We start from the raw sequence: 144,179 nt of genomic DNA on the forward strand, positions 1-144,179 counted from the left end.
TTTCCCAGTGGCTAAGCAACAACATACGGCCGTAGCCATAAATTGACAAACGATAAATGAAGTAGGGAGTAAGATTATGGTAACGCGCGTGTTTGAACATGTACTGTTTTAAAAAATATTTTTTTTTTCATCTAGGTACATGTTTAAACACGCGCGTTTACATAAGTGGTAATGGTACACTTACATTATGGTTTTTAAAACAAAGTTATCGTCATCTATATGGGTTTGTAGCCCGAAACAGCTGTCAACGTAAATGACTGAATTGAAGTAGAAATAACAAATATAACTTTTAAATTTAAAATTTAAAAACCATTATGTATACATAGTTTGAAAACATTTTAAATAAAATAATTGAAATGTACCTATACTATACTACTCACAAACATAGACTAGTTTGGCAATCCAGGGCAGCTGACCGATTGCTGCGCTTGTGGCAACGTTTGTGTTCAGGTTTTCACAAGCAATTTGACGTCCACACCCTGCAATTAAATCGAAGTGGTTCCAGGGCGTAGGATCTACGCCTAGCAAATACATGTATATATTGTCATCACTTTCCTCTGTAAATTATAAGCAGTTAAATTATTTATCAAACCAAACAGAAAGACAAGTGCAGACTCCAGTGGGTCTATTTTATAGTTATCGACCGCTAAAGTGATAAATATTATCAAACTTAGGGTAGGTTTGTATCAAAGTGTTAGCACTTATTGCAACAATTACAGAAAGATGTTTGTAATTAATCATTATTGTAACAATTACAATAAGTTGGTTGTATTGTTGCAGTAAGTGCTATATTTTAACAGCAGCAAGAGAGGTGCTGTTAAAATATGTCATTTATTGCAACAATACAACCAACTTATTGTAATTGTTACAATAAGGACTAATACTTTGATACAAACCTACCCTAAGTTTGATAATATTTGTCACTTTGTCATCTTAGCGGTCGATAAGTATAGAATAGACCCACTGATGCTAGTAGGTACGTAAATTGAATGGTGAACTGATTTATTTGATCACTGAACCTATGTGTCTTGGTCTGGACTAAAGTTAGTGTCTTCTCCCACTAGGATGGCTTGTTGGTGAAACACATACGGCATAGCAACGGCCCGTTGCTGAATAAGTTAACCACCAGTCATTTTCGACGCACACTAAACCTCATATACACCACACGCATAGACTGTGTGCTTCAGACCAATAATTAATACAAATTAGGAGAATATTTTCCAGTTATATGGAACCATTTTCTTTGCGTATTACGTAGGTATGGTGGAATGTCAATTTTATTATTACTAGCTTACATTATGAAACGTTATACCACCATCGTCGCGCAACGCGTGATGCAGAATCATCCGTCGTAACTAAGACGGTCTTTGCAATAGACTTTGAGCGGAATGCTGAATCCAATATTTCGATCTTAAGGATAAGTTGCCGAAAGGATGACTTAACTATAGACTATACTGACTATAGAGTTAAGGAATCCTTAACCATAGACTGCTTTTGTTATGAACACGCCCCCTTCTGTATTACCATTTACCACTGACAGCTGCTATCAAAATAAATTTGCGTGTCTATAAAACAGTCCATACACTCAAATTCATTTAACGATTTATCTCAATATGGATATTGATAGTGTTAATTCGTTTGGCATGTACTTGCAGAATATTATTTTACTTTTTATACCCCAGCCCGCAGAAATACAAGATGCCAGATAGAATGACACTTGACGCTCATGTTAAAAAAATATATTGCGGTTCCTGTGGAATCACGTATAATGACTGATAACGGAAACATAAGAGTATTATAATTAAATATTAATATGTATTTATAGTTATTGCATTTATAAAGTGCAGTTGTCATATTTTTGTCATCGTTTAACAATTATAAAATAATTTACTTAAACTATAGGAAAGAGAATTTTTAAATATGGTATTATTTTCAATAGAAAAAAACGAACGAAGTTTTAAGACGAGGTGAACCATAGACAACATGATCCTAAGAACAATGTTTCTGCATAGTGTTTTCTGCTAAGGAAATTTTAGTTATAACAAATGTTTCTGCATTCCGCTCTTTTTTATCCAGAGTAATGTAACTTGTCGAAGTTAAGAACATATTCTCTTTAACAAGCTTTAGTCACTGTTTATATTGAAAATAGTACCATATTTAAAATTTCTCTTCTCTCTAGTTTAGGTGAATTACCTAATTGTTAAATGATAGTAAAAATATGACAACTGTACCTACAATATAAATACACAATTAATATTTAATCATAATACTTTTATTTTTCCATTATCAGTGATTATAAGTCATTTTGCAGGCACCGTGTTTTTTTCCGAACACAAATTGTTTACAATCTTCAATTCTATGGATTATGCCATGATGAAATAATTATCCGACTCGTCTGCATAATTTAAAAGATGTTTAATGAAACCATGGTGTTAAATAACTATGTTTAATGAAATCACTTTGGATATTGATATATTCCACTTGCGTGAGGATGAATTTAGATTGGACGTTGTTTTATCAGTTTTTAAGATAGGATATATTAATAGTTCGCTCTGTGTGCTTCCATCTACGTTCATTTTTGTTATTTTATTTTATTTCTTTTCTTATTTTATTACTTATTGCATTATTAACTCACATTGTTCTGTATTTTTATTTGAAAAATTGTTAACACTTATTTCATGTCATATCGTGAACGATTTAAATTTATAATTTGTTCTGTTCATTATATGTAAAATAAATAAATTTGAATTTGAATTAGAAATAATAAATTATATATAATAAAGAATGATTATATAATACATAAACTACATTAATATGTATTTACCTTCCACTCTTGAAAGACATGGTCTAAATACAACCAGGATAATCCACAATATATTATTACACATCATTTTTAAATAATTTAAAAAAATCTTATCTGCATAAACCACAGTAGGTATATATTAATAAGAGCACTTATATATTATTGTATTTGCTGTGATGTTGGAGATTGTAATGACTATGTTTTGGAATAAATATTTATTTAAATATAACAGTAGTTACCTATGTACCTACTTACCAATGAAATTGTGTACCTAATACATTTTCTAATCATCGTAACTAATGAATATTTAAAATGCATAATCAAGATACGTGATAAAAATGTTACTTTAAGAAATTACATATTACCTACCAGTGGCGAAGGCTACATAGTAGGCGATTATTTAAAGCCTACCTTCTAAGAAAAATAGATCTTCAAGTAAATAATTTAATTTAAATAATAAATAAAAACACTGAAAAATCCAAAAAAATGAGAGTCATCCTATCTTCAGAATTTAGAAGTACATGGTTCTATTTTATTTAGTAAGGTTTATAACCATTACTATCGCGATTAGCGCCATCTGGATTTAACTATATGATGAAATGATGTGGTTTGTATGCGTTTCAGTCACGTGACGCCACTGACGCCAGTCACTGTCTGGCTTTTTATTCCGAAATTATAGGTTGTTTAGTTTGCGCCTACATCCGCAAGAGCACATGTGTTATGCGCCATTCAAATTTGTACCGTTAGTTAGTCAGCCTTTGGGTTCGACAGGCTGAAACATGTTGCATCTTGTCATTTCTTAAGTTTTTTGCATCATATTTATTGTTTCCTTCCTAGAAGTATTTCAGAATAACAAATCACTCTACTGCTGGACGTCTCACAAGAAAGACGCATTGTGTACCTTGTAATATTCAACTTTGTATTAAAACTTCAGTAATAATAATTGTATGTGATTTTGTGTTATAAATCGGAATAAAAGAAAACGTTAAATATAATTAATAATATCTTTTAATAAAACCAACCCATAACATAAAATTGGTGTCAGGAAGTGTGGATAAAGCTAAATAACGTGAAATAAATTAACGGTGAATTCAAATTCTTTAAAAATAGCAAGAATCCTAAAAATAAAACACATAATAATATTACGTATAAACTAATTGTTTTTTAAAGTACATCGTTGTGAAAAACGAACGGAAATTAAAAATCTAATTAATAATATAAAGTTGTATATTCTCCTAAATCTTCAAAATCATTAAATCAAGAGTCTTCAAATATCTTCAAATTCCTGAATTCGACGAATAATCTCCAATTCTTCAAACTCCAATCTCGAATTCGTCAAACTCAAATCTCGAATTCTTCAAGCACCAACTCCAATTCTACAAGCTCCAACTTCAAATCTTCAAGCTCCAGCTTCATATTCTCAAGCTACAGCTTCATATTCTTCAAGCGTCCATCAGATCTTCAAGTCTCCAAATCTTCAAATCTCCAATATCATCAAGACATAATCTCCGAGTGTCAAGTGCTTAGTGTATATAACAGTGACAGTGTAAAGTGTAGGTATTTATTCTCCACAACAGAACGGTAAATTAATTATTCATTCATTTATATGAAAATTATCAATAACTACAATAATACTATGTCGTCACTAAGCTTAGATACCCTGATGAAATTTATTTCAACCTTCGATGGAGAAAGGAAAAATCTATACCCATTTCTTAATGACTGTGATACGGCTTTTGAAATATGTCCGAATGAATTAAAACCCCTCCTGTTAAAATACATGATTCACTGCGTAGTAGGTAATGCCAAATATACAATTTCAAATTATAAATTTGAATCTTATGAAAATTTCAAATCTTTCCTAAACACTACTTACGGTGAAAATAAACATACGTCTCAATTAGAATTAGAACTCAGAAATTGCAAACAGAATTATAAAGAACCCATTATCAAATTTATTCAGCGTGTAGAGAATTGCAGAAATAACCTCATCAACGCAATTAGACTATTACATAAGGATGACGACGAGTTAAAAGGTCGCATTAAACAAATTGAGGATAGCGCTCTAAATACCTTCATGCTAGGAATCCATCCTCAAACGTATATGGTAGTTCGATTGTCTAAGCCAACAACATTAACAGAAGCAGCAAACGTGGCTATAGACGAGGATAAGATTTTAAATGATTTCAAAGGTATGCACATAAACTATAAAAATAATAATCATAATCAGTCACATCATTTCAATTACAACAATCAAAATATAAATCAGTTCAAAACTTCAGTAAATAAAGTGTGCAGATATTGCAAAAAATCAGGACACTTAATCGAAGAGTGCAGAAAACGACAGTACAATAATCGTTTTAAAAATAATTCAAATCCTTCTCAGCTTCAAACTAATCAAACAAATCCAAATGTTTCTTTCGATCAATCTCCGCAAAATTCTCAAAATTATCAACTCCCACCACTCCAGGAGACCTGCCTCCTCTCGGTACGTGCAAAGCATTCAGGCAGAATATTTTCATTAGAACCAAGTACAGCGTATGTTGAATTTCCATATACAGAAAAAAAAATCTAAAATTATTGATTGATACTGGCGCCGACATCTCATTAGTAAAAATAAGTTCCCTAGATGGAAACGAACTTGTTAATGAAACTGAACTCGTCACGCTCAAAGGTATCGATAACTCTCCGAATCCAGTAAAAACTATCGGAACAGTTAATTTAACATTTCCTTTAAAATATATGCAAATTCGTCATACTATTCACATTATTCCAAACCATGTCACTAATGTTCCTTTAGACGGATTACTAGGTCATGACTTTTTCGTCAATAATAATGCGAAAATTGACTATGAAACTAATACATTACATATACACGATGAAATTATTCCTATATTCAATAAAATCAATAATCCTATTTATACTTTAAAGCCTAGATACAAAACCCTTATAGAATTAGTTGTTCAAAATCCTGAAATTAACGAAGGTGTTATACCAAATATCCAAATACTTCCAGACGTATACTTATCACGTACTCTTGCAAAGGTACTTCCAGGAAATAAAGTATATGCCACAATCGTCAACAATATCTTATCAAATAAAATAACTCTCGAACCATTTAATAAACACGAAAGTTTCGTTGATTTTACAAACTCTAATACTAACGCTTTTTCTCAAATCGACAATCAAAGTACTGTTCTCATAAATAATTCTTCAGCGTGTAATCCTTCATATTCATACAATGACTTCATCGAGAAACAAAATGAAAATGTCAATGTCAACTTGAATGAAACCGATGAATCTCTTACAAATCAAAAACAATCGATTGCACACTGTATTTCGAATGATAAATTAATGTCCAAGGAAATAGCTTCAGAAATAAGTACGATAACTAACCCTAATCACAATGAAATTCCACAAATACTTAAAAAATATCATGAGTCTCCCATAAGCGAACATTCCGGATATCACAGAACCTTAAATCGCGTACGTCTAAAATACAAATGGACGAATATGAAAAAAGACATCAAAGATTTTAAACAATGTGAATCTTGTCAGAAAAATAAAATCTCTCGAAATAACCTTAAACAGAACTTAAGAACAGTTAAAATCGGCGATAAAATATATTTAACCAATAACGCCTCTAAAATAAATAAATCAAAAAAAAATTATCTCCTAATTTCCAAGGACCTTACGAAATTGTCAAGGTTAACAGTCCGTTAAATGTTACAATTAAGGTTCAGAATAAGTTAGTTAAGGTTCACACAAATAGAATTAAGCAAGCTAATTTAGATCCCTCACAATAAATAATCTCATTCAAAGGATTATGTTATTATTTACTTTATTATAATATGTACTAATATTAAGAATTTTATTGTTTTTCTAAATGTAAAAAAAAAAAATATATATACCTGTATGTAATATGACTTCAATTGTTCTAAATCTATTTGTCACACATCACAATCTATTGTTCACAACAAAATCTATTTTTAAAAACCAATGTATTAATATGATTATAATTTCTTTTAACCAAACTCATGGTAAAAATTGTGTACCATAAGTTTATTCTTTTGAAGGGAGGTGTTATGTGCCATTCAAATTTGTACCGTTAGTTAGTCAGCCTTTGGGTTCGACAGGCTGAAACATGTTGCATCTTGTCATTTCTTAAGTTTTTTGCATCATATTTATTGTTTCCTTCCTAGAAGTATTTCAGAATAACAAATCACTCTACTGCTGGACGTCTCACAAGAAAGACGCATTGTGTACCTTGTAATATTCAACTTTGTATTAAAACTTCAGTAATAATAATTGTATGTGATTTTGTGTTATAAATCGGAATAAAAGAAAACGTTAAATATAATTAATAATATCTTTTAATAAAACCAACCCATAACACATGTATTCAGAATAATTATTAATACGAAGATAATTTCTATGAGATACAATCACATAGGTATAAATATTGATTTGTTAAAAATATAAAATAATTTAACTCGCGATTTTTGTTTATCGGTTATTTATACCTGTGTTTAAAAAAAATATAGAATTATTTTAAAATGTCTAGTTTTACGGATTAAATTATAAATTATTATGGAACATAATTTATTATACACAACAACGGATATTTTCGTTTGATGATAGGTAATATATTTTGAGCGTATGTTACGTTTATAAATGTTTAGGAAAATACATATTTCAAGCTAATTGCTTATTTATAAACTAATTGAGCTTTTGAAATTTCATCGATTCAGTGTACCTATTTATCAATAGTAACATTGGGTTATCTTCTTATTCCCCGTAAATATATCTGTCAAGCGTGGCTACTCCACAGCCTACCTCTTTCCAAAAGTCATCCTTCGCCACTGATACCTACATAGTCATACATTTTGTCTGATAATAAAAAACATTTAATATAAGCGAATTTATTATGCTTTACACGAATATATTCATAAAAATGAAAGACTCCACATCATCATTTATGCTGGCTTTGTCAAGCAAACAATAATCCCACCTCCTCTATCCAATTTAGGCGCTGCAGCCGACCAAGCCTGCAGTACTGGTTTCTGCAGGAGATAATTGATTCCGCATCAACAAAGCCCATCATACAAGATGCGATAAATCCTAAAAAATATGAGTCAGACTTACCGGCGTGCGATTTGTAAAGAATCGTGGGGTCGCGTCGTAATAAATACTGCCATGGAGTCCGACTCAGAACGCCTAGCTCCCGCACCAGGTCTCAGATCGAATAAACTTCGCACTTCGGTGCAAGGTTGCATCACCAGTCCTGTGCGGCTCTGCTCGGGACAAAATGAGGGCTTAAATTCTTTGATTTGGCACACGTAAGGGCTGTGTTAGGCGGCGCGTATGACGTGGCTGCATATACATAACGGGTGCGGAGGTGAGAGTTTTACACACCAGATCGAATAAACTGGAAGCTAAAATCCTACCCAAAAGACTGCCACGTATAATCGTTTAGGATATACCCCGGGAAGCTGAGGACGTAGACTTCCTGCAAGGTGTTTACCAATCAATCCGTAAAGCACAATTATCTGCAGAAGTATTCACCAAAACCACCATTCATAGTCATCTTGCTGGACCTCGAGAAGGTCCAACATATCACCGAGTATATTATTATGTCCAACCAGCAGTACGGCACTTATAAATAGAACAGAGCCGGTGCTAATTTGAATGGTCGTCACATGGAGTGCGTGATTTTACCAGTGTTACCTTGTCCACAAAGTGTTGCACGTATTGGCGTTCGAGCACATTTTCTAAAAAGCCTCAAGTATGTTCCCATTGTGCACTACAGAGTCACATGTCTACCGAGTGTCATACATACAAAAAAATTGTTTACACACATAATCAGAATTCACGATGTTCACAACATGACATTATTCTGTGCTGCGAGAACAGGATTCAAATCGATGAGAGTATAGCAATTATAGTCGTAACTTCCCATTGAACATGCGCAATTATGTGAAAAAGAAATAATTATAAATACGCCTACAATGGCTGAGCGGTTACCGCGTCGTCTTAGTGCCCATACGCACTTGCGGCAGGCCGTCTCGCGGCTAGCCGCCTATCGTTTTTTGTATGCCGGCTAACCGCAGCGGCTTGCCGCATATCGCACTTTGCATACAAAAAAAATAGGCGACAGGCCGCCGCGGCTAGCCGCGAAGCGGCCTGCCGCAATTGCGTATGGGCACTTATAATGTGATGGGATTCCGAGATCGAATCCCGGGTCTGGAAAATCCACAATAGATTCAGCAAGTGGCTAATATCAATTTTTGTAAAAACAACTTTACTCTGTGAACTGTACTCTGTTTCTCCAATTAATCAATCCAGAGCGCCGACATTCTTCCTCTCTCATGAAGATTACCCGAAATTCAGATTCTTCAACGTGCTCGAAAAATTATAACTCATTAAAAAAATACTATAAAATTCATGAAAACGTACTAACAGATGTATGCTGAGTAGACAAGCTTTGGAAGAAACCACAAATTATTTTGTAATCAAAGCATCTCCGTATTCTGACTCTTTTGGATCTGAAACACATAATTTCGATTTATCTTCACGTTGTATACCAATTTAATCAGAAACTTATCTTCAAAATTATCTAATATGCTTTCTTATGTTATGAATTCATAACTCGATAACCAAATATCATATAGGTATCAGTTTAACAAACATTACTTATTATTATCCATATTCGTTTAGATACTAAGAGATACTGGGGTGTAAACGTGTCTAACTGTGTTCATTGTACATGACGTAATGAAGTTTTGTGAACATTCCAGTTACACTATAGTAGATAGTAGAGTAGATAATAGTAGTATAGTAGATAATAGTAGATAAGTAGTCAAGATAAGATGTAGAAAACTTCCGACACGTAGACCTTGAAGCCGCTGGATCCACGAAATTGATAAGTACTGTAGAAGTACGTGGCAACACAGTCCACAAAACCAAGATGAGTGAAATCAGCAGTGGACTCAGACTGGTATATAGTATATTATTTGAACTGCACAGTTTGGAGATGTTTGTGTATTAAAAGTATACTTACATTAACCAAAATTTATTGTGATAGGCTCTTGTATCCCCTCTGCACCTTGCTGAACTTGCCAGTAGGAGGTTGCGCGGAACGTCGGGTTCACAACTGTGGAGATCATCTTAACATCCTAACAATATTTCTATGTATGTAGTAGGTACATATTATTACTATCGATGATTAAATTATATTTAATAAGTCTTAGGCATAAAGCCCACCAAAGCGGCGCTCGGTGCGCTCTCTACGAAGTAGGCCCCCTCCCACCCGCGCATTAACCTTCATCTATGTAATAAGTGGCTCAAGAAGTACAAAATAATTATTATTATCAGCGTCCTTCATAACAAAGCAATAAAAATATTATTAAATTTCTCGGGGCTTGTAATTAATATTCACGATGACATCATTCTACCAGTGAAGTATCGGACACGTAATAACTGAACAATGAGTTCACTGTTATTAAATAATGTCTTCTCGCCCGTCTATCGACGACGCTTCCAGAAGCGTGATTTTGCTTGCCGTGTTCAATGAATGGACTACGTTGTATTTTCGTCAATTCATATAGCTGAGAAGCCAAAAAACGATGAATTATGGAGCAGGCGGGCACAATGCGTCGTCAAATCCAGTGTGCGCTGGCGTATTTTATTACGTTGTATTTTCGATGATATACGCGCCACTTGTGAAATTTTGCGTGAGTGCCCCACTCGCTGCGTTAAGTGGGTTTTATGCCTTACGATTTAAAATCGGCAATAAACATTTTATACTTTTACAAAATTTACGACCGTTCCTTATTTATATTCTTCATAGAAAATTTAAATTTGAACTGTTTTACGGTATTTCAAATCTATTGTTTCCACATACCTATTATAATCTTAATGCAGTAATAATTTACGAATGTTTAAAAATAGGTAAGTACACTATAATTCAGCAAGGCAAACCATCGTACGACAGTCATAGTAATATACTTATAGTAGGTACCTAACATAGTAGTTTATTAAGTTCAACTGAATTTTATTACTTATTGATTGTGATTTATACGATGCTCAACAACCTTTACAGAAGTAATGCAATAATAGTTATTGTTTTGCTTGTTGTGTTTATCGGAGAAGCATTGTCGGCTAACAAAAGTGAGAGTTCTTTTTATTATTTTTTTTTAACTGTAGGGATATTTTTTATTGGACTGTATATTTGGATGTTGAGTGTGTATGGGTGAAGTGGACTGCGGGATCCCAGGCGGTAACCTTTAACGCTTAGTGAGCAGACGTAGTCTTCCTGAACTCTTGAAGCACTCTGGACCCCAGATTACTCACTCGCACACTTTTTGAAGTTATACTTCTTTTGGAGTATTTGAGAAAACAGATCAGAGTGTATTTTTGGCGTGTGACAAAGTTGCGCGCGCCGATGCAACGCATAATTTATTATAATTTCCACGACCTTCGGGTAACCGCTCTACACGGTCCGATCGGTCTATTAACTTCCTAGAAATAACATCATTGCATTATACCTACTTGTAACACTGTCACGCAACAAGCCTTCTCATTCTTGGAGTCAACCAATATACCTCTCCACTCCTTACTCCTCGCGATAATTATATTAATTTTGGTCTCCAGGGTAAATGCGCATGCGCATAGTGTCACTCAGTTAGTCGTTGTGTTGTAACGTGTTGTAAACATAACCAATATTGTGTGTTTTTGGAGACTAACATTCTACACTGTTAATTTTATATTCATAAAACTTCATTTATATTGGAGTGTATATTTATTTTTCATTGAATAGATTGTGTATTTGGGGCTATATTTAAGTATTATTTATTAGTAAAATTATATACTTATCAATAAATAAATAAATTTTGTGAATGTTGAGTTGAGTAAATAATTCAAAAAACATATTAAAATTTGAATTTTTCATCATGGGCACTTCTGAATCGATTATAACCGCAGTATGGCAAAGATGAGTTTTAGTCCAATACAATAATTATATTAAATTTATCATGTGCTATATGAGACACGATGAATCGCGTACGTTGTCATCAACCTCATCCACTGTAATATTAATAGACGGTAATGGCTTCTTGCATTTTGTTACGATAAAGAAGTAAAACTTCTGACGCGCGTACATAAGTACACACACCGATTTTAATGTTATTTATTTGAGTTGCTTATTCACTCTCATTCGGTTACCGTGTAATACCTATTATGTTACTTATTGGTTTGTAATTGGATGTAATGATTGATGTTGATCTGGTGGCGGTCGATTTTTCCCTAAATTAAATGTGTCCGGGAGGTACATCAATTTGAAAGGACCCGGGTGGGAATTTGCACATATTATCGCAAACAAATCGTCTTCTTCTCTATGAACGCTATGCAATATGCATTGCCTTGAACAATCTCTGTCGCTTGCCGATCATTCGCCACTTTTCTCCACAGATCTCATTGACATCCTGTAATTCCATGCAATGCACCTTACACAATATTATATGATGTAGGTAATAAAAAGAATAAAAATAATAAATGGTGACATGTAATGATGATTCATGCCTTTCAGATCCAGTGAATGTAATCATATAAGATAGGATAAGTATATGCTCAGAATATCAGTCCTATGCGACATTTCTTTTACCACGGGAAAAAACTCGACTATAAATCGCAGTCCTCAGTTCCCAATCAATGAACACGGCAAAATATTCATCAGAATTATCACCGCGCCTTGCACTACAAAGAATTTTCCAGGGTTTTTGCAAGGCGGTTTCATAGGCCCTGGCCGAATTCAAATTAGCAATACCCGATGCGGGTAGAAGAATAGTTTTCAATAAGGCATATTCTCTCAGCTGGCACAATTTTCATTTGACTAGCATCAAGTAGAGTAGGGTGAAGCACCCAATTATTGGCACTTTAAGGGAACTGAGCAGTTCAAGCTCGCATAGTATTCTATCAATTATCTTTCTAAGTTCCTAAGTTTCTGATTTAAATAATATGTTTACTTAACTTTTATTTGAATACTTCCAATAACACTTTTGTATTGTGCATATGCACACAATTGTGATATTTCCTGAGTTTGGCCCTTACTCCAATTATTAGCATACTTTTTCCTATTATTGACACAACCTTTTCCAATTATTGGCACAGTTAATAGAGATCCAAAAAAGTGTATTAATCATGCAAAATAAACACGTTTTACACTAGTATTCATACATTTATTTTTAGGTAATATTATTTTTAAAAAACCTCAAAAGAAATAATGATTATATTTAAATAAATTCAGGAACTAATTGAGATCAAAAGATTCTCAAAAAATATTTAGGTGTCTAAAATAAATTACGTAAGTTCTTATGATGTTAACCGTTTAAATATTTAATCATCATCATTTAAAATGGATTCAAGTTCTTCCAGCGTGTATGATTTCTTACGACTGCTTAAAATTTTATCAAAAGGATCTCTAATCCCATCATATTTCTTGTCTTCATCAACTATGGGATTCGAGATTTGTTGGTTAACTATTGGCACCAGAGGCTTGTTCAATCTTATATCGGCCAGTACTTTGATTCTTTTCGTTTCGGGTATCATATTCTCTTTTTTTACATTAGGTTCTCTTTCCACTTGACATTCTCTTTTAGTTGTATTTTGCACAGGTCCGAACTGCACTTCTTACTCTGTTTATTTATTAACGTTGCTGCTGTTTTTTTGTAAGGTTTTTCTTTTCTCCTTGTTTAGTTTTCACTTCCTTTTGTTTTTGGATTCCCTCCTCTTTTCTTTTCTTGACTTGTTCTTCTTTAAGACTTTTTTCTCTCCATTTCTGGGTTTCCTTGCTTTGCCATTCGTCTGAAGTTAAGACAAAGGAAACTCTTTCACTTTGTTTAACGCCTTTTCTTTGAGGTGTTTTCGGTTTTACTAAAACGTCACTTAATTTTACAGGGGTTAAATATTCTTTCTGTTGACTAATAATATCCATAATCTCGCATTCTTTAACTACCTACATGTTCTTTGCACGTTGCTATTAAATCACTTTCTGGAATCTCCATTTCGTTTTTATCTAAAGTAACTAAGTCACTTTCAAGCAAAGTTTTGTATTCTTTTCTTTCAAATTTGTTTTTTCCAATTTCTTCAATAGATTTCTGCACAGTAACTAAATCAAACTGTGAGTTATCAAGGATATCTATAAATAAAATTGGCATCTATTCTATAGTGATTTCTTCTGTAAGGTTGTCCTCGTGTAATATTTCTGATTCTTGGTGCTTTTCATCATGTTGGAAATAGTTCAAAAGCTTTTTTAGGATTTTGTCACTGTCTATTAGAAAGTCTTCGGTAAGAGTTTGTAAGGCATTCAATTTTTTCTCTCCCACTATGTTATAAAACGTATCTTTTGATAGAGACTTTTTTTTGAAATTGTCATTGTTCTTCTCTTCGGTATTTGAATTTTCAACAGTTTTCTGACGTGCTAGGCATTTGTTAAAATTGATTGCATCACAATTCCATGGACATAAACCGGTTGTTCTAAAACCATTTATAACAGTAGAAGGCTTAATGCCGTTTACGACAGCTTCCTTGAGCACAGGAACAAAATCTGTTTTTGTGAGTGCAGCTAAGGGGTTTTCACGCCTCCACTTCAATACACTTTCTTTCCAAGCTTGCTTAAGTGACCTGAATGCTGAAACATCGGCTGGCTGCAACAATCTTGTTGCGTTTGGATATAAAGCTACCAGAACTATGTCCAAGCTTTTACATAGTTCACTCACTTCCAGAGAGAGGTGCGTTTTGTGTCCGTCAACAAAAAGTAAAACGGGAAGTTGTCTTTTTGTTTTCAATAGATAAGGGTGTAAAACATTTTTTATATAATCATAAAATACCTCTGCCTTCATCCATCCCGAATCGCTCAAACCAATACCCCAGTCTCCTGGCACATTTAATGTTATATCCTTAGGCAACCTTTTATTCGGAAATATGATCATTGGAGGCGTGGTATCTCCATTGGCAGAAAACGTGAATAGAACTGTTAGAGCAGATTTTGCAGATGCATGGTCTACTTCATAAACATCCTTCTCACCTCTCATTGCAATAACCTTTCCAGTTTTTGGGCATAGCTGAAAGTTTGACTCGTCACCGTTGAACACGCAACTTGGATCCGAGAGAATGGTAAAGTAACTGTTGTCTTTTAAGTAGGTTTCAATTCCAATGAACCAGTTTCTTATATCTTGCTCTGACACTGCCGCACTTGATGCTGTGACTGCCTCAGGTGCACGTATACTTAATCCGAGATGACGATGCAAAAAGAGTTGGTACCATTTATTATCAGGTATTCCATCTTTGAATGGATTCTTTCTATTTGCTTTCTTTATGAAATGTGCAACACTCAATTGAACATCTAGTTTTCTTCTAGGGAATCCTTTGCGGCAACAGTCTTTAATCCATTTCACCAAAGTCTCTTCCTCGTTTTTGGTTAATACTGTACTTGGTCCTGGAAGGTCTTGATGATCTACTTTCCGTAACCTGAACTGAATAGTTCCTCTCGGTACATGAAAGGTTTTTGCGGCCAGTTTTTTACTCATACCGCACTTTACAGCCTCAAGTGCTTTTACCAAATTATCATGGTTGTATATTTTTCTTTTTATTATTGTGTTGTCGAGAGTCTTCTTCTTCTCTTTCCTCTTTTTCACATTAACTGGATCCATTTTGAATACTTCAGTCTGAAAATAAAGACACAAGCTATAATTTAACCCTATTATTGGCACAAGCCAAAACCAATTATTAGCATGGGGCTAACATTTGGAAAAAACGAGTGTAACACATTTTTATCAATGGAATTACTTAGAGCCTTAATGATATAGGCTATAGAAATTAAAATCTGTTAAAAATAATACTTTATCAAAATAACCAATTATTAGCACATGTGCCAATAATAGGAAAACTACTTAATCACGATACCAAATGTTGGCACCCTTTAAACATCGACAACGAACAATTAACCTTAAATTAAATTTTAAATTCAAATGCCTGGCTCTATCCCGCAATCATTTAAATCGTCAGTTTATTGATAAACACTTAGATGTAGACAAAATAGCAAGGCTATTGAAACATTTTCTTACCGTGGCACAAAGAAAATGGCGGAAAAAATCACAAAACACAACGGAGCACTTTTGACGCACTATTTTCTCGCTATTTTGTTAATCCTGGTGTGATGAATGTTGCTTGTCGTAAACAATATTAATTGCTGAACACATTTTTTATACTCGGCAAACTTAACTATGCTTACATATCTTATATTTTTACGTTAACTTGAAGGGTGCTGATAATTGGTGGAGTGCCAACAATTGGGTGCGTCACCCTAGTTTGCATGCCTCGAGAAACCTCGATAGTAAATACGAGGTATCCATAAAGGCACCTAGAAAAAAAAATTATATACCTGAATAAAAAGCAGGCCAAATTTTATTTTCTTGAAGAATGTCCATCCAACTGCATCGCACCGCTTAACCGCTTAAAAGGTAGGCACATCTGAAATGTGCCTACTTACTCGTCCTAACAGATTTGTACTAGTATTCGCCACAGGCAATTGAGAAGACGTATTTTGTAATATTTCATCATATTTCTTTCTATTCTCCATCCATACGACGCCGAATAATAGGTATGTCAAAAAAACTGCTGAGAAAACTAAGTGAAAAAACTCTAGATTCTAGAGCCTCAGGATGATTGACTAGTTTATCCTGTGTTAAAGTTTTTGTTTTTTTTAATTTTTTATGTAGTTTAATAGGTAATGTAGTTTTTATGATGAAAAATAACTGGTTGAGCTTTTTAAATGGACTGTAATTATTTTGAGGTAAGATGAGGAGGTCGGATCTAGGGGTGAGGGCGATGGAACAGAATGCCAGACACTGACCTTTGTGATGATGTATGATTGCTCCGTGGTCTGGATTCAACTCTCACTCACGTGTTATTGTTATTTTGAGTCACCTGGCTTGTACACTCACGCACTTTGTGTCAGTTTTATGGATTGCACGTGAGGGTGTATGAATGATGATGATATATTCTGAATGAGTCTATTATCTATATATGTCTAGTATCTATTGAGTCAATCACTTAAGCGACGGCAAGCTATTAGAAGCCTGCTCACGCCCGCTATCGAGATCCAACTCAATGTTCTTTGTAACACCGTCTCTCATGACCCGTAATTGCTTATTGATTGTCTGGTGACAATGACACTGGATTAGGGGGTGGGTGAGGAGATAAGGAGTGGAATGGTAAAATAAATGGCCCAACCAATAACTACTTACTCTTTTGTAAAATCTGTGACCGTCGGATCGTACTGAGTCATGTTTTTAATAATTTCACTTGATACCTATTTAAATTCACGTTGAATGGACAATCATAAACAACAGTTAGTACACTTTAACAAAACATCCAAAAAAAAGTCACCATAGATGGAAAAAGCTTAAAATTTCTCTCTTTTAATTTTGTACACAATGCTTAATAATATCACCATCAACGAGGATTTATTTTTATCATTGTATTTTATTTAATTTACTTATCCATATTTCCAGTTCGAGTTATTAACCCGTTAGTCGAAAGGCTTGACTTAGATGGACTGCCTCACACTTGCGGTAAGGGAGCCCATACTGCAGAATTCCCAGGAGAAGTGGAACTTTTTCCCTGGATGGTCAAACTCCTTTATAACTGTAAGCAATTTTTCTTCATTCCGTCTTCGGTCTTGTCAATAATCAATTGATATAACCAACCTACCTGTATTTGAATAGTAACATACCCTTATAATGTAATAATTATTCCCATAGTGCGCTCTTGAAAAATACTTGAGGCTATCACAGTTCTTAAGTAAGATATTAATAATTATTGTAAAATACTACACACTGCACGCGAAAGTAAAATTAGATAATACAAATAATAGCATCTTCTACCTCCTGTGCAAGAGAATAAATCAAGAGTAGAAGAACGTCTATCCATATTACGAGTACCTATTAATAGGGATTGTGATGATACCAATTCCGCTATTTCGGTATTAACAATTGAATACCGGTGTTCGTGAAAAATATATAAAACAGAAACCAAGAAATATATATAAGTAGGCAAATACACTAGTAAGTACTCAATAGGCACTTAATGACCAATTCGACGAACTCATGAAGTTCAGTGAATATACAATGCAGCTAAGGAAGGAGTTAGAGGAGGCCTTTATCCTGCAGTGTATCAACCCAAGCTGATAATGCTGATAAGGACTAATCGACTGTTTAATCTGCACACCGGCCAACTGTGCACTTTTCACCAAATATGAGATTTTAATAGCATTTTATTATAATGCATATTTTCTATACTCAGACAATAAAAAATCTTATACCCATAAATAAATGTGTTATCGTGCTTCAAACAAAGCAGCCAACTACAGGTACCAAATTTCCATTTTTGGAAATATTGTTAAATTACGCTCAATAGTAAAATTATTATGCTTTTTTCCTTGCCGAACAATTTTCCTAATGGCCGTTTAACATTAGCCGGTTTGCAGTCGTAATCTGATTGATGCTGGTGCCTGGAGCCTGGGTTGCTCTCATCCGTCACAAACATCAGCTGTTCTCGAAGCTCAGTCGCAGTGGTGGCTCGTGGCCTTTCTAGGTGGTGGGGTTTTTTCACTGTTTTCACACTACCTACTTTCTCATATTATATAATATGATAAATAATATGATTATCTGAGTCGTAACATAATCACATCTAAAAACTTGTTTAAAAATATTAACATAATTTATTAATTTGATAATTAGTATAGGCACAGTATCAGTTTTGAAGAACGACACACAACAAGCTTTTTGACTCACCTAGGGATTATTTGAATTACTCCCCAGTATGCGAATACTAACGCTAATGCGTTCGCATCCTTTGTGGAACAAGATGTGTACGGCAGCGACGGGATGAGATCTAGTCATCCCGGTCAGCGAAAAATAGACGCCATAACTTTCTTAATTTTGTACACCTAAAGCGTATTTACTTTAATTTAAATTGTTAATATCACGTAATCACCACTATGTTATTACATAATAATTTACAATCATTGATTTATTTATTTGTATAATAATAATAAATATCTCCATTATATAGGGACGGGTTTAGATAGATAAAATAAATTATTAAAAAGTAGTTCATTTAATCATGTAAGGAAGAAGGTATATTATGTCCAATAATGAAAATATCTGACGTATATTTTTGATATTATATGGATGTGGGGATGATCCCTACGAACCCTTATTGTACGTCGTTTTGCGCAACTCAAACGTTTAACCGTGTGTGAAAATGTTCGTAGACAATGTCTTTTTTTGGTTATACATTTATACGGTTATACGTTTGAGTTGCGCAAAACGCTGGCACTGAGGCCTCACACCGGTAGAGCCGCTACTGCTCAGTCGTGAGATCCAGCTATTCCAATTCGAATAACGAGCTATCTGGCAAGTGAATGTTCACAAAAAGCATTATCCCGGACAAAATAATTTATTACAAGGTTATAAGACCCTCGAATTATATAAAACATTATTTACCGACTTACTAAAATAATTTACGTTTTTTTATTTCAGACCCAAAAATATCGCGTTGCGGTGGAGTTTTACTAACTGATCAGTGGGTTCTCAGTTCTGAAGCATGTCTTAAGGGTGATTTATTGTAAGTATTGTAGACTTATTTCGAGGAATCATATCTCATCATCGCTGAAGGGATCTCATCGATTCCTTTTTCCAGGGTCCGAAGTATTAAGTCATTCATCTTTTAATGTGCATTTCATAGATTAGATAATAATAATAAGGACCAATATCCGGGGTTAATAAGGAATGTGAACAACTCCTGAGTTTTTGTACGGATAAATTTTTCACTCTTAGATAGTGCAAAATGCGTGTGAAGAAGAATTCTCCATTGCGTTTGATTAAATTGTTTACTCTATTGATTCTTTTTAAATGGCCCTCCTCTATCCACCATGAAGATGTGAAGTTTTGTGATCATCGTATGTCATCGTCATGTCATCGTCGTATTTTGAGGTCCATCCTTTAAATCGAATCTCTAGTGTCCGATCAATATTTTATGGAGCATCATTTACATCTCTTTCCTGTTACACTTTTCTGTATACCTTTGGTAATCTTGCCTTTGACGGCTCTCGTAGTCTAATGTATAAGGCTCTCGCCTTTCATCCGGGGGCCCCGAGTTCAATTCTTAGTGAGGGCAAAATATATTTGTGATTTTCTCAAATCCTGGGTGTTTGTGATTGTTTCTCTTCTATTACTAAATAATCATACTAAATAATAATACTACTAAATAGTGCATCTCTTGGGTTTACGCCCCGTACATATTGTCGACTATGCTACTAGGTGTTATATCTACTAATTACAACAAATTTTAACAATTAACCTTTTTGATACCTGCTCATCAGCACTCATCCAAATCAAGTCCTATTGGCAATCGGGTTTTGTTTATTAAATCAAAGTAGGTACCTACTACTTTAATTACCAACCGACGTCACAGATCTCTCCAATATTTCTCCTTTCATCCGGGAGCCCCGAGTTCAATTCTTAGTGAGGGCATAATATATTTGTGATTTTCTCAAATCCTGGGTGTTTGTGATTGTTTCCCTTTATTACTAAATAATACTATTAAATAATGCATCTCTTGGGTTTACGCCCCTACCTGCTCATCAGCGCTCTTCCAAATCAAACTACTATTGGCAATCGGGGTTTGTTTATTAAATCAAAGTAGGTACCTACTACTTTAATTACTAACCGACATCACGGATCTCTCCAATATTTTATGTTGCAACTTACTTGAACTTGCTAATAATTTTTAATTAACTTTTTTATTTTATTCAACGAATAATTATTAACAAGACTTAAGAATGTACCATTCACTATACTAGTAGAATAGTAGAGAACGCGCACGCGGCGTAAGCCCAAGAGATGCAGGTTCGATTCCTGCCGGTTGCCTTACTTTTTTCAAAAAGATTTTTTCTATTGGTTATAATATACTTATTTACTAAGAAGTATTTTTCAAAATTATCTATGCTAAACATACATATTGTTTTTGACTGAGGCCACTGAAACCTTACAAATTAAACATCAACACTTGTCGTGCACTATCACAATGAAATTAATTCTCAACACCATAATCGTCGTAAAAACGGAAAACATGGCAATCTTTTAAGCATTAATTAAGAAGCTCTATGTACATTGCTTACTGCGTGACGGTAATTAAAACACACATTGATTTAAAGCACGGGATGTTACAACTTCTCTTTTTCTCAAATCTGCGACAAGCTGTAAGATCGTGGACTACCTCGTAGTTAATTTTAAAATCACTTCCACTTAAGCTGGTTAAGGAAATACAAATATAAATAGTATAATTATAATAATTAATTAATTAACTGAATGTCCACACTTTTTAAATTTTTACGATTCAATTCTAATTATTTGTCAATGGTACGATTGACAGAAATACACCCCGCGATCGATGCACCGAACATATCTACCTTAAACAGTAGAAAATATACTTACACAACAAAATAATGCAGGAAAATAATAAGTATTACAAAAAAATCTTCCCAAGATGTGTAATTACTTGATTGCATAGTCACAAACTGAACTCAATTAAAAATTCATAAAAAAATGCATTTCTTTCTGAATCTTTCTCCTACTATTAAAAGAGCGTCTTTCTCTCGATATATTATTAAGTTTTCACATTTTTCACATACAACACATGCATACGATTACATACGTATTGTAAAAACACACATACAGATAATGTCAAAAACAATGAAATAGGTACTAGTGTGTTTCTGAGGCTGTAGGTATTTTAGCCTAGCGTGCTTACAGCGATGTAATCTTCGTAAATATATCGATTAATTTACGCGCGTTTAACTCGATAAGGGGGGACATGCTCGTCGAAGGTCAAAATTGAGTTTTTATTGTATTTTCAAACCATGATCCTGGACACTCCTTAAACGTTGTAGATATACTATTAATATAATTTTGAAGCCTTATTATCCTTTATAGTTATTTTAAACATTTGATGACTGCATTAAGTATTTTTGTTACATAAAATAGTATTCTTTTAAACCTCTCGCTCTAATGTTTTAGAATATAGTCATATTTCGGTACAAAACTGTGCAGTGGTGTTAAGATTTTTTACATTTATTAATTTTTAAACGCATTTATAAAACCATTAGTATAATTTATTACGAGATAATTTTTGTAAAACATTCACGATAAAAAATTATTTTGATAATCTCTGTGATCCCAAATTTGACAAGAATTAGGCATTTTATTATTCAAAAAATCGGCAAGATTAACACATTTGAAGATAATTTTAAAGATATTTATTATAAGCTATGTTATTGACCATTCAAGTGTGATAAAAATCTTATGAATAATGATTGCTTTATAGGAATTATTGACCTAAGAATAAGGTAGTGTTTTTTTGAAATACGCCATTTCTTTTGTCATTCCCTAGTGGTTAAGCTACAACATACGGCCGTAGCCATAAAACGACAAACTATAATTAAAGTAAGGAGTAAAATTATGTTAACGCGCGTGTTTGAACATGTACCTAACCGAATTTTTTTTTATTTTTTTTTAAACGGTACATGTTCAAACACGCGCGTCAATATCATTTTACTCTCTACTTCAATTATAGTTTGTCAATTTATGGCTACGGCCGTATGTTGTAGCTTAACCACTAGGGAATGACAAAAGAAATGGCGTATTTCAAAAAAACACTACCTTATTCTTAGGTCAATAATTATTATAAAGCAATCATTATTCATAAGATGTTTATCACACTTGAATGGTCAAAGACATAGCTTATAATAAATATCTTTAGAATCATCTTTAAATGTGTTAATCTTGCCGATTTTTTGAATAATAAAATGCCTAATTCTTGTCAAATTTGGGATCACAGAGATTATCAATATAATTTTTTATCGTGAATATTTTACAAAAATTATCTCGTAATAAATTATGCTAATGGTTTTATAAATGCGTTTAAAAATTAATAAATGTAAAAAATCTTAACACCACTGCACAGTTATGTACCGAAATATGACTATATTCTAAAACATTAGAGCGAGAGGTTTAAAAGAGTACTATTTTATGTAACAAAAATACTTCATGCAGTCATCAAATGTTTAAAATAACTATAAAGGATAATAAGGCTTCAAAATTATATAAATAGATCATCTACAACATTTAAGGAGTGTCCAGGATCATGGTTTGAATATACAATAAAAACTCAATTTTGACCTTCGACGAGCATGTCCCCCCTTAAGACGCTCGACTGTTGTGATAGTGGAATTTTCTAGCCCTAGCTCAAATTATTTCACTTGAGCACTGCTTTTTTTAATATCTACTCGTATTTCAGTGCATATTGTCTTTTTTTCTTGAAATATGTATTGTAAAAGGAATAATTATTATAATATTTTTTGGTACCTACTGTATGCTTTTACCGGATACAGTCGAGATGTAGCCTCAACTTCTCAAGATGGAACGCAGTAGGCGTGTTCTTGACCGTGATAACAAAACCGTTTGTCAATAACGTATCCGATAAGTAAGTAGGTAGGTACCTACTAGGGTACAAGTAAGTTATGGGGAATACAGCGGCAGACACATTTTGAAAATAGCCGATATACTGGATTATTTGTAAGGTTACCCTAATCTAACCTAACCTAGAGGAATTGAATACAGAGACCAGACCGAAATGGTTGTGTCGTCAAAATAGTACTACAAAAATGCTGACTGAGGGTTATCCAGTGACGTCCCTTGATAAAATGCCGCCCCTAGGCACCGCCAAAATTCCGCCTCATTTTTTATACATTATTTTTATCATCCTTTCATGAGTCCAATATCTAAGATATAATTGTGTTCAATGGATACATTACTTACAAAATATTAGACTAATTATTCGCAAATCTGCACGTGTCGTTTCTGGTCACCAAGGACGTCGAAGGGCAACGGAATTAAACTAGATATCGCTAACCCGACAAAACCAGTGAGCTGATTTTTTTAATGGAAAGATATTTTCGTTATACTAAGTTTAGGTTGCTATTTCTATAGGTATATTCCAAATGATTTTCCTCGATTTGCCGCCCCTCGAGTAACTGCCGCCCCCAAGCGACGCTCAATCTGCCTACCCCCACGGGACGTCACTGGGGTTATCTCGAAAATATAATCGAGTAGGCATATCGGCTATTTTCAAAATGTTACGCTACCTACCTACTTACTGATTGGTCAATGATTTTGTCATCACGGACAAGGACACTTTTACGCCCACAGTGTTCTTTCTTGAGAAGTTGAGGGCTACATCCAGAGTGTATCCGGTAAAATCATACAGAACCTATTTTTTGTTCAGTAAAATACTGAAGGTGGAAAAAAGTTCTGTAAATATAATATCTTAGGAGTTTTTTTCAATTACCTACCTACCACAACCTAACTACATACCTTCAACATGCACCGTTCACCACTTCCTTAAGTGCAGAACGGGTGTAAATAATAATGCCCGGTGGTCGTGTTTGCGGCGTGCCATAACCTCATTCACATAATTATTATTGATAGCGAGCTTTCTCCTACTCTAGGCAAGCAGTAGTGGTGGGTGAGCACAATATTATCAGTGATGAGTGGGATCGTCTGAAGATAGAATTTAGTAACAAAAGCCAAAGGATACTTGTAGAGAATAAAATCATAAACTCAGAGTTCGGAATACGGGTTATCTATCTTCACAACCCTGCTAGATTTACAAGTAAGTATTATTTTATCATGTCGTGGTGTTGGGTTAATGCGTGCCAATGGTTGGTCAGTCAAAATTTTAGGTATTTTGAGTTAATGATCTATTATATTGTGTATACAGTTAATTATTATGCATGCTGTTTTATTGAATGATAACTGCTGATTTTACAACGTTTTTATAAGGTAGTATTCTTGTTTGTCCGGTGGTTGTTTATCCAGTACAAATCTTGCAATCGATTTTTAAATAACTTCCTGACTAGCTAGACATTTGAAACTTTTAGAATATATCAGAACACGATGCCAATGCATTATTTTAATACTTTTAGCCATCTTTAAGTAGAATTGAATTCATTTTCAGTTAATTCTGTTTTGTATGAAAAGTTATTTCGGAAGAAATCCGTAAATAGTATAATAATAATGCTAAAAATAGTTGCTAATGGGGTGGCTATGGAAATCAATATAAAATGTCAAAATGACATTTCCGAACATTTACGACAAATCCGTAAAAAGTAAAACGCTATTATTGGATGCTAGGGATCAGGGGTCCTAGCAACTAAATTATTAACATATAAGTGCGTTACTATAAAAATCAATATGTAATGTCAAAATGACATTTCAGTAAGTATTCTATGTTTATTCGGTATTTCTATTAAGTACAAATTTTTTTGATCAAAGTTGATTGAAGTCAAGTTTATATGATTCAACAGAAAAATTAAAAACTTCTTTTTATCTTGTAATTATTTCAATATGTAGTCAGGGAAAAGTTTGTAAGTCGATATTTACCAATATATTTCGGTACAGTCAATAAACCTTTAATGAATATTATATACAGCAAAAGAATACTTACGATATTCTTACATGAAACTAGGTGTGAAAATATACCATTTTGATTCAAAAAATGTTATGCCAAAAGTTTGTAACCATACGTACAAAGTGTTTTTGTCTAATAAATGCTATTTTGCCATCTCTTGAAGATAATAATATACATTGCTAGATTCACTATAGTGGATAAATTGAACCATTATAACATAGTTGACTTAAGTTTTTTGAATTAACTACACTGACAACGAGACCAAGATGATAAGATTGATAAGACGTGACGTTTTTCTTCCTTGAACGCACAGTAATACAAATAATAATATGTAAAATCTTGTCCGCCAAAGGTTAGTAAAATGACCGTTTTTAATAAATAACATTTTCTGTTTAATTCTTAGGTATTGTAGGGTATTCTTACATACTAAAATAATATAATACACTCCAATCTATTAAAAACCCTTACTTCAATTAAATTTAGAAGAATACTAGTTTTATAGAAGAAGTCAAACGTTAAAATAACCATAACTCCATAATATGTTTTTGACAAAATAAACACACCAAAAATTTTGTGTGTAAAAGTTAAAAAAATCGCTATTTTACTTGGACTATACGATGACTATAATAAATGATGATTAATATAAATAAATGATTATTCACGTCTAAGTATAATTATGTTTAGTGTGTTGCCACTATGTCGCGATCAGTGTTTCATTATAAAATAATGATTCGAGTGCAAATTTCGGAATAAAAAAATGGCTAAAAATACACGCAATATATGAGGCGCTGAGTCGCTAAACTTGGCTACCACTTTAAAAGCTAAATAGATTCAATGTAAAAAAAGACCTACCAGCTAGTAAGTAAGTATGGCTACGAAATATTTGTTTAGCAAAATAAATTCTAAAATACCTATATTTAATTGAAATAAATACGGGCCGTTACTGAGCTGTCATTTCCGGCCGACCATGTTCCCGCAAGTGCCAAATTCGACTCTATTGACATGGAATGTCAAAATGTGAGTAACAAATTTTGCTCCTTGCGATAACGAGTGACTCAAGTCCGCTCTCCGGACAATTAAAATGGATTTATTTGGAATATTGACGCATATAAATTGAATTTGAGGTTTTATTTTACTTTTAATATTAACCTAGAAGATACAAAACCACTTAAATTACACATAAAGTTAACACACTGTCCATAACAGTTTTTCGTGATTTACTCAAAACTCAAAAAACCCTCAGGAGCCACTTTAGCGACTCGGCGCCTCATATATAATGTTACGTCGCAAAACCATTGGGATCCACGGATAGCCATTTGAAGACTACTGCTTGTTACACCCCCGAATAGTCCCCATTTAGGGATGTTCCTCTATGGATCAAAGGGGCCCGAACCATTAACAAGCCGACGCATAGTAAAGGTTGATTGCGAGAAAAAAAAACCGGCAACGCTGTAGTTGTTTGGCGCCAAAATTTAATAACAACGGCAACGCCGCATTCTTGTCCATTGCTTTTAGCATAAAATTATCGCTTAAAAGTGATGCAAGACCTCTCGTGGCGCTAAATGATTGCAGCGGCAGGATCGAATAGCAAACGATCTTGGCGCGCATGCGCAGAACAGAAGAGACGGTTAAGCAGCCATTTTGAAAACAGAGAGTAAGAGCGGAATGCACAATCTAAGATTTCGATCCTAAGGATAAGTCGCCGAAAAGCATGACTTAACTATAGACAATCCTGAGTATAGAGTTAAGGAATCCTTAACCATAGACTACTTTTGTTATGCACATGCCCCCTTCTGTATTACCATTTACCACTGACAGCTGCTGTCAAAATAAATCCGCATGTCTATAAAACAGTCCATACACTCAAATTCATTTAACAATGTATCTCAATATGGATATTGTTAGTGTTTATTCGTTTGGCATGTACTTGCAGAATATTATTTTACTTTTATACGCCAGCCCGCAGAAATACAAAATGTCAGGTGAAGAATGACACTTGATGCTAGTGTTATCATGTTAAAAAAATATCTTACGGTGCCTGTGGAATCACGTATAATGACTTATAACGGAAACATAAGAGTATTATAATTGAATATTCATAATATGTATTTATAGTTAATTAAAATGCAGTTGTCATATTTTTGTCATCGTTTAACAATTATAAAATAATTTACCTAAACTATAGGAAAGAGAATTTTTAAATATGGTATTATTTTCAATAGAAATGATCTTAACTAAGGACAATGTTTCTGCATAGTGTTTTCTGCTAAGGAAATTTTAGTTATGACAAATGTTTCTGCATTCCGCTCTAAGATCTTTTTTATCATCGTAACCGTAAACATATTCATACCGGGTACCGAAATAAATTTATAAATATGTAGTCATATAGTAATGTTAACTAAATAAAAATCGCCATTTTCGACCAATCCGGTGTTATTTGTTCACCTCCTAACTCCAAAAATATCACAGACGATGACGATAATCAGTATACCGCCGGGAAGCAAGAAAAATGCATCTCACTACAACGCATTTTGAGGGGAGATGGCACACTGTATAACATCACACTGCTATTAACGTTACCGACATGTATGGGTGCACGTTTCAGGATGTTGGAGGTATGACCGTGAATACAAGAGTTTAATTTGAATAACTTTACTGTTGCAGCATTGGTGAATCAAATTTGCTTACCATTCGAGAAAGACAGAGTTATCTCCTATTCTCATGGCCGAATGAGTGGTTGGAGTTACCTTGATAAAAACAAGAAACTATACAATGGAGTACTGAAGACTGCCAGAATGTTTATCATAAATAGCACAAAATGCGGCTTGATTTTGAACAAGACAATACCGTCTCACCATTTCTGTGCTAAGCTAAGGAAGAGTTACACTCCGTGTATTGGAATGGCTGGAGGACCTTTGATGATGGTAAGTGATAAATCTCTTTTTCATCAGTGATCGGTCTAATGCTCAACGGACAGCGCATGAAATCTGTTTTGTCTTGATTTGCAGGCATCGTAGCATTAGTAATAAAATTGTGGATAGTACGTTCGCCTTAAAATCTGTAGGTCACACAGTGGCGTGTTTGGTGATGTAGACGCACGACGCACTGACTGAGCAGAAATAAGATCTAAGATTCTGCCAATGTCTCGACATTGCAAGAACTGCGTTTCTCCATCCTCACCGCTAGGGATTTTAATACCGGTATTTCAAAACCGGTATTCCAGTATTTATCAATACCGAAATACCAGTTTTTAAAATCCAAAATACCGGAATTTTCTGTATTAAAAACCACACTCGTTTACGTTTTTGAAAATGAATTGAATGTTATTTCTAAATTACTTTATACTGTATACCTATTAAATTTAGTGTATAAGCTATGTGCTGCTAAAATACACATATTATATTTACTGAACCCAACAAAGTTGAAATAGTAATAAAACAAAATCCATCAAATACCTATACCTATTTATAAAATTGTCGCGATAAATTAACATAACATTATTTCAAAATATAAAATATCCGTAACAAATGTAAAATTTTATTATTCTATAATAAAAATATTGATGACTGTACAAGCATTCAATTCAAGAAGCATTTCCTGCAATCACACTTATTTGCACGTCTTACTGAACTAGTCTTTTTGAGGGTGTTAGTTAAAATTATCAATGTATTCAAATTATTTGTAAAAATCACCAATTCTACAATATTATCATCAATAAATATTTTAAATGTCAACATAATAAAATAAAAAATGTAGGTAGGTAGGTTTTTGTCAAAAAATAATGTTTTAAATAGATTTTAATAGCTACCGGTATTTATTAAGAAATACCGAAAAACCGGTATTGATATTTTCATTCGGTATTGCAATCGCTACTCACCGCTGTGCCTTGTTTATCGTTTCTTTGGACATACTGGGCGCCGTTCGAAAGCCACGAACGGTTTTGTTGTTCTGGAAATAATGTGTTCAGCAAAAATGTCATAGATTGAATACCAATAACTAAGAGTAACCAAGTGAAGGAATTAAAAAAACCGATAGCATCTATTATAAGGTTTGCGACAGTGAAAGCAGGAGAAGACTGATCCTGAATGGCACATTACCAATTACAAAGTGATCACGATCCACACCTATGATACAACGAGGAAGAGAATAATTGAGGGTCTAATTCCAAAAAGCGATAAGTCCACATTTGGTCAAAATCGAGAAAAAAATACGCTCGTATTCTTTGTATAATTTTACACAATATGTATTGATCTATAAATTCCAAAACGCGACATAACCCTACGAAAAAAAATATTTTAAGTCTCAATTTATTACAAAACCGCCAAGTCTGTGTTTCATATTATTTAAAGCTTGGTTGATTTCGCGCGTGTTTAAGTCAAACAATAAAGGAACGTTCAATATTGAAAAGGGCGTCTCCCATGCTGTCGCATCTGGTATATGCATGACAATGCCATGAAAATATGTGCCTTATGCGGAGTAAATTAAAAAGTGAGATACAAACAGCGCCACGTCCAATTTTATTTTGCCTATATTTATTAAATTTAAGAGTTTATCGCCTGAAACAAATTGCCATTTGGTCCTAATTTCGACATAGAATACAACGGAAAAGATAATCTCACGTTAAAACAAATAATTGAAGCCTGGAACATAAAAACGTTGTTTCCCGAAAATATTGAATTGTGGACTTGTCGCTTTTTGTAATTAGACGCCTCAATTGTATGACTGGTTTGACTTGTATCTAGGCATCCTTTTTATTTGAATAATCAATTGGGTTATCGCTGCTGCTGGATCACGATTCTTGAATGTGGTTCCGATCTAGAGTAGGTAATTTAACCGAAATACATGGCAATGAAAAGTACTGAGGCATCCAGAAATAACTGAAAACTTATATTCTGTTCCCTGTGTGATCATTTAAATTTTATTATAAATTATCAAAAATGACACATAAACGCATAAATTAGGTTTGAAATATTCCGAAATGATGGTAACGACTGGAGTTTATTGCCGGTATATAATATTATAATCTCCAGAGTGATTCTTCGTAATTTGGCGCCAATAATTTTGAAAGGTATCTACTACATATTTACATGATTATTAGACGATGAATGTCATATACTTAATCCGACATGAATGACAGCAATCCAATTACTTACATATCAATGAATGCAGTATATATGAAATTATATTATTCAATATGAATATTATGAAAAACCGAAAAATGCTACATTCTTTATTATGGAAAAAAATGATTTTGAAAAACCCTATTAGAAAAAAATCTAGAATATAATTACAAGATAAAAAGAACTTTTTATTTAACACGTTTTTAAATTTTCTGTTGAATCCACAAACAGATAATAAATAGAATACCGATAGGCCATATTCATTACGCCGCATGGTGAAGCAGGATTTTGAATGTGTGAGTGTCCTACGAAAATGAAGCACGCATTATGCACGTGCAATGGTGTGCGTTATCAACATTAAATGAGGGTAAATGCATAAACTGAAAGCAGTTTTCAGTATTCGACGTAAAACGTATTATTGACACGTGTGTAAGTTTAACTCGGATTCTTCCTTACTCTAGTCGGTTACCTGCTATCACCTTACCCGTTATGTATTTCAGTTACCATTATTTCTGAGTTCCCTGGTTCCCTGGTTGAATCATATAAACTTGACAATTATATGTATTAATAAATACTTTTTTTTGTACTTGATAGAAATAGGTACTGAATAAATATTATAGAATACTGAAATGTCATTTTGACATTTTATATTGATTTCCATAGTAACGCACGTATATTTATTAATAATTTAGTTGCTAGGACCACCCCATTAGCAACTATTTTTAGCATTAGTATTATACTATTTACGGATTTCTTCCGAAATAACTTTTCATACAAAACAGAATTTACTGAAAATGAATTCAATTCTACTAATAGATGACTAAAATTATTAAAAGAGTGCATTGGCATCGTCTTCTCATATATTCTAAAAGTTTCAAATGTCTAACTAGTCGGGAAGTTAGTTAAAAATCGATTGCAAGATTTGTACTGGATAAACAACCACCGGAAAAACAAGAATACGAGCTAAGAAAAACGTGGTAAAAAAATGCACCGAGTGGGACTCGAACTCACCTCTTTTATTTTACGGATGAGTGCATTCGCCTCTAAGCTAACGATCCGGATAATAATAATTGATCCATGAGACATATTTCTTAAAACTTCGTTTTAACTGAGACACTTCAAATTCCGTCAATCAGGTTCAATTATTTGCTTTGTGATCAATAACGGTTGATCGCAATGTTAGGTTAGGTTAGGTTTGGTACAGAGAGATTAGCCACTAGATATTTAATGATAACTATGTAGATACCAAACACATTAATGAATAATTAATTGTAGTGACCTTTAACATCCTCCACGTTCCTGGAAAGATACCGTAGAGTATTTTTTGACAAAATCAATGCAGTTTAAAATGTAGGAAATCGAGTCTAAATATTTTTGACGTCGATCGATGTCTTAAAATAATTTTATTTTTACGTTACTATGGTAACCGATTATTAAATGAATACATAATTCAAATTTTGATAATGAATGTGCATCTTCAAAATAATAGGTAATATATTCTTATCTCGTGACTTCTCGCGCAAAATGCTTGCGATCATCTCAATTTTGATATTCATTGGCCAAATATTTAGCTGCAGATTTTACACTATACAATAAAATAATATATAATTTCTCGAAAAAACTTAAGATATATTATTAACGAGTCCCGCTGGACTCTGTTTTAGACTATTTGTAGCCAATTTGGGCCCACTGTCTTTATGATGTCATCTTGCCATCTCGCATGGGGTCTTCCTCTATAGCGTTTCCCTCTTGGACTCTTTGGAGGAGGCCTTCACCCGAAGAGGGGTTTTTACAAACCAAACAAACTAATTACATATTATTGTTTAATTTATAAACATTATCTAATACTATTATATACAAAATAAAAAATCTTAATTTATAATAATATAATATGTATTATACAAAAATAATAATAATTAATTTTATATAAACTAGAAAATAAGTAGATAATACTGTTGGGAATAGTGGATCGTTTAAGGATCGTAAATTATGAACGTAGTTTTATATATATGATTAACTTTATTTATTATCAACTTCATGAATAATAATATACAGAGTTATTATAACAAATTACATTTTATTATGCGCGCGTTACAATAGACCTTCGAGTACTTACTCGTGTCACGCCGTACACAGAAGTGAACATAAAACAATAATTAGTATTTGGCAGCGTCGCGCAGCCAGTGCTAGAATTAAACACGTATTTATTTTATTCTTATATTATTACTTATAATATTTAATTATGTTATTATATTAGACGGCTATACATCAACAAATACAATCATAGATAGATATATATACATAATAGATATATTCATAGGTTATATATATATATATATATATATATATATATATATATATATATTCGTTAGATAATTATAGTCAATTAACTGTCATTTACTTTTGTTTGTAAGAAATAAAAAGGCTTTTTATTTATTTATATTATTAACGATTGTATTAGGTACAGATCGACTATTTTTTGATTTCGCAATCAGACTGTTATGTCTGTTAAATACCTAATATCTATACCTCGGAGGCAGACGGATGCAAGTGCCAAATACCCAATTGTTCAGGAAAGCCAAAAAACAATTTTTATTTTAAATGAATACTCATAACTTCCAAGAAAATATACATAGAATGATCATTATTTTTTGTATTCTAATTCAATCAAAGTAATTCTGGAATATGTACGAAAGGAATAAATATAATACAATTTTATATCTAAAAAAAAATAAAATAAAAAACTTAGTATGGATTTGCATCCTTCTGCCTCTAAAGATATTTTGTTAATGTGGATTTGTATCTTATTTACCTAGCCAAAATAAAACAATTTATAAGTTAAACAAATTTATAGGTATAAATATAACAAAGCAAAACACATTTTTTAAAATTTTATTATGTCATCATCATCAGCCTGAATCTATTCACTCGCTAATCTCCAAGCTGATTCCACTTCTCTCGGCCCTGTGCATTGCGTTGCCATTTACTTCCGTAGAACTTTATCATTTCATCGATCCAGCGGCCTCCAGGTCTACCTTGCGGACGTTTTGTACGTCTTGAATACCACTAGATGACTAGATTTGTCCAACGATTGTCTCTTCTTCGAGCTATGTATCTAGCCCATCTCCATTTAAAGCTTTTAATAAACTCTATTACATTACAAACCCTTGTCTACTTCCTTGTCCACTCATTCCTCTTTTTGTCCTTTCGCATTATGCCCAGAATGCACCTCTCCATACTACGTTGTGCTACTCTAAGTCTCTGGTACTCTCTTTTACTTAGGCTCCATGTTTCACACGCATATGTGATCATGGGAAGCACACACTGGTTGAAAACTTTGCGCTTAAGGCACAGTGGAAGGTCACTTTTGAAGACATTATTCAGGCGGCCAAAAGCACTCCAGCCTAGGTTTACTTTGCGAACAATTTCATCAAATATACATACATCTATAGACACTTGTTGTGCCAGATAGATGTAGTTTTTCACCTGTTAGAGCTGAATGGCATTGATGAGGATCTTTTTTTTGGCCCGCAAAGCAGTTGAACATGACTTTCTTCTTTGATACATTTATTTTCAAGCCTACTTTGTTGCTTACTTCAGCAAGTTCCTGCATTCTGCTTTGGAGGTCTTCTGAGTCTTGCAAACTATTATGCATTGTCATCGGCAAAGCGCAGATGATTCACGTATTCTCCATTTATGAGAACCTTTGTCATTCCAGTCAAGTTGCCTGAATAAGTCTTCAAGGGTAACTGTAAATAGTTTAGGTGAGATCATATCACCTTGTCGGATTCTTTTGCTGAAAGGAAATGCGCGATGGTTTATGGAAATGTTGTTGCGCTACTATATATATTCTTGAAAATATTTATAAATCACCCGGGGACTCCATGATTTATGAGTGCATCGAGTATTGAAAATTTCTTTATGGAATCGAACGCTTTCTCTTAACCCTTTCATGGGATCTGGCCTCATATGGGGACACATAGTAAAATTATGTTTAAATAATAAATTATTGCCGTCTATGGGTAAGTAGTCAAACTAATTGAATATATAAGTGTTGAAGCTTCTAATTAAATCAATAGATGGATGATATATACCCTGTATTTTTATTATTGGCATTTATAAGTCAGCCATTGGCTTGATCTGTCAGAAAGCTGAATATGTGAAACTAATTATCGTTTTTTGCTCTGAGGATTGTGTTTTACTCAAGTTAGTATTTTTTTATATAATGTTAACATGTTTATTGCATAACCTATTTTATAAATTTTGTTGAAAATTGCATCTTTTTCATATAAAATCTTGTTTTTTCTATCTGTCCTCATATGTGCACTCAGAGCATGAATGGTAATAAATGTCCGTTAATGTGCCGAGTGCACATTTGAGGACAGATAGATTTCATATTGGTAAAAATGCTATGTATTTGTGATATATATATATTTTAAGTGGACATATATGTGAACAATGTTCATACCTATTATTTAACTCCTTAATTTTGTTGTTACAGGATGAATAACAGCGAAAGATATTACAGATATAGACCTCTGACACAGAAGGAGATTGAGGAAATTGTAACTGAGTTTCCTGAGGACTCTGAGGATGACAATGTCTCTGATGATGATGATACTATTGATCCAGATTGGAATATACGAAATGTCAATGATGTGATTATTGATGAGGATGAGCCAGCGGCACAAGAAGAGGAGGAGCATGCTGAGACCTCAGCTACCCCACCATCTGCAACCAGACAATTTGAAACTACTCCGGTATTCCCTATGCCGGATCGACCACTTCTATGGTATTCAGGCAAGGAAAATATGCACGCCAATAACGCACCTAAATTTCAGGGAAAGCATGAGTTGTTATTTCACGGAGAAAGGCCTATTGACTTCTTCAAACAGCTTTGGCCAGACGATTTGATGGATCTTATTGTACTTAATTCCAATTTATATGCCACTCAAAATGGATATGATAACTTTAAAATGACGATTGGCGAATTAAAAATATTTTTGGGCATGAATATAATAATGACCTATATCAGATATGCCAGGATCAGGCAGTACTGGTCAACGGAAAGAGGTCTGCGATGTGACATTATTGCTGATAGTATGTCAGTAAAACGATTTGAATTATTCCGTCGTTATATCCACTTTGTTGACAATGCGGACATGCCTGGCACCACAGACAAATTATTTAAAATACGGCCAATACTAACAAAGCTATCTGAAACATTTGCAAATGCTGTATCACCAGAAGAACACCAATCTATAGATGAAATGATCATTCCATTTAAAGGTAGGTCTATTATAAAGCAGTTTATAAAATCAAAACCAAATCCTTGGGGCATAAAAGTTTGGGTTCGAGCTGGAGCTTCAGGTTATATGTACGAGTTTGAAATTTATCAAGGAGCTTCAAACAAGCCAACTGCATCAGCATTTGGTGCAACCGGAGATGTGATTTTGCGACTGTCTCAAGCATTGTACCATAAGAACCACAAACTTTGTTTTGACAATTTCTTCACTTCAGTACCCATCATGCAACATCTCCAAAATAATCGAGTATATTGTATTGGAACTTGTCGAGCTAATCGACTCGGTGATGCTCGCAGTAAACTGAAGACCATATAGGACATACAAAAAGAAGGACGAGGCACACATACCATTACGACATCTAGCGATAACGTTAGTGTGGTACAATGGGTTGATAATTCCGTGGTTCACATTGTATCCACATATTGTGGAATCGAGCCCACAGATGAAGCCGACAGATGGACTAGCAAGGAGAAAAAAATTATCAAGGTGCCACGACCATGTATAGTGAAAATATACAATAAAAATATGGGAGGGGTAGACCTGCTTGATTTTTTCATTGCCTTATACAGACATTCAATAAAAAATAAGAGATGGTACTTACGAATTTTTTATCACATGTTAAATGCCACCATTGCTAATGCTTGGCTGTTATGGCGCTTAGCATACCCTAACAGTAAGAAAGATCTCTTGGAATTCCGAAGTGAAGTGGCGATGTCACTTATTTACCAAGGACAAACAACTAGAGATAGAAAAAATCGGGGACGCCCGTGTTCAACCACTCCTCCACCCAAAAAACGTCAAATATCCAAAGCGCCATTTGATTTGAGGTTTGATAATAAAGGGCATTACCCTGGGAAATCCACGGCAAATTTTGCATCAAGATGCCATGAAAAAAATTGCCATAAAAAGACCAGATATAATTGTAAAAAATGTAAAGTGCCTCTTTGCCCGGAATGTATGGAACCATTTCATACAAACTAAATTTTTATTATACCTACCTACTTAAAACATGTAAAATTTTAATGTTTAACTTGCTTGTTTAAAAATAAATAGTATGCTCCATATCCCATGAACGTTTTTTCCATTTTAATTTCAAATGACAAACTTGCATACAAACAAAAAATACAACCTTACATGTGCTGAGTCCCCATATAAGGACACATATTTTTCTAGATTATCGAATGTTGAAAAAAAAAAAAAATATATTTTTGTCTTATTCATCCACCAAGCATAAAGAAATAGTCATGAGAAAAAATTTTCCTAATGGATTTCATAATTTGCCCCTGAAAGGGATAAATAACTCTTCCTCTAATAAATAAAGCCTTTAGCATGACGATTCTTAAAAAAACTCATTTTCCCCAAAAACGGAGTTGCATCCGTCTGCCTCTGAGGTACAGATATTATGATTTAGAAACTTACCTATCAGTTTTATAATAATTTTATCTGTTAACCGTCCGTGATATATATATCTTCTATTTTTACCGGTCCGTAGATAGAAAAAGGTTTATAAACCAGAGCGTCCCGTTTTATGAGCTTTTGATTTCCGAATAAACCTGTATAGTATAGACCAAGTGTCGGCAAACTCTTGGACCAATAGAGCCAAATATGAGTAGCAGAACGGTTAAAAAAAAATTCGAGAGCCATACATATATTTTTATAAATATGATATAGGTATTTAAGTGAATTAATTACATGTTATAATTGTTTATTTATTAAGTATTAAGCGAAGACGATTTCCCGAATAAAACTTATGAAATTTATATGTTTTTTATTGTTGAAATTATAAATATAATTTTTACAGAATATGAATTAACACTTAAGGGGGGACATGCTCAGCGTAGGTCAAAATGGAGATTTTGTTCTATTTTCAAAGCATGATCCTGGACATACCTTAAATGTTGTAGATAATCTATTTATATAATTTTGAAGCCTTATTATCCTTTATATTTATTTTAAACATTTGATGACTGCAAAAGTATTTTTATTACATAAAATAGCATTCTTTTAAACCTCTTGCTCTAATGTTTTAGAATATAGTCATATTTCAGTACATAAATGTGCAGTGGTGTTAAATTTTTTTACATTTATTAATTTTTAAACGCATTTATAAAACCATCAGTATAATTTATATCGATATTATTATAGTGAAATATTTACGATAAAAAATTATATTGATAATCTATGTGATCCCAAATTTGACAAGAATTGGGCATTTTATTATTCAAAAAATGGGCAAGATTAACACATTTGAAGATAATTCTAAAGATACTGATTATAAGCTATGTCTTTGACCATTCAAGTGTGATAAACATTTTACGAATAATGGTTGCTTTAAAATAATTATTGACCTAAGAATAAGGTAGTGTTTTTTTGAAATACGCCATTTCTTTTGGCATTCCCCAGTGGATAAGCTACGTATGGAGTAAAATGATGTTAACGCGCGTGTTTGAACATGTACCGTTTAAAAAAAAATTTTAAAAAAATCGGTCATGTTAATGCATGTGTTTGAACATGGCGTGTTCAGGATACCGTCAAAAGGTGCAAAATACTCCACACCCTTTTGGCACAGTATACCGATTCCATTGTTGACCCTGTCTCTTCCATGCGGTGCTAAGAAATTTACGCGTTGTAAGTAGATCTCATATGTCTAGAGATATGGGACGTGGTGATAGGGATATACCAAGGGATTTGCTGAAACATGACAGAATAAACTTAATTACGTATTTAGTTTTATTTTAATTTTTTTTATAATAATATGGACTTGAAATATACAGCCTTAAGTGACCTTAAGTTGCTGTGTCGCCAGTGTCTAGATATGCCTAATAAATGTTTTTGTTTCTATTGCAGCGCTGGGTATCGCGCGATGGCGACAGATATTATGTACGAGGAGTGATGCTGGAAGAGGCTTCTGAGTGTGATACTAAAAGACCGATGATCTTCGCAGACATAAAGCTTAGTCGCTTTTGGCTGACGCGTGTCGTAGAAAATCCTGTTTATGAAAGAAATCTTCGCGGTTAAATTAGGTTTGTTCCATCTAGAAATTAAAACAAACCTTGAGCCACTTTGCCACTATTGTGTGCCTGAGCAAATCCAAATCCTGCAAATATGTACTATTTTCAATGTTATAATTATTACTCAACCAGACTTGCAGCTTCTAACGATCATCGTGAACAATCGGATATCAAGTAGACGCAACTATCCATACCCTATGTTATGAAGTTGGATTTCTAGTGTTAAGAAAATCAGTAGTAATGTAATATAATATTGTTCAGCTATATGGCTACACTGCAGGCTACCGTCCCGATTATTTATAATCAACTACAATAGTGTATTTATTTAAAAACAAAAACATTGTGTAGGTACCTACATAATAACACCAGAATTCACGACGTTCACCGCATGATATGAGTTTGTCCCGCAAGAACACAATTCAAATCGATGTGAACATGATATTATTATAGCCGTAAATTGTGAAAAAGCAATAAAATATAAAATATACGTCGACGACGACCGAGCGATTACCACGTTAGTAGGTATTGCAATAACGGTATTTCAAAACCGATATCCCAGTATTTGTCGATACCGAAATAGCGGTTTTTAAAATCAGACTATACCCAGTGACGTCCCGTGGGGGTAGGCAGATTGAGCGTCGCTTGAGGGCGGCAGTTACTCGACAGGCGGCAAATCGAGGAGAATCATTTGGTATATATAGAAACAGCTACCTACCTAAAGTTAGTAATAATGAAATTATCTTTCCATTAAAAAATCAGCTCACTGGTTGGAAACAAAATGTCTTAATTAACATAAAAGATTAAACAACTGTCATTTTTTGTCGGGTTTGCGAAGTCTAGTTTACTTTCGTTGACCTTCAACCACCATGGTGACCAGAAATGACGCGTGCACGGATGATTAAAAATACTGTATACAAAAATGGGGCGGCATTTTGTCTAGAGACGTCACTGACCATACCGATATATTCGGTATTGAAAGTTGAAACAAAATATACAAATAATAACACAAAGGGTTCAACAGGACTGTAAATTATTGTCGGTTACGCGATGTCTGATTTACTTCCATTGCTATTCGATGTCCTTTGTGACATCAATGACATGTGCAGTTTTGCGACATACATTTGCATTATAAATAGGTTGGTGCTTTCCTAATTTTAAATTTACTAATTGATCTTTAAATAAGCTAGTTACGTATCCAATATTTCAATATGACAATATGGCATTTCCGTTGTGTTTGCAAACAAACATGTTGTTTTACTATATTACAAACCGGTAAAAGCATACAGTAGGTACCAAAAAATATTATAATAATTATTCCTTTTACAATACATATTTCAAGAAAAAAAGACAATATGCACTGAAATACGAGTAGATATTAAAAAAAGCAGTGCTCAAGTGAAATAATTTGAGCTAGGGCTAGAAAATTCCACTATCACAACAGTCGAGCGTCTTAAGGGGGGACATGCTCGTCGAAGGTCAAAATGGAGCTTTTATTCTATTTTCAAAGCATGATCCTGGACATTCTTTAAACGTTGTACATAATCTATTTATATAATTTGGAAGCCTTGTTATCCTTTATATTTATTTTAAACATTTGATGACTGCATAAAGTATTTTTGTTACATAAAATAGTATTCTTTTAAACCTCTCGCTCTAATGTTTTAGAATATAGACATATTTCGGTACATAACTGTGCAGTGGTGTTAAGATTTTTTACATTTATTCATTTTTAAACGCATTTATAAAACTATAAGTATAATTTATTACGAAATAATTTTTGTAAAATATTCACGATAAAAAATTATATTGATAATCTCTGTGATCCCAAATTTGACCAGAATTAGGCATTTTATTATTCAAAAAATCGGCAAGATTAACACATTTGAAGACAATTCTAAAGATATTTATTATAAGCTATGTCTTTGACCATTCAAGTGTGATAAACATCTTATGAATAATGCTTGCTTTATAATAATTATTGACCTAAGAATAAGGTAGTGTTTTTTTGAAATACGCCATTTCTTTTGTCATTCCCCAGTAGTTAAGCTACAACATACGGCCGTAGCTATAAATTGACAAACTATAATTGAAGTAGGGAGTAAAATGATATTGACGCGCGTGTTTGAACATGTACCGTTTAAAAAAAATAAAAAAAAATTCGGTTAGGTACATGTTCAAACACGCGCGTTAACATAATTTTACTCCCTACTTTAATTATAGTTTGTCAATTTATGGCTATGGCCGTATGTTGTAGCTTAACTACTAGGGAATGACAAAAGAAATGGCGTATTTCAAAAAAATAAATCAAATAAAAAAATATCAGTTATATTCTAAAATATTAGAGCGAGAGGTTTAAAAGAATACTATTTTATATAACAAAAATACGTTATACAGTCATCAAATGTTTAAAATAACTATAAAGGATAATAAGGCTTCAAAATTATATAAATAGATTATCTACAACGTTTAAGGAGTGTCCAGGATCATGGTTTGAAAATACAATAAAAACTCAATTTTGACCTTCGACGAGCATGTCCCCCCTTAAAAGATTGCCATGTTTTCCAGTTTTACGACGAATATGGTGTTAAGAATTAATTTGATTGTGATAGTGCACGACAAGTGTTGATGTTTAATTTGTAAGGTTTCAGTGGCCTCAGTCAAATACAATATGTATGTTTAACATACATAATTTTGAAAAACAATTCTGAGTAAATATGTGTTTTTTTTCCGACCATGTTAGATCCTAATAGGATCATATGGGCCTCCACAGGGTAGAGGTTTGTATTAACAGTTTTTTTTTTTAGAGCAATAGAAAAAATCTTTTTGAAAAAAGTAAGGCAACCGGCAGGAATCGAACCTGCATCTCTTGGGTTTACGCCGCGTGCGCATTCTCCACTATGCTACTAGTATAGTGAACGGTACATTCTTAAATCTTGTGAATAATTATTCGTTGAATAAAAGAAATAGTTAATTAAAAATTATTAGCTTGTTGCAACATAAAATATTGGAGAGATCTGTGACGTTGGTTAGTAATTAAAGTAGTAGGTACCTACTTTGATTTAATAAACAAAACCCGATTGCCAATAGGACTTGATTTGGATGAGTGCTGATGAGCAGGTATCAAAAAGGTTAATTGTTGAAATTTTTTGTAATTAGTAGATAATATAACACCTAGTAGCATAGTCGACAATATGCACGGGGCGTAAACCCAAGAAATGGATTATTTAGTAGTATTATTATTTAGTAATAGAAGAGAAACAATCACAAACACCCAGGATTTGAGAAAATATATTATGACCCCGGATGAAAGGCGAGAGCCTTATATATTAGACTACGAGTGCCGTCAAAGGCAAGATTACCAAAGGTATACAGAAAAGTGTAACAGGAAAGAGATGTAAATGATGCTACATAAAATATTGATCGGACACTAGAGATTCAATTTAAAGGATGGACCTCAAAATATGACGATGACATGACGAATGATCACAAAACTTCACATCTTCATGGTGCATAGAGGAGGGCCATTTAAAAAGAATCAATAGAGTAAACAATTTAATCAAACGCAATGGAGAATTCTTCTTCAGACGCATTTTGCACTATCTAAGAGTGAAAAATTTATTCGTGCAAAAACTCAGGAGTTGTTCACATTCCTCATTAACCCCGGATATTGGTCCTTATTATTATCTAATACTTAGGACCCTGGAAAAAGGGATCTAAGAGATCCCTTCAGCGATGATGAGATATGATTCCTCGAAATAAGTCTATAATACTTACAATAAATCACTCTTAAGACATACTTCAGAACTGAGGACCCATTGATCAGTTAGTAAAACTCCACCGCAACGCGATATTTTTGGGTCTGAAATAAAAAGCGTAAATTATTTAAGTAAGTCCGTAAATAATGTTTCATATAATTCGAGGGTCTTATAACCTTGTAATAAATTATTTTGTCCGGGATATTGCTTTGTGTGAACATGTATTAATTCACCTGCCAGATAGCTCGTTATTCGAATTGGAATAGCTGGATCTCACGACTGCGGACTGAGCTTCGAGAACAGCTGATGTTTGCGACGGATGAGAGCGACCAGGCTCCAGGCACCAGCATCAATCAGATAACGACTGCTTAATCTGCAAACCGGCTATTGTTAAACGGCCATTAGGAAAATTGTTCGGGAAGGGAAAAAAAAGTAATAATTTTACTATTGAGCGTAATTTAAAAATAATTACAAAAATGGAAATTTGAATCCTGTAGTTGGCTGTTTTGTTTGAAGAACGATAACGCATTTATTTATAGGTATAAGAACTTTTATTGTGTCTAAGCATTGAAAATATGCATTATAACAAAATGCTATCAAAATCTCATATTTGATGAAAAGTGCAGTTGGCCGGTGTGCAGATTTAGCAGTCGATTAGTCATTATCAGCTTGGATTGATACATGGCAAGATAAAGGCCTCCTCTAACTCCTTCCTTAGCTGCATTGTACATGCACTGAACTTAATGAGTTCGCCGAGTTGGTCATTGAGTGCCTATTAGGTACTTACTACTAGTGTATTTGCCTTCTTATTATAACAATATTAAAATTTAAAAAAGATTCTTATATCTATATTTCTTGGTTTCTATTTTTTAAATTTTCCACGAACACCGGTATTAATACCGAAATACCGGAATTGGTATTATCACAATCCCTATTTATAAGTACTCGTAATATGAGCTCCTGCTCCTGAGGATTTATTCTCTTGCACAGGAGGCAAAAAAGGTTATTATTTTTATCGTCTAATTATCTAGATATTTATAGATATCTATTATAAGAGTATGTTACTGTTCAATACAGGTAGGTTGGTTGTATGAATTAATTATTGACAAGACCGAAGACGGAATGAAGAAAAATAGTTTACAGTTATAAAGGAGTTTGACCAGCCAGGGAAAAAGTGCCCACTCCTCCTCCGAAGCTTGCATTAAGGGTTCTCTTACCACAAGTGTGAGTGTGAGGCAGTCCATCTAAGTCAAGCCTTTCGACTAACGGATTAATAACTCTAACTGAAAATAGTCAAGTCAAGTTTATATGATTCAACAGAAAATTTAAAAACATTGTGAGTTAGGGTAAGTGCGGCATATAAATTGACTAGATGAACTTTAAGCTAATGTTGAACTTTAAATATTGTAATATCTCTTCGAAATTTTTATTGACTGTTCACCAATTATCTCTTTTTCGACTACCATATTCATTAGATGTAGATATTGCATGATTAATTATAATAAAAACGTTTTAAGGAAACAAGGCGAGTAGACGCTCTTACCCCCGCATTTGGGGTAAGAGCATCTAGTTAAATTATTTCTCATAATTATTACCAGTCAAAAAATATATCAACCTCAGGATAATATAATATTTTACGTGCAACATTTCGATTGTTTTTGGTGGTAAATTTTATTATGGAACAGAAGATATTAAATAAAATCAAAAAATTAGGTAAGTGCAGCATATGTAGCACTAGTGATGTGACTGTGGTAAAATAAAATAGGAACTCGTTATTTTTTAAATATTTTATTTGCTGAATAATTTAGGATGTACCTACAATGTAAAATTCAACATGTTCACAGTATATAATATTATGTTATAAAAAATATTCCTTCTGATTTTATTGTACCTAATTAATTACACATAGTTGCCACCATCAAAACGCATTTTAAATATAATTTCTCTCCTTCATCCCGTAGTAGGTGTCGGTAGTACCGAAATTATATGCTCGTGGCCAATTTCGTATAAATCCTCTACTTTAAGGTATGAAAAATTGGCCTTCCCATGCGTTTTCTTACAAATTTTATGTTTGATTCATGTTAATTATTCAAAAAAATATTTTTTTTATAACACTTTTGTTGATTTTACCACCTAAACTAACATAAGGATTCTACGGTCATCATCAACATTTCGAATAATTTTATTTTAATCAATATTAACAATAAACAAAATTAAAGAATGTAACATTTTTTTATTTATATGTCAAATCATATTTATTTGGAATATTGTAAAATTAACAAAAAATATCTTTTGTTTCATCTTCGTCCACCATGTTTACCAAATTTTGAGGACCACTGTAATAGTACGTACAATTTTCACATAAAATAGTCCAGTATTTTTATTTCTTAAAACGTTCTGCCATATACTTCAACAGATCCTAAAAATAATATATAAGTAAGAATGTACTTAAGTTAATTTATTTGTGCATTTATGATACCTTTCTATTTTTTACCGTGTCCATTCCTATGAAGATCATAAATGGGCCTTCACAGAGTACCTACCTAATGTTTGTAATAACACATTTTTGTTTTTTACGAGAAATTTATGTTTGCCAAATCCTCAACCTATAATTTTCAGACTTTGGATCAAAACACACATTAAAAACAAAAAGTACAATAAAAAAGTACAATACCTAATGACAAAGTGGCTCAAAGTTTTTGATTATTCCGAATGAAACAAACCTAATTTAATAGTCAGGAAAGATTCCATATAGAGGTGGTTCTCTTCTTCCGTAAACATGTGTTACGACGTTGAGCTTCAACCAGATGCGACTCTGACTTATATCTGCGTAGATAATCGGTTTATTATTATCACACTCTGAAGCTTCTTCAACCATCACTCCTGCCACATAATATCTGCCGATAGAGGCTGGCTGTTCATCTTCAGGCATCCATTGCTGCAATGTTAAGAAAAAAATATATGAGGCATATTTCCTCGCTAGACACATGTGTCAGAGCCATTTAAGGCCTTGAGTATTTCAAGTGTATTATAAAAAAAAATTAACTTTATCCTCTTATGTTTCATCACATCCTTGATCTATTATACCTATCACCACGTCCTATATATCCCGCCATGTGACATCTACAGCGAATATTTTTTTCTTCGCATCGCTGCAGGAAAAGACATGATCAACGACGGAATCAGTGAAGTAGGAGTATTGCACTTTTTGACGGTATCCGGAACATGCCATGTTCAAACCATGTGAAGTGTCTTGTAGTGCTTACATATTTTGTGGCCAACGGCTGCTGGCTTACCATACGTACTTAATTGTTGATAATGCGGTCACACTAGTGTACCCTAACACTCGGTGGAAATATCGATTTTCTTAAACTTTCGAAAGTTCGAACAACGAGAACTTTGTGGCTTGTGGGGACACATCGTGATCCCACCAAAGTGCATAGTATATTTAAGTACTTATATTTAGAACATAAGTTAAACATACAATGTAAAGCTATTTTATTTAAGTACACTTTTCAAATGCAATCTCGTATTTTAACACGCATCGCCAGCGAGCTCACCTTTGGTTGACATTAACACACAGTGACGTTCCTAGACAAAATTCCGCCCCTAGGCAGTGCCAAAATGCCGCCACATTTTTTTTTATAATTACAGTACCTACCTACTTTTTATCATCCTTTCACGACTCCAATATCAAAGAAATGTGTTATATGGATAAGTATATTGCTAACAAGATAACAACTTCCGAAACTTGTGAGTGACTAGCAAACATATTTGAATAAATTTTAAATTAGGTAAGCATGTAGGTACTATAAACTATAATCAAAATATTATTTGCAAATCTGCACGTGTCATTTCTATTCACAAAGGACGTGACGTCCAAAAACAACGGAAGTAAACTAGACATCGCGAACCCGACAAAAAAATAAGTCATTTAAAACTTTTATAGTAATTAATACATTTTGTTTTCAACCAGTGAGCTGATTTTTTTAATGGAAAGATATTTCCATTATTACTACGTTTAGGTAATTAGCTATATCTATACATAAATAATTATTCTCCTCGAATTGCCGCCCTTCGGGTAACTGCCGCCCCCAAGCGACGCTCAATCTGCCTACCCCCAGGGGACGTCACTGTTAACACAAGGTGACCCCGCTTTGGCAGACGTACACTCGCTAATTTGTTGAATTTATTAAAAAGCACATTCATCAAATATTTGCAACGTCACAAAGTAGGTAATACGGAACAATCGAATTTCACTTTTTATGCGAATTTCATTTGGTAAGCAAATACGATATCGTGACTTGTAGCTTTTTAGTCTCTTTATCACCTCTATCACTTCAATACAAAGTAGGTATTTCAGGTTCTTGCATAACGATACGTAAGTCAACCACCTCATCATCATCTTATGTACCTATCCCTGTATGTATCCTGTATCCCCGGCTTCACAATATGTTTTACACACAGTCTAATCTCTTTGGTTTTACACCTTGCCGTAATTACCCCTATCCAACTCCATATACAGTGTCATAGATAATCAAAATTGTAATTTATTTATTCATTTATATTTCTTTAATGATCGGTAACCCTGGTACCTAACGGAATAACAAAATTATCTGAAAACATTATTTGTTGTCAAAAATATTCAGATTCGATTTCAGAGTTCACCGTAATCATAGTATCTACAATTTTATAATCAAGTATGGATGGATGACGATATCCTCGAAATTCCAGGAATCTATCTCATTTGAAGAACGGAAGAAAGAACTGGAAAACCTAAGAAAATATAGATAATGTTCCAACATTTTTCCTATATTACAAGGTCAAAAAATGATCACATTCATATGCTCAAAAATGGTCACAATGGAGAAACGCATCTTTCAGGCGAAGTAGAAGATGTTAAAGGGTTCTCATAAGAGTGGTAAATATACAGTCATCAGTAAATAATCATACCCCAATGTAAAAAGAGACGCAAAACAAGACACAGGGCATACAGCGAATTGGAGAAAGATACGTAGTTCTTGCAATATCGAGGCACTGGCATAATCTTTAATCTTATTTTTGATTTGTCAGTGCGACTCGTGCGTCTATATCACAAAACACGCCACTAAGTAACCTACAGATTTTAATGCAAGCGTTTTATGCCTGCTAAACAAAATTTAATAACAAAGCAAATTTCATGTGTATGCGATAATGTCCGTTGCGCATTAGACCGATCATTGATGATAATGGGATAAGTTAGACAAACTGATACATAATATTATCACTTACCCTCAGGAAAGGTCCTCCAGGCGTCGCAAGACACGGACTTTCATTCTTAACCGACTTCGCACAGAAATAGTGAGACGATATTGTCTTGTTCAATATCAAGCCGCATTCTATTCTATCTATTACAACCATTTCAGCAGTCTTCAGTCCTGCATTAAATAGTACCTTTTCCCTGTCAAGGTAACTCCAGCTAGTCACTAGGCCTCTAACACCACGGGTAACGGTGTCGGTCGTAAACGGCATGCAGATTGGAATTACCCATGCTGCAACAGGACATTTATTAAAATTAAACCCTTGTACGCACTACACGGTATACGAAGATTCTCGCTGCTCTGTGACCAAAATAACAATAAGAAAGACGACGGGTAGGATGAGTCCATAGAACTTACAATTAGACAGTGCGCAAGCTACCTGTTATGCTATTCCGGCCATCGGCTGAGAGACAATTTTTATTGATATTGACTTTTCTTCATAAAAAAAATAATATACTTATTAGATATGACGACATCATTAGGTATAGATCGAAAAAAATCTTGTGTGTCCTTATTCATTGGTTTCTTTTGTAGCCAAACGAATCATACAATTATGATTTCTTCATTTTTTATTTATCTTCTTTTAGTCTGAGAATAGGGTCTTAACTCTCAATATTGCAGAATTAATAAAAACAATGTTTATAATACCATTGTCAAACAAAATTATAAACACGAAACATCACCAAAGAATAACGATTAATGACTGACTTAAATGATAATCGATGTGTAGGATTTCATCTTAAAATTATTTTTATTGTATTTTCTCACTCTAATAAAATGCCTATTTTTGTTAACGTGGGGGTCGTCTTAGATAAATTGACTATTTGACTATTACATGCGCTTTATCACAATCAGCGCTTCATATAACGAGTACCGACAGCATAATTGTGATAAAATTATACTTACGTGATGATATAGCAAGACCGTTAAGTTTGAGAACCCCGATTCCGTGACCATACTGAATTCGTGAACCCCCGACATATATCCTTTGGGTTTTATCACCATACTTTAAATAAATACGATTCCAATCTTCCATTGTGTTGTAGTCACCCACCATTACTGCTTCCCTAAAGTAGGAGAAAACTCGATATTAATAATATTATTTGAATGGGGATAAGGTACGCTGCAAAGACGACGATATGGTCACGTAATGTCACGGTGACAAATTTAGTCCATGGTTTCCTTATTGCGCAGAATATTTTGAATAATCACTATATCTATAAATTCAATGATGGTGGAGTGACAACTCTAATGTATTAGTATTTTGAAATATTATTCATTATATTTATGCTTATTTAAATTAATGTTTACAGTTTCTAAGTGTGCGTACGTTCAAATTACTTGCGATATTGCATCTATTGAACATAACCCAACCAGCAGACCACAGATAATAGGCATAAATTATGTCTGCTGACATAAATAATAATTTAACAGAAAATCTATAGCGAAAACCACTAAAAACAAAGAACACGCGATTTTGACGTGAGGCAAAATAAAAAAAAACCTTCACTGACTAATGCGGTTCATGATGGAGCGCGATACGCATAAGGTGACCTCATTGTTGCTCTGGAGATTTCCGCTGATTTTGATAACCGACAATGTTCGTTAAACAGTTTCAAAATATGCTACAGGTTGGGAGCATGATGACTGATAACATTTTGAATATCAAGAAATACGACTTGACATCTGTTTTTCTCGTAGCGGCAGCTTACTGTGAGAGCACGTGATGGCACGCAGCGTGATGATAAAAGCCCACCCTCATTGATGTGCATGTCACCGTGCTTGTCACCTATTGTCACGGGCTGCCGTTACGGGAAAAAAGTGTGTAATGTCGTTGTTTTTGGTCTTTAAAATCTTCAGACTGATGCTCCTATCCGGTAACACATTTTTAACCTTTAAACGAACATTGTCAGTTGGCAAAATCTGCCGTAATCATTAAAACAATAACGAGCGCACTGTACGTTTAATTTCACTGCATCGGCACCTGCATGATTCAATGAATGGCAATTGAACGTTTTTATCATATTCCACATGCCAATACCTTTGTCTGTCACGTCAAACTGTCAAACTGACGTTCTTTTTTGTTTTAAGCAGTTGGAACTATTTATTTTCTATGAGAATGTTGTTTATTATCTATGGCCTGCAGGCTGTGTCCTATTATCTGTGAATGTCATGCCGCATGTATTTTAACGTACTGTTATGTCCTTCCGATGAGTGCATTATGGAAAGAGGTGATTTGGGTGGCAGGTATCCTGTATGGTTTGATGGTGTTAACCTTCCTTAAGTTTCTTACCAGAATTGGATCACTTTGTGAAACTCCTTGATGTGATTCTTCACAGTTGTACGTTTAAAGACCGTATACCTTCAAAGATGCTGGAGCGGTTTGGGCGTTGATAATTGATTATGAATACAGGAAATTAATAGTGTTTTACGCAAAATAAAATATTACTATTTATTTCAGTCGTAATTTCAGTACAAAATATTTAACAGACAAAGATTACGTACTGTACAATAGTTTGTAGACAAAATACAACGGTAAGAACATTTATTGGGGTTTTATACTGTTTATCTTAATGAGTTCTTTGACTTAGATCAAAGTCCAATTCTATCTGCAGATGTCCATCTAGGGCGTCTGCTTACAGCAATGAAAAATAACATTGATAATGTTTAATGGGGTTTTCGATCTGAACCAAAGTCTAAGGGTGTGGATTCCAATATTGATCGCAGGCTTATAATGACACAAAATAACATTGATAATAGTTAATGGATTTCTTGGCTCGAGTCAAAGGTTAAAGAGGGTGCAAATGTCCACGCGAGGGTGCGCACGTGTACTTATCAGCATTTATAACAGATTCTTTTACTTCGAGTATAAAATGCTGCTCACATAACAAAACACATAATAGGTATATCATATTTATTATATTGGACACGTGTGCATTCGTTTAAAAACGTTATCTCGATTAATGTATAGTTTTTAGATAAAGAACTAAAATATTGTTAGTCTTCTGAACATTTGTTATATTGATACAGTCAAGTAGGTATGTAAGTATTTATATAATTTATTATATTGTTTATTTAAAAGCTTAAAGTTTGTAAGATTCAATAATCAAATGGTATTGTAAATTTGATAGGTATGATGCCTTATTAGTATACACAATATACGTTAAAGTGCCCACCACCACCCGTCATATATGCACAACCGTGGATATGCACGGCCGCTTTCTATGACGCTTTAAACGTGTCTGAAAGAAGTGACTTTAAGTGCTCATTCCGTCCGCTTAAAGAAGAAAGTTAAGAAAGAAAATTTTTGTTTTTTGGACTGGCTCTGCTGTCCGCTGACGTTAAGCGCTTTGTGTACCCGCATACTGAGTGTCACGAATTGAAATGGATGAGTCTACAGAAGAGTCGGGACTATCCCGCTCCCGATACGATGCTGCAAATTTCTCAAATGCCGTTGAATGCCGCGAAAGTTGGCCTCGGTTGCTACCAGATCTCCATGACCAATTGGGCCCGTGTGAGGACGGACCCTGGCAAACAGCTCCGCTCGTTTGAATTCCATAAGTGGACAATCCCAGAGGATGTGTTCAACATCTTGGTGGTCATGCCCGAAGGTACAACCCGGCCCATCTACTATCAAGCCAAACTCGTGGAGTCTGGTGGCGAAGTTGCCATAGCCGGTGAGGAACTGGCTAATCTAGTGCAAAGGTTGGAGTCTTCTAGTTTGGTGCCTGCAAAATACGTCTGGAAAAAAACGGTAAGTGTGCCGCCCCTTGGGGGAGGCGGTCCACCTCGCCTGCCATGCCGCAAATGCGGTCTTGTACACAATGTTACTTACAGTCTACCTGTAAGGAACGTCCTCGGATCTCTGCGGTGGTGTCAGATGGACACCGGCGAGTGTTGTGCTGATTGCTCTCAAGAGGAGGGTGATCGATCCTCTGACTTAGATGTGCAGATCGAGGGGTAGCACCCCCGCGAGTACGGCAAGCGCGTCAGTAGAAGTTGTGCGGTAGGCTTTGGTAAGCGAGATCAGCGCAAGTCGCTGCCCGCTTAGTAGTGCGTGTCTCACGAGAGTTAAGGAGTTTACTCGGGAATGCCAAATGCTGGACGCGTAACCGTCAATTCCCTTGAAAATTGCGCTGTATGCAACCTTAAGGGCTCTACGCTTAAGTCCCTAATTGCTGCCCGCCATTCGGGCCATTCTCTGATAGGCCGAATTGGCCTTTGAGACGGCCGTCTTGGCGTGGTGAACGAAAGACAGCTTGTCATGAAGAATTACTCCCAGATACGTAACCTTTTCGGAGAAACGCACTGAAGTCTGGCCAAAACGAACCGTGGGTGGCCGTCGAGTTATGTTGACCCGAGAACTACCCCTGAAGAGGACAGCTTCCATCTTGCTCGGGGCAAAGGTCAGCTTGTTAGGCAACCCCCAATTAAGGATTCTGCCCAAGGCGTCCGTAGCTGCACGCTCAAGTGCCGGTCGGCTCGTCGCCCCAACAAGCAGGAGCAAGTCGTCGGCGTACGCAACGAGCGTGCAGCCCGGAGGAAGTGGCAGGGACAGAATGTCGTCAAACAGTATGTTCCACAGAAGGGGTCCCAGGACGGAGCACTGGGGACACCCCATGGTGACCCTCCTGTGAATCAGGTTGGGGCCGGAGTCGTAGGTTATCTACCTATTGCTGAAGTAGCTTTAAACCAAGGCAAAGAGGTCCCCGGGGATCTGTTTCAGCCGAAGCTTTGCCAGAACCAAGGGCCACCACGCAGTATCAAACGCGCCCGCGATGTCGAGAAAAATCCCGGCAACGAGGTCCTTGCCAGAGCTCTCGACAGAATTGATCACAAAGCGAATCGCATCCTTGGTGGACTTTCCGGGTCTAAACCCAAATTGTCTTTGCGAGATTGGACAGTTTTCCGACAGGTGGGACTCAATCCTGCTGTTTATCAATCTTTCCAATATCTTCCCGAAGACGGGAAGGTGCGTAATCGGTCTATACGCTTTCGGGTCACAATGAGGGCAACTGCCGGCTTTGGGGATCACCGTGAGGTGACCTTTCTTCCAGCAGTTTGGGAATATGCCACTACTCATGCATTCTTTGTAGAGTTGCGTGATCTCGTGTGAGGCATGAGACCACGCCCTTCTCGCTAGCGCGTTATCTATGCAGTCAAGCCCCGAGGCTTTGCCGGCCGGGAGGCTAGAAAACAGGATCACTAGTTCGGACATTGTAGTGGCTGCGGATCGCGGAGTGTTTAAGGGGAGCAGCGCACAGACTCAAAGCTGCTGAAATCGGTCGTTGTCAATGTCGAGCAACTCGTTGTCCTGCGGGATAAGAGCATCCAACAGGACTGTGGCGGACTCTTCAGAGCTATTGGTAAACGATCCATCGGGGCGCCGTACCGCCGACATGACTTTTCCGGGCCGTGAGCCCAGCTTCATCACGCGGAAGGGAGGGCCCCACGGATCATTGCCACCCATTTCAGTGACGAACTCTCTCCAGTGCACCTTCTTAGCCTTACTGATTGCCTTTTTGAACTTGAGGTTCGGCGGTCTCGGCGTCGTCCTTCCGATAGTGCCCTCCGCTTTTTCAATCATGAGATTCGTGAGGTCCTCAGCCGCAGCGCGCATGTCCTTTGGCGGAGGGCGCGAGGCCATCCTGTCCAGACCCTCAGCAAACTCGTGGTCAAAACGTACCCAGTCGGTTCCCTTGGTCCTGAAACGCCTCGGCATTGACTCGCTCACGAGCGGAGCGAGAGACACGTGGCCCCTCTCAGTCCTGTAAGCGAACGTGATCAGATGGTGGTCGCTTGCTGACGCTTCCAAATGGACAGTCCAGCTCACGACGCGTCCAGCAGAACCAGTGGATATCAAAGTGGCATCAATGTGAGATTCCCCATTGTTGGTGGAAAATGTGGCTGGACCATTAGAGTTATTCAGCACCGTCAGGTCGTGAGTGCCACAAGTTCCTCGGGGGCGCCGGATTGTCCCGGCCAGACCGCGGCCCCTGGAGGGCACACAGCCATGATTGAACGTTGACGTCCGCTCCCACTATAATCTGTTTGCCGCGGCATGCAACCAGAATTTTACCGAGCTGCTCGACGCATTTCAGGATGTTTACGCTGAATTTAAAGTAGGAAGAGACCACCACAGTGGAGTTCCCCGATCGGTCGGAGACCTCCGCTACGGCAAAGAGTTTGCTCGACAAGTGGGCAAGGTGTAGCACCACTAGGGTAGGATTCGCAACGAAGATGCAGGCCATGGACCCCAGGCCGTGGTGCATTACCCGACTCCCACTGAAACCCAGGTTGGGGCCGTAGGAGTAAGGCTCCTGCACCAGGACCAAATCGATGTCCATTTCCCGAATCGTCTTGATCAGCTCCGCCGTTATAGCCCTCCCTTTGCCCGCATTTAACTGACCGAACCGAATCATTGAATCGAATAATCCGTTCGGTTCCGCTCCTGTGCCATTGCGTACTTGCGCGCTGGGCAATCATGGTCGATCGCTGCATGTTGGTGCGGCTTCTTGTGCCTGGCGCAGGCCGGGCACTTTTCGGGGGCCTTAATGTTAGGGCATTCAGCCCTATCGTGTCCTTCCTCGTTGCAATGGCCGCATGTGGCGGTTCTCGCCGAACAATTCTTTGCCATGTGGCCGTATAACTGACACCTTGTGCACTTGACAACGCCGCAAAAGTCTTTGGTTTGAAAGGATTTCCATCCCATATATACGCGCCTGTCATTGATGAGCACTTCCCTCACCTTTGCCGGGACCGATATCACCATGTGACATTTCCCGATTCTGGGGCCTGCCCTGTGGCTCAGTTTAACATGGCGGTATGCCTCTGAGGGGAGACCCGTGACCTCTTGAGTGTTGGCCTTAATGGCTTCCTTAAGGTCGTTCTCTGTCGTTTTGACCGGCACGTTGAATACAATAATCCGCGGCAGCCTTTTTCCTGCGATTTCAGCCCGGAGACCGGCCTCCTTTAGACCGGGAGTAACGGCCAGTCGTTTGGCCTCTTCCTCGGTTCTGGGGTGAATGATTACCCTACCTCCACATACCATTCTCAACCCGTTATTAGTTCCGCGGGCACGATGGCTTTCTTGACGACTTTTTTAGTGGCCGGAGACTCCATTCCTTCTTGTGTAGGAAATAAGAACACACCGGGCCTTGCGGCGGTTGTTGGTGGCACAATTGGCCATTCCGGAGAAGTCTGTCTAACCGGCTTGGCGCCCTTACAAGTGACGTCGCTCCAAGAATACTTGGTTCCATTCCATTCTTCTTGATTGCGAGAGACCAAGTCTCCGCGACGACTGCCTCCAGTTCCATTTTTATCGCCTTAATTGTCGATACGGGGATATTTCCGTCGCCGGAGAGTAATTCTTTCACTCTTTGGATTGCTTGAGCAACCTTAGTAGCCCCGTTTTGGGAGTTCGTTACATCCGAGTCGTCTATCCTATCCCCGGGGGTAGCAACGCTCTTTGGATTCTTGGCGTTTGTCCTCGGAATTTCCTCGGAGTCTTGTGGTATTTCATCAGCGAGAGAACGTCTTTCCTTCCTGACCTTTTTGGCCTTCTTGGTGGCCTTGGTGGCTGCCGCCTCTTCCCTCTCTTTTCTTTCTGTGGCCGCTTGGCGTTCGGATGCTTTGGCCTTCACGGCAGCTTCCGCCAGGATTTTTTCCGCTTTCAGATCCGCAGCCTTTCGAGCAAGGATTTTCGCCTTTGTGGCAGCCTCCTCCCTAGTTCTCACCGTTTCCTTTTCGGATTTGGTGGTATCAAGCCTGCATCTGTGTCAGAGTCCTCGGAGGAGAGGTCGGATTGCATATTGTACCAGTCCTCGGGAACTATTGGTTTACCCCCTCCCGGGGGCGGATCAACCACAGGTTTTCCCATGCCGTTGCCGTGGAGAAGCTTTTTCTTATATTAGTGGCATAAGCGGGAAATAATGTTGGAAAAGAAAAAAAATATATCAAAAGAAAAAAATTTTAAAATTATTTAAAAAAATTATTAAAAAAAGTTATTAAAAAAATTATTTAAAAAGAAATTATTATAAAAAAAATTATTAAAAAAATACTAAAACAAATATTTCTAAAAAATATATATACTTAAAATATATTCTATAAATAAAAACAATAAATAAATAATATTCAATTCAATAAAGTTAGCCAAATTTAAATTTAAACTTAAAATATATTTGCATGTAATATTATTAATAAAAAAGAGATGACTGGTCAATCCCTCGAACTTTTCAATAACCTCCAGAAGTTTCGAGAAACTTCTAGAAAGATTTGCAGTTACGTGTAGTTGCTATGCAGCTTCTAAATTCAATTGATCTAGATCATTCGAGAACGCTCTGGAAATCGACCAAAACATAACGTGAATGTGCACGTGATCAATGAGTGACAAAGCATAAATTATGGTTTTTTGGAGCTAGATTTGGCTGTTTTCGACCGAATTTCTTCGGATAAACACCAAAACGTTTAGGGCGCGTACGCCAATACTTCACAAACAATTTGTTACTATAGCCCGAAGGTGGCCTTCACAGTGTCACAAGTAGCACAAAAAAAGACAAAAAAATCAGTTTTCACACGATTCTCGGAAAATTTTGAGATTTTCCGAAAACTTTCCGACGGCTTCAAATACAAAAAGGCTCCCGTCGACGCCTGGGAGCAAAAACCGACTTTTTTGAAACACTTTCTCGCGACACTTTGTCAAAAAACCAACATTAAAAAAGATTTTCCGGTTTTACGGCTTTCCGGAGGTGTCTCTCGGAAAAAGTTTAGTATCACCGGGTTGATATCTACGAGCCAAAACAGAAAAACATTTTTTTTTTTTTTTTAAATCGGATGACTTTTCGGTTTTTAAAGCGCAAAAGATCCGGGAGCTACACGATGTACGTCTTACTCGAGAGTTTGTGGCAAAGCCAGTCAAGTATACACAACAGTACGCACATGTAGAAACTGTTAACATTAATTGAAATTAGCATAAATAATTTATAATAATTCAAATTACTAATACATTATAATAGGCACTCTTCAACAGTGTCATTATTCAGTGAATTTACGAGATAGTCCACGTTCAAAATATTCTGCAAAATGACGAAACCATAGACATGTTTATCGCCACGAGTTCACGTGATAGTCCGCGACATATTGCAGCGTGGAGCGGTGAACGGTTTCTGTTGAAGGTAGGTAGGCTGTTGGTCATTGAAAAAAACTCCAAAGGCAGCAATATTTGCAAGACTTAAATTTGAATTTTGTTGATGTTTAGTATTTTATTGAATAAAAAATATTATAATTAGTTTATCTTTTACTATAGATATTTAAGGATAACAAGACTATATGCACTGACAAATATATTAATAAAGTAATGCCCAACCACAATTCGAGCTCAGACTATAAAATTCTACTGTCAGACAGTCTAGCGTATTTATCATGAGACCATTTGGCATCGAGTCTGGCATGCGTTAACTAATCAATATAATATTTTCAAAAATTACATCGCTGTAAGTACGCTAGACTAAAATACCTACAGCCTCAGGACACACAATAATATAACACTTGTTTTGACATTCTGTGTTTGTGTGTTTTTTACAATACGTGTGTTATTGTATATTGTATGTATGCGATAAATGTTAAATTAATACAATGTTATGTTTAAAATAAACATCACTTACAATATTAATTAATTCAACTGGTCACACCGACTTGTCTTAGAACGAGCTATTTTCGCGAGTCGTGTGGACTAATAATTTAGCGCTGTTGGAATTTCCGGAGACAATGTCAGGTCGCGTGGTGTGAGAGTAGAAACAGTGCTTTTTGATTTTGTCTGCCGCCCAATACAGTCGTGCTCCGTTTGGGTTAACCCAATATTAATCATGGACATCACTTAACGGAGCACGATGCAGCCGTCGTGTCAGGAGTCTCTGATCGTTCCTATTTGGGTATTTTAAAACTATTTATATGACTCACCATTCTTTCTTTATGTCTTTTCAAACTTAGCTGCATGTATTTAAAGGTAGTATTTCAAATTTCAGTATCGAGCTACTTAATAGCTTTTTGATGTATTTCTAAATTCTTGTTTTTGCGATAATATAGTTTCTGTCAAGTATAAATCGCTCTTTTATTTTATTGTTCCGAATTCTATATTCCACACTATTTAAATATTTATAATCTTTCACGGTCATAAGATCGTGTGGCGTTCAGAAATTTATTATGTATATGTATCCTAAACCCTGGATTGCACGAGCGTTCAGCCGTGTAATCCCTTTTTTAAATTCAAATTACAGTTGTCAGTTGCGAGATTCCTAAAAGGATTGCGGAGTTCGGCTTGAAAAAGATCAGGTAACTTCACGGCCCTTGTCTCTTGCTCATGCTTTACTATTAACTACTTTACTTTAACTATAAATCCTTTTATTTTGTAATTGTGACGTCAAAGATCACAATTGAGGCGCCGAGTCGCTAAACTGTCTCCTGGCGATTTTTCGATAAAATGAGTTTTGAGTGTACTTAGATGCTCTATCGATAGATCTATCGATTTTTCCTGTTGAGAGTTTCAAATTCCTCCCAATTTCATCAAAAAATCAAAATGAATATTGACGTGAGTCGCCAAGCGCGCTCTTTGAAAAAATAAGGAGTCGCTAAATTGTCTCTTCTTAACCGACCAATCAGACGCCGCCATTCAAATACTGATTTCAAACGTACGGTAAAATCTCTATACAACCGCGTCAAACCGTTTGCGTCTGTGCAGTGAGAAAGTCTTGATTTTGCTTCGTCTATTTGATTGTTTTTACTAATTAATAATGGATGTTTCATTAGTAAGTGTAACGGAATCTCTACCAGGAGAATCAAGGAAGCGTTTAAGAAATCCAGCTCGCTGGAAACGTAACGTGTTACGCCAAGAAAGGTATTTAAAAATTGACATTCCTAACATTAATTTTTGCTATAGATGTTTCAATAATCCAGTGGTGCTTCTTAATAATATTTTTTGTTTCGTATGCTTTTTTTAAATTATGCCGTAGATACATATATATTTAGCGTGATGTAATTATTATGAGATCTCTAAGTACAGATTTTAAACATATTTTGCTTGTGTCAAAAAATAATATTATTGGGACCTTTAATAATTGAACATTATTTTTTAATCACTTGATGACTTTCTAAGCGAATCCATAAGTATAATAAATTGATTTAAGATAACCGCCATAATCTAAGTATAGTCGTTATTTTATACTTTTATATATATATTTTATTAACCTCTATCTTTAATTTTTATTTTCAAAGTTATTAATTATTGTATTTTTCATATTTTGTTGCAGATATTCATCTAAAAAATTGCCCGAGTATCCTCAGTGTAATCATGACACTAAGAACTTCAAGTGCAGTTCATGAAATGGAACTGATATTAGACATTTCCATACTGCATTTTATGAAAAGGCAGTGAAACTTGCTTAAGATGCATTTATAGTGAAGTATTGTACAGGAGTTTCAGTGATGTCGGACAGTGGGGCTGGAAGAAAAAATCTTTCAATATAAAATATTATGCCCGAAAAAGTCAAACTGGTGCTTTGGTTCCCGTATGCCAAAAAACCTTTTTGGGTATTTTAAACATTAAAAAAGGTAGAATCCAAGGTGTTGTGAAGCGCTTTCAAAATAGCGCGGGAAAACTTCCCACCGAGAGAAGAGGCGGGGATAAGGCAGATGCGAGTTTTATAGGGAAAAGAGCAAGTGTTGTTGCATTATTTTATAAAGGAGTTAAAATGTAGTGAGCCACATTACTGCCGGAATAAGACGCAGAGTCGGGTATACTTATCGGCGGAACTAAATATCATGAAGTTATGGAAGATGTATAATAGCATACATAGACTAAAACACCGCAATTAATAATTATTTATTGTCTGTGGTCGATATACTGTAAAGTATATTCCGTTGAAACAATTAAACAATACATTGTGTTTTATTATGCTTTCTATGTATGTGTTATTGTGACCATCACTTATTCACATATATATACATACATACCTACCGCTATAAATGCTAAAAAGATACAATGTAAAAAAGGATTTACCGTGTAGTCGGTAAGTATGGTTAGAAAATATTTGTTTGGCAAAATAGATTCTAAAATATCTATATTAATTGAAATAAATACGGCCCGCTACTGAACAGATATTTCCGGCCGACCTTATTCCAGTAAGTGCCAAACTCGACTCTATTGACATGTAACGTCAAAGTGTGAGTCACAAATTTGGCTCCTTGCGACAGCGAGTAATGCAAGTGTGCTATCCGGACAATTAAAATGCATTTATTTGGAATATTTGCGCATATAAATTGAATTTGACGTTTTAATTTACTATTCCATATAAACCGGAAACTAGAAAATAACTTAAATTACACTTAAAGTTATCACACTGCCCATAACAGTTTTTCGTGATTTACTCAAAACTCAAAAAACCGCCAGGAGCCAGCTTAGCGACTCGGCGCCTCAATTACAAAATTTTTATATATCAACAAGTAAAGGCTTGTTCGGACTGTTCCAGTGATTTAGTCGAGTATCGAGTGATTTGGTAAATAAACGTGTCTGAACAGACAAATTTAGTCGAGTCATCATCATCATCAGCCGGGGTCAATCCACTGCTGGATGAAGGCCTCCCCAAGCTTTCTACAACTCTCTCGGTCCTGTGTCATTCATTCATGTCAATTTGTATTAATTTCGAGTTTACTAAAATGGTCAGTCCAGTCGATTCATTTTATTCCATTATTTCGGCCAAGTAGCAACCCCACCACCTCTCACTAAATACTAAACAAGTCACGAAACAAGTCTGAACAGGCGAGTTCATTAGTCGCCGGCTGCTGTAGAAATGGCACAGCTTTGGAGCGAAGATACTACTCGAAATATTATAACTTATAATTATTATACTTCAATGCGACAAACATTAAGATAACCGTCGCGAACGTGTATTGATAGTGATGGATAAATGGCAATATTTCACAGAAAGCTTGTTGTTATTGAGGATAGGTAGATTATATTATAAGTTATATTCATTTATTATTCCGTTTATTTTGTATACTCAGTATGAAGAATATTATGTCATGTCGGTAGGTAGTGTGGATAATTTGTTGATCAATACGTTGATAATTAATAATAATGGCAATATTTCATAGAAAACTTATTGTTATTGAGAATAGGTAAAGATGTAGGTACACATTATACTAGTGTTCATAAGAATAATTATTATAAGTTACATTCATTTATCATTCCGTTTATTTTGTATAGTCAGTAAGGACCATGGAGCATAAAGTAAATATTTACTGGTTAAAAATACATAGGTAAGCATACAAAAGTTTATGAAACCACAAAAATATATTAGGTATCATATTATGTAAATTAGTATTCATCAATAGGAATTTGGAGCATAAATCGATTCAATTATGTCAAAGCCGTTTTTGTATATTGACATTCGAATTCTTTTTGAAGTTACAATTTTATCTGACAGATGGTAGCATTCTCGTGTCGCGCGAATGGTATCCGTTTTGAAATATCAGTCGCTTTGTTCATTTTGACACGTCACTCACTAATGCACTGTTTTCGGACACTTTTCAGTTACTAATTCACTAAATCACTCGCCACTATACTAAATCACTCGACCGGTCCGAACCGTTTCACGGTTTATTAAAAACGTTTTAATAATAGGAGAAAGATGTGGGAGGATCTTATTGTTCAGTTTTTGACTGTGCGCAATGAAGTACCTTCACAATGTTCGGATGATTTTTTGTGATGATATGTGCCTACATTACTTTGTTGTGTATTTTTACAACTGTTTAGGGTAGGCATGTCCAGCGAATCGATATCGGGATGTATTTTGGTCAATCGTGCCATTGACAAATAAGAATTGAATCTTGACAATTAAAAAAGCATGAACATTCAGTTGCAATAAAATAGTATGATTAAATGCATAGATATTTTGAAGGGGCAGCACTTACTAATCATTTATATTTGCACATAATAAGCACAGGAAGACCAAGCATGTTCAAAAAAATTAACTTTTTATTAAAAATATAATTATTATAAAAAGGGATTCGATGAAACCCACCTAATTCAGTCAATTAATATATTGTAGGGTGCAAGGAATATGCCACATTTTTTTACTTCAGGACTTTATTAGGAATAGTTAGTAGGTAATCATACTAAAAGTCGCCTCCCCAGGGAGGTGAGCTAATTTAATTAGCTTTTATTTTTATTTGATTTTTTTTCTACATGCACCGTTTCCGAGATATAAACTAAAAACCAAAAAATGGGACTTTTCGACCAACCTCCCGCCTTTAGATATCCCAGATATCCAGATCCCAGATATTATTCCTTAAAATAAATCAATAATGGGTACTTACAATGAATCCTTCTTAAGACATGCTGTGGAACTGAGAACCCATTCCTCAGTTAGTAAAACTCCACCACAACGCGATATCTTTGGGTCTGAAATAAAATAAGTAAATTATTTTAGTAAGTAAGTAAAATAATGTTTCATATTACTTGGCGAACTTTTTTTAATAAATTATTTTGCCCACGTCCGTATCTTTCAACACTTTTTGTGGATTTTTAGTGGATTTTTTGTGGACGTGAAGTAATTCATCTACCAGATACCTCTATATTTGAATTTTTGTATGTCCAGCAACCTTTGTGTCTGTGACTCACGACAGTACTCATTAAAACCAAATGCCACATCTTTCTCGGGATGCTTTAGGGTAGTGTCATGATATTTTACGTAGGCTCAGAGCAACCGTCTACTAAGCTTCGAGAATATAATATGTTTGCGGCGGGTACTGGCTGTGCGGTGGTATAACTTTAGAAGAAACGAGGTAAGCAGTCTCTTATAACACTGAGAGTGAAAGGTGATGTTGAACGTCGTTCAGCCACGTGCTGCGATTGCCTCAAGAGAATTTCAACCTGGCTTACCTGTTGTTTAAACCAATCGTACTATACTATCCACAGAGTGTAATTACGACCTCAATAGATACAAGACGACTGGCTATTGACATGGATATTTGCAGGCGTTGTGTGGTATCCATATTATACTCTATATCATAAGTCAGGGACGAATATGGCCAAAAGAGAAAATCATTCATCAATCATGGCACTATGTACTATGTCTGGGAGTTTATTCATTGGTTTTTGGATTGCCCTTACATAAATGCCGCTTCTCAGAAGATGGCTCTATTCCAGGGTGCTTACGACCTTAGAAGACCTTAGAATTGAATCCACATGCATACGTGAGTACCAACTCTTAGTGCAGTAGTGGTCTTGTTACCGTTCAACATGTCCATTCTGGCGGAAAAATACAAGATGCATACACCTCCTTTGGGAATATCCTAACATATGTATGAAAAGCGAAAAACTGCTCAAGTTGGTTCAACAAGCTGTTGGGCCCATCGGACCGTCCCTGGTCGCCACAAGCGTAATACTAAAATCTTTCTTTTACGTGCTCTCCCTTATCCTGACACGCTTAACTTAACGTCATGTAAATTCAGTAAAAGCACATCGAAGTGCTCTCGGGATTGGCATTTTTTTTCGATATTACAAATAACATTGATAAAATCGGTCAAAAATAAATCTAGTATACTTCTAAATAAATCTAGTAATCTTTACTCTCACATTAGCTCTACTTTTTCTAATGTAGTTATAATATGTTACTAAAAGTATTTTTTCTGTTATATTTTATTTTCAATAGAAAATATATAAAAAAATGAATTCCGAAAGATTTGGGATTATGTTTACCATTCCCGGGATTTATAGGTATTGAAAATAGCTTGTGAGCCCAGGATCCCGGATTCCCTAGTCTCGGCTAACTACTCCTGATACATCTCTAGTCATAAAATCTACACCATACGTAGGGTTCCGTGACACGTCCGATTATGACCGTGTGTGAAAAAAAAAGGTTTTTTTCGGTTAGGTACATGTTCAAACACGCGCGTTAACATGATCTTACGCCCTACTTCAGTTATCTTTTGTCAATGTATGGCTACGGCCGTATGTTGTAGCTTAATCACTGCGAAATGCCAATAGAAAAAAAAATACTACCTTATTCTTAGGGCAAAAATTATTATAAACAATTAATCAATATTCGTAAAATGTTTCATCACATTTGAATGGTCAAAGATATAGCTTATAATCAGTATCTTTAGAATTATTATTTTTGAATAATAAAATGCGTAGTTCTTGTCAAATTTGGGATCACAAAGATTATCGATATAATTTGTTATCGTAAATATTTCACTACAATAATGTCAACATAAATTTAACTAATGGTTTTATAAATGAGTTTAAAAATTAATAAATGTAAAAAATCTTAACACCAATGCACATGGATGTACTGAAATATGACTATATTCTAAAACATTAGATCGAGAGGTTTAAAAGAATACTATGTTATGTCATAAAAATACTTTATGCAGTCATCAAATGTTTAAAATAAATATAAAGGATAATAAGGCTTCAAAATAAAATAAATGGATTATCTACAACGTTTAGGGATATCCAGGCATATGATATGAAAATTCCATAAAATTTCCATTTTTACCTACGTGGCGCATGTGGGCCCTTAAGCGTCATTAATGAGGCCGTTTTTTGGTTAGCAAATTAGTTTATCATAATTATGTTTTCGAGACATTTATCCTTAATCAATTAGGTTTACATGAATGAAACAGCTGATTATAGTGGGACTGTATGACCAGTAATATGGGGAGATGCTCGCCTATTCCTCATTTATTCTCCTGTGCAGGAATTAGAATAGGCTATTTATTATATTATTATAATTTTGCAACGTGTAACATATTACAATTAGCATCTTATCGACAAACTGTGATAGCGTCCAGTGGTTTTCATGTGCGCGCTACGGGAATTAATAGTTAAGTGGTATGTAACTAAATTCAAATACATGTAGGCAGTGACGTCCCGTGGGGTTAGGCAGATTAGGCGGCAGTTACACGAAGGGTGGCAAATTGAGGAGAATCATTGGGTATATAGAAATAACTGTACCTATGCTTAGTTAAAACGGAAAAATTTCCATTAAAAAAATCAACTCACTGGTTGTGACAATTACAATAAAAGTTTTAATATGACTATAATTTTTCACGAGCTCGCGATTTCTAGTATACTCCGTTATCCTTGGACGTCACATCATTAGTGAACAGCAATGACACGTGCTGATTTGCGAATTATATGTGAATTAGGTATATGTAGGTAGATAGTAAGTAAATACTTACTTAATTTTGTGTAAAATTTTTGCCAGTAATCGCGAGTTTTGAAAGTTGTCAGATGTATTTTTAAATGTATCTGAAACCGTGGACTCGCAATATTGTCTATTGAAGCAGCGATTGCATTTAAATTAAATTTAGTGGTATATATTATCTTGTTAGTAATGTATCCATACAACACATTTCATAGATATTGGAGTCATGAAAGGATGATAAAAATACTCTGTAAAAAAAAATGTTTTTTTGCTAAATGCATTTTAGCGCTTTGCAGGAGCGGCATTTTGTCTAGGGACGTCACTGCATGTAGGTTGATGTAATCTTAAATTGCCATAACCAAAGAGGGAATAAATAAAAATTGCTTACTTATATAAAGTAATTTGACCAGCCAGGGAAAAGCTCTCATTCCTCCTTCTGAGTAGCTTACATTAGGAACTGTCCTTCCGCAAGGTCTAGGCAGTCCATTCGAGTCAAAATCTGATAATATAGGATGATCAATTTTAGCTGGAAATATAAATAAGTGAATTTAATAAAATTAAAAGACACGTTCAGTATTGGGGCATACGGCAAGTAAAAGTTCGCGTCACTTTCCTTAGTCCGTCGCCAACTCTCACGCTTCCCACCATGCTAGATCTGCTGTACGTAGTTCACTTTTGTAGCACCGGTGCATGGTGAAGGAAGGCCGGTCACGGTGACAGAACCATCGAGTTTGTGCCATAAGCATTTGAAGTGTGGCATCCTCCTGCGACATCCGGAACACATGTACCAGCCACGTAAAGTGTCTCTTCGTGAATACCTCTATCACCAAGGGCTGCTGTGTCCGATCGCAAACTCGAGTCTTTGTAACGCGGTCGTACCAATGTACACTTAGGGCACATACCGTATACATACTAACTGGTATTTATGATTTTCCTTCCGTGAATTTGAATAGGTAGGTACCAAGTGAAAATATTAAAAATATGACTTAATACGTTCCGGCAATCATAATAAATTCAGTGTTGCCTAAATTAATTGTTTATAATTTATAAATAAATTTATTTTTTAGCAAAAAAGTAGTAATTATTCATAGTAAAACGTACATCGTAAAACGTACGAAACTAAGGAATTAAAAGAAGGAAACAATATAAAAATATTATATACTTTCGCTCGCGTATATTTTTTAAACGTCAACAAACACCAAAATATAATGTCATCATAGGATTCGCAGATGGAAGCACAGAGGAAGTAGAGGAAGACAGTCGCAAATACGGCCTCCTTATTAATAGGAAAAAGACCAAGTTAATGCTTATCGATCGTTCTAACCGTCTATCAGCAGGAATTTAAAATCAGTGGACGAGTTTGTATTATGTATATGGGATCGACTATTAGTGGAAAAGGTGGATGTGAAACAGAAATTAATTCCTTCAAAATATATACAATATATATATATAAAAATATACAAGTAGGTACCGAATATTTAGTATTTCTTGAACAAAGCACATAACAAATCAAGCAATCAATCAATCATGCAGACAACCCAGATAAAGGAACGGCCCTCGACAATATTTCTCATAGAAATTTTACAGGTTTCTTGGACATATTATTCGGCGTGGACTGGATAACCTGGAGAGGCTCATAATTTTTCGTAGCCTCCAGGGAAAGCGAAGCAGAAGAAAAGAATTGCCACTCTAAAGCGACTGAGTGAAAGAACTTACTTTAGCAGCTTTCATTCTGCCCTGAGAGAAAGAGAGGACCTAGAGGGCAAGATAATCTGGGTCGCTCAGAATATTACTACATTTTAGGGTGGTCACGGTTCTTATCTCTGAGGAAATAGAATGAAATATTACGCCACATGTCTTCTAAATGGCTCATGGCATATAGGGATTGCAATACCGAATGAAAATATCAATACCGGTTTTTCGGTATTTCTTATTGAATACCAGTATTAATACCGGTATTCGTGAAAACATAAGTACTTATCGATATATATAGCTATTACAATCTCTTTAAAAATATAATTTTATAGAAAAACCTACCTACTGTCATTTCCCTCCATTTTCGAAAGTGGGAAGCACGGTGTCACTTTGTTTCTTCGTATGGATTTTCGTCTGGATTCAGGACTTGGAGGTGGACAAATGACACACCGGAATTGTGGTGGAAACGGCGAGATGCATTTACGTTTAATATTATCTAATGGTTACATTTTTATACAAATTCTTTTCAATTTAATTTTGGCGGATAGCGAGGTTAACACTGCTTACTGCGTTGCTGTCAAAAATGCTTCTCTCGTGCTGAAACAAACGGCCGCTTGCACCGCAGCGGTACAAATGCGGCGTTGCTGTTCTATTTTTGTTGTAACGGCATTCAGACAATGTTGCCGGTCAGATATTTAACATTATTTTATTATTTTCGCAATTCACCCTTACTATTTGTTGGTTTGATACCGACTCGGACCTCTCCAGATACACAGAGATATCCCCAAATGGGGACCATTCGGGGGTGTAACACTACCTACATTTATTATGGTGACATTTAAAAATATGTATTAATTTACAATATTGTAGAATTATTGGTGATTTTAACATACAATTTGAATAATATATTGACAATTTCAAATAAATCTCTCAAAAGGGCTGGTTCATTGAGTATAAATAAGCACGGCTGCAGGAAAAGCTTCTTTAATTCAACACTACTTGTACAATCATCAATAACGTTATTAAAGAATAATTGAAAATTTGTCACAGATGTTTTATATTTCGAGATAATAATTATTGTCAGTATGTTAATTTATCAAGATAATTTTATAAATGGGTAATTGATGAATTGTGTTTTATTATTTCAATAATGTTGGATTCAGTCAATATTTTGCATTTTATCCGCACATACACTTAATTGAATAGGAAATACAGTACAAACTAATGAAGAAATAACATTAATTTTTTTGTCAAAAACGTAAACGAGTGTGGTTTCTTAATAACGAAAATTTCGGTATTTTGGATTTTTAAAACCGGTATTTCGGTATTGATAAATACTGGAATACCGGTTTAGAAATATCGGTATTGCAATCCCTAGTGGCATACTAGTTGAGAATCTCAAATTAAAATAATTACAATATAAAATACGTACTGGACAAAGAAGAATACGAGCTAATAAAAACGAAGTAAAAAAAATGCTTCTTGCGATGAATACCTACTAGTATAAATTAATGTGTCAGAAATAGTAGGCGCATTATTTAGAAGATGCGACGTTCCACTTAGCTCGACCCTTTGGTAGAAATTCGTCAAAAGAATAATATTAACTTTGCCTGCCTATTATTCATTGTGACTGTATTCAGTTATCATAGAAGATGTATTGTTGGAGATTGGCAAGCGATAGAGATTCTTCAATGCATCGCATAGTACCGATATAGAAGATAACGGTCTGTCCAAATTCCATCGCGTGTCCTTCCAAATTGATGTACCTCCTGGGCAATTTTCATTGTGCAAAATCAACCGCCACCATATGAACATCAACCATTATACCTAATTACAAGTCAATAAACAACATAATAATACACGGTAAGCGTATCGGAGTGAACAAGTAAACCAAATATTATATACTTAATATAAAAAGTGTAGGTATCTATGAGTGAGTGATCTGGGATCCAGAGTAATTCAAGAGTTCAGGAAGACTACGTATATATACACAATTTACAACCAAATATACAGTCCATTAAAAAATATCGCCACGATTAAAAAAGAACAACTCACTTGTTACAAGAGACAATGCTTTTCCGATAAATACAACAAGCAATACAACATACATTTTTGCATTGCATTTGTTACTTATGTGAAGGTTATTGAACATTATATTATAATAATGATTTATAATATAATAATGCAAAGAAGTTAAATTTAACAATTAGTCATTATAATAATAAGTATATTATTTGTAACTGATATACGAGGGTTTGCCTTGTTAAAAAGTAGTGTACCTATTAATATACATTGGCAAATTATTACTGCATTAAGTAATACATATGAGGAACAATTATTGATTTGAAATACTTTAAAACAGATGAAATTTAAATTTTCTATGACGAATATAAATTTCGTACGGTCGTAAAATCTAGAATGATAATTGCCGATATTAAATTGTAAAAGAGCTCGTAAACTTTTTACAACGATATGATACGACAATTATTATTGTGTTGCCGTTAATAGTTCCCTAAAGCACGCACATGGTCCTGTGGAACATAGTTCACGACGATGTTCTCTCTATGCCATTTCCTGAAGGTGTACACGCACATGCCTTTGCTGCTGACGTATTGGTGATCGTGGATTTCAAATAACTTTGCTCTCTGCAATCCATGACTAACAGCTCGTTGGAGAGCGTCGAAACCTGGGAAAGGAAGGTCAAACTGTCCTTTTCCGTGTGGGAAAACGAAGGCTTTATTCTTTACTAGAAGCCACGTCTTTTTGCCTTCGTTGGTGATGAATGGGCAACCTCTACCTTTTTCTAGGGATTTTAAACTTTTAAGGGTAGTAATCGTGACAGACTAAATAATTGGTCTAAGCATGCGGACAGCACCTGCAAAAGCGCAACGGTGACATCGCTCAAATTAGCAAGAATGACCAAACCCACTTGGGGTGTATCTTCTGAAGCTCTTCAAATTTTCTACACTTGTGCTATTGAGCCTGTGATAACGTAAGCCGTCAGCATATGGTCAGCAAAAAAAATCAATGCGTTCAGCGAGCACTAGCGATACAAATACCCAGATCTTAAAGAGTGTAAATGCGAGGTATCCATATAGGCACATAAGGGGAAAAAACCTTCGCAACGTATTGATATTTGGATGCGGCGATCGGCGAGCTGGTATAGGAATGACCAATTCGTAGGTATTCGTATGTCTTCTGGCGTCTTCGACTCGCAGCCCGAGAAGCGTGCAACTAACTTGTCGATTGCAACAGTAGATGTTTTTTGTCAAAAAGAAGTACTTATCAATTTCGTGGATCCAGCGGCTTCAAGTTCTACGTATCGTACGTTTTTTACATCTTATCTAGACTACTAACTGACACAAACCAAAACGCCGACTTTCGGCTGGTGTTTAAAAAAGGGTATAGTTTGACGACAGAACTATACAAATCTAGCCTTATAGTCAATTCTACCACTAAATAATAGTACGACAACCTCACGACAAATTAGGAATAAAATTTACATAAGTCCCATAGATCTCGCTGACAAGTCTAAACAACTTCTCAGAATGAGCTATGGATGAAGGAGATATAAAGTCGGCCGAAAGGCCCTAAAGAAGCAATATGTAAGAATAATCACTTAGTAGTTGAGGGTAAATATTATAGGCATTGATAGATGCCCAACCATAAGACTGTTACCTGAATGAGCACTTTTTAAGAAACGGTCGAGAAGGTGCGGTGTGTAAACACGACATTTTATCTAATCCGCCCAGAGCGGATTTTCTTACCCTCTAGCTTCCCATTCTATAGTGATATAATATTACATAACGACAGCAGTGTATTATGAACGGGAGTCGAACCGGAGCCCCCGCATTAAAGGTTTCCTCGTCACGTACGATCCTTCACAACATCTTGATATCAGTATACCTCAATCTTACCATGTTTTTACAAGACCGAGGCGCTCTGATCCATGGAGTTGATTGGGGTTTTCTATAGTTTTGTTAGTATATTTGTTATGACACCCACGGTGGCCGCGCAGCATAAGCGTTGGACTATCACGCTGTGGGTCTCAGGTTCGAATCCTGGGTCTGGCAAGTACACATATTGTTTTTCAGTTTGTGTGTGAGTCAGGGTATGGACCTAATAGGTTGAGCAAGTGGCTGACATCCATTTCTCGTAAAAAACAAAATCTGTTAATACAAACCTCTACTCTGTGGAGGCCCATATGATCCTATAAGGATCGGACGTGGTCAAAAAAAAAATATTTGTTAATAATTCTACAATATATTATGTTATAATATTAAATGACAACCGTTTCTTTTATACATATTTATATCCTCAAAGTGATAAAGAACAGGTTTTGCATACCACTATTTTAATTTTCTTTGAGAGTAGTCTTGATCTTAGGAGTTTCTTAGAAATACTCGTATTTTTGTTCCTCATAATAATTATTTCACTTATTTCATCAACAATTTCGATCTGTATAGGTAGTGAATAAAATGTTATATTTTTTCAGTATACGATTTCATATGGTCTCAAACAGTATTATCTCATTGGAATAATGAATTATGGGAAAAATATTTGTGACGAAAACAATCATCTTGGTTTTACAAACATTTCTACACAATTAAGATGGATTCTCAACAACCTGGAGCCAGTAGCAGGTCAAGCCAGAAGTTTGTTTGAACGCATTTTAGATCCATAGGTCGTGACTGTTGTTTTTTCACATTAAAATTGTTACAATAAAATTAAATATGAAATAATACGAAATTAATAAATTTATGCTTAAATTCTATCATGATTAATTTTTAATAACCCAAAAATTATCCATTTTTTTAATTGAAAAAATGGATAATCCTAGGTACGCAGGTGTAAAAGATTTATGAATAATTAAATAGGTAAAATTGCTGATCAATTAAAATGGTGGTCATAATTTTGAATATTTTTTTCCTTTTTATGAATTACACTTTCAGCCAAATTATGAAATAAATCTTTAAAAGTTGGACATGTTATATTTCTAGTGTGTGCAGTCAGTACCGCAGGCGAAAAGAATATTATCATATTGATGAATTCTTGTCTTAAACAATGTAATATTATTAGCATTACTTCTTTTATTTACTGCCCCTTTAGAATATACTATCCCAAAACAACCTAATCTATCGGGATAACACTACTACAGGCACAGAACAGATACTAAATAGAATACCATTAGGCTATTTTCAATACGCCGTCTCTTGATGCAGGGTTTTGAATGTGTGAGTGTCCTACGAAAATGAAGCACGCATTATGCACGTGCAGTAGTGTGTGTAATACACCAACATTAAATGAGCGTAAATGCATAAACCGACAGCAGTTTTCAGTATTTGACGTAAAACGTATTCTAGACACGTGTGTAAGTTTAACCCGGTTTCTTCCTTACTCGAATCGGTTATCTGCTATCGCCTTACCCGTTATGTATTTCAGTTCCCATTATTTCTGAGTTCCCTGACTACAGGGTACAGATGCGGCTAGAGTGTCACCTTTTGTGTCATTGCCACGAGCATTTTAGATACTGTAGGTATGTTCATGAAAGGACAATCACACCGAATTTATTATTGAGCCACATGCGAACTATTTATATAGTGCGAAATACAGCATAATATAGTAAGGCCTGAATAAAAATTAACCATACGTGTGAGTGAGATAGCATTCGGTACGCGTATAATCTCTGCAATATGCGTTAGAGTAAAATAAAAGACATATGAATAAAGGAGTGAGGCATTGTAACGTGAAACTACTAAAAATTTGTTTTGACGGACGCGCTTAGGGCAAACACTAAGTGAGTATGTGTTGCTGAAATATATAGTTTTTGTACACAATCTAAATTTGGTGGTAAATATTGATTGTTAATGTAGTAGAAAATATAATAATAGGTAAGTTAATAATAATAAACCTGAAAAATTCTACTGTGAATCATTTGCAAAGAAAACGGCTTCATATATCCGGACTATACCTTATTTTTTAGAATAATTATTGCTCTGAGGTAGAGTACGTATTCTTTATAATGGCGTAGAGTATCTACGTTTTATAACTTTGCACTTTTTACTACACTGATACACCTTTTTTATTGATTACCTCGCGTAAAATATAATCAAATGATATTCACTTGTATTAATATAATATGTAGTGATAAATAAATAAATAGATAACATAGGTAAAAAAATGTTTTAAAAATATATTACATCATTTCCATCCTAGAGCCTGAGTGCAAAGTTATGAAATAGGTAATAACAAATTATCTTCTTCTTTGGCCATATCCGCCCCTTAACTGGAGCATATGGACACCACGCGGCGTCTCCAAGAATCCCTGTCGCTTGCCAGTCTTCTTGTTCGTTCCAGATCAAACCAGCATCCCGTAGCTCCGCCGTATACACTCTGTAGATTGTATTTAGCGGCCTTTCAGGACGCCGGAATCCGGTCGGTTTGAAGAACAGGCAAGCCAGGTTGAAGTTCTCTTCTGGCATCCGCAGCACGTGGCCGAGCCAGGTTCAACGTCGCCTCTTCACTTTCAGCGTGATGAGAGGGAGAATGTTACTCCAGCCATTCCCGTTCGGATAGCGAGCTCTTTCTGCAAAATGCCACCTCCTGTAATGTGTACCCCCAGGTACTTGAATCTGTCGACGCTCTCGATGTTTTGTCCGTCGCTAATCAGAAGGAAATCTGGATCAGGACAGGTGCTATTACACAAGACGTTGGTTTTCTTCGCGTTGATTTTTAAACCAACGCGAGAGGAGAGTATGCGCATTGGGACATATATATTATATATATATATGACAAATTATACCTAATTTATATTTTACCGAATATTAGCCATGCGAACCTACCAGCACCGATTTAAAATAACCTCTGACGGTAAGTGTCCATGAGACGACGGAAGTGACCAGGACCTACATCTACTCCTCGATTGTCCAATCTTTAGCAAGGAGCGGCACATCCTATATTTATGTAATAAAAATAATCAAAATAATAAACGGTGCTATATAACAATGATTCATGCCTTTCAGATTTAGTGATTGCAGTAATATAAAATAGAAACAAAATAAATGCGGCTATAAATTACAGTTCTACTGCGAGTTTTTGCAAGTTAGTTGAACTTAGCAATATGCGGGTTGACGAATTCTTTTCAATAATGCATTTATCTCAGCCGGCGCAAATTTCCTTTGACCTAGTGTCAAGACGTAGAGTCATTAAGAGTGTACATAAGTGAAACCGCAAATAATTTTCAACTGTAGGTGCAACGAAATTTTGGACTGGCTGCCAATCGGAGAGCGAAAGTCGAGCTGTGAACACGTCAATTTGTTTTGTGATGGCGTCGGAGGAATTAATTGTTAAATCGTGTAAAGATAACTAAAAAACGTCACCCATTTACTTGAAAAAGAAAACATGTCAATAAATATATTATTATTATTATTACAAATAGAACAATAAACATAACACTAAATGGACGCATGTTGAATTTTTATGACAAATTATGTTGTGTTCTGCACGCGTCGTTGGCACAGTCACGATCGACTTAGACAGTGCCCCAGCTGAAGTATAGTCTTAAAAAAACTTGATAGTAAATGCAAGGTATAAAGGCATCTCTGGGAAAAAAAATATTAACCGTTGATACGTAAGCATGATACAAATCATCTCTCATACAAGTATACGCACCCACAGAAATAGCGAAAGAAGAAGAAATTGATTCTTTTTATACAAATGTAAACATAGCTATTAACCAAGCACATAAAACTTTTATAATAATTGGCTACCTAAATGCAAAAATAGGCCAACCCAGACAAGACGAATACTTAGCTACGCAATCAAACGGGTATGGAGAAAGAAACCAGAGAGGCCAGAGATTAACACTTCGGAGGAGGCCTTCACCCGAAGAGGGGTTCTTAAAAACCAAACAAACTAATTACATATCAGTGTTTAATTTATAAACATTATTTAATAGTATTGTATACAAAAATTAAAAATCTTAATATATATATCTGTACCTCAGAGGCAGACGGATGCAAATCCAAATACCCAATTGTTTAGGAAAGCCAAAAAACAATTTTTATTTTAAACGAATACTCATAACTTCTAAGAAAATATACATAGAATGATCATTATTTTTTTATTCTAATTCAATTAAAGTACTTCTGGAATATGTAAGAAAGGAATAAATATAATACAATTTTATATCTAAAAAAAATAAAATAAATAACGTAGTTTTCCGCAGAACTTTATCATTTCTTCGATTCAGCGGCCTCTAGGTCTAACTTCCGGATGTTTTTACCTCTTGGATACCACTGGATGACTAAATTTGTCCAACGATTGTCCTTTCTTCGAGCCATGTTCCAGCCTATTTCCATTTGAGGTTTTTAGCAAACTCTATCACATCATTAATCCTTGTCTGTTCCCTTATCCACTCATTCCTTTTTTTGTCCTTTTACGCTATGCCCAGCATGCACCTTTCCATACCACGTTATGCTACTCTAAGTTTCGGGATCTCTCTTTAACTTTGGGCCAATGTTTCACACGCATGTGGTTACGGGAAGTACACACTGGTTGAACACTTTGCACTTTAGGCATTTTCGAAGAAATCATTCAGGCGGCCAAAAGCACTCCAGCCTAGCTTTACTCTGCGAACAATTTCATCAAATATACATCCATCACTATAGACACTTATTGTGCCAGATAGATGTAGTTTTTCACCTGTTCGAGCTGAATACCATTGATGAGGATCTCTTTTTGGCCCGCAAAGCAGTTGAACATGACTTTATTCTTTGATACATTTATTTTCAAGCCTACTTTGTTGCTTACTCCAGCGAGTTACTGCATTCTGCTTTGGAGGCCTTCTGAGTCTTGCAAACTACTATTTATTGTTATCGGCAAAGCGTAGATGACTCACGTATTCTCCATTTATGGGGACCCGTGTCATTCCAGTCAAGATGTCTAAATAAGTCTTCAAATGTAGCTGTAAATAGTTTAGGTGAGATTGTATTACCTTATCGGACTCTTTTGCTGATAGGAAATGCGCGATGGTTTATGGAGATGTTGTTGCACTACTGTATATATTATTGAAAATATTTATATAGCCCCCGGGGATTCGAACGCTTTCTCATAGTCTATAAAACCCATGGATAGCGGCAGCTTGTATTTCTGTTACCGCTGTGATTTCTCTGATGACTTGGATAATATGGTCCATAGTGCTGTATCCTCCTCTTAAGCTCGTTCTCCTGGCTGGTTCTCGTCTAGTACATATTGCAGACGGTTTGAGAGAATTTTATCTTAGTGGATTATTGGATTTGCATCCTTCTGCTTCTAAGGTAGGTATGGCATTTGCATCTTTATGCTATGCATATCTTGGACTAGGACTTTCATCTCTCTGCCACTAATAGATAAAGCCTTTAGCATGATGATTCTTAAAAAAACTAATTTTCCCCAAAAACGGAGTTGCATCCGTCTGCCTCTGAAGTACAAATATGTATTATACAAAAATGTAAAAAATAATAATAATTAATATTATATAAACTAGAAAATAAGTAGATATTACAACCATAGATAGATATATATATACATAATAGATATATTCATAGTTTATATACATGTACATTCGATATACCTAGTCATTTAACTGTCATTTACTTTTGTTTGTAAGAAATAAAAAGGCTTTTTTATTTTATTTTATTTTATACGTAAGCTTAAAAAAAATTAACAATCGCTGTGATTGGTAATAATAAAAACATTAAATTCGCTGACGTTAAATATATTTTATGATCAGTAAATTCGTATGACTAGGTGTACAGTTCCATAAAGTAATTTATTATTATGTTTACCGTGAATCGTGATTAGGAAAGCGTTTTAAATATTCATTAGATACGATGATTAGAAAATTTATTAGATAAGTACACAATTATATTGGTAGGTAATAATTATTATTATGTTTCAATAAATATTTATTCTAAACAGTGTTATTAAAAATACTACATATCTCTGACATCAGTCACATCACAGTGGATACACACAATATTGTTTTTTATTAAATAAATGTTGAAAATTATTTAAAATTAAGTAATAAAAAATGATGTGTGACATTATTATATTGCGGATTATCCTGTTTGTGTTTAGTCTATATTTTTCCATGGCAGGTAAATACAGATGATTATAGTTTGTGTTTATATTATTATTCAATGGTTTCTAATATATTGCGACTATCGGGGCTATTCTAACATACCACTTAACTCAATAAAAATAAATAAAAAAGTGAAATATGCTGTGGTTGGGCCAATTATGATGGCCCTCATTTCATTCATCCCAGCTACCTCAAAATCCCATATTATTGTCACAAGACCAGGCGACCAGCAGTCACGGGTTATGATCGACCGTGATGAAAGTTAAGTTAAGTTACATCAAGATAACCAACGCTCCTAAGCTTGTCAAAGCTATCGCGCTCTATCTGATACAATACGAACGTGGCCGCGATAACTACGGAGTGATTCATAAAAAAATCATAATATGTTGTTTGACCTTTGTTGTGCTAAATCTAATACGGTTTGACCGAACGTCGCGTCTATCATCCACCCTGAACTTGTCATCATCATTCATCCCAAAACCAAAATGAAATCGTGAAACATTCCGAACCATCCGATTACCAGTAAACACAGAACCGGCTCCAGCGCGCGCCAGCTTTCTCAACATAAACGTGAGTGTCTGGCATCCTGTGTAACACCCCCCCCCCCCCCCCCAGATACATAATCAACCAGCATCTCCAACTTACAGTCCACTGCTAAAAGCGCCTCCATGCTGTATCGTATTCAGTTAATTATCTCGGATTAACATTAACACGCCCGCCCCGCTAATAAACATGATTTGTTTTAAATTTAGAGCGAGATAAAGTACGACAATTATTACATTACACCTCAACATAATATGTTTTAATACTTATTTTACCCAATTGGAGATTCTAATCGGATGCATTGTGCAGTATGGCGCAGTGTCATGTGTCTTAGCCCGCTTATCACTGTGCTACCAATGTGTGCGTCGAAAACGTCGTTTGTTCAACCACCAGCCGTTGCGATGTGTTTCACCGACAAGCCATCATAATGGGCGTAGGCACTAATTTCTAAAACAGACCAAGATGTATCGGTTCAGTGATCAATTAATGAACAGTGTACTTCTTTTTGTCGTTCAATCATGGCTGAAGATCGTGACAACTTTTTAATTTTGCCATCCAAGATTTTCCATCCTTCTCGATCTACCACTTCTCTCAGGGCAGAATGAATGGTGCCTCCAGTCAGCTCTTTTAGTTTGTCGCTCCAGCCTCTGCTTTGCCTACTCTGGAGGCCACCCAAAACCACCAGTCTCTCCAGGTTGTCCGGTCCGCGAGAGCCGTTCATACAGTACGTTACATTGTAGTCGAACTGTTAAAAAGTTATATCTCAAGTGTTTACAAATAATTAAACTTACGTACTAGCGGAACTTTCCGTATAATTTAATAAATTACACAAACTGCTTATATTTTACAGTATTGCTCTGAGGCACACAGTCTGTGCATGTGCGTATCAGGAAATTTGTACGTAAACAGTTCACCGCAGGACACTTATTCGTAGGCCGTAGTACGTGAAACATAAGTTCGTGTAACATTTAATCAAATGACGAGTTCTTCGTTGAACATTTCACCGTGGAGTAAATTTGTACGTATGCTACAACATGTGGCAAATTTTAAGAGATGTCTTTACTAGGTTAGTTTAGGTTAGGGTTACTCTAATAGGAACAGTACTATTTGCAAACTATTGCCACATTTTGTAAGATACGTACAAATGTATTCCACGGTGAAATGTTTAACGAAGAACTCGTCATTTGATAAAATGTTATACAAACTCATTTTTCACGTACTGCGGCGCACGAATTAGTGTCTCACGATGAACTGCATACGTACAACTTACGTGTAACCGTGCGTGTGGTGTATGCGAAAATGACTATCGTTAATTTGTTCAGTAACCAACCGTTGTTATGTGTGTTCACCGAAAAGCCATCCTAGTGGATGAAGATACTAACTTCTAATCCAGACCAAGATACATAGGTTCTGTGATCAAATGAATATTGTACACGAACTGTTCTGTATTAAATTTACGTACTAGCATCAGGATTCTCCACTTTGTCTTTCTGTCATATTTAATAAGTAATATATAAACTGCTTATACTTTACAGATGTCAGCAATCGATCACACGTATATTCGCCAGGAGTAGATCCTACGCCCTGGAACTACTTTGATTTAATTGACGAGTGTGGTCAGCAAATTTCTTCCGTTGACCTGGACACTACCCTTACCACAAACGCAGCAATCCCTCAGCTGCCGTGGATTGCCAGACTAGTATATGTGTGTAAGTAGAATAGTATATAATGTTACACCGAATGTGTGAAATTGCGTATTACATAAAATCGGCAAAATTTTGCTTAATTCATAAAAAATGCAAGCCTTGTTCATGAATTAGGCAAATTATCTGGCGAGTAATAATTAATATAAAACAATCATTATTCGTAGGATGTTTTATCACATTTTAATGGTCAAAAACATAGCATATAATCAGTATCTTTAGAATTATCTTCAAATGTGGTAATCTTGCCTATTTTTTGAAAAATAAAATGCCTAATTCTTGTCAAATTTGGGATCACAGAGATTTTAAAATATAATTTTTTATCGTAAATATTTCACTATAATAATGTCAACATAAATTTTACTTATGGTTTTATAAATGCGTTTAAAAATTAATAAATCTAAAAAATCTTAACACTACTGCACATGGGTGTACTGAAATATGATTATTTTCTAAATCATCAGATCGAAAGGTTTAAAAGAATACTATTTTATGTAATAAAAGTACTTTATGCAGTCATAAAATGTTTAATATAAATGTAAAGGATAATTAGGCTTCAAAATTATATAAATAGATTATCTACGGGATCTTAAGGAATGTTCAGGCGAATGCTTTGAAAATACCAAAAATCTCCATTTTGACCTTCGTTGGGCATGTTTTCAGTCGTTTTATCAAGCCCGGGTTTTGCCTTCAGTGTGTCTGAAGATGCAAGTTAGAGAGAAAATCTCTCACGCGGAACATGAAAGTGTTTTGCGCAATTATAAGGAGTAGGAGTATGAGGTTATTATTAACTAATCATAATTATTATTTGCTGTGCTATGTATATGGTTGCAGAAAAAGCTAAAATAATATGAAGTGGACGAAAAAATATCAAATAATTAAGAACCTGTGTAATGCAACTTGACGTCACGGAACGACCTTGTGTGTAGAGCAGTGTTTTGTGAATAATTATGACGTCATATCGACGTATTCAACATGCTGCAGACGAGACGAGTTTAGATGGCAAACCGGCGGCAACAATATGTATTATTCTGCCATTTTATTGGCGTTATTTTCTTGTTTTTAGCTCCATCATCTACGCCTGAAAATATAAAGCTGATTTCCATTTGTGGAGGTGTTTTAATAAGTACTACATTCGTCCTGACTGCTAAACATTGTATTGTACACGGCATGTAAGTTTCTTAGCATTCTTGCGATTATATTATATTATTCTCTTCTTCTTTTTCTTCTTATGGATATGCATATGGACACCAAACGGCGTCTACAAGAATCCTTATCACTCGCCAATCTTCTTGCGTCATTCCAAGGCATGACAGCATCCCATAGCTCCGCCTTATACAATCTGTAGATAGTATTTAGCAGCCTTTCAGGATTTCGGAATCCATTTGGCTTGAAGAACATGCAAGCCATGTTGTAATTCTCATAATTTGAATGAATGAATCACATTCTGTTCGCAAATGCGCTCTTGTATGTTAGCTACATTTATTTATAAATAATGATATGTATTCTATTTGCACGAGTAAGGTATATTTATGGTAATATAATATAAGGCATTACGCATAAAGACAGAAACGAATCAAATATTATAGAAGCAAACGAGAGTTGTGAGTTATTTAAGTACCTATGCCATAACCCTTAAATGGAAATGAGCCGGATGCTCGCAAACAGGATAGGCGCTGAATGCAATAATCTACTGGTATCCAAAGGGCGAAGGATATATATTATAATTGTGTTAGACGACCAAAAGGCTTTCCTACGATAGATACCTTAGATTAAAGACATATTAAGGCAGCGAAGAGCAAGGAAGGGAGATGAGTAGGGATAGCATTGTGAGACCTGTATCTATCAGTAGAAACAGGATGACAATGATAAATTGTATTCTCTTGATTGGACACTTTGAGGTTTATACACACAGCACTGCAGTTTGAGTACGTCAATGCAGGTTTTACTTGATGCATCCGATTGGAATCCAGAATTTCGCATTTGGAATCAAGTAAACAAGACTGTAAAAGAAGCTACGATTGATTTAATATGTACGACTCTGCCGCCAACTTGAATTTCGCACCTAACCTAACCTAATCTTGTACCTAACCGATTTTTTTTAAACGGTACATGTTCAAACACGCGTGTTAACATGATCTTACTCCCTACTTCATTTATCGTTTGTCAATTTATGGCTACGGCCGTATGTTATAGCTTAGCCACTGGGATATGCCAATAGAAATGGCGTATTTCAAAAAAATTATACCTTATTCTTAGGTCGATAATTATTAGAAAGCAAACATTATTCGTAGAATGTTTATCACATTTGAATGGCCAAAAACATAGGTTATAATCAGTATCTTTAAAAGTGTCTCTAAATGTGTAAATCTTGCCCATTTTTTGAAAAATAAAATGCCTAATTCTTGTCAAATTTGGGATCGCAGAGATTATCAATATATTTTTTTATTGTAAATATTTCACTATAATTATGTCGACATAAATTTTACTAATGGTTTTATAAATGCTTTTAAAAATTAATAAATACAAAAAATCTTAACACCACTTCACATGGACGTACTGAAATATGACTATATTCTAAAACATTAGAGCGAGAGGTTTAAAAGAATACTATGTTATGTAATAAAATTTATGCAGTCATAAAATGTTTAAAATAAATATAAAGGATAATAAGGCTTCAAAAGTATGTAATCAGATTATCTACAACGTTTAAGGAATGTCCAGGATCAGGCTTTGAAAATAGCATAAAAGCTCCATTTTGAAGTACGCTGAGCATGTCCCCCCTTTATAATTTACCTATAAAATGTCAAATGTTATGTATGATTTAATTGCATAGTTTTAGATATTTTATAGATAGACGAGTATTTTTAGACTATTATCTATTATAGTTCGGTTTTCTCAGGGTTTATTTGAATATTAAAAACTAACGAACACAATCTGTAAATAAATTATAGTCTTATTTCAAAGAAAACAAATATGTATGACTGACAAAGTTTAATGTGCAATATTTATGTTGGATCTTAACAGCCTACCTCTACCCTTCGCCACTGACCATTATTATAGAGTACACAAGGGGGGTATTTCAGGTAATCAATCAATTTATTTATTCAAAATCCTACGAGATAATATTTAATTGCATATGCCCTAGTGTCACTAAGGGTGCCAGTAGCTGGTATGTGAGCGCTGTTGTATGTTGCCGTACGGATACAATATGGTTACTCTGCAGAAAGTGTCCGTTACCAACTCATCACAACTTCTATGAATTTATTTGATTACTGTCCAACATCTATATTTCATCTCAGATGATGCTGTCTTCTTGAAGACTTTCAAAATGAAAACTTTTGTGGTCTAAGCTGGTGTTAAATAACATCGGAATCCAATCATCAGGTGCCTCCCCAAAAACATCCATGGCATGTAGCCGAGCAAAATTCTATGTTACCTATTCACGTTTGAAATGACGTTTTTCTATATTATAAAAAAATACATAATCAATTCGTTTACAGAATGGGAGCCAGACTTGGTGACTATCACTCCGATTCTGAGGAATACTGCATCGGATCCTTGTGTGCGGATGTTCCACAGAGCATCCTCATGAAGAAGTATATCGAACACTCATTTCATGATATCGCTATTGTTGTATTAAAGCAACCTGCAAATTTCACGGGTAACTACAAATTACAACTTACCAATTAGCCTCCATCCTACTAGGCCCATCCCATAGCCCGACGCTCCGGGCCATTCCCTTGGGATTAATTATTATTTTAAGATAGGTATAACTGTAAAATATACACTTATATTTACATTATACACTTACGTTATACATTATGTTTGTCTTAACTTACCTCTCTGCTGTAACGCTGCGCAACACAGCACAGTACACACAATGTAGACTCTCTCTTTCTCTTTGTCTGTCAAAAGTATACACCGCTAATAATATGCTGTCTCTCTCTCTCTCTGACACACATATATTTGCATGCGAAAAATTTTACATCTTTGTTGCACGATCGCATTAATGGAACACCCGTATTGCATTCTTCTCATGCGTGCTGCACTTCGCTTAGACACGTATGTGCAATTTTCTCACACTCTTATTCACTGTATTGTATTGAAGTTATTTTTTATAAATAAAAAAATCTATTTCAAGACGATACCAATGAAAGTCACCTGACTTATACCTGTATTATCGAAGTAGATACCTATTGATCGATATTGGTATTTAAATCGACGATATTTAGCTATCAAATTGATACCATTGTCTCATTGTCATACTCAACCCTACAACTGACGCATTATTGTCTATGCTCATTTGTATAGCATAGAAAATAATACGAACAGGAAATGACATGCAATAAATCAGTTGCATTCCAGTCCTTCAACGGTATAGTCAAATTATGCGCGTAACTATGCATAACGTTCAACTTAAAATCAAATTCAAAATTGCAATGTAAACATATCAACTCAACATAAAAACTAATGTGACAGTCCTGTATTATATTGCCGTGTGTATCCAAACTTATTATATACAATACGAAACCAAGAAATGCAACCACTATGTACCATTCCTCACTACCCGAAGTACCATATCACGCACACTGAACGCAACTTCCAGAACAGATAATAATAATACCGGGGCTACATCAGCACCTTCGATACCCTATATTATTTTGCTTATGATATAAAAAAATAATATTGAATGCATCGTTGAAAGAGAGCGCAAGAATGTTGACAGGATGCACTTCTACCTGGAAACAACATAACAGGTTATATTATAAATACAAAGGAAATATTAGTTTTAAAAATACCTCTCAAAAATATATTCAATTCTTTAGGAGTGCATGCAGTAGACTCACAGTCAATAATATTGTCATTGGCCATGTTTCAGCATATGTTCGACCAATCTGCTTGCCATGGAATAACTCTGCAATTTCATCCGACGTCGGACAGGCGGAAGTGGCTGGTTGGGAGTCAAGAAACAAGTTAACAGGGAAAAAGCAATTTTCCGTACTGCACACGCACCGGATGTTTCACATTAGTTATCAGATGTGTGGGAGGCGACTGGGATTGACGGTTAACGCAACTCAATTCTGCGCAAGTGGTTATTATGGACAGGATATCTGTAGGGGTGTCGATGGGGGACCACTTATGAAGGTATTTATAAATATTTGTTACTTAAGTCTCCAGATCTCTTCTTTTTTGGTGCTGAATTATATCGAAGGATGGTAACCAAATTGAAGTACATCTCCATCACCTGGGACAGTCATGGAGGTTGCATAGAAAAGAGAACCTCATTCACTATGACTGTGAGCTTTTACTGCCCTATACCTTTCCTTGTATTATAAGTTCGAATAAAGCACACGTCTCATTACGGAAAGTATAGACATAGTATACAGATTGTGCTTGATACAATTGATTTATCAACTGTTTTCATTTTTTTCAGATTTAAGAAAGAATATTTGTTTTCTTGAGAATTTGAGATTAGTTTTTTGATTTCTCGAGAATTCTTCATTATTAAAAAATTACTCCTTGCCGACTTTTTTTTCATTTTAAGCTCTCCCGATCAAAAAATATGTTCAAATTTTTCCGGCCAAACATTTTACCAGAACATTTAAAGAAACCCGTTCAGAAAGAAAGTTAATAATATTTTTTTTACGTAGAAATTAAACTTTCTCGAAAATTTCATTCAGTTCATTTTAAATTCTGGTTGCGGTCGGCAGTTTAACCTGTTAACAATAATTATTGAGATATGAGTGATATGACTAGATGAAATTTCGTGAATCTCATTGATGATTTTTCTCGAGAAATTAGAATGGGTATTCGAAATTTCGGAAAATTAATTTTTCGAGAACCGAGATTGACTTTTATAGATTATTTTTCTAGAATTCTCGATCACGAGCTGTAAGTTATCTTCATTAGTAATGTGATTAGTCCAGAATATCTTAATGCAATGCCGATATAGCCACATCTCCATATTTTAGTAATTGATTTATTTTTATTGTCTATGATTATTATAACCTATTAACTTTTATTTATATACATTTTAGTACACCACAATTAACGGAACCCGCAAATACTATGTTGTCGGGATAACCTCATTTCGGGGACCACTGTGTAAAGGAAGCAACCCCCTCGGTTTTACGAACACGACTGCGTTACTGGAATGGATTTTGGACCATATGGATTTTGTGAAAGATAAACCCAAAAATCTATTTCAATACTATTTTGAGTAAATTATGAATCGAGCAATACTTAGCTTTTTGTTAGTATTTAGATGTTTGATTGGTGCAACTTTTCATTTTAGGGGCAAGAAAATTCTAGTAGGTGAGCGGTGATCACTTTTATTGTTAAATAAATTTGTTCTATTTGTGAACTGTTGTTTTATTCAATACTGACTACAATATAATATGATATAAGGGTGTAGCGTTCTCTATTGAAAAAAATGTAGTTTGATAAATCATTAGAAACACGCTGACTAAAGAAATCACAGAAACCATCTTGGAGCTAGTGGGATTCGAGCCCGGATCGATGGTTTTAGTGCTCTAATTCTGAGCTATCGATAAAGAGTGTTCTAATGCGTTAAAGGTTCTGGTTTTTCATCCGAGGACTCCAGGTTTATTTCCGGTGCAATCGCAGTGTATTTATGTGATTCTATCAATGCCTGGTTATTTGGAATTGTTTTACTTTTGTTATTAACTGCACTACGTAACAGTTTCACTATACAGCTGGCATTCGTCTTCATAGCCATGATACTGGTCATGATCAACATGGTATGTTGAGCGTTTTATTTTAAAATTATTTTTTTAGTGGGGTTTCTCTTCCTTTTTTGAGGGAATGGGACGATTTGGCACCGCTAACTGGCCTCCGCCGATTGGCCTCCGGTAATTGGCCGCCGGTACAATCAGACGCCGACCCAATTGGCCTCCGGGACGATCGGACGCCGGTACAATCGGGCGCCGACCCAATTTGACACCGACCCAACTGGCCTCCGGGAGATTGGACGCCGCACGGCTGAATAAAATGCGCAAAGGAAAAGACCTACGTAACGACTTGGTAGGTAAAGTAGACGCGACACTTTAATATGCTTCTATCTACTTAATGGTTGTACCTAATATATAATTTGCGCTTAACGTATTTTTATTATGATTAATAATAATTATTACTTATGCTTTATGCTGTTTATAAAAAGAAAAGAATTCTTTCCTCGTCAGAACTTGAAGATGTGCATAATTAAGTGGTTTATTGTGTTTACCTACCTATTCATATTAAAAAAAAACAAGTATCAATAATGAATTGGTTGGTTAAAATAATATCTTTCGGCGTTTTTTCGATTTCATGTTATTATAATTGAACTTTATATGTGTACATAATCCGTAAATAAGTACTTTGAAGATTATGAAATTACAAACAATATAAGTAGGTAAACCACTTGAAAGGTACCCACATACCTAATTTTTATATTATATTATTGTTTGAAATGTGTTGGTCAATCGATCTTTAATAATTAGGTGCAATTTATATTAATCACGCCGTATACGTAATAAATAAAATAAGTCTAAATTAGCAAACTATACCGTATTCAGTACCTACTTTATTATATATTATGTTGACAAAGCGGATTTGTATGTAGGTGTATATTATTATTAATACACCATCGTTTGAAATATGTAGTAGGTATCTTCGACTTAAAATTGCTTATTCCATTTTTATTACTAAACGTATTTTATAAAAAACGCGCTAACTCACATTAGATGAATTTCAAGAAAAGTTGACTTCAAAAATTCAGCATGGTGCATAGGTAAATGAATATTTTTTCATAGTGTGGTATATTTTTTTACATTATTTTAATAATAACTGGAGAAGAGTGAAGTAGATATTAATATAAGTCGAAATGTTCATATGTTAAAAATTTCACCTTTAATTTAAATGTGTATTTCATCAATACATATTTTTGTTGAAAGATAGATAGTATAGCTAACATTAATACATTATTATAAACATTATTATAGACGCTATACTAAGAGATGTCACGGAGACTTGAAGCTTTCGAGATGTGGCTGTATAGACGCATCCTCAAAATTTCTTGGACTGACCGGGTGACAAATGTTGAAGTTCTTACTCGAATAGGGAAGTACCACGAAGTTCTACGTAGTATCAAAACCAGGAAACTACAGTATCTCGGCTACATTATGAGAGGACAAAATTACAGTATTCCCCAACTTGTCATTCAAGGAAAGATTAATGGTAAGCGTAGCAGAGGACGGCGCCGCATTGCGTAGCTTAAAAACCTCCGTGATTGGTACGAGTGCAGTTCCACTCAACTATTCCAGGTAGCAGACGACAAAGCTAATATTACCTTGATGGTGTCCGACCTCCTCTAGGGGATGGCACAGTAAGAAGAAGAAGATAAATATTTATTTCTGAAGAAAATGTCACAAAAAATGAAAATGTCAAAAAAGTCAAAATTCACTGTCGGAATATGAATACATATACCTAATATAACAAAAATAGTATAAAGAATTGGAATAAGTAACAGTGTAAACTTAATAATTATATATCCTCTTTGACAACAAAAGTCAATACCACCACCTGTCACCTGACCAAGGCTGTTTTTCAAGCCAACTCGATTTTATTTTATTTATTTTTTACGAGTTGTATTTTTTTGTGTAACTGCGTCGAAATATATAATACCTATTATATAAATCACTAGGAAGCCGATGTTTGTGATAGGGAATTATTTTAAATATACCTGTGGAAATACCTGGGTACGCGCTAAGGCCCCAGGTATTTAAAAATAATCTAATCTAACTACATCATTAGTCAGGGGTTAAAAATGATTGGTCATTTTCATGAGAATCATACAAAATATTATAATAGCGTTAAAATATTTTTAATAGGACAAGAATTTCGAAAAATGCCTAACTCATCGGCTAATAGTCTAAGGGCAAGGCCATCCAGTGGAATCGTCCAGATTCATTATACCTAGCCAAACAAAAATATCAGCAAAATATAATATAAAACACTGGAGTGATCCTGAAATCGATAATTCAATACCAACTTTGATTTAAAATACAAAAGCCGATTGCCAATAACGCGTCTGGGCGCGAATCCTGTTGGATGTCGTATTTTTTTAGTTAGGTTATACTGGGTAATTATTGAGTTTCGAAGAAAATAAATCATTAAATCGACATTAACTGATTATATTGCAGCACGTATTTATAAATTAAATAATTATTAGCATAACACAAATTATGACTTAATATGTAGAAATGAACAGAATTTAATATGTATATTAAATATATCGATGACCCAATCAGATGAACCTTTATAACTGCGACCGGTTTCGTCCACCCAGTGGCTAGTCTAGTCAGTACGATAAAAAATTGCGTTTTATTAAATTAAATCAATAATACAATTCATTTCTACCATGAATAGACAGTTAACACAATAAAAGAAATATTATATTAAACAGAATTATAGGAGTGAACACAGTTTGAAAACCCCTTTTTTTGAGAAAAATAGGTTAAATAGTATTATCTCGATCAGGGTTGGTGAACCTTTTTACGTACGCCGGCCAAAATTTCCCTATTATAATTTTTCGACTGTCTGACACACCGAGCAGTTTTTCATGTGAAAAAGATGAAAACCAGTTTTTAAGAATGCTATTAAAAAAGTTTAAAGATTATAATTAAGTTCTCGAATTATATTTTCACCGTGTTTCTAGCCGAAAGCTAATCTTTTATTCGTTGAATAATTTTTTCCTTGTTTTCAAAATTTCAAGGAGATCGTGGAAGCATTTTAGCAACGCTTCTTTCATATTATTATAATATTCCCTATCACTAAGCGGTTTTCCGTTTTTAGCGATTATGTTTGAGGTAAAATACTAAGCAGCTGTTTATATTTGAATGACTGCCGATAAATTTTATCAAGTTGTCATCATTGTTGGTTGAATATTTTTATTTGTCATTTTTGCCTGACTTTCGTCGATTGGTAAAAATAATATAAACACCGAAGAAAACACGCATTGCTCTGTCGTTATCATTTTTTAATATTATATACTAACTTATAGGAACATTAATTTATTTGCAAAACTTTCTTGTATATTATTAAATTATTGTAGTTTTTTTTCTCTTTTTAAAATAAAACATTCGCGTGCCATGAAAAATTATCTCGCGTGACACTAGTGTCACAGGCTCGCCATCACTGATCTAGGTGCATTCTGTAGGGTTAATGCTTTTAACTTTTGCATTATCTATACCTAATGATTATTTACCTTTGTATACATAGACCATAAATTCGGAGTATATTTTCGGGGCAGATTTTCATAACAACTAAAAATGGTAAAATAAAAAAATGTATAATCCTAGTCATAGACATTTTCTTTGATCATTGTGGCAGTGTCAGTGTAATATTACTTATATAAATTTGTGACATTTGTGATAAATTCACGATTGAATATAAATTCCACAACGTTATCCTTGTTCTTCGGAAGCAGATTAATGCAACTCCATTTTTTTCAGAAATGAGTTTTTGACAGAATAATTAAGATGAAACCATTTTTAATAATTGATAAAAATGTCCTACAGTCAATCTTCGTGACTATCTAACTAAATGATTGCCAAGTTCTTGTCGGTTGACTTTGGGATCAAGACAATGTGTCGGAATGATGGGCTATTTTCGCGTAAGAGGCAATATGTTGCTAATCATTACTGCTTATTTTAATAATAATTTAGTTTATATTCTAAATTTAATTAAACGTTTAATTTTTTTTAAATATTCTTGCAGTGCTTTAATGAATTAAAGTTACCAAAAAGATGATCGCCTTTTGTTTAAATTTTTAGTTCTTATTAGTTATAGGCATTCATCAAAAATATAAATTGTTTTTTTGCTCTTTGAAAAAAATTGAGAATATGGCAGTTGCCGCCGTCTGCCTTTGAGGTATATATATTATTTATTTAGTAGATTCTAATGTAATGAACAAGGAAAGGCTTCAGAAATACAATCATTTAAAGGTGCTGATAACCGTATTTAAAAACTATACAGGATTATGGTTGTAGAAATCCAATTGCATATTATAATGGACTCTTTCACAACTACAAAATGTCTCAATACGTCCGATAGTTTTTGTATAACTCCAAGTAGGCCTATTACTGAATAACCTATATATTTATAAGAATATAAATACATTACTTATGAGGTATTAGATACAATAAATAATATCAATTATATTATATAATTAATTGCTATACAAAACCAATGATTTAGGAATTTTATGCGAGAAAACCTTTAACAATAAAAAGGTACCTAATTGTCAATTTTTTTTATAAATAAAACAATTTACAAGAAAGTGGAGATATCCATTAACTAATTATTGGGTAGGTATGGATTTTTAACTTTACATCAAATAAAAACATGTTATTTGTAAAATTATCGATACCCCCAAACTGGGTAACCTATAATATGATAAGGTATAAAACGATTACTTGGGAGGATTGACTTATCCAGTATTCAAAATTGTGTTTAAATGACTAAAGCTTCCAATAAAGTTACAAATTCTTTACACGTTACAAAAAGCTTTGTCAACATAATATATAATGTAATATGTAGGTACCTTTCAAGTAGTTTACCTACTTATATTGTTAAAATACTTATTTACGGATTATGTATACATATAAAGTTCAATTATAATAACATGGAATCGAAAAAACGCCGAAAGATATTATTTTAACCAACCAATTCATTACTAATATTTGTTTTTTTTTTTAATATGAATAGGTAGGTAAACACAATAAACCACTTAATTATGCACATCTTCAAGTTCTGACGAGGAAAGAATTCTTTTCTTTTTATAAACAGCATGAAGCCATAAGTAATAATAATTATTAATCATAATAAAAATACGTTAAGCGCAAAATATATTAGGTACAACCACTAAGTAGATAGAAGCATATTAAAGTGTCGCGTCTACTTTATCTACCAAGTCGTTACGTAGGTCTTTTCCTTTGCGCATTTTATTCAGCCGTGCGGCGTCCAATCTCCCGGAGGCCAGTTGGGTCGGTGTCAAATTGGGTCGGCGCCCGATTGTACCGGCGTCCGATCGTCCCGGAGGCCAATTGGGTCGGCGTCCGATTGTACCGGTGGCCAATTACCGGAGGCCAATCGGCGGAGGCCAGTTCGCGGTGCCAAATCGTCCTAGACCCCTTTTTTGAATCTATTCATATCAAAACCATAAATTAATACAATTATAAAACAATAAGTACGTTGATAATACAGACATGAAAAATTATATTATTGACAGAGATCTGGTTTAAATTGATTTTTCATCAGTACTAACCGTCATCTACATGGCTATTGTTTGTAAATATAAAAATACTAGATGTAAATAGGTACTTATATTTAATTTAAGTGGAATCATCCATCTTAGAAAACAATACCCAATTCTCACCACTTTAGATTATGCGCCAAATATTTACATTAATATCCGAGTGAAAATAAAATAATACATACCCAGCTTGTAAATAACTAATAAAACCCATTCATAATTTAAGAGACACCAGTAAAGCAGTGAAAAAAAATATAAGACGATTATGAATATGAAATGAACTCAAATTGCAACTCTAAAATAATTTATCATTAAACACGTAACCATCCCACACGAACAATTAAATATTTTCTTTTCTCTCTCTACATAATATGTCGGTATTTTTATCAATAATTATTCTAAATTCTATCTTCTAAATGCAAAATTCGATATTTGAAATTCAAAAATTAAAATTCAAAATTCCAAATTCAAAATTCAAACCTCAAAATTCAAAACTCGAATTCAAAATTCAAGATTAAACAAAATCTTAAATTATAACTTCTTACTTCCAAAAGCAAAATTCGAAACTCGAAATTCAAAAATTAAAATTGTAAATTCCAAATTCAAAATTCAAGATTAATACAAAATCATAAATTCTAACTTATAAATGCAAAATTTCAAATTTTAAATACAACATTCGAAATTCAAAACTGAAGATTAATACAAAATCTTAAATTGTAAATTTTAACTTCTAAATGCAAAATTCGAAATTGAAAATTCAAAAATTAAAATTCAAAATTCCAAATACTAAATTTAAATTTCAAAAGAAAACATTCTAAATTCGAAATTAAAACCTCAAAATTCAAAATTCGAAATCTAAATTAAATAACCAAAATTTTAAATCCTTAATTCTAACTTCCAAATGCGAAATTCGAAATTCAAAAGTTGAAATAGTAAATTCGAAATTCCAAATTTAAAATACAACATTTGAAATTCAACATTCAAACCTCAAAATTATAAATTCTAGTTTCTTAATGCAAAATTCGAAATTCAAAATTCAAAATACATATTATTCAAGATTAAAACAAAGTCTCAAATCCTAAATTCTAACTTTCAAATGCAAAATTCGAAATTCAAAAATTAAAATTGTTATTTCGAAATTCAAAATTCAAAATTTAAAATACAACATTCGAAATTCAAAAATTAAACTTCAAAATTCAAACCTCAAAATTCAAAACTTCAAGAATAATAAAAATCTTAAATTCTTACTTCAAAATGCAAAATTCGAAATTCGAAATTCAAAAATTACAATTCAAAATTCCAAATACCAAATTCAAAATTCAAAAATATTCTAAATAAAAAATTCAAACCTCAAAATTGAAATTCGAAATCAAAATTAAATATTCAAGATTTAACCATAATCTTAAATCCTAAATTCTAACTTCCAAATGCAAAACTCTAAATTCAAAATTCAAAAATTAAAATTGTAAATTCTAAATGCGAAATTTAAAAAACAACATTCGAAATTCAAAATTCAAATCTCAAAACTCAAAATTCAAAATCTAAATTCAATATTCAAGATTAATACAAAATCTTAAATTCTAAATTCTAGCTTCTAAATGCAAAATTCGAAATTCAAAATACAACATTAGAAATTCAAAATTAATTATTGAAGATAAAGCCAAAATCTTAAGTCCCAAATTCTAACTTCCAAATGCAAAATTCAAAATTCGAAATTCAAAAATTAGAATTGTATATTCTAAATTCTAAATTCAAAATTTAAAATACTACATTCGAAATTCAAAATTCAAATCACGAAATTCAAAATTCGAATTCAAAATTCATTATTTAAGATTAATACAAAAACTTAAACTCAAAATTCAAGCTTTTAAATGCAAAATTCGAAATTCGAAATTCAAAAATTATAATTGTAAACTCCAAATTCAAAATTAGTCATTCCCACGGTAACAAATTTATAATTAATAAACGTAACATGCATACTTCTAAATATTTTATGGCATTGCTACCGTAATAATCAAAAATTTCTAGGCGTTGCCATGGTTAACAAATTTATAATAAACAAACGTTACATACATACTTCGAAATATTTTATGGCGTTGCTATGGTAATATACAAAAAATTCTAGGCGTTGCCATGCTAACAAATTAAATAAAAAGAAATATAACATACATACTTTGCAATATTTTATGGCGTTTCTATAGTAATAAAAAAAATATTCTAGGCGTTGACACGGTAACAAATTTAAAATAAACAAACGTTACATACATACTTCGAAATATTGAATGGCGTTGCCTTGGTAACAAATTTTTAATAAACAAACGTTACATACATACTTTGAAATATTTTATGGCATTGCTATGGTAATAAACAAAAATTTCTAGGCGTTGCCATGGTAACAAATTTAAAATAAACAAACGTTACATAAATACATCAAAATAATTTATGGCGTTGCTATGGTAATAAACAAAAAATTCTAGGCGTTGCCATTGTAACAAATTTTAAATTAACAAACTTAAGATACATACTTCGAAATATTTTATGGCGTTCCTATGGTAGTAAACAAAAATTTCTAGGCGTTGCCATGGTAACAAATTTAAAATAAACAAACTTTAGAAACAAACTTCAAAATATTTTATGCCGTTGCTATGTTAATAAACAAAAATTTCAAAGCGTTGCCATGGGAACAAATTTAAAATAAACAAACGTTACATACATAAATCGAAATAATTTCTGGCGTTGTTATGGTAATAAAAAAAAATTCTAGGCGTTGCCATGGTACCAAATTTAAAATAAACAAACGTTACATACATACTTCGAAATATTTTATGGCGTTGCTATGGTAAAAAACGAAAATTTCTAGGCATTGCCATGGTAACAAATTTAAAATAAACAAACGTTACATACATACTTTTACACAAATTTTAAATTAACAAACGTTACATACATACTTTGAAATATTTTATGGCATTGCTATGGTAATAAACATAAATTTCTAGGCGTTGCCATGGTAACAAATTTAAAATAAACAAACGTTACATAAATACATCGAAATAATTGATGGCGTTGCTATGGTAATAAACAAAAAATTCTAGGCGTTGCCATTGTAACAAATTTTAAATTAACAAACTTAAGATACATACTTCGAAATATTTTATGGCGTTCCTATGGTAGTAAACAAAAATTTCTAGGCGTTGCCATGGTAACAAATTTAAAATAAACAAACTTTAGAAACAAACTTCAAAATATTTTATGCCGTTGCTATGTTAATAAACAAAAATTTCAAAGCGTTGCCATGGGAACAAATTTAAAATAAACAAACGTTACATACATAAATCGAAATAATTTCTGGCGTTGTTATGGTAATAAAAAAAAATTCTAGGCGTTGCCATGGTACCAAATTTAAAATAAACAAACGTTACATACATACTTCGAAATATTTTATGGCGTTGCTATGGTAAAAAACGAAAATTTCTAGGCATTGCCATGGTAACAAATTTAAAATAAACAAACGTTACATACATACTTTTACACAAATTTTAAATTAACAAACGTTACATACATACTTTGAAATATTTTATGGCATTGCTATGGTAATAAACAAAAATTTCTAGGCGTTGCCATGGTAACAAATTTAAAATAAACAAACGTTACATAAATACATCGAAATAATTGATGGCGTTGCTATGGTAATAAACAAAAAATTCTAGGCGTTGCCATTGTAACAAATTTTAAATTAACAAACTTAAGATACATACTTCGAAATATTTTATGGCGTTCCTATGGTAGTAAACAAAAATTTCTAGGCGTTGCCATGGTAACAAATTTAAAATAAACAAACTTTAGAAACAAACTTCAAAATATTTTATGCCGTTGCTATGTTAATAAACAAAAATTTCAAAGCGTTGCCATGGGAACAAATTTAAAATAAACAAACGTTACATACATAAATCGAAATAATTTCTGGCGTTGTTATGGTAATAAAAAAAAAATTCTAGGCGTTGCCATGGTACCAAATTTAAAATAAACAAACGTTACATACATACTTCGAAATATTTTATGGCGTTGCTATGGTAAAAAACGAAAATTTCTAGGCATTGCCATGGTAACAAATTTAAAATAAACAAACGTTACATACATACTTTTAAATATTTATGGGGTTGCTATGGTAATAAACAAAAATTTCTAGGCGTTGTCATGGTAACAAATTTAAAATAAACAAACGTTACATACATACTTCGAAATATTGAATGGCGTTGTCTTGGTAACAAATTTTAAATAAACAATTTTAAGATACATACTTCGAAATATTTAATAAAGTTGCTATGGTAATAAACAAAAATTTCAAGGCGTTGCCATGGGAACAAATTTGAAATTAACAAACTTAACATGAATACTTCTAAATATATAATGGCGTTGCTATGCTAATCAACAAAAATTTCTAGGCGTGACCATGGTAACAAATTTAAAATAAACAAACTTAAATACATACTTTGAAATATTTAATGCCGTTGCTATGGTAATAAACAAAAAATTCAAGGCGTTGCCATGGGAACAAATTTGTAATTAACATAGTTTCCATAAATATTTCAAAATATATAATGGCATTGCTATGGTAATATACAAAAATTTCTAGGCGTTGCCATGGTAACAAATTAAAAATAAACAAACGTAACATACATACTTTAAAATATTTTATGGCGTTGCTATGGTAATAAACAAAAATTCTAGGCGTTGTCGTAGTAAAAATTTTAAATAAACAAACATTACATACATACTTCAAAATATTTTATGGCGTTGCTATGGTAATAAACAAAAATTTCTAGGCGTTGCCATGGTTACAAATTTAAAATAAACAAACGTTACATACATACTTCGAAATATTGAATGGCGTTGCCTTGGTAACAAATTTTAAATAAACAAGATTATGATACATACTTCGAAATATTTTATGCCGTCGCTATGGTAATAAACAAAAATTTCAAGGCGTTGCCATGGGAACAAATTTGTAATTAACAAACTTAACATAAATACTTCTAAATATATAATGGCGTTCCTATGCTAATAAACAAAAATTTCTAGGCGTGGCCATGGTAACAAATTTAAAATAAACAAACTTAAATACATACATCGAAATATTTAATGCCGTTGCTATGGTAATAAACAAAAAATTCAAGGCGTTGCCATGGTGACAAATTTTAAATTAACAAACGTTACATACATACTTCGAAATATTTTATGGCATTGCTATGGTAATAAACAAAAATTTTTAGGCGTTGCCATGGTAACAAATTTAAAATAAAAAAACGTTACATACATACTTCGAAATATTTTATGGCGTTGCTATGGTAATAAACAAAAAATTCTAGGCGTTGTCGTAGTAAAAATTTTAAATAAACAAACATTACATACATACTTCAAAATATTTTATGGCGTTGCTATGGTAATAAACAAAAATTTCTAGGCGTTGCCATGGTTACAAATTTAAAATAAACAAACGTTACATACATACTTCGAAATATTGAATGGCGTTGCCTTGGTAACAAATTTTAAATAAACAAGATTATGATACATACTTCGAAATATTTTATGCCGTCGCTATGGTAATAAACAATAATTTCAAGGCGTTGCCATGGGAACAAATGTGTAATTAACAAACTTAACATAAATACTTCTAAATATATAATGGCGTTCCTATGCTAATAAACAAAAATTTCTAGGCGTGGCCATGGTAACAAATTTAAAATAAACAAACTTAAATACATACATCGAAATATTTAATGCCGTTGCTATGGTAATAAACAAAAAATTCAAGGCGTTGCCATGGTGACAAATTTTAAATTAACAAACGTTACATACATACTTCGAAATATTTTATGGCATTGCTATGGTAATAAACAAAAATTTTTAGGCGTTGCCATGGTAACAAATTTAAAATAAAAAAACGTTACATACATACTTCGAAATATTTTATGAAGTTGCTATGGTAATAAACAAAAAATTCTAGGCGTTGTCGTAGTAAAATTTTTAAATAAACAAACATTACATACATACTTCAAAATATTTAATGGCGTTGCTATGGTAATAAACAAAAAATTCTAGGCGTTGCCATGGATACAAATTTAAAATAAACAAAAGTTACATACATACTTCGAAATATTGAATGGCGTTGCCTTGGTAACAAATTTTAAATAAACAAGATTAGATACATACTTCAAAATATTTTATGCCGTTGCTATGGTAATAAACAAAAATTTCAAGGCGTTGCCATGGGAACAAATTTGTAATTAACAAACTTAATTACATACATCGAAATATTTAATGCCGTTGCTATGGTAAGAAACAAAAAATTCAAGGCGTTGCCATGGGAACAAATTTGTAATTAACAAAGTTTACATAAATATTTCGAAATATATAATGGCGTTGCTATGGTAATAAACCAAAATTTCTAAGCGTTGCCATGCTAACAAATTTAAAATAAACAAACGTTACATACATACATCGAAATAATTTATGGCGTTGCTATGGTAATAAACAAAAATTTCTAGGCGTTGCCATTGTAACAAATTTTAAATTAATTAACTTAAGATACATACTTCGGAATATTTTATGGCGTTGCTATGGTAATAAACAAAAATTTCTAGGCGTTGCCATGGTTACAAATTTAAAATAAACAAACGTTACATACATACTTCGAAATATTTTATGGCGTTGCTATGGTAGTAAACACAAATTTCTAGGCGTTGCCATGGTAAAAAATTTAAAATAAATAAACGTTACATACATACTTCGAAATATTTTATGGCGTTGCTATGGTAGTAAACACAAATTTCTAGGCGTTGCCATGGTAACAAATTTAAAATAAACAAACGATACATATTTACTTCTAAATATATAATTGCGTTGCTATGCTAATAAACAAAATATATATTCGTTGCCATGGTAAAAAATTTTAATAAACAAACTTAAATACATACTTCGAAATATTTTATGCCGTTGCTAGGTTAATAAACAAAAATTTCAAGGCGTTGCCATGGAAACAAATTTGTAATTAACAAACTTTACATAAATACTTCGAAATAATTTATGGCGTTGCTATGGTAATAAACAAAAATTTCTAGGCGTTGCCATGGTACCAAATATAAAATAAACAAACGTTACATACATACTACGAAATAATTTATGGCGTTGCTATGGTAAAAAACAAAAAAATTCTAGGCGTTGCCATGGTAACAAATTTAAAATAAACAAACGTTTTACATACATACTTCGAAATAATTTATGGCGTTGCTATGGTAATAAACAAAAAATTCTAGGCGTTGCCATGGTAACAAATTTAAAATAAACAAACGATACATACATACTTCGAAATAATTTATGGCGTTGCTATGGTCATAAACAAAAAATTCTAGGCGTTGTCGTAGTAAATTTTTTAAATAAACAAACATTACATACATACTTCAAAATATTTAATGGCGTTGCTATGGTAATAAACAAAAATTTCTAGGCGTTGCCATGGTTACAAATTTAAAATAAACAAAAGTTACATACATACTTCGAAATATTGAATGGCGTTGCCTTGGTAACAAATTTTAAATAAACAAACGTTACATACATACTTCGAAATATTTTATGGCGTTGCTATGGTAATAAACAAAAAGTTCTAGGCATTTTCATGGTAAAAAAATTTAATAAACAAACTTAAATACATACTTCAAAATATTTTATGCCGTTGCTATGGTAATAAACAAAAATTTCAAGGCGTTGCCATGGGAAAAAATTTGTAAATAACAAACTCTGCATAAATACTTCTAAATATATAATGGCGTTGCTATGCTAATAAACAAAAATTTCTAGGCGTGGCCATGGTAACAAATTTGAAATAAACAAACTTAAATACATACATCGAAATATTTAATGCCGTTGCTATGGTAATAAACAAAAAATTCAAGGCGTTGCCATGGTGACAAATTTTAAATTAACAAACGTTACATACATACTTCGAAATATTTTATGGCATTGCTATGGTAATAAAAAAAAATTTCTAGGCGTTGCCATGGTAACAAATTTAATAAAAACAAATATAACATACATACTTTGCAATATTTTATGGCGTTTCTATAGTAATACACAAAATATTCTAGGCGTTGACATGGTAAACAATTTAAAAGAAACAAACGTTACATACATACTTCGAAATATTGAATGGCGTTGCCTTGGTAACAAATTTTAAATAAATAAACGTTACATACATACTTCGAAATATTTTATGGCGTTGCTATGGTAATAAACAAAAAGTTCTAGGCATTGTCATGGTAACAAATTTAAAATAAACAAACGTTACATTAATACTTCGAAATATTGTCATGTTACATTTCACGTGACATGTCTACTTTTCAAACGCAGATATTAAAATAAATAATGTTAATTTAAATAACAAAATTTGGCACAACCTTGTTAAAAAGTGTGTGTCAACCCTTGTTTCCAAGACAATGACGGTTAAAAATAGGCCAATCGGGTTTCTTCCCGCCTTTTTGAAAGCGTCTTGTTTACAAATAACTTATTTCCGCCCACAAGATCTTCACTCCGAGATTAGATTCAGTACCGATCGGACGTGCTTGTTTAACAATTAGATACAGTTCCAACGCCATTTGTAGTTACTTCCTTTCGGACAGGGAGAAGGATTCGCAGTTCATAATTCCAGCCAAGATGAAGTTCCAGCCATCACAATTTAAACATAAAGTTAAGTAATAATTACCATCTTCCAACAAATGCTCTATGTCCATACCAAGTAAACGCTTCTCAACGTTGTATTAAAAATCTGTATTTGTTTTAGTATGTTTTTAAATTTTAATGGTTTGTGTAATTAAATAACACTTTTCACGATTAGCTGTGTTCTTATTTTTATACTGTTATATTTAATTTGTAATTACACATCTTTCAAGGCGCCCAAAAATTATAATTTAATATTTCAACGAGTTTACAAATGACATTTTATTTGAGGTAGATAAATGATTTATAAGGCATTCTTTACACAGGGTTAAGTTGGCAGAAAGCCGAATCTTATGAGCTGTGAGATTAATAGTATTAAATATTTCATGTTTTATTGATTGAATTAGTTGGCACTCTTATGTTTAATAATTGTGCATTACAATTATTAAACTTCTTTTACTATTATCATTATAACGTTACTATAACTATTTTACTCTTTTCCCATTTTTCTAATATGACAATTGGCGCGACAACGCGAATGGCACTTTTTAGTATAAAATTTACTACAAACGTGTTTCTGTTATAATAATTTTGTGTAAGGAGAGTTTTTTTTTCATTTCATAAAATGTCACTGTAAATTTGTTTCGACTTTTAAACTTTGAGATGTGTTACTTGGTACAATACTTTTGAATTAATTATTACCTATTATATTGTATTATATTTTATATTATATTCCATGCTATATTTCATTTATGTTGACAATCTGCTTATTATTGTATATTACCTATTGCATGAATTTTATGTGATTCGTATTTCTTTTACGTTTTTTGACATTCAATGCATACCTACCTACTTTATAAAAACTTATTATAAAGTTTGTTTTGCTACATACTTTTCATTAAAACATGAAAGGTATGAAGTAGATCGATTTAAATGTTAGCTGGTTGTTAAATTGATTCAAATTTGTCAAATTCGATAAGAATTAGTTAATTTTCAACTATTTTAGTATTATTATTAAATATGATATAATTACTAAATTTATGGTAATGTTCATAGCTGCCATTAAAATTTTAAAGCTATTTCCGTTAATAAGGAGGTAGCCATTTTCTGAACTAAAATTACTATGATTAGTAATATTATAATTATAAAAGCATACGCCATTTTGATTATGAATCCAGTTCAGTTTGTGCCTTCTTACAAAACACTACAATTTGCATAGTCAATTTTGTTGTTTTATTCAAGAAATTTCACGGTGAGTACTGTAATTAAAAAAATCTATATTATATTTCATAATATTCAATAATATTATAGACTATAGTACTTTCTGTTCATTCTTATTATTACCTAGTCATTCTTTCTCACGCGATAAAAACGCCGAGACTTGAACGTAATAAATTTTTTGTTGACGACTTCGTTAATATTTACGCATTTTTTTGTCTTGTGAAATACGACGCGCCACACAATAAAACGTTGTATTTCAAATTGTTTCAAACCAAAGAAGATTGATCTTTGTTTCAAAACGTATTTTGTCTTGTTGTTTTCAATACCCGTGTCGAAATAATGCATTGACTTCAAATCACGCACGTGTATATTTCTTGTAAACAAAATTATATTATACAAACGATATTGTTGAGTTCATTGTAGAAGCATTTATAATACCTACTTACATGAATTCCCGCTTGTTTTTAGTTTTTGTTGTTAGTTGTACCTACTCGATTTGTCTTCCAAGTTTTTTTGTTTGGAAAAAGATATAAATTAAGAAAAACCATTAAATCTTATCTTTGTGTTTTGGGGAAGTGATCAAACAGATATAATTTCATAGTAATCCGGTTAAATAAAGTCATATTTTTTTTCAAATCAGTTGATATATAAAAATTCATTATTAATTTTGTTAAAATATTTTCAGAAAAGAGAAATTAACTCCGCCATTTGCAAAACCTAAAATTTGTTAAAATGCCATTATTTCAATGGAAAATTACCAATTTACAATGTTGCCAAATTTGTTCCATAGTATATACCTACATAAATTTTTACATAAATTATAAAATACTTTAGAAAGAGAAAAACAGTATTTTTTTGTCTCCTTCTAAATTATCCTATGATAATTAAATTCGAAATTAGAATCTTGCAATTTGTACGTACTTATTCTCTGTATGCTATGTGGTTAGTGAGCTAGTATATAATAAATAGTAAATAATAAGCCCGGCCGAATCCGACAAGTACATAGAATGTCTTGTTGCTATCCCAAACACACAAATAAGTGAGTGTTTGAGAAATAATATTTTTTATTTTTGTGGATTGATTTCTTTTCATATCATAAATGTTTGGTTATTTTTTTCGGGATATGGGAATGATTTATAATCTTTTTTCAAGATAATGGAGTATTTATATGTTTTTTTAAAGCAAAAAATGCCTATCTAAACAAATTCAAATTATTTAAAGTTAACTTCTTAATAATTTTTTTTTTGTAAATTTATATTGTTATAGTGTTTTTGAAAATAAAGATTTAAAACTCGTTATTTTTTACAAATCACTGAAAAACGCTATGCCAAATACTGTTTTCAGGTTTTTTTTCAACTGTTCGTATTGTGATTGATGAGACAACGAGATCATCGACATCGATACTACAACTACTTCTTTACTTCACTTCACTTCTACATTTCTCTGCACTGATTGGATCTTCGATCTTGAAGAGAAAATCTACATTTCTCAGCACAACTGGATGAAAAATAACTGAAAAAGCTAAGTAAATTGAAATAGAATTGATTGCAATTGTTTTTATTGAACTTTTAGTAATGCTATAATAATTTTTTTTTCTTCTTCTTCTCAACATTAAAAGTACTTACTCATATTTAAAATAAATTAATAAAATTACCAAGCAAAATAATATTTGTTTGTTTAATTATTGATAGTTTTACAATCTATCTCTTTTGTTATGTGCCATTCAAATTTGTACCGTTAGTTTGTCAACCACGGGTTCGACCGACTGAAACATGTTACATCTTGTTAGTTTCTTTAGTTTTTTGCATCATATTTATTGTTTCCTTCCTAGAAGTATTTCAGAATAACAACACACTCGACAGCTGGACGTCTCACAAGAAAGACGCATTGTGTACCTTGTAATATTCAACTTTGTATTAAAACTTCAGTAATAATAATTGTATGTGATTTTGTGTTATAAATCGGAATAAAAGAAAACGTTAAATATAATTAATAATATCTTTTAATAAAACCAACCCATAACATAAAATTGGTGTCAGGAAGTGTGGATAAAGCTAAATAACGTGAAAAAATAACGGTGAATTCAAATTCTTTAAAAATAGCAAGAATCCTAAAAATAAAACACATAATAATATTACGTATAAACTAATTGTTTTTTAAAGTACATCGTTGTGAAAAACGAACGGAAATTAAAAATCTAATTAATAATATAAAGTTGTATATTCTCCTAAATCTTCAAAATCATTAAATCAAGAATCTTCTATATCTTCAAATCCACAAGAGAAGTCCAACAAACTCCTGTCTCCAAGAGTCTTCAAATATCTTCAAATTCCTAAATTCGACGAATAATCTCCAATTCTTCAAAATCAAAACTCGAATTCGTCAAACTCCAATCTCGAATTCATCAAACTCAAATCTCGAATTCTTCAAGCTCCAACTTAAAATTCTTCAAGCTCTAGCTTCAAATGCTTCAAGCTACAGCTTCATATTCTTCAAGCGTCCATCAGATCTTCAAATCTCCAATATCATCAAGACATAATCTCCGAGTGTCAAGTGCTTAGTGTATATAACAGTGACAGTGTAAAGTGTAGGTATTTATTCTCCACAACAGAACGGTAAATTAATTATTCATTCATTTATATGAAAATTATCAATAACTACAATAATACTATGTCGTCACTAAGCTTAGATACCCTGATGAAATTTATTTCAACCTTCGATGGAGAAAGGAAAAATCTATACCCATTTCTTAATGACTGTGATACGGCTATTGAAATATGTCCGAATGAATTAAAACCCGTCCTGTTAAAATACATGATTCACTGCGTAGTAGGCAACGCCAAATATACAATTTCGAATTATAAATTTGAATCTTATGACAATTTCAAATCTTTTCTAAATACTACTTACGGTGAAAATAAACATACGTCTCAATTAGAATTAGAACTCAGAAATTGCAAACAGGATTATAAAGAACCTATTATCAAATTTATTCAGCGTGTAGAGAATTGCAGAAATAACCTCATCAATGCAATCAGACTTATACATAAAAATGACGACGAGTTAAAAGGTCGGATTAAACAAATCGAGGATAGTGCTCTAAATACCTTCATGCTAGGAATCCATCCTCAAACGTCTATGGTAGTTCGATTGTCTAAGCCAACAACATTAACAGAAGCAGCAAACGTGGCTATAGACGAGGATAAGATTTTAAATGATTTCAAAGGTATGCACATAAACTATAAAAATAATAATCATAATCAGTCACATCATTTCAATTACAACAATCAAAATATAAATCAGTTCAAAACTTCAGTAAATAAAGTGTGCAGGTATTGCAAAAAATCAGGACACTTAATCGAAGAGTGCAGAAAACGACAGTACAATAATCGTTTTAAAAATAATTCGAATCCTTCTCAGCTTCAAACTAATCAAACAAATCAAAATGTTTCTTTCCATCAATCTCCGCAAAATTCGCAATATTCACAAAATTCTCAAAATTATCAACTCCCAGCACTCCAGGAGACCTGCCTCCTCCCGGTACGTGCGAAGCATTCAGGTAGAATATTTTCATTAGAACCAAATACATCGTATGTTGAATTTCCATATACAGAGAAAAAAAATCTAAAATTGTTGATTGATACAGGCGCCGATATTTCATTAGTAAAAATAAGTTCCCTAGATGGAAACGAACTTGTTGATGAAACTGAACTTGTCACGCTCAAAGGTATCGATAACTCTCCGAATCCAGTAAAAACTATCGGAACAGTTAATTTAACATTTCCTTTAAAATATATGCAAATTCGTCATACTATTCACATTATTCCAAACCATGTCACTAATGTTCCTTTAGACGGATTACTAGGTCATGACTTTTTCGTTAATAATAATGCGAAAATTGACTATGAAACGAATACATTACATATTCACGATGAAATTATTCCTATATTCAATAAAATCAATCCTATCTATACTTTAAAACCTAGATCTAAAACCCTTATAGAATTAGTTGTGCGAAATCCTGAAATTAACGAAGGTGTAATACCAAATATCCAAATACTTCCAGACGTATACTTATCACGTACTCTTGCAAAGGTACTTCCAGGAAATAAAGTATATGCCACAATCGTCAACAGCAGTATTAAGTCAGTCAATATCTTATCAAATAAAATAACTCTCGAACCATTTAATAAACACGAAAGTTTCGTTGATTTTACAAACTCAAATACTAACGCTTTGTCTCAAATTGACAATCAAAGTATTGTTCTCATAAATAATTCTTCAGCGTGTAATCCTTCATATTCATACAATGACTTCATCGAGAAACAAAATGAAAATGTCAATGTCAACTTGAATGAAACCGATGAATCTCTTACAAATCAAAAACAATCGATTGCACACTGTATTTCGAATGATAAATTAATGTCCAAGGAAATAGCTTCAGAAATAAGTACGATAACTAACCCTAATCACAATGAAATTCCACAAATACTTAAAAAATATCATGAGTCTCCCATAAGCGAACATTCCGGATATCACAGAACCTTAAATCGCGTACGTCTAAAATACAAATGGACGAATATGAAAAAAGACATCAAAGATTACATTAAACAATGTGAATCTTGTCAGAAAAATAAAATCTCTCGAAATAACCTTAAACAGAACTTAAGAACAGTTAAAATCGGCGATAAAATATACTTAACCAATAACGCCTCTAAAATAAATAAATCAAAAAAATTATCTCCTAATTTCCAAGGACCTTACGAAATTGTCAAGGTTAACAGTCCGTTAAATGTTACAATTAAGGTTCAGAATAAGTTAGTTAAGGTTCACACAAATAGAATTAAGCAAGCTAATTTAGATCCCTCACAATAAATAATCTCATTCAAAGGATTATGTTATTATTTACTTTATTATAATATGTACTAATATTAAGAATTTTATTGTTTTTCTAAATGTAAAAAAAAATATATATATATATATATATATATATACCTGTATGTAATATGACTTCAATTGTTCTAAATCTATTTGTCACACATCACAATCTATTGTTCACAACAAAATCTATTTTCGAAAACCAATGTATTAATATGATTATAATTTCTTTTAACCAAACTCATGGTAAAAATTGTGTACCATAAGTTTATTCTTTTGAAGGGAGGTGTTATGTGCCATTCAAATTTGTACCGTTAGTTTGTCAACCACGGGTTCGACCGACTGAAACATGTTACATCTTGTTAGTTTCTTTAGTTTTTTGCATCATATTTATTGTTTCCTTCCTAGAAGTATTTCAGAATAACAACACACTCGACAGCTGGACGTCTCACAAGAAAGACGCATTGTGTACCTTGTAATATTCAACTTTGTATTAAAACTTCAGTAATAATAATTGTATGTGATTTTGTGTTATAAATCGGAATAAAAGAAAACGTTAAATATAATTAATAATATCTTTTAATAAAACCAACCCATAACACTTTTTATGATTCACATTTGAAATTTTTAAGTGTTGTGATTTTAATTCTATATTGAAATTCATTTAACGTCCATTGGTCATTTAAACAATTTCAACAAATTTTATTAATGTAGTATAAATAAAATTGTAATTTTCAGCTTATATACCTACTTAATAATTGACAACCAGCGAAATATTTTAATTTTTTGTGTACGAACCAATTTTATTCAATATTTTTGAATAGGTTTGTTCAAGCTGTTGTGAAACGAAGAGTTTCACAGCTATATTTTATAATATTGTACATATATTCAGTACAATAAATAATTCTGTATATGCTCGCTTAACCAATGCTAAGTCTTAATTTTAAGCATAAATTATAATTGTCTATATTTTTCGTTATCGACAATTATTATTTAATATTATCTTACGTTGATTATTGTTCAGTGCTGCCAATTTAATCTTTTTTCTTGCCTTTAGAATATTTGAAATAATTAATTTTAAATCTTTTTTTTAATAAAACTGATCTTAAATCAATATGGAGAACCAACAGTTGGCCATTCCAATGAATCAAACCTGGAAGGCTCCAATTTTAAAATTAGCTTTAATAAATAGAGGTCTAGTACCAAATGAAAAATTAGCTTTAATGCAGGAACAAGCTGAGTCTTGGAACAATTCTTTATTATCTCATAAAGTAGTGAAAAATGAAACTTCCATTAATCACGAAAAATATTTACTTAAAAATTATAACGTTTCGTATGATGGAAAAACGAGCGTACATAATTTCATTCAACGTGTCGAGGAGCTACTTAAAAGTAAAAAAACTCCGGAGCATATATTAGTGTCCTGTTTTCCTGACCTTTTGAAAGGTAACGCTTCCGTCTGGTTCAGGTTAGCGAATGACGAGTTCAAAGATTGGGCTCAGTTAAAGAAAGCGCTTTATGTTCAATTTGAGAGTGTTCACGTCATTAGTGAACTAATGAATACTATCCAATTAACCAAACAGGGTAGCGATGAGCTAGTCTCTGATTACATTCTAAAAATTAGAGCGATGGCAAGTCGCTTAAGTAATCGCATGACTATTGAAGAGGCACTGATAATAATTCAGCAGGGATTATTACCTAGATATCAAAACTTTGTGATGACAAGCAATGTACAAAATTATTCGCAGCTAATTGATAGTTGTAGAAAAGTTGATTTGATAATTGGTCCAAAAGTGACACCAAACACATCTAAAAACAGCAATGAATTCAAAAGCAATATTGCCGTAGTAAATAATCAAGAGGTTGCGAATGGTTCTGGCAGAGCTAACTATATTATTAAATGTTTAAAGTGCCTTGAAGAAGGACACCATTTTACCAGCTGTAATAAAATTAAGTATCCAATTTGTTTTGTATGCAGGAAAACGCATACAACATCTAAAAATTGCCCAGATTGCTTAGCAAAGGGTATAACAAAAATTCAAACTTATTCAAAAAACGATCAGCGTGCAACAGGTTCAAACCAACCTTAGCACAACAAAAATTGGAGTGGACGTCTTGGTTAAAACAAGTCACTAATTTTTATGATACAAATTTTATTGCAACATTCTTTCCTGAAAAAGAGGTTGATCCTCGACCTTTTATAGAAATTACCTTGATTAATGCAACTTTGGTTGGATTATTGGATTCCGGTGCCACCATAAGTTGTATTAGTGAAAGTATTTTGTCAAAATTAGATGCTTTTCGGCAAAAGATTTTACCTTCTCGAATGCACATTAAAGCAGTTAATGGCCGTTCTCAGCGTGCTAAAGGAGAAATCACGTTACCTATTACATATAAAAATAATACTCATAACTTTAAATTCATAGTAATGCCAAATATTTATCCAGAATTAATTCTAGGTATTGATTTCTGGCACACGTTTAACATTGGACCCGATATTCTTCAAATAACCAAAATAAATATATTAAATTCTGTATGTACTTTAAATAACATAACAATTTCAAATGAACAACTACTTGAATTAGAAGCTATTAAAAACAAATTTCATTCAATTTCATTTGAAAAGATTGAATTGGGTAGAACTCACCTTGTTTCACATGAAATTATTACAACTGGTCCTCCAATTCAACAACGTTATTATCCTTTATCACCTGTAAAACAGCAACTCGTTGAAAAACAATTAGATGAAATGTTGGCGATGGGAGTCGTGAGACATTCTTCGTCTAGTTGGTCTAATCCTATTTTAATTGTTTCAAAGAAAGATGGTTCTGGTCGTCTTTGTTTAGATTCTAGAAAATTGAACTGTGTAACTAAATCTGATAACTATCCACTTCCTTATATATCTCAAATATTAGATCACCTTCGTGATGCTAAATTTATTTCCTCTATAGATTTATCAAAAGCGTTTTGGCAACTGCCGCTCTCTTCTGATTCATGTGAGAAGACAGCATTTGTAGTACCGAGACGTGGTTTATTCGAATTTATAACAGGTCTTTTGGCCTTCGTAATTCAGCTAACATAATGCAACGTTTAGCCGATCAATTATTTGGTCCGGAATTCGAAAACAGAGTATTTTGTTATTTGGATGATATTTTATAAATTTCTAATAATTTTAAGGAGCATTTGGTTTTGCTTGAGCGAGTGTATACTAAATTAAAAAAAATTCTGGTTTAACAATTAATTTTTAAGAAATCCGAATTTTGTAAATCAGAATTAAAATTTTTGGGTTATATTGTAAATGAAAAAGGTTTGCAGTGCGATCCTATTAAATTAGATTGTGTTAAGAATTTTCCAATACCCAAGTCTTCGAAAGATATTAAATCATTTGCTGGTTTATGTAGTTATTATCGAAGATTTATAAATAATTTTTCTACTATTTCTGCACCTTTAACTAAACTAACTGGTATAAAAGGTGGTATTTCTAATTTTAAATGGTCACCAGATGCACAATTAGCATTTGAGTCACTAAAACAGGCACTTATAACAGCACCTGTTCTTGCTTGTCCAAATTTTGAATTGGAGTTTTCTTTACATACTGATGCAAGTAATTACGGCATAGGGGCGGTCTTAACTCAAGAGTTTGAGGATGGCGACACCCGATTGCGTTTTTCTCAAGAACTCTATCCAAAGCACAGCGTAATTACACAGTGACGGAGAGAGAGCTTTTGGCTATTATAGAATCAGTCCATCATTTCAGACAATACATAGATGGCTGTCACTTTACTATTCATACTGACCATTCAAGTTTAAAATGGTTAATTTCATTAAAAAATGCTTCTGGTAGATTGGCTAGATGGTCTACGACGCTCTTACAATTAGATTTTGACATTAAACATAGACCCGGTAAGTTAAATATTGTACCTGATGTTTTGTCCCGAATAAATATTCAGGAAATTTCAGCGTTAACTAATAATCCTGATAGTGTTACCGACCCCTGGTTTGACTCCACTTATCAAGGTTGTCGTGACGGTACTATTAAATTTCATCGTTACAAAATTGTGAATGATAAGTTATTTAGATTTCAAGCGAGTGATCTACCTTTTAATGACAATAATTGGAAGGAGTGTGTAAAATTAACTGAGAGAATTAAAATTATAAATGATATCCATACTGACGTAAATTTCGCGCATTTAGGAATGTATAAAACATTCAAAAGAATTTCGTTGTATCTTTATTGGCCAAGTATGTTCCGCGACATATGCAATTTTATTAATAAATGTAAAATTTGTAAAGAATACAAGCATTGTACTTCTGCTCCTTCAGGATTAATGTCAAACCCAAAAGTAGTAGATCGCCCGTTACAAACAATTTCCATAGATTTGATTGGACCTTTTCCAAGGGCAATTAATGATTCTACGTTTATTCTTTCAATCGTTGACGTTTTTTCAAAATTTGTATGGCTAAAAGCTTTGAAAAAGGCTACTTCAAAACCTATAATTAATTTTTTAGAATCTGAAGTATTTTTAAAATATGGCGTACCTCATACAATAATCACCGATAATGGACGACAATTCATTTCCAAAGAATTTAAGAGTTTTCTATTAAAATTTCATGTTCCCAAACTTTTTCTAAACGCGTACTATTCACCACAAAGTAACACAGTGGAGAGGTATAATCAATCTATAAATACATTATTAGCCATTCTCGTAGGTAAGAATCAACGTTTATGGGCAGATAATTTACTTCATGTTCAAACAGCACTTAACGCTACTGTCAATTTAGCAACTAAATATACGCCATTTTTTCTTATGCACGGTAGAGAAATCATTCTTGATGGAAGATTTCATTTTCCACATCAAATTCCTGATAATTTAAATTCTGCTCAACCTATTTCTATTGATTATAATAACTTCAGTAATAAATTAATAGAACTTCCTATTATTTTTGATATTGTTCAGGAGCAATTATTTAATAATTTCAATAACGATGCAAAACGTTACAATTTAAGAAAAAAATCTGTTCAATATAATACTGGTGACATTGTTTACCGTAAAAACTTCATTCAATCGAGCGCTTTAGATTTCTTTTCGTCGAAATTAGCACCTCGCTTTGTTAAAAATATAGTACTTAAAAAGATTTCACCTGTAATGTATATTCTGGGAGATATGAATTTAAAACCACTTGGAAAATTCCACATAAAAGATATTAAAAAAAGTATTTAATTGTTAATTTAACTCTAAAGAATTAATGATTGAATACATTAATTAATGATTTAAACTATTTAAAACTTACTTTTTTTTTAATAAGAAAGTTATTTATTCTTTTCTATTCAACAAAAGGGGTAACTCTATACATTGTATAGACACTTAATTTTTAGATTCATTGTAAATACAAGTAATTTTGTATTACTAACAATTCTTTGTGTATGTATTGATGTCAAAGACTAAAAGTCTGTCTATTAAACAAAACTATCATTCTTGTTGTAATAATCGTTGCGCTTTGCAACAATTACCTTATCATTTCTCCGTTATTCAATATATTATAGAAACTTTTAATATTGTTTAACTCTAATTAAATAAATCTTCTATGTAAATTGTTTAAACTGTTTTAAACTACATATTTTTGTTTTTTTATTCAAGGTTGATAATGTCGATCCTGAAGTACTATGAATGAAGTACAGTCTACTTGTGGAATTCAAGGCAGCAGCTTTCCGGCGCTTCGACTATGGAATTGCAACCTGATACAAATTGTTGTCCTAAAAAATGGTATACTTTGCTTAATGAATGTATAAAAAACACTTATAAAATAATGTATTTCAGTATATTGACAGGTATCGGTTTTAATTGCTTGGTTGTGGTTGTTGAGAGGTTTTCTGCGTGGATTCTGACAGGTACGATTGTCAATTTTTTGTTTTGTATTAACAATACTGTTATAATCCTAATATTGTTTGGATTATTTCTATAACTTACATTATATTCTGAGAGAAAAGTTTAATTTTGCTTATGGGTTAATTTTTTTATATTTTTTAATACTGCTAAAAGTTTTTTTTTGAGAGTAGAGAGCTTGATGAAGTTATCTAGATTCATGGGTATTTTTTTTTTCTCTTTTTTCTCGTTCATGGTGATAATTTCTAGTTATTTAACCTTATTGAACAAGGTTATACAATTTCTCTTCTGTAGCTCGGCATGTCGGATAGACTGGTGTAACTTATGTTGGCCAGCGCCTTCGTGTATTTTCTATGGATTGTTTGTTGGCTTATGAAATCGCGAAAATTTTATTAGGTTGCAACGATTCTATTTCTTACCATTGAGTTGCGAACATAGAGAGGGGATTCTTTACTCAATGGGGCATATATTACGTGATCTCACGGTATGCTATTTTTTCGAGCTCAGAATAGGAAACAAGCCTGGGAATTGGTCACTAAATTAGGTTCTTGCTCGAAATGTTTTTATTGTAAAAAGGCAATGGTGGAGGCTTGAATGCTTCTTATTTTGTGTCACTAAATTCGTTCTTTGCAAAGAGGCAACAACATGACAAAGTGTTTGTTGCTTCGAATTTCGCTGGTGGAATTCAAAAACTTAATTACAAATTAACTTCGGACGTTTAATGTAATGTTTTTGATTATTTTTGTGGGTTCAGATGATATTTTCATAGCTTTCTTTTTTTAATTTCTTTGTTAATTATACCTTCCGATCGATCCAGCAACTTTGCTGAATTCTTTAGTTAAAGCAGTTGAATCTAGAGGAGGAATATAAAAGACTTAGAGATTGTTTTTGTGTTTTGATTGATCTTGGCTTAACTTACCGGTGGAGCTATAAAAGATGATGAATAGAAGCCGTAGATGATGTATGAGAGTAACGGAAAATTGTATGGTATGTTAGAATAGTGTAGTCATGAAGACTGGGCCATAGTTAGGGATGTCCGAGCCAATTAAAACTGGAAACATTATTGTTGATTAATTTTTGTATGTATAATAACCTCGGTGAAGGTTTTGTTTTGTTTATCATGCGAATATCATGATAGTTTTATTAGTCGTAGTATGTCTAATCGTTAAGGAAATGTTGTTCGATGCTATTGAGAGTAACTGAACCATTCATTGCGTTAATCCCGGTAAATGACACAAAAGACCACAAACTCAACTAAATATTTTGTTGCTATGTTAACTATTAATTATAAATGTACGGACAGCTTGCTAAATGGTAAGTTAGTATATACCGTCGAGTTGAAAACCCTAAGTCAAGTTATTCCTATCACTAAATATATGGGCGTTCTTTTTTTCATATTTTCGAATATATTTTTTCTCTTTAAATATTTTGCAAGTGTAAATGTTTATAAATTACAAGTTGGTACTGGATTGTGTTCTTTTTGTAGCCTGTAATTGCCTTCTGGGACCTGGAGCGAAGGGAATATCAGTTTAGTACTTGCTTAATCTTCTCAGACCCATATGTTTGGTACCTTTCTCAGAATTTCTATTGAATTAACCCTGTTGAATTTTATCGTGCTTTTTTCTCTAATAAATGTATATTCATAATGAATAGTCATATTTTACACGTTGATTCGCAGTTGTTTTCAAATAAATACTTAATCAATATGAATATAAACATATTGATTTCTCTTAATTGTGCATAATAATAAATTATTGTATAATTTTTCTTCTTACAAATGTAATTTGATGATATTTAACCTGTAAATTAATATGGTTAAAAGTAAAATATTTCTTATTAAACTAAATTTCAATGCAACAAGAATGATCGTAAAACTTAAATGTCTCTTGAAAAATAATTTATAGTATAATTCTATAAATTAAAATTTTCTTTTCATACAATATAACTTGGATTGTATAAAGTTATTGTAAATTTTTTGTTCTTATTGTCAATCATATATATTATAATGGTATAGCATGGAAGCAACTTAATCTCTAAATCTTTTATCTTTATTTCCATTATTTGAATGATATCTAAATGGAAGCAACTTAATCTCTAAATCTTTTATCTTTATTTCCATTATTTGAATGATATTTAAATGGAAACAACTTAATCTCTAAATCTTTTAACTTTATTTCCATTATTATGATGATATAGTATGGAAATATCTCTTAATTTTGTTACCATTATTTGAATGATATCTAAATGGAAGCAACTATTGTCTATTGAATTTTATTACCAGTATTTAAAAATGATGATATTTAAATGGTATTAAATAGTATTTCTATATTTTATTACCAATGTTCAAATAGTATTAAATAACTATTATTTCTTGATTTTATTACCGATATTTAAATGGAATATCGTGGTAATTATAATTATAACTCAAAAAGGTATTGTTTGATAGGATTGTGGCGCTTTTTTCAATTTTTAGGCGTTCTTTTCATAGAACTACCGTAAATCGCCACAGTTTTGTTATAACAACCAAATATTACTAATGATAATGGAATTCTTGTTATCACTATTTATATATAAATAAATTTCTGTAATTTAAGTAAATGATTGTGGATTTCTTGTTCAAATTTGTTGGCGTACTTTCCAAAAGTACTACCGTAACTTTCCACAATTCTTTATTTTATTATAATACTATGTTTACTATGATATGTTATCACCTAAAATGACTGATTAACAATAAGTATTCCGCTTTTGTTGAAAAAGAAAAATGTTTAAGATTGTTTCTTTTTCAAATTTTTTGGTGTTCATAGAGAACTACCTTTTCTTAATAAACAATTCTTAACTGCATAATTAACTATATTTACAATTTTCTCTAAATTTTACCCTATTTTAAAAAAAATTATGTGTACTTGCATGTACATTTTTATTACCTGATTTATATGTGATTATTAATTATAATTGTATATCTGTTTTCTTCGATTGGTATGGTACATAGAGTATGGTATAATATATAATTTTTTAAACAACTTATTCGACGACGAGAAGAATAAATATAATTTCAAGTTCAGTGCAAGTGTAGATAGTTCCTATTGAAGGAAAGAAAGTGAAACCTTAGCTAGTTCTTAACAAGAATGAAAAGCGAAGACCTGAAGGATGACACGATCTTCTCCGATGTACGACACAATCTTCTCCGATGTACAAAATGATCTTCTTTTGAAGGACAACACTACCTTCCTTTGATGGACAAAACTATGCTGAGTCACTACATTATTCTAACAATCTGTTGGATACTGCTTCCACATGAGGTGCCTGCGACTACTGTCGACTGACATTGGACACCCTGGGGAGGAGTTCCAGATTTTTTCATCTATTACGGAACGAGGGTATTGTCATGTTACATTTCACGTGACATGTCTACTTTTCAAACGCAGATATAAAATAAATAATGTTAATTTAAATAACAAAATTTGGCACAACCTTGTTAAAAAGTGTGTGTCAACCCTTGTTTCCAAGACAATGACGGTTAAAAATAGGCCAATCGGGTTTCTTCCCGCCTTTTTGAAAGCGTCTTGTTTACAAATAACTTATTTCCGCCCACAAGATCTTCACTCCGAGATTAGATTCAGTACCGATCGGACGTGCTTGTTTAACAATTAGATACAGTTCCAACGCCATTTGTAGTTACTTCCTTTCGGACAGGGAGAAGGATTCGCAGTTCATAATTCCAGCCAAGATGAAGTTCCAGCCATCACAATTTAAACATAAAGTTAAGTAATAATTACCATCTTCCAACAAATGCTCTATGTCCATACCAAGTAAACGCTTCTCAACGTTGTATTAAAAATCTGTATTTGTTTTAGTATGTTTTTAAATTTTAATGGTTTGTGTAATTAAATAACACTTTTCACGATTAGCTGTGTTCTTATTTTTATACTGTTATATTTAATTTGTAATTACACATCTTTCAAGGCGCCCAAAAATTATAATTTAATATTTCAACGAGTTTACAAATGACATTTTATTTGAGGTAGATAAATGATTTATAAGGCATTCTTTACACAGGGTTAAGTTGGCAGAAAGCCGAATCTTATGAGCTGTGAGATTAATAGTATTAAATATTTCATGTTTTATTGATTGAATTAGTTGGCACTCTTATGTTTAATAATTGTGCATTACAATTATTAAACTTCTTTTACTATTATCATTATAACGTTACTATAACTATTTTACTCTTTTCCCATTTTTCTAATTTGACAATATTTAATGGCGTTGCTATGGTAATAAACAAAATTTTTTAGGCGTTGCCATGGTAACAAATTTAAAATAAACAAACGTTACATACATACTTCGAAATATTTAATGGCGTTGCCTTGGTAACAAATTTTTAATAAACAAACTTAAGATATATACTTCGAAATATTTTATGCCGTTACTATGGTAATAAACAAAAATTTCAAGGCGTTGCCATGGAAACAAATTTGTAATTAACAAACTCTACATAAATACTTCTAAATATATAATGGCGTTGCTATGCTAATAAACAAAAATTTCTAGGCGTGGCCATGGTAACAAATTTGAAATAAACAAACTTAAATACATACATCGAAATATTTAATGCCGTTGCTATGGTAATAAACAAAAAATTCAAGGCGTTGCCATGGTGACAAATTTTAAATTAACAAACGTTACATACATACTTCGAAATATTTTATGGCATTGCTATGGTAATAAACAAAAATTTTTAGGCGTTGCCATGGTAACAAATTTAAATTTAATAAATTAAAGATACATACTTCGAAATATTTTATGGCGTTGCTATGGTAATAAAGAAAAATTTCTAGGCGTTGCCATGGTTACAAATTTAAAATAAACAAACGTTACATACATACTTCGAAATATTTTATGGCGATGCTATGGTAGTAAACACAAATTTCTAGGCGTATCCATGGTAACAAATTTAAAATTAATAAACGTTACATACATACTTCGAAATATTTTATGGCGTTGCTATGGTAGTTAACACAAATTTCTAGGCGTTGCCATGGTAACAAATTTAAAATAAACAAACGTGACATACATATTTCGAAATATTTTATGGCGTTGCAATAGTAATAAAAAAATTTCTAAGCGTTGCCATGGTAACAAATTTAAAATAAACAAACGTTACATACATACTTCGAAATATTTTATGCCGTTGCTATGTTAATAAACAAAAATTTCAAGGCGTTGCCATGGGAACAAATTTGTAATTAACAAACTTTACATAAATACTTTGAAATTATTTATGGCGTTGCTATGGTAATAAACAAAAATTTCTAGGCGTTTCCATGGTAACAAATGTAAAATAAACAAACGTTACATACATACTTCGAAATATTATATGGCGTTGCTATGGTAGTAAACAAAATATTCTAGGCGTTGACATAGTAAAAAATTTAAAAGAAACAAACGTTACATACATACTTCTAAATATTGAATGACGTTGCCTTGGTAACAAATTTTAAATAAAAAACGTTACATACATACTTCGAAATATTTAATGGCGTTGCTATGGTAATAAACAAAAATTTCTAGGCATTGTCATGGTAACAAATTTAAAATAAACAAACGTTACATAAATACTACGAAATATTTAATGGCGTTGCTATGGTAATAAACAAAAATTTCTAGGCGTTGCCATGGTAACAAATTTAAAATAAACAAACGTTACATACATACTTCGAAATATTGAATGGCGTTGCCATGTTAACAAATTTGAAATAAACAAACGTTACATACATACTTCGAAATATTTTATGGCGTTGCTATGGTAATAAACAAAAATTTCTAGGCGTTGCCATGGTACCAAATTTAGAGTAAACAAACGTTACAGACATACTTCGAAATATTTTATGGCGTTGCTATGGTAATAAACAAACATTCCTAGGCGTTGCCATTGTAACAAATTTTAAATAAACAAACTTAAGATACATACTTCGAAATATTTTATGGCATTGCTATGGTAATAAACAAAATTTTCTAGGCGTTGACATGGTAAACAATTTAAAAGAAACAAACGTTACATACATACTTCGAAATATTGAATGGCGTTGCCTTGGTAACAAATTTTAAATAAACAAACGTTACATACATACTTCGAAATATTTTATGGCGTTGCTATGGTAATAAACAAAAAGTTCTAGGCATTGTCATGGTAACAAATTTAAAATAAACAAACGTTACATTAATACTTCGAAATATTTAATGGCGTTGCTATGGTAATAAACAAAAATTTCTAGGCGTTGCCATGGTAACAAATTAATATAAACAAACGTTACATACATACTTCGAAATATTTAATGGCGTTGCCTTGGTAACAAATTTTTAATAAACAAACTTAAGATACATACTTCGAAATATTTTATGCCGTTACTATGGTAATAAACAAAAATTTCAAGGCGTTGCCATGGAAACAAATTTGTAATTAACAAACTCTACATAAATACTTCTAAATATATAATGGCGTTGCTATGCTAATAAACAAAAATTTCTAGGCGTGGCCATGGTAACAAATTTGAAATAAACAAACTTAAATACATACATCGAAATATTTAATGCCGTTGCTATGGTAATAAACAAAAAATTCAAGGCGTTGCCATGGTGACAAATTTTAAATTAACAAACGTTACATACATACTTCGAAATATTTTATGGCATTGCTATGGTAATAAACAAAAATTTTTAGGCGTTGCCATGGTAACAAATTTAAATTTAATAAACTAAAGATACATACTTCGAAATATTTTATGGCGTTGCTATGGTAATAAACAAAATTTTTTAGGCATTGTCATGGTAACAAATTTAAAATAAACAAACGTTACATAAATACTACGAAATATTTAATGGCGTTGCTATGGTAATAAACAAAAATTTCTAGGCGTTGCCATGGTAACAAATTTAAAATAAACAAACGTTACATACATACTTCGAATTATTGAATGGCGTTGCCATGTTAACAAATTTGAAATAAACAAACGTTACATACATACTTCGAAATATTTTATGGCGTTGCTATGGTAATAAACAAAAATTTCTAGGCGTTGCCATGGTACCAAATTTAGAGTAAACAAACGTTACATACATACTTCGAAATATTTTATGGCGTTGCTATGGTAATAAACAAACATTCCTAGGCGTTGCCATTGTAACAAATTTTAAATAAACAAACATTGCATACACACTTCCTAATATTGTATAGCGTTGCAATGGTAATTTAAGATTATAATAAAGTCTTAATTTCGAAATTCTAACTTCCGATTAAAAATTCAAAATTCGAAATTCAAAAATTAAAATTGTAAATTCCAAAATAAAAATTTAAAATACAAAATTCAAAATTCTAATTTCAAAACTCAAAATATAAAATTTGAATTCAAAATTTAAGATTATTACAAAATCTTTAATTCTAAATTCTCACTTCCAAATTCAAAGTTCAAAATTCGGAATTCAAAATACAACATTCGAAATTCGAAATTCAAACCTTAAAATTCTAAATTCGAATTCACAATTCAAAACTCAAGATAACTATATAATCTTAAATTCTAAATGCAAAATTCGAAATACGAAATTCAAAAATTAAAATTCAAAATTTAAAATACAACATTTGAAATTCGAAATGAAACCACAATATCAAAATTCGAATTCAAAATTCAAGATTAATACAAAATCTTAAATTCGAAATTCTAACTTCTAAATGCAAAATTTGAAATTCGAAATTCAATCCTCAAAATATAAAATTCTAATTCAAGATTAATACAAAATCTTAAATTCTTAATTCTAACTTCTTATTGAAAAATTTGAGATTAGAAATTTAAAAATTGAAATTTAAAATTTAAAATTCAAAATTCAAAATACAACATTCTAAATTCGAAAATCAAACCTCAAAATTAAAAATTCGAAATACGAAACTCAAAAATTATAATTCCAAAATCAAAATTCAAAATTTAAAATACAACATTTGAAATTCGAAATTAAACCACATAATTCAAAATTAGAATTCAAAATTCAAGATTAATACAAAATCTTAAATTCTAACTTCTAAATGCAAAATTTTAAATTCGAAATTCAAACCTCAAAATATAAAATTTGAATACAAAATTCAAAATTCAAGATTAATACAAAATTCTTAATTCTAACTTTTAAATGCAAAATTCTTAATTCGAAAATCAAAGATTAATATTCAAAATTTAAAATTCAAAAATTAAAATTCAAAATTTGAAATACAACATTCGAAATTCGAAATTTAAACCTCAAAATTCAAAATTCGAATTAAAAATTTAAAATTCAAGATTTATACAAATACTTAAATTCTAAATTCTAACTTCTAAGTGCAAAATTCGAGATTGGAAATTCGAAAATCAAACCTCAAAATTAAAATTCGAATTCAAAATTCAAAATACAAGAATAATAAAAAATCTTTAATTCTAAATTCTAACTACCAAATTCAAAATACGACATTCAAAATTCGAAATTCAAACCTCTAAATTCTAAAATTCTAAAAACCTCTAATCGAAATTCAAAATTAAAAATACAACATTCAAAAATCGAAATTCAAACCTCAAAATTCAAAATTCAAGATTTATGCAAAATTAAATATTAATACATTCATACAACATTCGAAATTCGAAATTCAAACCTCAAAATTCGAGATTGGAAATTTAAAAATTGAAATTCAAAATACAACATTCGAAATTCGAAAATCAAACCTCAAAATTAAAAATTCGAATTCAAAAGTCAAAATTCAAGAATAATAAAAAAATTTAATTCTATATTCTAAATGCAAATATCGAAATTCAAAAATTGAAATTCAAAATTCAAAATACAATATTTGAAAATCGAAATTCAAACCTCTAAATTAAAAATTCGAATTCAAAATTCAAGAATAATAAAAAATCTTAAATTCTATATTCTAACTTCTAAATGCGAAATTCGAAATTCAAAAATTAAAATTCAAAATACAACATTCGAAATTCAAACTTCAAAATTCAAAATTCGAATTCAAAATTTAAAATTTAAGATTATTACAAAATCTTGAATTCTAAATTCTAACTTCCAAATGCAAAATTCGAAATTCAAAAATTAAAATTGTAAATTCCAAATTCACAATTTCAAAATACAACATTAGAAATTCAAAATTAATTATTCAAGATTAAAACAAAGTCTTAAATCCTAAATTCTATCTTCCAAATGCAATATTCAAAACTCTAAATTCAAAATTCTAATTCAATATTAATACATTCATACAACATTCGAAATTCGAAATTCAAACCTCAAAATTCAAAATTCAAGATTAATACAAAATCTTAAATTCTAAATTCTAACTTCTTAATGCAAAATTCGAAATTCGAAATTCAAAAATTAAAATTCAAAATTCAAAATACAACATTCTAAATTCGAAATTCACACCTCAAAATTCAAAATTCGAATTCAAAATTCAAAACTCAAGATTAATACTTAATCTAAAATAATTAATAAACTGAGTTTTTGATGGCTAATGAAAATAAAAAGCATCCCTCAATATTAAAATGAGTAGTTCCTGTGCATGTTCTCTTAGGATTGTGTCGAGGAAGAAGTATCTATATAAATAGGTACGACAAAAAGTGTTTTGCCGTTAAAGCATACTTTAGTGAAACGGCAAATAATTTTCAACAATAGGACAGGTGGGACGTAATTTCGCACACGTTGCCAATCGGAGAGCGATAGTCGATCAATGAGCACATCAATTCGTTTTGTGATGGCGTCAGAGGAATATATTCTTAAATCGTGTAAAGATGACTAAAACGCATTACGCATTTACTCGAAAAACAAAACATGTCAATGAATGTATTATTAATATTACTAATATAACAATAAACATAACATTAAATGGACGCATGTTGAATTTTAATGACAAATTATGGTTTGTTCGTCACGTGTCGTTTGCACAATCTGCGCGTCGCGTAGTCACGATCTTTTTAGACCATGTCTCAGCTGAAGTATAGCCTTAACTAAAACTTTATTTTAAATTTAAATTACTTTATTAATAAAATAAATATATTTATATAAATTATATTTTTCTCTATTAAATATTAGCCGTTGGCACGTGAGCATAAAAAAGGTTTAAAATCGATGTGATTGGTATCTAATAATAAAACAATAAATTCGCTTACATTAAATGAGTTTTATTATCAGAATATTTGTATGACTACGTAAATGCAATTTCTTATAAGTAACATTTTTACCGTGTATATTGATTGGTAACGCATTTTAAATATTCATTAGATAGGATTATTAGAAGATGTATAAGGTACATACTCAATTTCATGGGTAAGTACATACCTACTATTATATTTGAATAAATATTTATTTCAAATAGTCATTAAAAATATAATCTCCAACATCACAGCAAATGCACATATTAATAATTGTGGTTTATGCGGTTTTTTTTAAATTATTTAAAAATGAATGAGTGGATTACCCTGGTTATATTTAGTCCATATTTTTCAATGGCAGGTAAATACAAATTAATGTAGTTTATATTTACATTATTATTCAATTATATCTAATATATTACAACATTACGTGCATCTGTACACACTTTGCGCTGGAATACGTCGCAGTTAGGGATTCCAATCCCGGGATCCCGGGATCCCGAGCTATTTTCGATACCTATGAATCCCGGGATTGATAAACATAATCCCGGGATTTCGGGATTGATTTTTTTATCAATTTTTATGGAACATAAAATAAAAGCGAAAATATAACAGAAAAAATACTATTAATAAAAAATAACTACATTAGAAATAAACTCAGTTTGAATGAAGTTTAATTTATACCCATGTGTAAGTTGCCGATTCATTTTATTTTTTCACATAAATTATTAAAAATGAGAAAGATTGGAAAAAACAATGCTTCGCACTTTTAACAAAGTAATTCCACCATGATCTCATACGTTTTAAGGCAATTTCATATTTGGCTGACTAATTAGATTTATGAAGTGGAAAGGCCATAAGTAGGTACGCCATGATTATTTGCTCTACTATTTTAAATCTCGCTATTCCATTCGTTAAGTCTTTACTATCAGAAACAGCAATCTCGTATTAAATTCACATAATTATTTATATATAATTAGGTATATGTATATTTAATATTATTTACTCCATTAAACTTATGTATTTCCAAGATTGAACGTAGATATACAATATTAACAATAAATGTCTTAAATATTATAAATTATACTAGATTTATTTTTGACCGATTTTATCAATGTTATGTGTAAATATAAAAAATTTATATTAACAATGGAAAAAAATGCCAATCCCGGGGCCAGTCCCGGGATCCCGGGATTGTCAAATTGTAATCCCGAAATCCCAGGATCAGAATTTGGGCTCGGGATTGGATTCCATAGTCGCAGTGACTGATATTGAAAAAACTACCAGTCATTTTTGTCGTACATAGAGTTTTGCATATCTCCCCACACACCATACACTCAGGAAGTTGAACGTAATTTATTATTATTTATTTATTTATTCTCGCAATCAACCGTTACTATGCGTCGGCTTGATAACGGTTCAGGCCTCTTTAGACCCACAGAGGAGATATTCCCAAATAGAAACCATTCAAGGATGTAACAATAGGTTCACTGATCTAATAATGAACATTGTACAAGTATTGTTCAGCATTAAATTTACTTACTAGGATGAGGAGTCTGCACCTGTCTCTCTGTCAGATTTAATATAAGATATAAGTAATATATAAACTGCTTATGCTTTACAGATGTAAGTAGTCGATCATACGTCTATTCGCCAGGAGTAGATCCTACGCCCTGGAACTACTTTGATTTAATTGACGAGTGTGGTCTGCAAATTTCTTCCGGCACAACCCTTCCCACAAACGCAGCAATCGGTCAGCTGCCATGGATTGCCAAACTAGTCTACGTTTGTAAGTAATATGGTATACCTACATTTCTTTTATTTTATTTTAATATTGTGTCAGGCAAGGATATACTCACTCACTCTTATATTGATAGCATAATAATATGATAGGTATTAGTTATGGATTTAAACCTCGAATGTACGAATGGTATTAAAATATTAACATACAGTCATATAATATTAATTTAGTAATTAAAAAGGGAATGAGTCTACAATATTGGTAGGTAAATCGCTCAATAAATTGGTAAAGCACATTGGTGCGAATCCAGTGGATACGGATTTGAGTCTCGCTGGGCGTCGTATTTTTTTCAAAAAGTTTTTTCTATTAAACATATTATATCTGAGGTGTTTTCAAAATATGTATACATAATGGTTTTTAAAACCATTATAATAGTGTTCTACTATGTAAACGCTAGTCAAATTAAATAATATTATGTATACCTATATCATCATCATCATCAGCCTGAATCTATCCACTGCTGGATGAAGGCCTCTTCAAGCTGCTTCCACTTCTCTCGGTCTTGTGCATTGCGTTGCCACGTACTTCCGCAGAACTTTATCATTTCATCGATCCAGCGGCCTCTAGGTCTATTTGCGGAGGTTTGTACGTCTTGGATACCACTGGATGACTAGTTTGTCCAACGATTGTCTCTTCTTCGAGCTATGTGTCCAGCCCATCTCCATTCAAGGCTTTTTATAAACTCTATTACATCGCAAACCCTTGTCTGCTTCCTTATTCACTCATTTCTCTTTATGTCCTTTCGCGTTATGCCCAGCATGCACCTCTCCATACCACGTCGTGCTACTCTAAGTTTCTGGATCTCTCTTTTACTTAGGGTCCATGTTTCACACACATATGAGATCACGGGAAGCACACACTGATTGAACACTTTGCGCTTTAGGCACAGTAGAAGATCACTTTTGAAGATATTATTCAGGCGGCCAAAAGCACTCCAGCCTAGCTTTACTCTGCGAACAATTTCATCAAATATACATCCATCTATAGTACTACTACATCTATATACTCCCGAAATCACATCCTGAGAAGTAACCCATGCTTTAAATTACATGAAAAGTGGGAAAGCCCCCGACAAAGACGGTCTAACGATAGATATCCTCAAAAATGCGGGAAAGGATGCAAATGAAATACTTGCACAATTGTTCACAGTCTGCATATGCAAAGAGGATGTCCCAGAGGCATGGAAAAATGCCAGCATTGTCATTCTTCACAAAAAAGTGACAGAGAAGAGCTAGCAAATTATCGTCCAATAAGTCTACTCCCTATTCTCTACAAGACGTTCACAAAAATTCTCTCAAACCGTCTGCAAAATGTACTAGACGAGAACCAACCGAGAGAACAAGCCGGATTTACAGGAGGACACAGCACTATGGACCATATCCACGTCATCAGAAATAAAAACTGCCACTATGTATGGGTTTTATAGACTATGAGAAGGCGTTTGATTCGATAAAGAAATGTTCAATACTCGACGCACTCAGAAAACAAGGAATCAGCAAAGGACTCCGACAAGGTGATACAATCTCACCTAAACTATTTACAGCTACACTTGAAGATTTATTCAGGCAACTTGACTGGAATGACAAAGGGATCCCCATAAATGGAGAATACCTGAGTCATCTGCGCTTTGCCGATGACATAGTAATTTTCTCGCAAGGCTCAGAAGACCTCCAAAGCAGAATGCAGGAACTCGCTGAAGTAAGCAACAAAGTAGGTTTGAAAATAAATGTAACAAAGACGAAAGTCATGTTCAACTGCTTTGCAGGCCAAAAAGAGATCCTCATCAATGGCACTCAGCTCGAACAGGTGAAAAGCTACATCTATCTGGGACAACAAGCGTCTATACCTTTATACATTTACTTAAATTAAATGGTATTTTTTCCCGTTCATTTCAACGAAACATACTTTCAAATAGAGTAAGTGCAGGTATGTGGCACTGATGGTTTTGAAGGACCCCTTATAAATTTGTTCCTGTGCGATGAACTGTCATTAAGTATTTTTTTACCGTGTCCGATCCTAAGAATATAATAATATAGGCCTCCACAGAGTGTAGGTTTCTATTGAGAATTTTTTTTACGAGAAATGGATATTTGACTCTTGCTCATCCTATTAGGTCCATACTATAATTCCAACCACATATTGAAAAAACAATATGTGTATTCACCAGACCCAGGATTCGAGCCTTGGACCCACGACGACTAACTGAGTATTACAATCATGGCCACCACATCCTAAAGCAGGCCTCCAGATCAGAATCATTGGCGGCCCCCCCACCTATCGCTAAAGCTAAAGGCAGTATGTTCTACAGTGGCGTTTTCCAAATGGTTTTCGAGGTTAAATAAAACTCAGTGCAGATTTTTTAACGCAGCCAAAAATTGCGTCGCTCAACCATATATTTTTAAATGTGAACAAACCTGAAGTAAAATAGCGCCGCAGGCGACTTTTTTACTACTCATTAGAGCAAATTTAAGATGTGTATTTATCTCATTTATCTGGTCGACCGCCACGCCGGGACCCCCTTCTGCCCAGGCCCCTAGGCTAGAGCCCTGTCAGGCCCTTTTGTGGGGGCCATGATTACAATACATAAATAGGATAGATCGTAAGCATTTTTTATGCTCTCATTATTGTTTAACGAATTATTGATTCCACTTTATCGTTCCACTACCGCTTTGAGTCGATTATTTCCAAAGCCAATTCAATTCTAGTTTTTCTTTTGAGGCTATCGAAGGATCTCAAAAAATCTTCCAGCAAACTTCTTCTTAATGTTACGATCGCAACTCGCATACTGCAGTTCAGTATGGAACCCACACTACACTATTAATTCATGTCAACAGATTGGAACATGGGCAAAAACGTTTTTTAAATCATCTATCTTTCCGCGGTCACCTCAATATCAACTTACCAAATAATTATTCTTCCCAATTGGAACATTTCAAAATACAATCTTTAGAAACACGGAGTACTAATTTTCTGACCTTATCGTATCTTTAAAGTAATTGATAACCATACAGATACCCTACAACTACTGTCTTACATTAGATTCCAGTTCCAAAAGTCAATATTCCTCCCCACATTTTCTCACATGTATACATTCATACTTATAAAACCAATTTAAGTTACAATTGACCGGTGGCTCGACTCTGCAGAACCTTCAATCTTCACAGTGATCGAGTGGATCTGTTTTGTTCTCTTGCTTCTTTCAAATTAAATTGCTCCAAATTCCACGACTAATTTTATTGTCTCTGGACGACTGCTTATTAGCTCGTATTCTTGTTTTTCCGGTGGTTGTTTATTCAGTACAAATCTTGCAATCGATTTTTAACTAACTTTCCGACTAGATAGACATTTGAAACTTTTATAATATATCAGAACACGATGCCAATGCATTCTTTTAATACTTTTAGCCATCTTTAAGTAGAATTGAATTATTTTTCAGTTAATTCTGTTTTGTATGAAAAGTTATTTCGGAAGAAATCCGTAAAAAGTAAAATACTATTATTGGTTGCTAAGGGGATGGTCCTAGCAACTAAATTATTAATATATACGTGCGATACTATGAAAATAAATATAAAAAGTCAAAATGACATTTCAGTATTCTATAATATTTATTCAGTACCTATTTCTATCAAGTACAAAAAAAAGTATTTATTAATTCATAGAATTGTTAAGTTTATAATGATTCAACAGAAAATTTAAAAATGTGGCATATAAAAAGTTCTTTTTATCCTGTAATTATTTTTATGTTTATTCTATTTTTTTTTTATATTTTTGTTTTCTTGCATTGTCTGTCTCATCTATGTTCCTACTTATATAGTTTTTTTTATGTTTTTCTGTTTTTTCCCTCTCTCTATTTTTTCCTAACGATTTTCAATAACTCTTTAATTATATACATTACAGCTGTATAGATTATTTGATCTAATTTTAATTTGATTTATTACGTTTTTTATGTCCGCCTGTTATTGAGACCATCACATATTATTTTTTTCTATACTATATTCATATATTATATTTTCTGAGATTGGTCCTGTTGGTTGACCTAAATAAATAAAAAGATGTCAGCAATTTCAAACGAAGCGACCCCATCCTCTGCTTCACGGAAAACCAATCATCACTGCTCTTAGAAGTTGTATTATTCGTATTCGTTACTTAATTTGCCGCCCCTAAGCAACGCATGACTTGATTACCCCCGTGGACCGTTGCTTATCGTAATGGGCACAGGGGTTTAGCCGGCGACGAAATTTTTTATTCTGTCTATTTTATTAGCGTTTTTTTCTTGTCTTTAGCTCCATCATCTACGTCTCAAAATGTGAAGCTGGTTCCCAGTTGTGAAGGTGTTTTAATGAGTACTACTCGTACCTTCATCCTGACTGCTAAACATTGTATTAAAATGGCCTGTAAGTTATTTACTTAGCATTCTTGCGTTTATGTAATATTCTCTTTCTTCGCTTTTTATGGATATAAGTAAGCGTATGGACACCAAAGCGAACCTCAAACAATCCCTGTGACTCTTTCTGCGACCTGCGTCATTCCAGGTTATGCCAGAATCCCGTACCTCCGACATATACACTGTATATAGTACTTAGTGGCTTTTCATGATTCCGGAATCCGGTTGGCTTGAAAACCATGTTGTAATTCTCATATTCTGAATTAATGAATCATATTCTGTCCATATCTCATTCAATCGATTAACTCGTTTTAGTATATTGTTATTTACATTTATTTGACAATATATTGTTGTTCTCGTACAAGGAATAAATATTTATAATATTTAGGATATCACTACAATCAAATATAATATAAGGAGGCAAATAGGAGTATGTAACAAATATGCCGGATGTTCCCAGAGAGGGTGGCTGCTGAACGAATGAAATAATTCGGTAATAGGTATCCAAAAAGCGAAGGATATACAGTCGAACTTGGTTATTATGAAGATGATAAGACCGACTGAATTTGCTCGTTATAAGCATTAATCGTTATACAGTTTAACCTCGTTTTTACGTGCCCGGAATTCACGTTTTCCCGGCAATTGCGTGTAATTTTTTCAGTCCCGATGTATTTCAGTACATTTAATACCCGCATTTACGTTTTTCTTTCCCGCGATTTATTAATCGGAAATATTCAAAATATGCGAGTTACGCGCGCATGACAATGATTGAGTCGTGACATTCGAATGGCGTAAGGTGTTTGGAGGGAAAACTCCGTGTCTTTAGAACGGCCCACGGTGATTGGTCTTTACATAACAAAATAACAAAAATGCAACAAACTAATAATACATGATTTTTTTTTAATAAAAAATAAAATATTTTCAATAAAATTTTTAATTGAATGTTGTTTTTTAATAAAATGTTATTTTTTAACTTAAAAATTAAATGTTTTTTTTTTCAATACCCCCCTTTTACATTTTCCCTCCAATTAGGTTTTTTTTCTTCAGTCCCTTAAAAACGTAAAATAAGGGTTATACTGTATAAAATTTTTAACGGCCCACGTGCGCCATGTAGGTCAAAATGGAGCTTTTATGGTATTTTCAAAGCATAACCCTGGACATTCCTCAAACGTTATAGATAATCTATTTATATAATTTTGAAGCCTTATTATCCGTTATATTTATTTGAAACATTAATATTTGATGACTGCATAAAGTATTTTTATTACATAAAATATTATTCTTTTAAACCTCTTGATCTAATGTTTTAGAATATAGTCATATTTCAGTACATCCATGTGCAGTGGTGTTAAGATTTTTTATATTTATTAATTTTTAAACGCATTTATAAAACCATTAGTAAAATTAATGTAAACATTATATAGTGAAATATTTACGATAAAAAATTATATTTTATAATCTCTGTGATCCCAAATTTGACAAGAATTAGGCATTTTATTATTCAAAAAATGGGCACGATTAACACATTTGAAGATTATTCTGATTATAAGCTATGTATTTGACCATTCAAACGTGATAAACATCCTACGAATAATGATTGTTTTATAATAATTATTGACCTAAGAGTAAGGTAGTATTTTTTTGAAATACGCCATTTCTATTGACATTTTCGAGTGGTTAAGCTACAAAATACTGCCGTAGCCATAAATTGACAAACGATAAATGAAGTAGGGAGTAAGATCATGTTACGGCGCGTGTTAGAACATTTAACTATCCGAAAAAAACGATTTTTTTAATTTAAACGATTTGCCATACGAGTAAAAGATAACCGTGTAGACAATGTCCGTAAGCAACTCATCACAGCATCTTTGAATTTATTTGTATTCCTGTCCAACTTAAATGTTTCTTCACAGATGATGCTGTCTTCTTGGAGACTTTCAAATGAAACCTTTATGGTCTAAGCCAGTGTAAAATAACATCGGAATCTAATCATCAGGTGCCTCCGCAAAAACATCCATAGCATATAGCTGAACAAGGTTCTATATTAGCTATTCACGTTTGAAATGACGATAGGTTTCTCTATATTATAAAAAACATAATCAATTCGTTTACGCTTTACAGAGTGGGCGTCAGAATCGGTCACTATCACACCAGTTTTAAGGAATACTGCATCGAATCCATATGTGCCGATCGTCCACAGAGCATACTCATGAAGAAGTATATCACACACTCATTTTATGATATCGCCATTATTGTATTAAAGCAACCTGCAAAGTTCACGGGTAAATATTAATTAAAATTTACTAATAATTGCACTTCCGTCCTCCTAGCCGTCTTTAGCTGTACTGCTTCCTACCAGGTCGACACACTAGCTCGACCCTCTGGACCGTTCCCTTAGCATTAATTATTATTTTAAGATGCATTTATATAATATATTTGCCTAGATTTATCTTAATACAAATACGCTACGTAATACAGATCAGAACACACAGCATACAAATAGACTCCGCGTCTGCCAAATGTATGCACAGCTGACAGTAAACTGTCCCTCTCTAACGCACATACATTTGCGTGCGAATGTGTTTACGTCTTTGTTGCGCGATCGCATAAATGAAAAATCATGTTTCATTTGCTTAATCGCTTAATCACGTGTATGCAATTTCCTCACATGCCTATTCACTGTATTGTATTAAATTTATTTGGATAAATAAAAAACTATGTTAGATTGTTATGTTTAAATAAAAATAACCATCATGTATTCCTAACAACGAACCCGTCACATGGTATGGCAACACCATTTCACACTGGCCAGCAGGGCGGGCGAAAACGTCAAAACAAAGCGAGATGTCGCTGACAGGTTCCGTTGATGGAGATATAAAAAGATACGCGCGCCCTTTAGTGAATGATATATTTTAAATGTCTATGAATATGAATATAACCTATTAAGTTTTATTTATATACATTTTAGTACACCACAATTAAGCCCGCAAATACTATGTCGTCGGCAGCGCTCGAAATGGAACGGAACGCACCGGAGCGCCGTTCCGGCTCGTGAAATTTGTAAAATTATCGCTCCGTCTCGTGGAAAAAATATGTTGACCATCTGAGCTAGATAGGCCATAGAATCGAAAATCTAACACATTTATTTTTATAAAATACACCTACGATTTTATGACTATGTAAATATCTTCAGAAAATTTGTCGAGCGCTCCGGTTCGTAAACTTTTCCATTTCGAGCACTGGTCGTCGGGATAACCTCATTTGGGGGACCACTGTGTGAAGGAAGCAAACCCCTCGGTCTTACGAACACGACTGCGTTACTGGAATGGATTTTGGACCATATGGATTTTGTGAAAGATAAACCCAAAAATCTATTTCAATATTATTTTGAGTAAATTATGAATCGAGCAATACACTTTAAACTTAGCTTTTTGTTAGTATTTAGATGTTTGATTGGTGCAACTTTTCATTTTAGGGGCAAGAAAATTCTATTAGGTGAGCGGTGGCCACTTTTTTAATTAAAATAAATTATTTCTGTTTGCGAATTGTTTTTTTATTGAATACTGACTACAATATAATTATTATGATATTAAGGATGTAGCGGTCTCCATTAAAAAAAAATGTAGTTTGATAAATCATTAAAAATACGCAGACTAAGTAAATCACAGAAACCAACTTGGAGGAAGTGGGATTCGAGCCCGGATCGATGGTTTTAGTGCTCTAATTCTGAGCTATCGATAAAGATGGTTCAAATGCGTTGAAGGTTCTGGTTTTTTATCCGAGGGCTCCAGTTCGATTTCCGGTGCAGTCACAATGTATTTATATGATTTCCTCAATGCCTGGTTGTTTGTAGAGTTGGGTATTTCCCGAGAAAATCTCAATCTCGAGATTCGGGATTTCCCGAAATGATGAAATTTTGAATTCTCGAGATTCGGGATTTCCAGAAATAAATTCTCGAGATACCAGGGCCCCTTGCTCCCCTCCCTGGGTGCGCCACTGGTTGTATGTAAGTATATAAAAAGACTAGATATAAATAGGTACTTATATTTAATTTAAGTAGAATCATCCATCTTAGAAAACAATACCCAATTGTCACCACTTTAGATTATGCGCCAAATATTGACATTAAAATCCGAAAGAAAATAAAATTTATACATACCCAGTTTGTAAATAACTAATAAAACCCCATTTATAATTTAAGAGACACCAGTGAAGCAGTGAAAAAAATAGAAGACGATTATGAACATTAAATTAAATCTAAGTGCAACTGTAATCTAAAATAATTTATCGTTAACACGTAACCATCCCACACCAACAATAGTTAAATATTTTCTTTGCTCTCTTTACATAATAAGTCGGAATTTTTATCAATTAATCAATAAACTGAGTTTTTGATGGCTAATGAAAATGAAAAGCATCCCCAAAGTTAAAATGAGTAGCTCATGTGCATGTTCTCTTAGGATTGTGTGTCGAGGAAGGAGTATCAGTAGGTAGGACGAAAAAGTGTTTTGCCGTTAAGAGCATACTTCAGTGAAACGGAAAATAATTTTCAACAATAGGTAAGACGTAATTTCGCACGCGTTGCCAATCGGTGAGCGATAGTCGACCTGTGAGCACGTCAATTTGTTTTGTGATGGCGTCGGAGGAATATATTCTGAAATCGTGTAAAGATGACTAAAAAACGTTACGCATTTACTCGAAAAACAAAACATGTCAATGAATATATTATTATTATTACTAATATAACAATAAACATAACATTAAATGGACGCATGTTGAATTTTAAATGACAAATTATGTTTTGTTCGACACGCGTCGTTTGCACAATCTGCGCGTCGCGTAGTCACGATCTTTTTTGACCATGCCTCAGCTGAATAGCCTTAACTAAAAGTTTATTTTAAATTTGAATTACGTTATTAAAAATATAAATATATTTCTATAATATACGTGAGCATAAAAAAAGGTTTAAAATTGATGTGAATCGTACCTAATAATAAAACCATAAATTCGCTTACATAAAATGTGTTTTATTATCAGAAAATTTGTATGACTATGTATGTAATTTCTTATAACTAAAATTTTTACCGTGTATCTTGATTAGAAACGCATTTTAAATATTCATTAGATACGATGATTAGAAAATGTATTAGGTACACAATGTTAGGTAATCAATGATAGATAATAATTATTATGTTTGAATAAAATATATTTATTCCAAATCGTGATTAAAAATACAATAACCAACATCACAGCAAATACACATATTGTTATTAATATTAATGTTGGTTAAAATTATTTAAAAATGATGTGTAATATATTGTGGATCATCCTGGTTATATTTAGTCCATATTTTTCAATGGCAGGTTAATACAAATTAATGTAGTTTATGTTTACATTATTATTTAATGATATATAATATTATATTACAAAATTATGTGCATCTATCTGTAGGTACACACGTCCACTTTGCGCTGGAATACGTCGCAATGACTAGATATTCAAAAAACTACAAGTCTTAGTCATTTTTGTCGTACAAAAATGTTTGCATATCTCCGCACACACCATGCACGCAGGAAGTTGCACATCATTTATTATTATTTATTTATTAATTCTCGCAATCATCCCTTAATATACGTCGGCTTGATAATGGTTTAGGTCTCTTTAGACCCACAGAGGAGACATCCCCAAATGGGGACCATTCAGGGGTGTAATAATAGGTTCAGTGATCAAATGAACATTGTGCAAGAATTGTTCAGCATTAAATCTACTTACTAGGATGAGGAGTCTGCACTTGTCGCTGTCAGATTGAATAAGTAAAATGCTTATACTTTACAGATGTAAGTAATCGATCATACGTATATTCGCCAGGAGTAGATCCTACGCCCTGGAACTACTTTGATTTAATTGACGAGTGTGGTCTTCAAATTCCTTCCGACACACCCCTTACCACAAACGCAGCAATCGGTCAGCTGCCCTGGATTGCCAAACTTGTCTATGTTTGTAAGTAGTATAGTATACATTTCTCTTATTTTATTTTAATATTGTGTCAGGCAAGGATATACTCATTCACCACTCTTATGTTGATAGCATAATATGATATTAGTTATGGATTTAAATCTCGAATGTACGAATGGTATTAAAATATTAACATACAGTCATATAATATTAATTTAGTAATTAAAAAGGGAATGAGTCTACAATATTAGTAGGTAAATCGCTCAATAAATTGGTAAAGCACATTGGTGCGAATCCAGTGGATACGGATTTGAGTCGTATTTTTTTTCAAAAAGTTTTTCTATTAAACATATTATATCTGAGGAAACATATTATACCTAGAATCACTAATATTCTGAGGTCAAGAAGGCTCAGATAGGCGGGCCACGTTGTACGATCTGAAAGATCTAGAACTCTCTATAGGATTTACAAAGGCACACCAGCTGGCACTCGACCTCTTGGCCGCCCTCAACGGAGATGGACGGACAACATTCAAAGGCATGCGGAAAGGCTGGGGATAGTCAACTGGGAAGAGAGAGCGCTGGACAGAGATGCCTGGAGAAACGTTGTGCAGTCGGCCATGGACCTGAACGGCCCCTAGCGCCAGTTTAATAATAATAACATCTGAGGTGTTTTCAAAATATATATACATAATGGTTTTTAAAACCATTATAATAGTATTCTACTACGTAAACGCTAGTCAAATTAAATAATATTATGTATACCTATATACATTTACTTAAATTAAATGGTATTTTTTTCCGTTCATTTCAACGAAACATACTTTCGAATAGAGTACGTGCAGGTATGTGGCGCTGATGGTTTTGAAGGACCCCTTGTAAATTTGTTCCTGTGCGATGAACTGTTTTTAAGTATATTTTTACCATGTCCGATTCTAAGAAAATAATAATATAGGCCTCCACAGAGTGTAGGTTTATATTGAGATTTTTTTTACGAAAAATGGATGTTTGCCTCTTGCGCATCCTATTAGGTCCATACATAACTCCAACCACATATTGAAAAACAATATGTGTATTCACCAGACCCAGGATTCGAGCCTAGGACCCACGACGACTAATTATTGAGTATTACAATACATACATAGGATAGATTGTCAGGATTTTTTTATGCTTTCATTATTGTTTTAACGAATTATTGATTCCACTTTGACGTTCCACTTTGACTCGATTATTTCCAAAGCCAATTCAACTCTAGGTGTTCTTTTGAGGCTATCAAAGATCTCAAAAAATCTTCCTCCAAAATTCTTCTTTATAACACTCTGTTACGATCGCAACTCGAATACTGCAGTTCAGTATGGAACCCACACTACACTATTAATTCATTCATGTCAACAGATTAAAACGAGGGCAAACACGTTTTTAAATCATCTATCTTTCAGCAGTCACCTCACAACTTACCCAACTATTCCTCTCAATTGGAACATTTCAATATCCAATTTTTAGAAGCAAGGCGTACTATTTCTGACCTTATCTTATCTTTAAAATAATTAATAACCATACGTCATATTCCCCACAACTACTGTCTTACATTAAATTCAATGTACCAAGAGTCAATATTCGTCCTCACACTTTCTCACTTTTATACATTCATACGTTTAAAACCAATTTAGGTTACAATTTGTCCGCTGGCTCAACTCTGCAGAACCTTGAATCTTCACAGTGATCGAGTGAATCTGTTTTGTTCTCTAGCTTCTTTCAAATTAAATTGCTCCAAAATACACGACTAATTGTCTCTGCTTATTTTATTTTTATTATTTGTATTTTTGTTTTCTTGCATTGCTTGTCTCATCTATGTACCTACTTATATAGTTTTTCTGTTTTTTCTCTCTCTATTTCTCGCTAACGATTTTCAATAACTCTTTAATTATATTCATTACAGCTGTATTTATTATTTGATATAATTTTAATTTGATTTAAGTTAATTATTTTATGTTTTTTGTGTCCGAGATTGATCCTGTTGGTTGACCTAAATACATAAAAAATAAAAATATGTCAGCAATTTCTAACGAAGCGACCGCATCCTCTGCTTCACGGAAAACCAATCGTCACTGCTCTTATAAGTTGTAATATTCGTATTCGTAACTTAATTTGCCGCCCCTAAGCAACGCATGACTTGCTTACACCCATGGGCCGTAGCTTATCGTAATAGGCATAGGGGTTTAACTGGCGCCGAATCAGCTGTAACGGAATGGCTGTGGTAAAGCGGCGGCGACGAAATGTTTTATTCTGTCTATTTTATTAGCGGTTTTTTTTTGTTTTTAGCTCCACTACCTACGTCACAAAATGTGAAGCTGGTTTCCAGTTGTGGAGGCGTTTTAATGAGTACTACCTTCGTCCTGACTGCTAAACATTGTATTAAAAACGGCCTGTAAGTTATGTAGTACTTAGCATTCTTGCGGTTATATAATATTCTCTTCTTCTTCGCTTCTTATGGATATGAGTAAGCGTATGGAAACTAAAGCGTGCCTGAAACAATCCATGTCACTCTTTCTGCGACCTGCGGCACTCCAGGTTATGCCAGAATCTGTATATTGTACTTATTGGCCTTTCATCATTCTGGAATCCGGTTGGCTTGAAAGCCATGTTGTAATTATTATCATATTCTTAATTAATGAATCATATTCTATCCGTATCTCATTCAATCAGGTAACTCGTTTTAGTATATTGTTGTCTACATTTATTTGGAAATATATTGTTCTCCTTGCACGAGGAAGAAATATTTATATTATTTAGGGTATCACGCATAACGACAATCAAATATAATATAAGGAGGCAAATAGGACTATGTAACAAATGTGCCGGATGTTCCCAGAGAGGGTGACTGCTGAACGATTGAAATAATTCAATAGTAGGTATCCAAAAAACGAAGATATACAGTCGAACTTGGTTATTACGAGGAAGATAAGACCGCCTGCATTTGCTCGTTATAAGCATTAATCGTTTTATAACTTTTTAACGGTCCACGTGCGCCACGTAGGTCAAAATGGAGCTTTTTTGATATTTTCAGAGCATAACCCTGGACATTCCTTAAACGTTGCAGATAATCTGTTATCGGATAATTTTGAAGCCCTATTATCCTTTATATTTATTTTAAACATTTGATTACTCCATAAAGTATTTTATTACATAAAATAATATTCTTTTAAGCCTCGCGATCTAATATTTTAGAATATAGTCATATTTCAGTACATCCATGTGCAGTGGTGTTATATAAATATATAAAATATATTTTATAATCTCTGTGATCCCAAATTTGACAAGAATTAGGCATTTTATTGTTCAAAAAATGGGCACGATTAACACATTTGAAGATGATTCTAAAGATATTGATTATAAGCTAAGTCTTTGACTATTTAAATGTGATAAACGTCGTACGAATAATGATTGTTTTATAATAATTATTGACCTAAGAATAAGGTAGTATTTTTTTGAAATACGCCATTTCTATTGACATTTCCCAGTGGTTAAGCTACAACATGCGGCTGTAGACATAAATTGACAAACGATAAATAAAGTAGGGAGTAAGATCATGTTAACGCGCTTGTTCGAACATATGCCTAACCGAAAAAAACGAATTTTTAATTTAAACGATTTGCCGTAGGTACGGGTAAAAAATAACCGTGTAGACAATGTCCGTTACCAACTCATCACAGCATCTGTGAATTTATTTGTATTACTGTCCAACTTCAATGTTTCTTCACAGATGATGCTGTCTTCTTGAAGACTTTCAAAATAAAACATGGTCTAAGCCGGTGTAAAATAACATCGGAATCTAATCATCAGGTGCCTCCTCAAAAACACCCATAGCATGTAGCCGAACCAGATTCTATATTAGCCATTCACATTTAAAATGACGATAGTTTTCTCTATATTATAAAAAAACATATAATCAATTCGTTTACACTTTACAGAGTGGGCGTCAGACTTGGTGATTATCACACCAGTTTTAAGGAATACTGCATCGAATCCATATGTGCGGATCCTCCACAGAGCATACTCATGAAGAAGTATATCAAACACTCATTTCATGATATCGCCATCATTGTTTTAAAGCAACCTGCAAATTTTACTGGTAACTAGTAATTAAAATTTACTAATAATTGCACTTCCGTCCTTCTAGCCATCTTTAGTTGGACTGCTTCCTACAAGGTCGACACACTAGCCCGACCCACTGGCCCATTCTCTTAGCATTAATTATTATTTTAAGATGCATTTATATAATATATTTGCTTAGATTTATCTTAATTTCTGTCTGTAACGGTACGTAATACAGATTAGAACACACAGATATCGACTGTGATTAAGAAAAAGGGCGTAACCCTCGATTTTTCTAAAAGGGCTTTTATTAGATATTAACAATGTATACAACTAAATACACGTTCTCTAAAAAGAAAGTAAGCTACAAATGCCGATTTATTATCTAAATTCAGGTTTTAATTGAGCTTTAATTAAGTTTTAATTTAAGGAAAAAAGCATTTACCCTCAATTTTAATGATTTTTTTGTAATAACTTCTTTACTTATTGGTAGATCAAAAAGATATTACACCAAATCATCAATCATCATGCACCAAATGTATGTGCCTATTTTTTTATTAATATTGAACCAAAATCATTCGAAAAACGTTTTTTGCTTCTCCTGTAAAATTTGATCTGTGTGGGTTACGCTCTTTTTCCTAAACACGGTCGATATACAAATAGACTCTGGCATCTGCCAAATGTGTGCACAGCTGACAGTGAGCTGTTTCTCTCTAACGCACATACATTTGTGTGCGAAAGTGTTTACGTCTTTGTGTTTCATTCGCTTAGTCGCTTAATCACGTGTATGCAATTTCCTCACATGCTTATTCACTGTATTTTATTACAGTTATATTTATAAATAAAAAACTATGTTAGAATGTTATGTTTAAATAAACATAACCGTCATGTATTCCTAACAACGAACCCGTCACATGGTATGGCAACACCATTTCACACTGGCCGGTAGAAAAAAAGCAAGAGGGCGGGCTAAAACGTCAAAACAAAGCGAGATGTCGCTGACAGGTTACGTTTATGACGATATAAAAAGATAAGCCGGCAGGATTAAAAGGCTCTTGGTACCCAGCAGCCGTTGAGTTCAGAGATTGTGTAAGTTCCCGGCGGATTAAGTAGTCGGTGGGCTTACGTTCAAATCAGTGCAACATGTAACCTAACAAAATGTCGGAGAAGCTACCAACCAGGAAGATACCTAATCGCAAGTAACGCTCTGCATCGTTACCCTGTAGTACAAGTGATAATCGGTTTCCGGACAAGGTAGCCAGTTTAAATTCCATTCTACTTAAATTCCATTTAAACATAGTGCTTTGTGTTATTATCCATGTCAGATGTACCTTATTTTTACACCATAAAATTATATTTATATAGTTAGGTATTATCCAGTACCGTAGTTTTTTATTTATAATTGCTTCCACATCTTTTGTTGCATCTGACATTGTCTCCTCCGGGAGTGGCGTCCAACTTTTATATTTCATATTTCAGAAACTTTCTCGGCCATTAATAAGTACATACAGTAAGTATCTGAAGCTGGATTAGGTTAGAGCAGTGGTCGGCAAACTCATTAGTCAATAGAGCCAAATATCAACAGGACAACGATTGAGATTTTTTATGAGAGCCAAATTTCTTAAACTCAAATTATATATAACGTAAGTACACTATTTATTAACAATAAACTTTAGTTCAAGTTATAAGTCTTAGTTAAACTATAGGTACACTGAATAAAACTTGATAGCATACGTAATAATGATCTTATGTATTGATAAAAAAATAAATTGTAAGTGAGGTATCCATAAAATTAAATCATGACAATGACTGACAAACACTAAATATGAATAATTGTCTTGCATCTCCTTGAAAAGTTTGTGTAAGTCAGGTTTGGATGTTGTCGTTTTTAATTTTAAGCACGATTCCAGGTTCACATCAATAAGACGACTTCTCAATTTACTCTTGATTTCCTCTCTAGAAATCTCTTTACTAATCACAAAACTTGCTATATTAACATTATTGGAAGATTGTATTCAGTAATTAAATACAGAACTTGATTCTTCTTGACTCTTCTAAAGTTTTTCAACTGCTTTCTTCGTTGCATCACCGACAGGATATTTAGTGCGAAATGATGCGTGTTTATCGTAGTAGATTTTTGGGTTTCCACCGTGTGTCCTTCCTTCTTCTTTACTCCGAGTAAAGAAGGAAACCCAAAAATTTACTACGATAAAAAACAACCGTATAAGCCTCAAACATTATAATATGACGCGTATTTGGTTGTAAAATACCTCTCTACATTTCAATGCGCCAATTTTCCAGAAAACTAATAATACAGGTCGGTAGGCCATTTCAGTTTTAAATAAACGCGAAAGTCTAGGTCCATTCAATTTAAAATTCACGGTTTTCGTCAACCGTTTTTCTTTTCATCTTATTTGTAACCATGCAAAATATGGCAGTGGGCATTTGTGGCAGAGCCGCACTCAAGGAGCCAAAAAGCCGCATGTGGCTCGCGAGCCGTGGTTTGCCGACCACAAGGTTAGAGGATTGAAACCCACGTCCTGAATACTAACTTTTTCCTTGCTCCTTCCGATTCCCTTTTTTCCGTATTTTATATTCCCAATAGCCTTATATATAATATGATATTATGTCGTGGTAAATCTTATTAATGTACCCTTAATACATATCAAGATAATAGCAATGAAACTAAATAAAAATATAACGGCCTTATCGAAATAAATATCTACCAGTCTATATTGGTATTCAAATTGACGTGTTTTTTAACTATCAATATTTTTACCCTATATTTTTTTGCTTACGATATAAAAAATAGCATTGAGCCCATCGACAAGATTCTTTGAAGGTGGCACCGGCAATAGTTTATATTTCTAGTTTTAAGATATTCGCAACATGCGATTTATATACTTACGATGGCACAATTTATATTATACATACAAAGGAAATATGAGTTTTAAAAATACCTCTCGAAAATATATTCAATTTTCTAGGAGTGCATGCAGTAATCTCACAGTCAATAATATCGTCATTGCCCATATTCCAGCATATGTTCGACCAATCTGCTTGCCATGGAATAACACTGTTATTTCATCCAACGTTGGTCTGGCGGAAATAGCTGGTTGGGAGTCAAGAAACAAGTCAACAGGCAAAAAACAGTATTCCATACTGCACACGCACCAGATACCCCACTTCAGTAATCGGTTGTGTGAAAAGCGACTGAGATTGACGCTAAACGCAACACAATTTTGCGCAGGTGCCTATTCTGGAGAGGAGGACTGTAGGGGTGTCGACGGTGGACCACTCACGAAGGTATAAATATTTGTTAAATTAAGTCCCCAAATATCTCTCTTCTTATTTTGGTACTGTCTTATATCGAAGGATGATCAACAAATTGTAGTAAATGTTCCTATCCTGGAACAGTGTCGTAACCTCACGGATATTGTAGAGTCAACGTAATCTCATTCTATGTACCTATTATTCTACCGTCCTGTACTTTTCCCTGTATATAAGTTAGCATTATAGCAGGGGCTCTTAACCTTTTTGCGATAGCGGGTGCATTTGAGATTTGGGATAATAGTGGCGGGCGCACATCGGATTTGTAGATTTAAGTATTATGCGGTACATTTATTATATCGATACATTATGAATTTATCTACATTTAAACGCATGTGAGGGCATTTACAAAAGAAGTTTAAAACACCCATGCAGTTACATATATTATGGTATAGAAAATAAAAAGAGATAAAAAACAATAAAGAGTATAAAATATATTCAAAATAACACAACCTATTAGTGCAATATTTGACATTGCATTTCACTTTCTAACTTTTCAAGACCTTGTTTTTGATGTTATTATGTTCATGGTGGAAAATAAAGATTCGCACAAATATGAGGAACCAAAACAGGATTTTATTTTGTAAGCTTCTTTTTTCAAAAGAGGGGTTTTTAAGGAGTTCGGTTCAATAATATAAAACTGCTTATTAAAAAATCCTTCAAACAGCGTATCGGCACCAGTAAGATATGCTTTCTTAATAAATTCGCTGTCTAAAAATTAGTTTTTAGTTTGTGCCAACAAATGAGAATTTTTAAAGGAAGTAATGGTGGAATTTTTATTTTTATTTACACGATTAGTAAAAAACGTTTGCTGTGTAGATAGTCCGGATTTTAGTTGATGAATTTTCCTTTTTCTCAGCTCTGTCGGGGGCGCATGAAAATGGCTTCGCGGGCGCACATGCGCCCGCAGGCACGTGGTTAAGAACCCCTGGCTTAACTGAATCATCTGTCTAATTAAAGTATAGATAAAGTGCAGTTTTTCCGCGTCTGTTAGTATTTAGCTATATTATCTAGAATTTCTCGAATTTTTCATTTTCTTCACAATAAAGATTTCTCGAAATCAAGAATTTTTGTTTGTTCGAGAATTCTAAATTGGTTATTTTATTTCTCGAGAATTTTTGATTATTACAAAATCATCGTTCGCCGATTTTTTTCCATTTTTTTAAGTTTTAAAATTAGAAACATATACGTTAAAATTGACAGCGTCTTGAGAAAATCAGTTTATTTTAAATTTTTGACAAGAATATCATTGAAGATTTCCAGAGAAATAAGAATATTCAAAATAACTGAAAAATATTTATTTAGATTAAATGTAATATTAGCCTTTTTTCGAGAATTTTTGATCAGCTCATCTTCTAGCTATAAAGTTCTGTCGTCTTATTGGCTTGTCACATTTTCATCTGTATATATTTGATATAGTATATGAGTAGGTATAATCTAATAACTTTTCTTTTTGCATATTTTAGTACACTACAATTAATAGAACCCGTAAATATTATCTTGTTGGGATAACATCATTTGGAGGACTGTGTGATAGAATCAACCCCATCGGGTTCACGAATACGACTGCACTACTGGAATGGATTTTGGACCATATGGATTTTGTGAAAGATAAACCTAAAAATCTATTTCAACCATATTTTGAGTAAATTGTATGAATAACCTCGTAATAAACCGAGTAATATTTCCGCTAAACTTCGATTTTTATTTGTATGTAGGTTTTTGATCGGTGCAACTTTATAATTTAGTGACAAGTAAATTCTATTGACCAAATAAAAGATTCCGCATCAACAAAGGCCATCATACAAGAAGCGATAAATTCCAAAGAGTTAGGTGTCAAAATTACCGACATACGATTGGTAAAGAATCGTGGGGTCGTAATAAACACTGCCACAGAGTCCAACTCAGAACGCCTAGCAGCCGCACCAGGTTCCAAATCAAACAAACTGGAAGCTAAAATCCCACACAAAAGACTGCCACGTATAATCGTTTACGATTTACGTTGAGAACGTAAACTTCCTGCAAGGTGTTTACCAATCAATCCGTAAAGCACAATTTTATTATTTGCAGATGTATTCACTAAAATAACTATCCTTAGTGATCTTACTAGACCTCGAGAAGGTCCAACATGTCACCGAATATATTATGTTGTCCAATCAACAGTACGGCACTTATTAATAGAAAAAGGCCGGTGCTATTTTGAATGGTCGTCACTTATGATTTTACCTGTGTTACCTTGTGCTCAAAGTGTTGCATGTATAAGCATTCCAGCAGATTTTGTAAAGAGCCT

The sequence above is a fragment of the Rhyacophila brunnea genome, unplaced genomic scaffold (genome assembly GCF_057557595.1).
Source record: "Rhyacophila brunnea isolate RB1 unplaced genomic scaffold, BYU_Rbru_1.0 scaffold_20, whole genome shotgun sequence".
NCBI classification, from domain to species: domain Eukaryota; kingdom Metazoa; phylum Arthropoda; class Insecta; order Trichoptera; family Rhyacophilidae; genus Rhyacophila; species Rhyacophila brunnea.